Raw genomic sequence first — 143,418 nt, 5'->3', positions numbered from 1 at the left:
AGGTGTATACAGCGACTGAGTGTATATAGTGGCTGGGTGTATATAATGACTAGGTGCGCATGGTGTGGATTTATTTTGTTTGCTGTAATCCATTTCTTAACATTCATCTTTAAGGATCAGCGCTTGCACAGTTAATACACATAAAAACCAGGAGCTGAGATGACATCTCTACATATTCTGTTTTATTTTTTTGTTATGCCTCGACTGTCAAGAGGGCAGCGCCTTCATGCGATCGGCATGTTGGAGGCTGGACTGGGGCAGCGTACTGTGGCTCGCCGTCTTGGGCGCTCACAGCCAGCGATTTCAAACCTGGCGAGACGGTATAACCAGACACACTCTGTCAGTGACAGGCCACCAACCGGGAGACCAAGAGTCACAACGCCTGCCCGAGATCTTAGTTGTTTGTGTGCTTGACCCTGTCTGTCTTCTCATTCCAGGGCTCCATCACAAATGACTGCTGCATGCTGAGCTGGTGCTACCCTTTGGTTATATGTCAGATGGCTCGAGAGATCAAGAGGCGTAAGGGTGCCACTGCTGTCAGCACCCACAACTACACCCAGGTGGCCCAGTACTAGAGCCCAGGATCGGAGCAGGGGGAATGGGCTGGGAGCCGTGCAGGAACCCCCTGACTGCACAAGCAGGTGTAGCAGCTATTTTATAGGGAAGTGTCTATATTGGCAGCAAGAAGATATATATTCTAAATAATTGATCACAAAATAAAACAGGATTGTATGGTTGAATTGCTTTTCATTGTGCGCTGATTAGATGCAGTGGGATTATGACAGGCTGGTTTCAGAGATTTCACTTCAGGGATACACCAGCGCTGTCCGAGATGCTGTTACAGAAACAGCGTCAGTTTAAATTTGTAACCATGAAATAGTCCAGTGCAGTACTGCAGTTTTCTGACTCATTCCCTTTAAGAAGTTTCAGTGATTACTCAACACATAAACAATGCATTCCCTGTTTCCCCTGTCCAGCTACTCAGCACCAATCAATACCAATCTAAAAGTGTGATTTAACAGAGATCCAGTTGCGATCAAATTAAATACATTGATCATGTTGTATCTGTTGTTTAAGATCATTTCCATTTCACTTTGCTGCCTCAGAAATGCAGCTCTGAGTGTAGTGCATTGTGGGATTGTAGTCAATATTTAACCTCAAAAACTACATATCCCAGTACCCAACACCAGTAGATCATTGGCTGTCATTGGCTTAAGCCAGAGCTACAAAACGGGGACAAATCAGGGAACAGTTCGTGTTGCACTATTACAAAAACTGCATATCTGCATTAACATAAAACAAGCAACAAATCTTCAAGAGCGGTGCCCTGGGGATAGGAATTGCTATGGTTAGGACCGTTTCAGTGCAATGGCAAATAATAATGACAAACAGGCTATCAGCTGAACTGCTTGTGGTGGTATGAAATATCAGTTATGAGAGAGCAGAACATTCTTCCTGCGCTTGGGCAGTGTCTATATAATGCAGCAACCGAATAAATACAAATATTTTCAACTGTTCACATTTTTTTTTTTTTTGTATTATGCTCATAACCCTGTCATTCTCAGTGCTGTCTAGTGACCAGCCACTATGCTCAGGTGTTTAACACAACACTTCTGCAGATGCTCAAGATACCCAATATAAGAGACATTTTACTGGGGCAGGCAAATAGAACAGCAACTAAACTCCCACCAGTCCTGGAGAGTCCGATGAAGAAGAAAACCAGACAGACCGACAGTGCAAACACTAGAGCACATGCAAGTCAATGCTCAAATGAGTTTTACTTCAGAACTTGAAGGTTTTGCATTTCATTTTACTGAAGAAAAAAAAAAAAAATGCTTCTCGTTAACTGGACAGAAGCACGGGCAAGGGGAATAACTCAGCCTCCACACAAGAGCGCCCCTTATACACACAGACACACACACACACACACACACACACACAGACGCCACTGATAAAGCGCGCAAAGACTAGTGTTGCAGAGTTAACTACACCCATCTAATTCTTGAAATTAAAAGCTTAGGTAAAACACAGTTCTTTATTTTTTTTGGTTTCTTGAAGACTTTACGGTTCTGAAGTGTCGCTAGTTAATCTTAGACAGAATGGAATTGTGGTTATCTGCACTGGTGACAGTTAATAGCAATGGAAATGAAGACAGATCTGCTGGATTTTAATCTACACCACTGTACATAATGAAATTATTCAAAGAAAGAACACGCATGTACCGTCCCCCCTTCTTTCTGGCCTTGCTGTAGACCACTGTATTTCTTGCCCATTGAAACTTGCCTCATAAATAAACATTAGATTCAACAGCTAGCTTTTCGGTTATTTCTCTAACCACTGTTAAAACTATTTCAGAATATATTCTATCCATTAATATCTGTCAAATTTTTTTTTTAGGAATTACATGCAAGCCTGATAGAAAACTAGACCAGTACATATCATCGAGCTTCACTACATAAAGCTGTGGATATTGAAACTGCTGGAATCAATAAACTGTCATGTGATGCAGGGGTCAAGCAAAACCACTGTGAATTAATGCACATTTATGCAAATGTTTGCTAAAGAATAATTACTATTATAACTTCAATGGCAATCATTTTGAAGTCACTGAGCATCTTCATTGAAGAAGACTTTTTGAGTCTAGAAATAAGTTCAGTGACAATTGTTTTAAAGTCATTTATAACACCGCAGACTATAACTCATACAAAACCCTGTAACCAATGCGAAATGAGATCCAAGAATCGAAGTTTCTAAAGTTTATGATGGTCAGGTAAGAGGTACATGCTATGAAGCTTACAATTCACAAGAAAAACTCGACTAGACAACGCTGCCCCCCCCCAAAATGAATCATATTATTAATAACAAGCATAAACGAAAAAAACAAGAAGAAACTGGAGCTGCAGGCCAGCGTGACGAAGCAGGTTGTGTTAAAGTGGGTTTTGACGACCCTGATCCTGCTCAGCAGCTGCTTGGTGAGAGAGAGGAGGGGAGGGAGGGAGAGAGAGAGAGAGAGAACTGCAGGCTGTTACATCTTGGTCACCCCCCCTCCGTAAACACTCTCATCACTGTAGGCGATGTAGAGGAAGAAATCTTCCTCGTGGTGTTCCTAGAATAAAAGGCAAAGGGAGACGCTCGCATTAAACCAGCATCCCAGACAGGCTTATGCAAAACATACCAGCAGAATTGGAAGAGATGAAGCCTGACTGCCTGTCAGTGGACCTCAAGCTGATAAAGGCGACGAGAGAAAGTGCACCACGCGGTCACACTAGGGAACCAGCCCATGCATAACTTAGTTCTTTTGATGCTGTAACATCTTTATAGACAAAGAGAAACACAAACACACACAGAGCTGTGGGCAGTGTTACCTGGTAAAGCAGCTTCATAGTGATGGAATCAGACACACAGACAGACACACACAGAGCTGTGGGCAGTGTTACCTGGTAAAGCAGCTTCATAGTGATGGAATCAGACACACAGACAGACACACACAGAGCTGTGGGCAGTGTTACCTGGTAAAGCAGCTTCATAGTGATGGAAACAGACACACAGACAGACACACACAGAGCTGTGGGCAGTGTTACCTGGTAAAGCAGCTTCATAGTGATGGAATCAGACACACAGACAGACACACACAGAGCTGTGGGCAGTGTTACCTGGTAAAGCAGCTTCATAGTGATGGAATCAGACACACAGACAGACACACACAGAGCTGTGGGCAGTGTTACCTGGTAAAGCAGCTTCATAGTGATGGAATCAGACACACAGACAGACACACACAGAGCTGTGGGCAGTGTTACCTGGTAAAGCAGCTTCATAGTGATGGAATCAGACACACACAGAGCTGAGGGCAGTGTTACCTGGTAAAGCAGCCTCATAGTGATGGAATCAGACACACACAGAGCTGTGGGCAGCGTTACCTGGTAAAGCAGCCCCATGGTGGCGCTGGTAGGGGGAATGACGTTGTTGACGAAGAAGAAAAGCGCATCTTCAGCTCGGAGGTGAATCCTTTTCCGGATCAGAAAGTAGAACTGACCCACTGCAGAACAGGAAACCAGAGAAGCAAATCAACTGACAGGCTACAGACTCTGAGCGCAGGAACAACTCCTGCAAATCAGCCAGCTCAGACTCCAGAAGAGGCAGTCTGAGGAGAGTGTGCTGCTGCCACAGGCCTATCGGCTTCAGTGCCACTTCAGAAGGAACTTGCTTTGACAGGAACAGCTCAACCCACTTCACAGAATCATTGCAACATGTAACTGTGCAAGACTATGTGCGCAACATCTGATTGTCTGTGGGGGTGGAAAAATATTTATGTGAAATAAATTTGCCAACACTGTACAGCTGTGGCCAAATGTTTTGCATCACCCTATAGAGCGAACTAGATCTTGCTTGATAAAGTCGAACAAAACCTGCCGAATAACGTGTTGAATTACACACTGCTTTGTAGCTTTACACACAAGGAAAACGTGAATTTTGAAATCTAACATGAAACGCTGTTCTGCTATCATGGCTTACAGAAGTCTTTGGTGAAATAATTTTGTACTTTCTTCAACATTATGCCTCAATCCTACAATTCTATGGGATGCCAAACTTTTGGCCAGAGCTGCGCAATCGACAAGACTGACAAAGACTTGTAGTTAAATGCCGGTCACTGAATTGCTGTTTCTTGTAGGATTTTGAAATTCAGCACAATCAAGTGTTTGACAGTTATGGATCACTCCGGAATAGATCCCAGCTGAAGAGAGCATATTTTCTAAATAGTACACAAGTAGCTTTGATTTACACGGAGGTCTAGAGGAATCCAGCAGACAGCTTGAATCCCGTTAGACTGTGCATGAAACAGTGCTGAGTGGGCCTTACCTGTGAGATCAGACGGGACCAGATATTTCTTCTTATCCAGATCGCCTATCCTGGCTTTGGGAGCTTTTTCAACAATCACCTGCAGACAGACAGGACAGGCACTCGTTAACCATTTAACATTTATCACACCTGAACCCAGATACCCAGGTCGGAACGTGAACTTATTCGCGGTTCCAGTGCGGGTCCAAAAATAAAAAAAGATTTGAAATCACCAAAAACGTTTTCTGCCCTTTCTGCGTACTCGTTTGTAACGCTTTCCCGAATAACGTATCAGAAGGTAAATGCAGGAGGTGATTAGGGAAGAGTCAGCTGGCTAAGCTGTCTTGTTCTCGCTGCTTCGATACGTTGCAAGTTCAGGTATTTTACAGCAAAGCAAGCAGAGGTTGTTAATAAGTTACAATGCTAAAATATATGCAGACCACTAGAGAAAGCTACCACGCTGTATTGACTATCGCATAAACTCAATCTGTGCAGAATGGTAGAGATATTTGTGTGTGAATGAGACAGCGTGCGACAGTCAGTCAGGTTTGGGTCCAGGTTGAAAGCGGCTTGTAAAAAAAAAAAAAATAATAAAATAAAAAAATCAAACCTGGGCAGGACTCTAACCCAGCCACTCGCCCTCCTTCAATTAAATACAGCAGTTAACTGACTAATCTGTTTGTGAAACACACAAGTCTAAATCTCATACGCTGGAAGCCGGTCGTGAGGATCACAAAAAACAAACAAGGCGTGCTATAAAAAAATAACTGGAAACAAACGACGCCACTGCTTTCACATCTAATGGCACGACTGTGTTTTTTCACGTCTCGGCAGCCCCACCTTGTGGATGCAAAAGCTTAACGCATCTTGAATGCCAGATATCATTTCTCAGCATGGAGTTCTGTATCAATACTGAAACATCTTACGGGTTGAAGCGTTCCCAAAATGTGCCAAATATATATATTTTTTTTTAATGAAAGGAAACTCTTTCCTGCTTCCATCATGAGAACAGCTCAGCCAATAGCACGTTCTTATTCATAGCTCTTAAAAAGAATGAGAATCAGGGGACACAGGCTGGAAACCTCTTGTTTGTAAGAGTGCGTGGACTGCTCGAGTTTTCTATTTACATCCTGGCATGCTGGCTCATTTGAAATTACCATGTATCATTACTGTCTGTGATGCGGGGAGTCTGTGTAACAGGGCGGTTCCCATTGTGTGAGTGTTTGTCCAGCAACACCTCTGCGCTTAGATGCACTTTGTTGACACAGTTTCAATTCCTCTTGAACTATAAAAAAAATCAGAACTGCTGTGATTCATACCGGGCAGTTACCAAATCATTTCAATTGCCGGTATTAGAAGTTATCAGCACTTTTAAACATCATTATTGAAGATCCCATGGATCTATTACTTAATATGCAAATATTAAAACAGATTTATATATATTATATAGATAGACAGATAGATAGATGGATGGATGCACAAATGGCAATATTGCTAGTGCTAATATGCGGTAGGGTTTTGCACTAATATTCCACTATAAGTGTTTTGTATAATTCGGAATGGCTGTTGATATTTAGATCATAACATTTTATGAATGCGGTTTCAGAACTGACCAGAGAGATGCGCATCTGTAGTTTCTGACATTTGGCCAGGTAAATCAGCACAAGCATGGTTGTTATGCGAGTCTTGCATTGTGTACTGTGATCGGAGAATATTCACACCACCTGGGCTGGCTGCTAGACAGAGGGAGGCTTATTACTAATATATACAGGCAGCAAATAACAATAATGCCACTGATTCAACTCAGCCATCTTTACTTCTGCTTTCTGCAATAGAAGAAGTGAAAGAAAACTAAAAACCCCACCAATAACTTTTTTTTCTACATTTCCCTCAATAATGTTAGGGACCTTGACTCGGTTTAGTTTCAGTAACGCTGATGAAGGCACTAGAGCCCAAACGCTGGTCTGCTTGACTCAGTTTAGTTTCAGTAACACTGATGAAGGCACTGGAGCCCAAACGCTGCTCTGCTTGACTCAGTTTAGTTTCAGTAACGCTGATGAAGGCACTAGAGCCCAAACGCTGGTCTGCTTGACTCAGTTTAGTTTCAATAACACTGATGAAGACACTAGAGCCCAAACGCTGGTCTGCTTGACTCAGTTTAGTTTCAGTAACACTGATGAAGACACTAGAGCCCAAACGCTGGTCTGCTTGACTCGGTTCAGTTTCAGTAACACTGATGAAGACACTAGAGCCCAAACGCTGGTCTGCTTGACTCAGTTTAGTTTCAGTAACACTGATGAAGGCACTAGAGCCCAAACGCTGCTCTGCTTGACTCAGTTTAGTTTCAGTAACACTGATGAAGGCACTAGAGCCCAAACGCTGCTCTGCTTGACTCAGTTTAGTTTCAATAACACTGATGAAGGCACTAGAGCCCAAACGCTGCTCTGCTTGACTCAGTTTAGTTTCAGTAACACTGATGAAGGCACTAGAGCCCAAACGCTGCTCTGCTTGACTCAGTTTAGTTTCAGTAACACTGATGAAGGCACTAGAGCCCAAACGCTGGTCTGCTTGACTCAGTTTAGTTTCAATAACACTGATGAAGGCACTAGAGCCCAAACGCTGGTCTGCTTGACTCAGTTTAGTTTCAATAACACTGATGAAGGCACTAGAGCCCAAACGCTGCTCTGCTTGACTCAGTTTAGTTTCAGTAACACTGATGAAGGCACTAGAGCCCAAACGCTGGTCTGCTTGACTCAGTTTAGTTTCAGTAACACTGATGAAGGCACTAGAGCCCAAACGCTGGTCTGCTTGACTCAGTTTAGTTTCAGTAACACTGATGAAGGCACTAGAGCCCAAACGCTGGTCTGCTTGACTCAGTTTAGTTTCAATAACACTGATGAAGGCACTAGAGCCCAAACGCTGCTCTGCTTGACTCAGTTTAGTTTCAGTAACACTGATGAAGACACTAGAGCCCAAACGCTGCTCTGCTTGACTCAGTTTAGTTTCAGTAACACTGATGAAGGCACTAGAGCCCAAACGCTGGTCTGCTTGACTCGGTTTAGTTTCAGTAACACTGATGAAGGCACTAGAGCCCAAACGCTGCTCTGCTTGACTCGGTTTAGTTTCAATAACACTGATGAAGGCACTAGAGCCCAAACGCTGCTCTGCTTGACTCAGTTTAGTTAAACTAAACTAACTAAACTGAGTCAAGCAGAGCAGCGTTTGGACTCTAGTGCCTTCATCAGCGTTATTGAAACTAGAAGAGGCAGAGTCAAGCAGAGCAGCGTTTCAGCTAGTGGCTTATAGAGGGTTATTAATGTAAAACTCGAAGAAACAGTCCTGTGACCTATTTAAATTAATTAGCATTATTTAACTAGAACTTAACTAGCCTCTAATTGGACATTAGGGCAATTTACACTGATCAGGGGATAAAGAGTGTGCTGACGGCTAGAGCTTTCTAATTACAGGCTGGCCGGTTTAATTTTGACTTTGATTGTTTATTTTAATAACTTCAAAGAAAAGTTTGCAACATCAGCGGCGGAGAGACACACGCGAGTCCGTGTCACGGGTTATTTTAACACGCGTGAAATTACACAAAACACGGCGTTTTATCAGGTCGATGTTAAACACATTGTCGGTGTTTTTAAACCGTTTCCACTACACAAATAAACCGAAATATTCATCCTGGCCTGTGTTATACTCACTGGCACCCTGTCCGGGTATTTCTTCCTGATCTTCTCTCCCTCGGACCTCCTCTTTTCAAACGGGTGCTCTTCTTTGTACTGAAACTTCATTCTCGGGTTGGTTTTTTTGGGGGGTGTCGGTGCTGCACGGTTGGGCTCGGTTGGGCTCGGCTCGGTTTCTGGTACCAGTTCCTACGCAGGGATACAATAACAAGAAAACACCCCAGCGCCACAATGCGTATTCAGCAGACCCGGGCGCGTCACGTTTCTGGCGTAACTGCGCGACCGCCCCCAGCCGCTACGCTGAAACACTAAACGCGTTTTTTTTTAATATTTATTTATTTAGTAATTTATAATGCAAGCTATATCAAGTTATTCTGTGTAATTTATAATGCAAGCTATATCAAGTTATTCTGTGTAATTTATAATGGAAACCTCTTCAAAAGGTTGTGTGTGTGTTTAACATATATAACATATATATATATATATATTTTTAAATGCTGGTTAATTTTACAGGGTAATAGGTCGGGTGTCACGTTCAAGCCGGTGTAACGTCAGAAAAATGTTTAATTTGGATGCAGAAAAATTAAGTACGCTGTGGATTTTATGCAGTTACACCGGCACTGTAACACATATATGTTATTATGTTATATCATAACAAACCAAAACACATGTTCCCACCCTCAACCCAAATAAAATAGCATTAGGCTTAATTGGTATTTTTTATTTTTTTTTTTATATTGGGATTATTAGTTTTATTCACTGATAATGCTGTAAAAGCCTAGACGTGAATTGTTTTTTTATTTTAAATGTGTTTGTGTGTATTAAATACAGTTCTGCGTTGCCAAGGCGTTCACGTAGTCTCTTTGCGTAAACCCCAAAGCACGGTCCAAGCCTAACGCAAGCGCCCAGACGCACCTGTTCTTGGTTTTTTGGGGGGGTCGAGGTGCGATTGGAAATCATCGAGCATCGCTGCCTGCAGCCGTGCAAATCTCTAAACACTAAATAAACAAATCAATAAATCAATAAATATCGCATCCTCTACAGCAACAACAACAAAAAAAAAAAGCCAAAACGCGCGTTTAAAACGACCCGGGCCAAAGTGTTATTTAAAGCACTGTGTTTGAATAATATAAAGAAATAACGATGTGGGTGAGGTTTTAAGTATTTCAATATTGGGGGACTATTTTGTTTTGACCCCCCCCCCCAGCGCGGAAAGCCACACCGAGGGGGGGGGGAGCTGCGCTGGTCATGTGACTGAGATTGAAATCATGGAAGATCCCTTTTGGGTGGAGGGCAGATTGCACCACGTTACAAAATAAACGATTTAACGTGTAAATAAACGTACGAATAACTGTTTGGCACCTGTGCTAATCTATCGCGGGGAGAGGAGAAAGGGGGTTCAAGTTGTTTTTTTTTGTTTGTTTTTTTTTAAAAACGTCTTCAACGTTTGAACCAAGCCCAAGCGTAATTACGCTTTAGACCAAAAGCAATGTTAGTCAATTAAAAAAAAAAGACGTTTGTTTGAAGAGAAAATAAGGCGAAACAAAAGACCTATAAAGTTGTAATTTAATTTTACAGAGGTGCTGTATTGTTGAGGACTACTAGAGGTCGGTCTTACCCTGTTGTGCGTGTCGGAAACGAGTGTAAAAGGTCTATATTGTGTTTGTTTTGTATGCGTGCCTCTAGTGTACAGTGTTAGCATTAGCTATCACAGCACTGCTGGCACATTTAAACATTGTACTGTGCAGAAGGGGCAGCATACGAGTCTTTCGCACAAACACAAACAATTGCTTTATTGATCAGCCACGAATTTGATGATTGAAGATCAAGGGTCTATAATATGTGGATTCTGCCGACAACAGACGATCAGACATTAAATGCTTGTTTATTATTATTATTATTCACATATCTTAGGTAAATCAAATAGGGAATTGTTTCACTTGATTTCGTTTGTATTGGGTTTCTGTAATTATGACAGCCAAACCGAGTTACTCATTGGAAATTATTGCGTTTTTCAACCTCGCCCCAAATACCAAGAAAGTTTCCGCAGAGTATTAATAAAATAAACGGGTATAATGTGTGTTTTTTTTACGCTATGCTGAATATGCCGCGCTAAGATGGTTTGAAACGGTGTGCTAAACCAGCGCACATGCGAGCAGGGGCTGCGGAGACGGGAAACACTTTCAATGTTTGAACCCAGTCCAAGCGTAATTACGCTTCAGACCACGGCTGCAAAGCAATGTTATTCAACTGGCTGCCAGCTTGGCCCGGTGAGCGTCAGCTGTCCTTAGTTACGAAAACTGAAAATACAGATAGGCAGGATTGAAAGGTCCCCTGGCTCTTTGTGTTTTGACAACACACCTAACGCAGGAATAACAGATCACTTTACTTCAAGTCTCTGTCTCTTAGGGGCTAAATTCTGTCGGTTTGGTTATCTTACCTTGAGCCACGATTACGTGTCTTTTAAACATGCACATTTGTGAGGGGAATGGATTCGGCCTCACGGCGACAGGCACACAGACAAAACAACAAACCGACAGAGAAAACAAGACATGCAAAAGTATATTCAAGCAGAGCAAGTTAGCTGAAAGAGCCTGTCAAAGTTTTATTTTAGCATTACAGAAAAACCTGTTTGGCCACAGTAAGAAATGCACCTTAGGGAACGCCTCTCAAAGACGGTACGATAAATGTATCTTTCCTGATTACTGTCCTGTAAGTTAGAAACCTTTCAATTACATTTAAACCCGCTGAAGCTGATAAATATTTAGACAGCGCTACATTTTTCGTTTTGAATCGGGCGCTAAGACGCTTATGAGACATGAATAAAGCGATAGATGCAATGTTTAATTAGTCAGCTGGAATGCTTGCTGCGCAGTCATTTTCCGAAAACAAAGACGCTGCTGTGATTCCCAGGCAATAAGAGAAATTAGAGGCTCATTCACTTCTCATTAATTTAAACATCACGGTTTAAATAAAATTAAGATTAGTGACATTGTATAACTATTTGTTTGCTAGAATGCATTTAGGATTTGCATTCGCTGTCTGTTTGTATAGCTGCACGGCGCTCAGACTTGGTGTCGTTCAAAAGTGGTTATTTTTTTAGACGTTTTTGAGACTGGTGCATGGTGCTAAGACTGATCTCCGTGAACGCACCCATTCCATCACCTGGCCCGTCAGATAATGTAAACGAATACCTCTGATTTATAGGGTTAAAATGTTCTTTTAAAAAAATACATTTTAAGTGATAATTTCATTATTTATAGTATCTTGAATACTGTATGTGAAAAAAAATCTATGTACAATTTCAAATAAACATGCACGTATAAGATAGGACTGTAAATACAAAGTCTGTGTGTGTGTGTCTCTGCTTGTTTCAACATCCCTTTACAGAGAAAGCTCAGGCACATCTAACCCCGTCAGCCAAACAGATTATTTACCAAGATTTTAAAACCATTACAGAGTTACCATTCGATCATTCAATCTTCAAACTAGGAGGCAACAGGATGCATACCAATATGAAGTACAGGGCGTTGGCTGGCAGGCCTTTAAAAGCGCTAGTTTATGACTGATTTCTTCACGTTTAGTATCCTGTTCTAGAAACGCCAACATAAACTCAAATTCAACAACAAAGACTAGACTGGAAGTCCCCCCCCCCCAAAGTCTCCCAGACTTCTAGTTGAAATGTTTTTCATTGAATTTGAGTTTCTTTCGGTATTTCCAGGTTCAGCACTATTGAGCGTTTCATAAAGAGATCATGCCGTGTGTTTTGTGGATAATCCAGGTTTGCTGACTCTTCCAGGGCTGGTGTTCTTGCACAATGAGTGGCTTCAGCACCCAGCCTCATATGCTTTCCAGCTTTTTAGTGGAACAATCCCACAAAACCATAGGGAATTACACAACACCACACACACCTACCCCCCCCACCCACCTGTAAGATTCTAAATTGAGCTCAATTCTTCTTTTACTGTTAGGAGGACACCCTACACAGAACGTATTCGCTCAAAAAGATTGCATTGGCCGCTTAACTTGAGAATGGAGTCCATGCGTGCGGTCGAAGGACCTCTCGCGTTTGCGATCACACCCGCCTGTCGTGTCACAAGCAGAAGGCGCGAGACGAGGCTCTTATAACCAGAAAGCCCCACCAACATGTAGAAACATTAAGACTCATAATAGAGCAGGCTTCTGAGGGTACGGGGGGGGGGGAATCAAAGCGAACAGTTCCCTGGCAGTTTCGACTTCAGATAAGAATCTAAAAAGGACAGGAAAATATCTGACCGTTGATTTTTTTTTTTTGAATTTCTGTCCTGGGAATTCTAGATTTTTTATTTTTGTAGAAAAAAAAAAAAAGAATTTCTCATTTCAAGGCCTATACTGGGATCAATCTCAGTTTTTGTATCTGCTACAACAAATTTATGAATTACTTCACTTTCCTTATTCTGGGAGGCAAAAATAAAATAATATATATATGATAAAATCCTTACAGAAAATTATATCTGCCTTTTGTGTGTGTGTGTGTGCGCTAAAATCAACATCGTCTGTCCCCTCCCAAGAATTCCTGGATCTGAAGATCAGCGTCTAGTTGTTCTTTTAATAAAAATCAGGGGAAATAAATTGCCAGCCACTGTCTGTGTAAAAGGACCATTGGGAAAACCTCCATGCGGATTCCTGTGGATCGGGAAAATCGATTCTTGATAAAGAAAAAAAAAAAAATTAAAAAAAATCACTGGGAAAGACCAAAAAAAAAAAAAAAAGTGTGTTGCTATTCCCAGTGCAGACTCCAGAGCAGCGGAGAGGGTTGGTATAGCAACGCTGTCTCCCTCGATCGCTCTTTCATCTTCGTCATCACTGGAGCCGGTGTTGATGTAAATTCCGACTCAGGACTGACCGGACGTCTGCTGTAAACCTGCCGGGGGGGGGGGGGGGGGGGGGGGGGGGGGGGGAGAGAACACCAAAAATGAGCACCAACGTTCAATGATTTCAAAAGGAACGCTGCTTTCAAACGGAACCAGGACCAGAGGAACAGACAGAAATGAAGCGAACTTAGACTCTTCTTCACACAGAGAGTGGTGAGGGGGTGGAATGGGTTCCCTAGTCATGTTGTTGAAGGAGACTCTTCTTCACACAGAGAGTGGTGAGGGGGTGGAATGGGTTCCCTAGTCATGTTGTTGAAGGAGACTCTTCTTCACACAGAGAGTGGTGAGGGGATGGAATGGGTTACCTAGTCATGTTGCTGAAGGAGACTCTTCTTCACACAGAGAGTGGTGAGGGGATGGAATGGGTTACCTAGTCATGTTGTTGAAGGAGACTCTTCTTCACACAGAGAGTGGTGAGGGGATGGAATGGGTTACCTAGTCATGTTGTTGAAGGAGACTCTTCTTCACACAGAGAGTGGTGAGGGGGTGGAATGGGTTACCTAGTCATGTTGTTGAAGGAGACTCTTCTTCACACAGAGAGTGGTGAGGGGATGGAATGGGTTACCTAGTCATGTTGCTGAAGGAGACTCTTCTTCACACAGAGAGTGGTGAGGGGGTGGAATGGGTTCCCTAGTCATGTTGTTGAAGGAGACTCTTCTTCACACAGAGAGTGGTGAGGGGGTGGAATGGGTTCCCTAGTCATGTTGTTGAAGGAGACTCTTCTTCACACAGAGAGTGGTGAGGGGATGGAATGGGTTACCTAGTCATGTTGTTGAAGGAGACTCTTCTTCACACAGAGAGTGGTGAGGGGATGGAATGGGTTACCTAGTCATGTTGTTGAAGGAGACTCTTCTTCACACAGAGAGTGGTGAGGGGGTGGAATGGGTTACCTAGTCATGTTGTTGAAGGAGACTCTTCTTCACACAGAGAGTGGTGAGGGGATGGAATGGGTTCCCTAGTCATGTTGCTGAAGGAGACTCTTTTTCACACAAAGAGTGGTGAGGGGGTGGAATGGGTTCCCTAGTCATGTTGTTGAAGCTGAAATCAGCGAGATCCTTTAAAACCTGACTTGACAAAGAGATCGCTCCGCTACTAGGAAGCGGATGAGCTCAGATGGGTCGAGTGGCATCCTCTCGCTAGTGAATTCTCTTAAGTCAATGCATCAATGACTTCTGAAGTAAGGAACACACATTCGACTGGACTGCGGAGTTTATGTCTCCATAACTGTGTTTTTTTTACTGCAATATGAACGGTGCTTGCTCGGAGTTCACTGTATAAACTGGGAGGCGACACAGAGAAATGCAGACGGGGGTGTTTTCTCACTATCTCTGGCTCACCTCAGCGCATCCAGCATGGGGATCAGGTTGAGAAGTGCTGTGTCGCTGGGATCGCTGAACCACGACTTTATAGGTATTGCGTTATCTGAAAGAGAGAAAGAGGGTCTTCAAATTCCGAGCCGTACATCTCCCATCTGAACAGGACACGGTAAGAACTGGACACATAAATTGGGAGGCGTAAAATAATAGATTTTTATTTGTATCCACGGGGAGTCATTCCTATTTCATGCAACTGGTTTCAAAAGGTATTATAAAAAAACGGACAGTCATTTATTGTTTTGTTTTTTTTAATGCCCCTACCCACAAAAATATTATCCCCCCCCCCCAGGAATTAATCTTTCGGTGTCATGTATGCAAGTTAAAAATAAAAAATGATCAAAAACGAAAGTAGAGAAATTGAATTTTGGTCTTCCTGCCACTTGGGGGAGCCATTTCCTTGTCTAACAGGCTGTTCAGCAGTGACAAGGGAATTCAGAGCCCCCCCGTCAGCTCATTTATTATCCCCAGCGAAGGGGGAACAGTATGCATGTCACACCTGACGCATTTCTGCATGTGCCAGGAGAACTGTGTATGCGTGTCACGAAACTTGGTATCAACATTATTTATCAGACATGCCTGAGAACATGAGACTCTGAAGGCGTCTGTCTGCCACACTTACACCTGTAGAATTGCTTATTAAATGGTCATGAAACTCAGTGGTAATATTAGCTTGATTTATTGAGAATGTTGGATTCTGGGGAGTTAGAAGGAGGGGGGGGGGGGGGTCTGTCTGTCTGCCTGCCTCATGGAATCAATCCATAAGAACTCAAGTGGGCCACAGCACTAAATTCTAAATTAGAGCCATCAGCGCGACGAAATCGATAACCACGACACGTCAACAGCGCAGAATGCAATGGAAAGGAAATGCTTGTCACAATCTGATAAGCAGGTCTCCAAATACACTGAACCTCTTAACTTGACATCTTCACCTAACTCGACAGGTCGGTCTTGATCCCCAGTTTTCTCCGTACAAAACATCTGCATCCTGCCTCCGTTTTTTTTTTTATAAAATTCGCTTTACTAGTAACTCGACACTTAACGAAAAACCGAAGGGATTAAAAACTATTAAAAACACCGGGCAGAATAACTCGACACTGTCGTTTCACGTGACTGACCTCCGACTGGAAACGGATCAATCATTCATTCCTTCGCAACTACCCCCTGCAGCTGCTTACAGTGTCGCTTCACAATGAGTTCTTATTCAGATGGTTTAAAGCTCAGGAGAACCTCTCAAAGCGCGTGTTTTTGCATGCGAAACAACCCACAAGGTCCGATTCCTGTGCGAAACCAAGTTAGCGTTTTCGTTCAGCTAATTCTGTATAATGTATATTTGTTAACTTTTGCTATTTGAGCTGTTGTACGCCCAGTTTCTCAATAATGTCTGCTAAGTTTCATGACCCTTGGATAAGCGATTCTCGAAGATCAAGGGAAAGAATGTGCAGTGTGACATGCATACGAACGAGCGCCCCCACACCCAGGGCATTTCAGACCTGGTACAGCGTGCCCTCGCTCAGCTTGCTAGAGCGAGGGTGGTTGAAAGGCATGCTAATGAAGCGTGACAATGGAGGGGTTTCAGATCCCTCTTTCTTACCTGGGTGGTTTCGATAGGCCCCCGGGGAGTTGTCTAAAATGACGATGCTGGACAGGTCACCATGCACAACGGACAGGTCTTTAATATAGCTGCCCAGCTCCAGTGTACAGTGCTGCGGAGAGAGAGGGAGACAGAGGGGGAGAGAGAGAGGGAGGAGAGGAACAGACAGATATAGAGGGAGGGAGGGAGGGAGAGGGAGAAGGAGGGGAAGAGAGGGAGGAGAGGAACAGAGAAAGAGGGAAGGAGGGAAGGAGGAGAGCAACAGAGAGAGGGAGGGAGAAGGAGAGGAAGAGAGAGAGAGAGGAGGGAAAAAGAAAGAGGAAAAGAGAGAGGGAGGAGAGGAACAGAGAGACAGAGAGAGAGAGGGAGGGAAAGAAAATATGAAATATTTACATGTCTTCATATCTAAGAGGTTGGCATTGAAACACGGACCCATATTGTAATGCAGTGTCTTGCTGCATGGTCACAGTATGAGTTATTATACAGTGGAGATGTCTGAGAACCTTAAAAAGTGGGGTCCTGAACACACGCTCCATAATGACAGACTCAGTTAAGGCATTCACTTCTTATTAGCCCTTGTATGTGGGGCTACCTAGAAGAAATAAACTGTAACAGGCTTTAATGCAATACACAATGCTGGTGATCAGTGTTAGTGCTGGCTCAGGTAATGCTTGGAGTGAATTTGGTTGCAGAAATGACCATATTTGCATCTGTCTATAGAAGTTACAAATGAGTTACAAACAACACGCTCCTGCACCGAAGACCTTTTTTTAACAGGGGTACCCCGCGAGACTTTTACTGCAATAGGAACGCAGTAAAATTCTAAATGAAAGCATATTAATATATAATAAATTCCTGACTTGCATTTGCTTATCTCTGAAACAGGTTTATATGCGAGCTCAAAGGAACATCTGCACCTGCATAGAAATGCCTACACAAACCGCTGTGCCTATCTGTACAGTTATCTAGAGTTTAAAAGGGCATTTCCTCTGACATACATGAAGATAAAACACGCCTGCATCTTATTTTCAGACATGCACATTTCCACTGTGGCCCTGGAGAGAGTCCAATGAAGAGCAACCAGACCAATCCCAGGGCTTAAAAGGAAGGAGCCGGGAAGACACTAGGTTGAAATCTTTACTGTCTAAAAAAGGTCCTGTGCAAACCTGGATGCAGCACAGGATCCAGGATCCAGGACCAGCAAGTGGAGACAGACTCGGGACACAGGGAAGGAGACGCAGGGGATGGTCTAGGAACCTTTGTTAAAACGTTCTTCAGTTTAAGTTCTCCTCTAAGCTTGAGGTGTGCAAAACGCCACAGTAATGAAAGTTAGGCCAATACCCTGCCCCTGCCTGGGAAGACAAACGAAGTTCGAGGTTTTGAATATCGCAAAGGGAGCGGTAGCTTAACAGGTTTTTCCAGCTTGTTTGAAGTGTGACGTTCCTGTAAACACCACATCTATCACCGTCACACACAAGCGCAGACAACGCTGACAGCGTCGTCCCTCATTCCTGTGAGACGGACACAGTGTCAATATAGATGCTTATCCTCCGATTAACCCTTTAGAGTCTGGATCTGTGTAACTCTGTTTCACAGACAGCACACACTTTGATACCCACGTTCACACACACACACACACACACACACACACACACACACAGTGACGGAGGGTTTTTTTTTTTTTTTTTTTACCTGTCTATAATATCTTCGTTTCAGGATCTCTCGGTTATTGTCAAGTTTTTCGGCCACAGCAGAACCGTAGATCTCCATACTGGCTGTGAACACGACCAGCTCATACCACTGGCTCACCTGAAGAGAGACAGAGCCACAGAGAGGGTTACTATCACAGAGACCGCTCGGCACGCAGCCACCTCCGAGACTGCCCTGGACTGCAGGGACCCCCTTCTGTTAGGGGCCGAGGGACAGTCAGACGGAGCAGATCAGTCTCCATGTCTCAAGCCTGCCCTGGACTACAGGAAGCACCCCCCCCTCCACCCCCATCCCTAAAATGTCCATTCTGGAACTGTGCTAAATGCACGAATTGAACCTTGCACTAGCCTTCCACCCAGTCCTGGGGTTCAGAACTCCCTCTGCTCAGAAGTGAGGCGGTGGGCTCCGGGAATCCGAACAATCAGGCCCCTGAGAAATCTTGGCGTTACCGGATCTCAACCCAGCACGAGGAAATCGGAGCAGAATTTTACAAGCAGGGGTGTTGCATGCAAAAACACACCCAGCCCAGATCACTTAAATAATAAACTTGAAGGCAGTTCTGAAAACCAGGGCAGAGCTAGTGTGAGTTTTAATCCTGGAAATAATTAGATTGCAAGTTTTAAATCCCTCAGCAGTGATTTTTTGAAAATTATTCCATGCTAGCTTTATCAACACTTGCGTGCGTGTGTCTATATAATATATAACTTGCTGTTTTGAGTGATTGTTACTGTAGTGTTGAAAGGAGTTAATTCCTCCCTCAATTTACCCACAAGCACAGTAATGCGGGGCAGTGCCAGCAGTGTCACACTCCAAGAACACAGCTCGATTTTCAGACTGCACTGCCAGAGTAAACACCCGACCCCAGGGACCCTGTCCGGTCCCATTCCTATCCACACTGAGGCAATCCCAAATCCTTCCAAGGCACTACGCACAATCCTAAGTTCTACTGTCAGAGTTTCCAGTTTTATCCTCTAACCTGACTTCCTCTAGGATAACACCTTCCTCAAGTAAACCGAGTCAAGCCGGAAAATGCTTCGGCTCGTGACTTCAGCGTTATTGATCTCAGACTAGAAGGTGACGTTGAATCGTTGAGATCCTTTAAGACCCGACTTGACAGAGATTTGAGATCAATCAGCTGCCAGGAAGAACATTAGTATTGACAGGGTGACTGCCCTCCTCTAGTCAAGCAGACCAGAGTTTGGGCTCTAGTGCCTTCATCAGTGTTATTGAAACTAAACTGAGTCAAGCAGAGCAGCGTTTGGGCTCTAGTGCCTTTATCAGTGTTATTGAAACTAAACTGAGTCAAGCAGAGCAGCGTTTGGGCTCTAGTGCCTTTATAACATTCGTACACTTTAAAAACACAACAGACCTGCGGTCAATACTCACCACTTCCAGAAAGAAATCCACGTGCGGCCTTTTATGTACAAAAAACCTCACTGGGTGTTTGTCTATTACAACCTGCGAAGGAAGGAGCAGCACAGGGGTAAAAGAATGGCAGTCGAAGAAGAGCCTCTGCGGCGAGACAAACTTCGAGATTAAAACTTTGACACTGAATTTCACACGTTTACCTGTGCAAAGGCAAATCAAGAATTAGGGCTGGCATGACTGAAGTCTTTAAATTCATAAATCAGGACCAGATGAAACACAGTTGGCAATTAAATGGAGACAGACTTAGGACAAAAAGGCAGGAGGTATTCATTCAGTTTTCGAATGCCGAATCCTGTTGACAGGACGTCCTTATCAAGCTCTCCCAACTGGAGAAGCGTTTCTCTAGATTTCAAAACGAAAGCACTACTTATGAGTAAATCCTCAGACTCTGAGGGTCTGCTGAAGGACGTTGTCGAGTTTCGCCCCCAACGGGAAAAAGACAGTCTCTCTTACCTTTAATAGAAAATCAGGAGGAGTGCCGGCCCGCACTGTCGGTCTTAAGACCCCGTCGTGATGCGAGTGGATTAACGTTTCATCTAAATCCAACACCAAGATCTTCCTTTTTACACTACCTGCAAAATCAGATCAACGCTTCATTACATCTGGGGAGGGAGGTGGGGGTATTGACAGCTCATCACAGGGCCTGGGGGTCAGGGAGGGGTGGAAAATTGATTTGTTTGTTTTGAGAATCGGAGTTTTAAAAAGACCAGAACCCTCACAACTCAGTAACCAATCGCTGCTTTTCCAACGAGTCACGTGACTCTGGGCTCCTTCGTGTGACCTCTTGAATTGGAATTGAGGCAGAACTGTAACGTGGCAAAGGAGCGAAAATAAAGTCCACTATTAGCTTTGAAAAAAACTCATAAAAAAAAAAAAAAAATTATAGGAAAAAGACTTAATGTAGGTGAGATTTAATCAAATGTTCTCTTTTCTACTTCATTGCTGCCCTCCGTTTTTATGACTGTGCAGAGCAGGGGTGCAGAGTGCAGAAGGGTTTGGGAGTTAAAATTCACCCCCACCAGCGCACGGAAGACTTGCTTTTCTCTCTCTGTATTTCTGATAAAATGGGCAAACCAAATCGCAGACCGATGTGCGAATGCTGCTTTTCCCACCTCGCGTCTGCATGACGTCTCCCCAGATTGAATTTCCTTGCAGAACGCAAAACATGCGACCCAAGCCACAGAACACTCACCCCATAGCGACCGGCATGCCACACTGTACAGCCTGGGGGGAGGGGGATAAAAGGCAAGAAAAGGCAAATGCATCCGAACTTACAGAGTCTGTTTCTGGAGACGGGCGACAGCGGCAAGATGTCGTATCGTACTGTCTGGTACTGGATTACCTGAAACACAACAGAACGCGATTAGGGCTACAGAGAGGTCATGAAAAACCAAGAGAGAGTAGCTATCCAAACTCCTTGGAAGTTGCTGTGCTCTGATCTCTTGCATCTTAAAATAATTGTTATTTCGTGAAGATTTTGAAAGCAGATTTTGTTTTGAACCATGCGCAGCTGTAGACACATGAGTGGCATGCAGGGTTTTTATCAAGAGCCTGCAGAGGCCCACAGAAGGTGCTGTTCTCCAATATTTCTGTATGCATTTCAAGTGTTTTGACTACAACACCTTGGAAAACCACACCTGCAGGTATAAAGATTGGAGTTTCATTTGATACTTCAGTTATTTAAAAAAAAAAAGCAGCTATTCTGCTAAGTGTTTTGATAAGTCTTATGAAAGAAATGGCCGTTATCTGCACAGCAAGTATGTTGTTGCATGCATATGTACAGAGGTACTGCAGTGACTTTACATGGCTTGTTTAATTATCTGTGGTGTTTTTTTTTTTGTTGTTTTAATTATTATTTCAGTCTTGGACTTCGAAGAAAAAAAAAAGGACCATTTTTTTCACCCCCAACACATGCTGCCTTACTGTAGTGCCAGCTTTTGTAGTCAGATGTGCTTTATAACAACAATATTCAACAGTGCGATACATTGAGAGCTGGAAGCACCTAGCTGCTCTGTACACAGGACAGGGCTGGCATGCCAGCACTACGAATCCTGCTGCACCAACACCAATACGCTGGCATTGCCTGCCGCGTGCCGGGCAGAGCTTCGCTGTAATGTACAATACAAAAACTAGTAGAAAATGAAACAGAACTCTGTCCAATTGTAGCAAGGAGAGTTTGTGCAAAGGGAACCAGGGCATTAATTACGTCCTAAATAAATCCCTCGTCACATACAGAACAGGGTTTCTCTCCTTAGTTTAGAAGGCAGTGTGATGGGGACAGCAGGGGAAAGACTGAATTACTGTATTCAACACTTTCATTGTTAATTTTGTTTTTTCATAGACTATTTGAACACCAGTGTTTTGCGCTGGCACTGCCTGCTGTGGCCTGGGCACAGCCTCGCTTTACCGTACACAGGGCAACGCTTGTGTACTAACACCAGACTAGGCGGGAGGTGGACTCAAGTTTGAGAAAAGCACTCAGGAAACGATTTAAGTTAGTCCTGTGATTGTCAACCAAGAGCTGCACTAGTTACCAGTTCAACGCAATGTGCAAATCAAATCAAGTACGTTGACGTTCATTAAAAACGCAGACCACTGCTCCTGCTGATGTTTCAATACAATGAATAAAACAATCAGGTTTCGCGATCAGAAGGTTGCATTTCACTCTGCAAAATCCCTGTCTGGCGGATTTCACTGACTTCTACTAAAAAGCAGCAGTTGGAAAACCATGAAAAATGTTCGGACCGCTGCTCCAATTTCTGAAAGCTATTCACTTCAGGTACAGAATATCTTTGCATTGTGCGTTACAGGAATGGAACCGACAGCTGTGGCTCTCTCTCTTCAGTGCAGAAAGGGTAAATCGCTAACTGTAAAATGCACCTATTCCTTTTCACATGAAGGAAGCCATTATAAAGACACACAAATCTAGAATGAAGAGATATGTAAGAAAACAACATTATCCACATCAGGCAGAAATGCATAGTTTAACCCCGAGGGCTGTACTGAAGCTGGGGGGGGGGGTAGATCAGCAGACCCTGAACTTCGCTCTCTGTTGCAAAGCTGGGAATAGACTGCAGAGAGTACCGTACCAGCTACTGTAGTACAGTTCTGAGTGGCTGAATTCTCAAGCTTGTTGCAATTGACCGTCTCGGTATGTGTGTGCGTGTCCCGGTCTCTCTCTTTCCCTGCCATCACTCGACACCGACCGGCACACTTCCTCTGGCTCTGTCCGGGGCAGTGTTCTGGCTCTATTCTGGGGGCTCAGCTGCCCCTGTGTGTCAGAGAGACGGGACAGGGTCACTTTCAGAAAGACTTCTTACAGCACTGCCAGCGCTGCACAGACGCGACCCCGTGTGTGGCAAGCTTGCTGGTGAGAAATACTAAAATAATCTGATCTGGTGTATACTGCATGACAGGCAAACTCGGTCCTGGGGACCCCCTGTGGCTGCTGGTTCTCATTCCAACTTCTCAATTACTTAACTTAATTCAGCTGATTATTTGCTTAATTACTTGTTTTCAGCTCTTAAACAGTTGCAGTTCAAGTTAATTACAATATGTTACAGCTAACTTGAAATATGCAAACTGTAAAAAGTAAGTAAAAAGGTCCAATTAAGCTAATTATTGGTTCAATTAAGGGTTTAGTCTAATTGAACTTGGATGGAATGAGTACCAGCAGCCACAGGTGGTCCCCAGGACCGAGATTGAGAAGCCTTGCTCCATTACGGCACGATACGCATCTCCCACAGAGACACAGTGAATCGCGACACCCTCCTTGCTGAATGCGTAATCGACTGACTGACCCTGGTTTTGCTCGGTTCCTTTGAGGTGACATGAAAAGGGGTGGGACTGTCATTCTGTTTCTGACGGGGAAGTGGTTTTAAACAGAGAACAACTGGCGCTACAGCACTGAACCCGTGGTGTGCGAGGTGAAAGACAACATCAGAATAAAGCCAATTTGCATCTTTTCTTGCTTGGGCGAGTTTGTTTTACGAATGAACTCAATGTTCCGCCACTGAATATCGACTTCATGCCGATCTCACATCTACCAGACGGAAGATGCAAGGCATTGTTTTCACAAAGTCTTAAGAAAAGCCTCTTTTCCAGGCTGCTCTTCCCGTTGAAGGAGCGACACACGCGGAGTTGCTTCGCTGAACTCTTTTAGGTAGACGCACTTCGCAGCTTAACCAAGTGACTCTTGCCTAGGGGAAAGTGATCTGGATCAGTACCAAGTGATCAGCTGGGTTTTGGTTCTGCTCACCGAGAAGCGGACCCTATTCCCAAACGCGCTCCATATTACATCAGCCTCCAAACTTTTCCTTGATGACCTGGTAAGCGCCTGCAGCCGCACACTGCCTAACCCAGGACCTGAACGTTCACAAACCGTGTAGCTACAGGGCCCCTGTGGGGGGTTTAAGGTCTAACGCCAACATCTGATTTGAAGACTCGTTCGTTTCCAATCGGCAGCAGATCAAATCCACTTCAAGACTTTAGTGCAGCAGTAGCAGGTTGCTAACAGTTTAGACTTGAACGATAGCCTTTGGTTATAAGCCTTCCCATCACGTCAAAGTTAACACTAAACGTTTATTAAACCACCAAGCTGTAGCGATCGAAACACGGACACAAGCGAACTTACAAAACGCAACAGCAAGTGCTGGCCTGGGCTTCACAACCGAATGGAAACGTCTCTCCCGAGTCTGTAGGGTTACTAAGAGTTTCACGCTTGTTAACAGTATGGATCACTTGAATCCATCCAGACACAGGGAGCGAGGCACACACAAACACAGAGGGCAATTTAGAGCAACCAGTCAGCCTGAACAGCGTGTCTTTGGACAGTGAGAGGAAACCCACGCAGACACGGGGAGAACAGGCAAGCTCCACACAGACAGAGCACCCCGAGGGCTGGAATCGAACCCAGGACCCTGGCGCTGTGGGGCAGCAGCGCTAGCCACCACACCTTGATTATTTTAATAATATACTTCATTGAGGTCTGAAACCCAGAGGCTGGGTGCAGGACTAGTGTGAGTTTTACTGTTCATGTAGAGAATACAGAATCGAATTTATACCTGATTAGCACAGAGGCTGAGCAAATGGCTGTGCGATTTCCAGCGACAGCAGTGACGAAATGAACTTGAATGAACGCACTCCTCCATTTAAAACAGTTAATAAGCAAGTCCTGTGAATTAAATGTCAAATACAGAGGACTGGTAACACGCAATCGGACGCCTGATACAGGCTTTAATGCATATGATTTATAAACATTTTCATGTACAATATAAAGTCGTATACCAGAAGAAGCATTCCGAGGACCAATTGCAAATTGTGCAAGCGTGGAATTTTTTTTATTTTTTATTTTATTTTTTTTGGTAATTTCCTTTAAATTCAGAACAAAACTGAAAATTAAATCTAAACGCTTCTTTATTACACTTTCACATTCTCTGTAGACCTTTTTATTGCTGCGGATCGCAATAAATTACATAGAGAGACTCCTTGAATCAACACCAACTAGTTTGACAGCACCTTGCAATCGTTATTAACGATGAACTGCGTTTAAAGTTCCGTGCAAGATGATAAAAAAAACAAAAAAAAACCATTAACACACAGACTGGGAGTTTTAAACGAGCGCAGCTTTCAATACTGAGGACTTTACACTGTTTAAACCAGTTTTGACGACCGATTACACTTCAGACAAGGTGGACTTATATAAGGAATAAGGTGATTGAAGTTTGTAACGCGTAAAAACACATTAGCATGCGTGTAAAATCGGTAGATAATTGAATAAAAACGGCGGGGTGCTCCTGTCTGGCAGCTATTAATCCTGCAGATTAGCGTGTATATATGTATATTTCAGTGTAATAAAGGGATCGTTTGTTACCGTGCGGACGTGCTTTCTGAGCATGTAGAGGAAAAACCCCCAAATCCGAGCGGTGACCCCCAGGAAAGTGTGGACCCCGAGGAGGCACTGCCGGGTCTTCAGCATGGCGAGAGCCGGGGGGGCGGAGTGCTGAGATCGGCCGGCAACCAACAGAGCAGGGTCGCCGGTACCGAGCCGAGCCGAGCCGAGCCGAGCCGAGCCTGCAGATCTCCGAGCCGAGCCGAGCCGAGCCGAGCTGTTTCCTCAAACAACAACAACAACAAAAAAAAAAAAAAAAATTAAATTAAAAAAAAAAAAAAATATTCCACGGAAAGGTTTTTTCTTGCCCCCAAAAAACAATCCCCTTCCTCCTCCTGCAGCCCGAGGACTCATCCTCACAGTGTCTCCAGAACAGGTCTTGGCGCACTGAGAGCCGCCATCGCCCCCGGAGCGTCACTTCCGCGCAAAAACACACGCTCCGAGCGAGGCTCGCCCCGACGCGTGCGCACGCCCCCCCCCCCGTGCTGGGGGCCCTCACGCGTGCGGGGACACCCCCTCCCCACCCCCCGCCGTGCAGCGGCCGGGGCCTCACGGAGTGCGCACGGTGGGGGGGGGGGGGGGGGGGGGGGGGGGGGGGGGCACGCAGCGCAGCGGGGGGGGGGGGGGGGGGGGGGTGCTGGGGCATGTGGGGGGGAGGGGGGGAGGGGGGGGGGGGGCGGGGGGGTGGGGGGGGGGGGGGGGGGGGGGGGGGGGGGGGGGGGGGGGGGGACGCGCCTCAGCTTTAAAAGGGGGTGCGGGCAATTAATAAAAAATAAAAAACGATATATTTGCTGCAATGTTTGACTGGCTGAAAGTTTCATCTTTCAACGAATTCCGATATTATAAAACACAATCCTGGTGTTTTTTTTTTTTTTTACTAAATCATCACCCATAATATGTTCTCCAGGATTGGGGGATACCCCTAATTCCTTAATCCCCCCCCCCCCCACCCCCACCATCTGAAGCAACCACCTCTTGAGATCTGTGTGTAGAGATCTTCAGAGTGTCCTATAGAAGTCTAGATCTAGCGGTGAAACTTTGGATTAAAGGAACCTTGTGTTTCGCTGGCGATGCACTAGATGTGATCTAGATGGCGCCGCTACTCACTATGGCAGCTCATAGTATTGAACGAAAAGTGCATCTGTCTTTAAATATATATATATATATATATATATATTGCTGTAAAAAAAAAATACAGTCAATTTAGAATCCAAGTGTTAATATAGCCCAATATTCACTGCCTCGAATGCATGTAGCCATAGTCTTTCTTATGTTTTAAATGGCAAAACAACGTTTTGTGCAGGATACCCACGATCACAGGATACAGCTGTGCACCGAGTATGAAGCCAGCATCTCAAAGGGTGAGATCTTCCTCATCATAAAATCACATGACCCCAATACGGCTGCCGTTTTGGGTCAAAGTGAAAGCTGCTGTTCGATTTTTCAAGTCGGCCCCTAAGATATGAGAGATTCCCAGTTGACACAGACAAGGCAGTGGATTGACATAAACACACAGAGCAACTTCAGGGTTAGAATTAGTTTATTCAAAAAAAAATATATACATGACTGACGATCCAGTAACAATTCTCCTCCGTTCTAAAAAGCATTAAGGCGGACGCTAATTCACTCGCCCCTCATTCTTGCTTTTCACTTCCTGAGGCCTGGGTTCCAGTCTGGGGGGGCTAGGTGGCACAGACAGACAGACAGACAGAGGGCTAATTCACTCGCCTCTCATACCTGCCTTTCACCTTCCTCTGGAGGTCTCGGTTCCAATCTGCACAGGTCACAAATGAGTGGTCAGTGGTCTCAGCCCCTAGACAGACACACTAGTCAGTCTCTGCTTGAGAGAGGCCCAGGACTGACTGACAGACAGGCAGGGGGTGCTCAGGTCTGTCTGTCTGTCTGTCTGTCTGTCTGTCTGTTAGTGGAAGCTCTCACTACAGCCAGTCCCTTTCATCAGAACCGCCTTCGCAAACTAGAACTAAAAAAAAAAAAAAAAAGAGTTTAAATCAGGCAGATCTCTAGACGTCTAAATCGTCGTCGGGGTCTTCTTGGTCGAAGTCGTCACTGGCGTCTGGCTGGTAGAGGATTCTCCCCCCGCCAGAGTGAGGCTGAAGCAATGATGACTTCCTGTAGGAGAGAGAGAGAGAGAGAGCACTCGTTATCCAAGTGACACTCCAATACCTCAGCTTTTCACCCACGTTGAAAAGTTTCCGAGTTTTCAAAACGTTGGTTTAAAAGACTAAATGTGCTCTTAAATCACGGTTTATAATTTTAGTACTGTGCCCGTTCAATCTAACTGTAGTTAACAAAATCATTTCATTAATCTTACCTCTTATATATATAGCAAACACATATTTTCATTTTAAAATACATGGTGCTACTTTAGGCTAAAGGAAGCTCTCAGTTTCTTTGCCTTGTTCTCAGGATATCCGTTACACTGCCTGGGTCATTTCAACTCTGCTGTGTCACGTTACTGGCTGAAAGCGTGTCAGTCAATAGGGGAAGCAGCTGGTTACTGACAGGAAGAAGCCTTTGAAGGGTGGGGGCAATTTCACCCTCTAGCTGATTAAGCAAGACAGAGCTAGAAGCCCTGTAGCTGTGATATGCAACCTCCAGCACACTGTGCCCTGTGGCTGTGATATGCAGGGCACACCTCCAGCACACTGTGCCCTGTAGCTGTGATATGCAGGGCACACCTCCAGCACACTGTGCCCTGTAGCTGTGATATGCAGGGCACACCTCCAGCACACTGTGCCCTGTGGCTGTGACATGCAGGGCACACCTCCAGCACACTGTGCCCTGTGGCTTTGACATGCAGGGCACACCTCCAGCACACTGTGCCCTGTGGCTTTGACATGCAGGGAACACCTGCAGTGCCCTGTGGCTTTGACATGCAGGGCACACCTCCACACACTGTGCCCTGTGGCTGTGACATGCAGGGCACACCTCCAGCACACTGTGCCCTGTGGCTTTGACATGCAGGGCACACCTCCAGCACACTGTGCCCTGTGGCTTTGACATGCAGGGCACACCTCCAGCACACTGTGCCCTGTGGCTTTGACATGCAGGGAACACCTCCAGCACACTGTGCCCTGTGGCTTTGACATGCAGGGAACACCTCCACGACTCACTTCTCCTCGCTGAAGATGAACGGTAGAGACAGGTTCTCTTTCGCACGGCGCTCGTCCTCCGACAAGCGGAGGTTAAAGGTCAAGTTGGCCGCAGGGTCACCCTGCAAAAGAAAACACGGCAAGCGAGCCAACGACACGTTTCAGTGAGAGAAAGTTTGGAAGCAACACGTGGGCTTCTGTGCAACTCACTGCTGTGCAACTCAGACTAACTGCTCACTAAACACCTTGCCAGAGGATCACTGTGTCCTCTTTTAAAAAAAATGCTAATGATTTTAATGAGCAATCCATCTCGCAGGTTCAGCAATACCCTGAATATGATCCATTTACTACCAGACTGGCACAATACTCAATGAAGTCTTCTTCATGGCAGTCCTTAGCTGGAAACCCTTGTGGAGACAGATTGCTCCTTAAAATCCTGAGTATATTTTTAAGACGATCCTCTGTTCTGGGATACCAAGATATTTCGGCTGAGCGTGTTCCTCTGGCAGTAAACTCCAGTACTGGTAATCTTTGTCAACTCCTTTTAAAAATGCTTCAAATCAAGTTCCCCCTAATTCTTCCATGTTCTAACCTGAATAGATTGAGTTCTTTAAGCCTATCTTCACTGAGCTCGCTTGAAACCTGGGAGTGGTGGAACAAGGCTGGGAGCAGTGGAACGAGGCTGGGAGTGGCGGAACGAGGCTGGGAGTATTGGAACGAGGCTGGGAGTGGTGGAATGTACCTGCTTGGTCTCCCCCTTGCGGTGTGGGGCAGGCTGTTTCTTGGTGCCCAGGTCCCTGAGAATCTGCACTGAGAAATCCTCCCGGACACTGTAGCACTCCTCCTGAGCAGGAAAGCAAAAAAAATGATCCAGCAAAGGGACAGAATGAGAGCTAATCCGAGCCCATTAGTGGACCTGCACAGGACTCAACACATACAACAACAGACAAGTTCTCTCACCTCTTGAGACACTTTGCCAGTTTTTCGGCGCTGCAGTGTCCTCACGATGCCATTTGGCTCCGCCTCCCCACTCACACTTCCAGACACAGGGGTCACTGTGACAACCGCAGTGGCCACGTGACACACGCTACCCACAACCCCCTGCTCATGGAGGTCAGAGTGCAACAGTGCGATGACACGCTTCACTTTCATTCCTGAGGAAACAGAAACGTCACTAGAGCCCAAACGCTGGTTTGCTTGACTCAGTTTAGTTTCAGTAACACTGATGAAGGCACTAGAGCCCAAACGCTGGTCTGCTTGACTCCGTTTAGTTTCAATAACACTGATGAAGGCACTAGAGCCCAAACGCTGGTCTTACCTCCCCTGCTCAGCTCCTGCAGTGACTGGCAGACTGCAGTGGGCGGGGTGTGGAGTAGCAGCCAGCTCAGCGAATCGATGATCAATGTTACAAGCTTGGGGTCATCTGTTTGGCTGATCCGGTTCCTCGTGTTCTGAGCGCTGTAGTCTTGCACGGAGAGCTTTCCCTGTCCCAGCCACTGCAATGGATCAGAGTAGCCGTCATGGAACACCAGCCTGGGAAGAGGAGAGGAGAAGCAGACCACTGCACTGAGACCAATAAGCTAAGCAAAATTAGAGACTGTCTAATTTAATTAACGACTATAATATTTCACACATGCAATTCATTTCAAATAGTAAGAGAAAAGGAACACACGGCCACAAATGGTAAAATGCAGAAGACTTTTTAAAAGTTGTTTAAGATGCCTAATTAAATCACAGAGCAGTCTAACATTGTCACACACGAGTGCCTATTGTTTCTATATCGCTGATTACTGAGCGGAAATTGAGATTCTCCCACCCGGAGGTGTTTTCATGCAGGCGGGTATATAAAAGAGATCAATGACACATGTGGAGGTGTTCTGATAAATCTGCACATGGCTGTAGCTAAAACAAATAACTTCAGAAATCTTATTCCCTTCAGTTCACTACACAGGTCTCAATTATTTGACCTGTTTTCTGGCCCATACAGAAAGTTCCCTCGCGGCAGCAACTCTCAGGACAGCTCAGGACAGCCGAGAGTCAGGGAGGGTCCTCCCAGCCCCAAGACGGTCATCTCTTTACACCCTGGGACTGGCGTTGTTGCTGAGGTAACAGCAAAATCACATTTAAATCATTGATATCCCCTTTAAAGCCACCACTGGCAGGGATAGATAACCCCCATTGCTGTAGCAGTAGTGCCATGTTTCCATCTGCCACTGGGACTGACCTGAAAGCGGTCTGAAATCAGACTGGTTCATCTGAGATCAATTTCAATCGCGGGCTGGCAGAACCCCGATCTCTTCACACTGACTTTGGAAGTTATATAACGAGCGTCCAATGAGAACGATGCAAACAAGGTTTTAAAATCATAAACTACAGAGAGGCAGTCAGTGAAATATTAGTGGTTGGTGAATTAATTTGTAAATAACAAATATACAGAATCGCGATGCATACAGGTTTGAATTGTGTCTAATGATTGCAGACTGGATTATAGACTGCAGATGCAACCGGCCCCAGTGTGATACTGGGAACGAGACAAGTATTTCACACCGGTTTCATGGTGCAGCTGGAAATGTGACAGAGTTGCGATTGCAGGATTGTGCCGTGGTCTGAAGGTCGAAGGTTAAAGATGACAGTCCTACCTCGATGCTGCACCACTGTCCAATCCGGTTCGGAGTTCATTTTCCGAAACTTCAAACCCAACAACGTGGACCGGCTCATTACTGAAACAATGCAAATTACACAGATATTTCTACACTTTATAAAGCACTGTTAACACAGCAGCAAGAAAACATCAGCCACCTCACTGCATCCCAGCGCCTCACTGCATCTACTCCTCTGTGGTTTACCGTTGCAACGCAGCCTTGATGAATCCCTTCAGCAGGCTTCGGCCGTCACACTCAGAACTGTCTGAAGGGATTAAAGAGACATTCAATCTACCGTCATGAACAAAATTATCCCATAAACCATACTTGCTGTGAGCTTTGCTCACTGTGTCCAGTGTACAAGTCTCCAGTGTCCAACTGTGAAATAAGCATGCTATAGCAAACATGTCTTCTTTATTTTATCTGGTGTTATTTTATATATATATATATATATATATATATATATATATATATATATAAATATATAAATAATAGTCGAACCCCCCCCCCCCCCCCCCCCCCCCCCCCCCCCAGGCTGGTTTTGTGGGGGGCGTTGCGACACCAGTGCTGCTGGTCGCGACTACCAACGCTGTGCCCCGTTTATTTTGCCTTAAAACTGACATTAAAATTGCAGGATTTTACATTATAACCACGGAGCTTAAGCTAATTATTTTGAAACAGTGACTGCTGCAGCCACGGCGTGGTAGTTACCGCAGTGTGTCAGTGTTATGTACGGTTCATAATGGACATTTTAAAATAAAATAAAATTAAATTAAAACAATTTTATTTACCTTTAATGACGATCAGCCCTCCCCCCTCGGTCCCCTGTATTATCTCCACCAGCATGACCCGGTCTGTTTTGAGGAAATCCCGCTCTGAAACTGCAGCCCTAACGCAGCGTCTGGTGCTCTCACAGCGCGGCAGCGAGAAATACAAACACACCACCCCCGACGCCCCCTCAACACATCACCGCATCGACTCTCACTCTGCGCCGGGGATCAGACGCGGCCTTCCGGATTCACTTTCGGGTTAACTCAGGGAAATACGATGTAGGTTTTAAGACATGGATATTATTAGCAGGGGGCGGGCTGCAACATGTAATTTAAAGTCTGTTTGACCACACAAGGGTTTTGAGAAATCGTGTCATTAAATCCCGACCCTCTGACGTAACCAGGTCGAATTTGTGTTTTGAATATTGATTTTTAAATTTGCATTCATTCTGAAACTGCAGAGTATTACTATTACCGGGAAACTGTAATGTTTTTTTTGTTTTGTTTTGTTTTTGTTGTTTTTTGCAATACATTATTCAGAAGAGAATAAGTTACATTTGTTGTGCAAATCCTGCCTTTCTGTAAATAAAACTGTGCTTTTCAAAAATAAGCCAAATCATTTTATATTTAAATTTGTTTGTATGGTTTTTTTTTTTTTTAAGATAGATTTGACTTGTGTTTACCTCCTTACCTAAAAAAAAAAAAAAAAAAAAAAAAAAATAAAAAATATCTAACGTTTCGGGAATGCTGGGAAATGTAGTACAAGAGCTTGTAGTTTTCTCATACAGATCAATAGAACGGCCTCGACCAATGAACGCGTCCTCTTGGATTTGTAGTTCTTTATCCCTACCTTTCCAATGCATGTGAACGGAGAGACCGCCCTCGCAGAACTCCATTTCCCAGACTGCTGCCTCCAGCGTGTGTCCCTGGCGCCGCCCTGGAGTCCGCTGACCGAGGTAATGGTGGCACTCGAGTGGGACGCGTTGAGTCGACACGGAGTCATATTTAGGAACTTTTTGTCTTTTTTTTTTTTTTTTTTTTTTTTTTTTTTTTTTTTAAATCAATAGATAAATAAATAAAAAGCGATTTGGGTTTTAAAATAAAGGCTGAAACCGCAGTTCGTAGCTGGTGCTAACTCGTTGGAGGGGGGGAAAAAGCATTCGTGGCAACTCGGGAGATTTGTGAAGCAGGTCCCCGGCATAGCAGCTGCCGGAGCTGGGGGATTTCAAACCGGGAGGACCGGGATCGGTAACGGGCCTTAACGGGCTCCGAGAGGGCGGAGGAGTGGAATCCGTGTCTGCGGCTGAACGGTTCTCCCCGGCCGGGGACTTGAGCTCCGGGGAACCGAGGACTGAGAGAGATCGGGACTGGAGGGAGGGCCTCTGGCGACATAATGCTCGAAATCATGGCCGAGCATCAAGGTAAACAAAACAAACAAACAAAAAAAAAGAGAATAAGATTATTTATGCGTGACGTTAAAGTCTTTAAACAAAAAAAAAAGCTTGAAATCCTTGAATTTGTTAAACATTGATGCGTTTGACTTTTGCACAGGTTTATTTTTTTTATTTATTTTTTTTTGGCATTGTCTAAATCAACCAAGTTTTTCTATTGCAACGATTAGAAAAAAAAAAAAAAAAAAAAGTACTTCTGTGTTGCGAATTTTACCTTTTTTAAAAAAAAAAAAAAAAAAAAAAAAAAAGCCAGCTTACAAACTAAATAAATATAATGTCGACTAAATATGCATATATTAAAATAATTCGTATCGAGAATACAAGGAACAGGCCGTTTCATGTAGATTAAAGGAGGGGGGGAGGCTTGGTTTGTCGCCAGTTGCACGGTGTATGAATTTAAAACCTAATATTTGATGTAATTTTTAATCGATCAAGGAAAAGGTTGTTTCACACGCCGGCAATCCAGATTGTAAAACAGAGTTTCAGAGGAAATGTAGTTTGGAGGGGAAAACTGCAAATGAAAAGTAGCCGATGGCGCTGTAAATAGTCGATTATATGCTCCCCTTGGTACAAAAATATAGATAAGTTGCGTTTGAACCTTAATTAACGTTTGTGTTCATAATGGATTTGTTCGGCAGCGTAATGGTGTTGAGTGTAGATTATATAGAGATAGATATATATAGAGAGAGAGATATAGAGAGAGACATATATAATATATATGTAATTACTAGTACCAGCAAGGCCCGAGAGAGAAGATTTATTTTTGTTGTCAAACAATGTCGTTTTAAATAATCGGACGCTTTGATGTACATCATATTTTATGACCTGAACCAGACATAGCATTGAAATTAATCGCAGGTCTGTTTTTGAATGTATCTGCTGGTTTTATACGGGCTAGTTAGACAGATAATAAATAAATGCGATGTCTTTCTCCCTGCAGATTCCCTTCTGAAATGTAAAGCGGAGTCTCTGGTAAGTTGAATTATATTTATATATTATTATTATTATTTACTGTTTACCAATGCATGGATTTGGTTTCTTCTGCACCTAGCATGTGCTCAGTGTAATTTATATATTTCTTAAAGGGGCATATCAGGACTGGTGTCTGCGATTAAGATAGGATGACCAGCATGTGGATTGATTTAGTTGTACGCTGTTAGCATGTTTTAAAGCCATAGCTGTTCATGTCTGTCACGGTTTATGGATTTTATTTTTGCTGGCATCAAATCCTAACTCCAGCATTGGAAGGATAGCCTGCGAGGATGTCTCCTGTTGTGTGCTAGGAAAATTTAATCCAGACTTGGATCTGAGATTTGGGTAATTCGATTCTTTCTCCTTCTGAAACTGAAACAAAAGAACACTGTACTTAAAATAAACAAAAAAACAAACAAAAAAACGGACCCCAGTTAACGTTGGGTCAGTAGTTTTGATACTAATTCATGCTTAATAAAGTTCGTTAACCACATTTCGGATATTTAAATCCAGATTCTGTTTATAGATTAAAAACTCTAGCTGGCGGGAGAGCTGTGGCTATGATTTGAAGTTATGCTCGGGTCATTACCGGTATAATATCGTGTGCTGAAGCGGTTTTAGGAATTTGTAAAAATATATAAACATCCATGCAATGTCAACGATGCTGAAACGCCAGTACTGCCCACAGGGCCCCCGACAAAGTCCTTATTTCATTAAATCGAACACAGCATTAGTTTTTCCTTTTATCGGTTCAGAATGAAGCATAAAACACTGGGTTGCGTGAAATGGACCATGGAAAAGTGACCTGGTTACATGTGCCTGGTCAAACATTAGCCCGCATGTACAAGACCTGAGAGTGCCCTGGTGCTAGGAAATGGCTGTGTTGGGCATCTGCAGGCAGCCAACAAAACCTTCCAGTCGTATGACCGTTTCAGGGCTCAAGCTTTGATAGTCTGTTTCAATGCATTTTAAAAGATATTTGATGTTCATGTTTCATTAAATGCTGTAACCTGTAGTCTTTTACTGATGGATTTCCTGGCTTAGTTGCATTAAAAGTGTTTTAGTCTAAACACATCTAGTCTAGGGTTGTTAATTACCAAGGGTTAAAAGTTTTAAAAATTTTCCCTGAACCGTTATTGACAATATGCAGCCCAATTATAGGTTGTGATACAAGTTATTTCTCATTTTAGTATCTATATACAATCTTTTTCCCTATGTAACTGCTGTACCCATAGTCTTCAACACAAATACACAAGTAAGGTTGAATGTGTAGACAGTAGAGCATTCCAAATCGTTCTGAAATCCTCTCTTGAAATCGCAGTGCGCCTGGGTTCCCTCGTGCATGGACCTGCGCAGAATGCCGTTTCCCTGATCTGTGTTCAGACTGACTGGCTTGTGTTCAGGTCACAGCAGAGTGCATGACTTTCTCCTGCTCATTATTGTCAAGAGAAAATGATCACTAATATTTTGATAAAATTCACTAGATGTGATCAAACTCCCTTTCAGAGCAGGTGTGGCGTCTTTTTATTGTGCTGATTGACAACTGACATCACGGAGATACTGCAGAGTGATCTGTCCATCGCGGGCAGGTGTTGGGACTCTTGGTCTCCCGGTTGGTGACCTGTCATTGACAGAGTGTGTCTGGTTATACCGTCTCGCCAGGTTTGAAATCGCTGGCTGTGAGCGCCCAAGATGGCGAGGCACAGCCCGCTGCCCCAGCCCAGCCTCCAACATGCCGATCGCACGAAGGCGCTGCTCTCTTGACAGACGTGGCATATTGCTTTTTTTCTGTGATTTTCTTTATTGCTTTTATTCAAGCTTGTAATTCAACAGCTGGAATCCCTCCATATCCAGCGTCCAAGCAACTGCCTCACTGATTAAGTGCTTCAGTCTTTCACAGTCACTCAAGCGTGGTCAAGGATGAATGAACGAGTGACTGAAAACAAACCAAAAACATTTCAAAGTATCTTTTGATTCTCTCTCTCTGTCTGTCATATATATATAAAATAAATAAATAAATAAATAACAGAAGACCCAGACTAGTATAAAAAAAGTTTTCTTTGTCTATGGAAACTAGGTTATCACACTCCATAAACATTTTTAAAATTGTGAAATTCTCTTTTGGACATGTATTCATTACTTGAATACTTAGTTGGACCAATTAATCTTGGAGACCCCTGCCCCTGGGGGGGGGGGGTTACATTTTGAGGAGTAATTAGTAAGCAGCGTTTCATCTTCTTCACAGCGTGTGCGTTAATAAGAGTTTGGGAGTTTGTTGACAGCCTGTCACCTGGTATAGCTGTGAACAAACAATATTATGTGGAGTTTGAAGTCCAACCACTAAGTGGCTCTAGATAACAGGAGCTCGATTTTCTTTAAATCGTTTGATATGCTGCTTGAATTGCTCAGTTTGTCAGCGTTTACTTGACTTAGAGCTGTTGTTCTTTTATAGTTTTCTCGAAACATTTTGTAGGAAATTTTTAGTGTAAAATCGTTCATTCAAGTAAGGCTCATTTTTACTTCATCCACAGTATTAAATTATTTCCACATGTATTCCTTTACAGAAGGGTTTTCAGACTAGACTAACACACTGGGAAAGCTTGCAACCAAATATGTTTAATCTAGTGGTGTTAAGAGTTTAATTTAAATGTATAGTTTTGAGTTTTGCCCAGTGTCGATTTAGAGGCTGCTTCAAGGAAGAAGACAGCTACAAAGTGGGTATAGTTAACGAATGTGTTGAGACACAGGGGTGTATGAAAAAGGAAACCTGGCTATAATAATCTCTCTCTGACATGCAGTTCCTGGGAGTTTATTGCAATAATAACTCCTGTTTTCTTTTCTCCCCCCCCCAACTCCCGTCAAGCCTCCCGAGAAGAGAAAGCGGACTGTGGAAGACTTCAATAAGTTTTGCAATTTTGTCTTGGCATATGCTGGGTACATCCCGTCCACCAAAGAGGTGGGTCAGTGTTACACCCTCTCCCTTACTACTTCCCTTGAATTGTATGGCAAACCCTGCTTAATCTATTCACAGTTTAGAAAGAAAATAAATGTTCTGACTGGAAGTCTTTCAGTGCCTTCAAAGTTTTTTTTTTTGCATTTATGAATGTGAATGTTTTAGTAGTTAAAGATGAGTCTGGTTTCCTTTGTCTCCCTTTTAGGAAAGCCAGTGGACCCCGCCGAGCTCCAACACCCCTCACAAGCCAGCAGGGGGCGGTGCAGACGCAGGAGACGGCTGGGCTTCGGCCCGGTCCGACCTGCACACCATCCAGACCTTCGTGCGCAAAGCCCGGGCCTCCAAGGGGAAGGGTCTGCGCCGGCTGCACTCGGACAGCTCCCTGCTGGACAAGATGAGGCTGAAAGACTCCCTCTTCGACAGCAGCAGCAGCAGCACTGCCTCCTCGACGCCCAGGTCAGAAAAGAAGAAAGACAGGAAACTGAAGAAGCTTTCCCTGGGCTCTGCCACCTTAGCAACAGCAGGGGGCGCCACCAGCGCGGGCCAGGAGAAGCGATCCCGCATCAAGCGTAGCAAAAACTCCAAAGCCACCAAGACCCTGAAGAAATTAAAGAGCGCCCCCCCGAGCGAGACGGACTCGGAGGGGAGAGCCAAGGAGGGGGGGGCGCCCAGCCTGGGGTCGGGGTTCCTGGAGAGCCTGGGCCTGAGCGGGCCGGGCGGGCGGGAGGGCTTTGGGGAGCAGCAGCCGAATCACAGCAAGGAGGCGGGGTTTGCAGAGGTGCTGGGGGGGGAGTCAACCCGTGATGCGGATGCCAGCTCCAGCGAGGGAGAGACCTGGATCGCTGACGAAGATATCATGGTCGAGTCAGGTAACGGTTTGGGCTGTAGCGCTTGGTTTATTGTGGCTCGAGCTGTTTGCGGTAGAGATTTGTGTTAGGCGTCTATTTATTGCAGCGCTTCTCAACACCAGTCCTGGGGACCCCCTGTTTGGGGACTCCCAAACAGGGGACCCCCCTTTTTACTTGTTTTCAGCTTTTGAACAGTTGCAGTTCAAGTTACTTGTCAGATGTTAGGGCTAACTTGAAATATGCAAACTGTTCAAGAGCTGAAAACAAGCAAAAAGGTCTAATTAAGCAAAATGATCAGCTGAATTAAGGGTCTACTTTAGTAATTGAGTATATGTTGGAATGAAAACCAGCAGCCACAGGGGCTCCCCAGGACCGGGTTTGGCACCAATGCTGAAGATCGTTATAGTAACAGGTAGTGATTACGTTAAGGGTTAAACTCAGGGTGAAAGTCACACCCTAGCTTTGGGTGTCGGTGTCCCGAGGGGTCCTGGGCCAACCGTGGTACGACTTCTAGCATTTCATTGTCGGACACGAAGGATGTCAGGTATAGTAACAGCTTGTGCTTACCCCCCCTGCCTGAGGGACCCTGGACTAGTGGACGACGGCTTTGGGACCTGCGTCACTGTTACTAGCTTACGTTAAACCCACCGCAGACCCACGTCCCATGATCGAATTCAATTTTGTAGGCACGGGCTGTAGGATGCACCACGTTTCTGCGCCAGACCTTGGCAAAAAGGCCAGCGTGCCCGACATCTTCTACTGCCACAAGTGCAAAGACACGCGGCTGGACCGTCGCTCCGGGCACAAGAGAGAGGCGGAGAGGGTCTGAATCTGCCCCCATACCCCCCCCCACCCCGCCCCACTCTGGTGAGAGCGTAAACACACGAAGACATGATAGGGATTTGTGTGCTTGCTAACTCTGGGAGTTCGAGACCCTCCGACGAAGGGGCGTCCCGTTTCAAACTTAATTTTTTGAGCGGCTATTCTTTTTTTTTTTTTTTTTTCCTTTTTTTTGAATTGACCGCACAGTTTGAAAACCAGAAGGCTTATAAACTCCTGGAAACGAGTTATAACGGGCTTAACATGAACTGGTCTGGAATCCGAGGTTGAACTGGGTTGTGACTGGGTTCACTGTGTCGGTTTACCCTTCGAGGAAAACGCTTGTCTGTCGCTTGATGCTGGAAACCGTTCTAGTCGCCCTGAGGAAGGCACCTGCCAAAACCATTTTTGATTACTTTTAAGTTTTACTTCAATTAGCCTTCTGCTGCGTCCCTTTAAAATGTATAGAGGAGAAACGAATTCTGGAAACCTCAAGCCGTTTACTGCTTTGATAGGTTAGTCCAACCGGTGATGAATTTCGCTTTCCAAGAAATATTCTCTCTGTCTTTACGATCTGAAGATGAGTGTCTTTAAATCTCTGCCTGTTTTCTGGTCAAGATAATGATTTAGATGACATTGCAAAGAAAGAGATTAATCCTGTCTCATATCATATTTATATATATATATATATAATAATATATATTTTACGTATCATATTTATATATATATATATATATATATATAATATATATATATATCATAAATACGTTTCAAAGCATTGTATGATAAGACCTCTAACCTGTCCATATGTAGAAGCAAAATAATCATTTGTTAATATTTTAGACACATTCAGAGTCTTTTTCCTCCCCAGTGTGAATAGTTTGTGTAAAAGCTGGTATCAAAGACACAAAGGCTTGATACCCCATTCCTGTTTATTTATTTATTTTTAAAATATAGTCAGAGAACCAGTTTTAAACCGTACGGTTTGACGCATCTTTTTGGTGGAAAATAAGTTATATTTGTAGCCAGGTTTTCAGCTCAATACTAGGCGTTTGGATTATTATTTTCGTGGAAGGGCACTTTTCACAGTAAGTAGCTCTGAGTAGTTTGTCCACAGTGCCTTGGCGATCTTCAAGTGGTATTCTGAATGAAACGATTGTAAAGACACTTGCTACATTTGAGTTGAAAATGTATTACAATGTAAACAGCATTACAGAATGAACATGTGATGACAGTTTGGTTTTGTAAAGATTAAGAAGCTTATAAAACAAGTTTCATGATCACAGATGGTAATTCTGCCTGTTTTGATAGATCTTTGGTGATAATTGATCGCGTTTTCTTTTCAAACTCTTGTATGTGGTTTTTGTAAACCTGGTTGATTTATAATACATTGATGTTCATTTATAATATTAGTTTTTAGTAAATGATACGCTGTTCCTTTTGTGAAAAGCGAATCGTTCAAACAAATTCCAGCGACAGACTCTAAATGTGGCAAATGTCTTTAAAAATCTGTGTTTTTTCCAATCGCGCTGATCTCAGATTAGAAAGGAGTTGTCAGTAAGGTTTGCCCCACATCTTCACACATTAGGTACTGTGTAAAATACATCAAAAGTAGGGTTTTGAATCTGCGAACGTAACTACATTATATAAGTCAGGATTTCAGGTGAGGGGCGCAGGAGTTGGAAAATTAAGTTGAATTTGTAATCCTGAGTCACAGGCAAGTGAAACGAAACACGATGTTTAACCTAGCAATTTTCAAATCGAGGTTCAAAAAACTTCTAAAATCGATGGAAAAACGAAAGGAAGGTCAGTGCCCAGCGTTTCCCCCTGGAAGTATCTCTCAGCGAAGAAACATTTCTAATCAAAACGTTTGTCATTGAACTTCATTCTGTTTCACACTACTGGTTCCTAGTTATTTGTAACGTCTTTGCATAATACCTTGTGTCTGCGCTATATATACAAGCGATAAGCCAGTTCATCGCCTGTTATCTTTTATATCCAGGTACAATAAGAGCCTGGCCTGCCTGTTTGTTCTTTTCTTGATTCTGTTTAAATGTCCATGCTGAGAGAACCGATAGTTCCCGGTTGTAGACTATAAGCCCTTGCTGTTTGGAGCCCCTCTTCCGCGCCCCCCATTTATTTCTTTAAAGTTGGGTCCTTTTCAGCCCTTTCCCAGATCTTGTACATAATTTGACCCTGATATTGTACATATGTGAAAGAAAAACAAAACAAAACAAAAAAATGTTATTTTCTGTATTGGTTGTTTTTTTCTTTAGTAAATGTAGTTTGAAATACATTTCTTGATCGTTATGTATTATGTATATAGTGTATTACAATGAGCTGAACGCATAAAGTACAGCCGCTTCTGTGGGAAGCGTTTTATGAAGGGTCTATAGGATGGCCATTTTGCCTACAAGGGAGCGGCCACAAATTTTAGCGTGGAAGATAATGCAGCTGCCATAGAATATCTCAGCAATGATGACAGCTTTGCACTTATATAGCGCCTTTCAGTACTGGGGCCTCTCAAAGCGCTCACAGTTTCGACCAAAAATTATTAAACCATAGTTTCAAATTAATAAAAAAAAAAATAATAATAATAATTATAAATCAATTAATAACATTAAGGCAGTGCACCAGGAAATGCCGCCTTCAATGAGATTTAAAACCAGGAACAGACAGGTTGACCGAAGGTGGTAAGGAATGGCGCAGGAATGAGAGAATGCCCTTTCACCCTGGCATGCATTTTAAACAGAGATCCTGGGAGTGCAGAATGTTGCCAGGCCTGTGTGGAGATAACGCTGTAATGGAGCAAGACCATGGGACGCCTTATCGGTAAGAAGTAGGATCTGTGATCACGTGATCAAGCCTTTTTTTTGGGGGGGGGGGGGGGGGGGGGGGGGGGGGGGGGGGGGGAGGGGGGGGTGGGGGGGCGGGGTAACATTGCAGTGATCAGTCCTAGAAAGCGTGAATAAGTCTCATGATCAGGCAAGGATAGACCCAAGTTAGGGTACATTTCTAATAATCTATTGCAGAAGTTGACCGACCACCTGATTTATTAATTATTATTATTATTATTATTATTATTATTATTATTATTATTGAGTTTTTTGTATGGAATCTAAGTGATCACTATTAAAACATAAAATTGACATTTTTCCCCAACTTAAAGGTGACAACCCTAGTGAATTACATTTTTGTCAGTAACTCTTAGGCAAAATCTCCCATCTTCCAGACCCTTGTCCTTTTAGGGCGACAGTATTAACATCGTTAAATAAACCAACAAAACCCGTTGCTTCCCTAATTAAGTCTGTGACTCCATGATTTATCTTACTTGAGATTACGACAGAAAAAAAAGATGTGAAATCTAACATTAAACAGCCATTGTAATGTCTGTTACAGTCTTTGAGACTTCTGTAATCTGAGATCAGACCCCTGTACAATACAGTCCTGCTGAGATGTTTGTGTGTGAAGGTATGCAGTAAAACACACACCATATATCAAGTTTTATATTATGTGTGTGTGTGTGTGGTATATACAATATATATATAGATATAGAGAGAGAGAGAGAGACACACACACACTTCAAAAACACAGACTCCTGCAGAAGTATTTGCACACACAATTGTAAGCTGCTATCAGCCTCCATTTCATTATGCTAGATAACGTTTCAGATCACAGGTCATTCGTAAATGAGAAATTTGAAATGCTTTAATAAATGTTGTCGCATCACAGACAATATTAAATAACGTTAACAGTTTGGATATCTTTAAATAAAACACACACGATATTTCAATCTAAATACTGAGCTTAAGAGTACCCCTGTTTAAAACAGAGCATAGCAGAGATTGGTGCTACATTTGAAAATAGAGATTACAATGTTACAGTGACACACCCTGCAGAGTAGAACTATTTTAAATCGAGGTACTTGTTCATCCTGACACAACACACGCTGCATAACCTGAATTGCATGTCCTGCAATGCTCAATATTGCCACTAGGCGGGGCATTTTCCAACAAAGCCTTCAGTTCTAAGAGATCCTGTCAAAACTACACATTTGAGACCTATCTGGTGAACAGATGGCATGGAAAACGTATGGAATCGTTTTGTCATCCACAATCTCTGCCCTTCACCTAATCATTTCGGGTTACAGTGTATTTCGATGGACAAGTATAGAGTCAATGCTAGCTGATAATTCCTGCTCCAGTTGGAATATCCATTCGTCGTCTTGTCAGTCTCATGGGAAAAGCTCTTCAGTCCTCGTGGTTGGAGTCGTCCGGATCCCAAGACAATTCTGGTTCATCCTGTTGGAAGAACAGTTTATTTTATGGTTAGTGTTGTTTTTTTTACAGTGGTTTTTACACAGTACTGAACTGTGAAGAGAGGCTGAAGGACCCGAATCTGTTTAGAAGAATGAGGGGGCTGGTTGATTTTAAAAGGAGCTGGCAAACCCTAACCAATACTTTACAGAAACCAGGACCACAGGACAGGTGGTGAGGGGATGGAATGGGTTCCCTAGTCATGTTGTTGAAGGAGACTCTTCTTCACACAGAGAGGGGTGAGGGGATGGAATGGGTTACCTAGTCATGTTGTTGATGCTGAATCACTGGGATCCTTTAAGACCCAACTTGACAGCGTTTTTGAGATCAGTCAGCTGCTAGGAACCGGGTGAGCATTGACAGATCTCAAGTTCTGTATTTAAAGGGAATACCCTTTCTCTTGTTCTTATGTACTTAAAGGGAATAACCTTCCTCGATTAAGAAAGTCATATGAACAATTCTGCAATTTGATTATCCAATCCCAATCGTGCGTCCTAGAGGGTTAACTGTATAAAAACCAACCCAGCTGTTTTAAATCCCAGTACATTTCATCCTGAGTACACAACAGCTCTAGTTGGCTCTATACAGGCCAGAATCATTTATAAATGTTCCCAGTGTTTCACCTGGAAGGGTGCTCCATGCATTTATTACCCTTAAACTGTACTCAGCTTCCATACATACCCCCTATCTTGTTCTACTCTGTGACTTGCAGACAGACACCTGTATATATTGCTATAATCTGATACTCTGGAACACATATGCTAAATAATGTTAATGCTAAGTTTTATTAATCTACTATACTCAGTCTCTTCTAGTTTCAGTAACACTGATGAAGGCACTAGAGCCCAAACGCTGGTCTGCTTTACTATCTCTTCTAGTTTCAATAACACTGATGAAGTCATTAGCTGTTTGTTTGTCCTAGTTTTGCTTCACTGACGAAGGCACTCACTGGATTACTCGTCTACTTGACTCATTAATGCTGACATTTTATTTAATGATAAACCTCTTTCCCCTGCTGTAGCTGTATTATGATGTTCATGTGCTTTGAAACAACCAAGGACCACATTAATGAAAGGTTACAGTAATTAAGCATCGCTCAGGGTAGAAAACAAGCTGGATTTAACAATCACAGGTCTGCACTTAAGAGACGCCTCCATTTCCTGGAGCGTAATAATTGTTTACTGATGCTAACATCTGTGCAGCAGAAACTCCAAAGGGAATTCTGCGGAAAACCTTGATTGAAATTTAAAAAAAAAAAAAAAAAAAGGTATTCTTTTTATCACCATGGACTTGCAAGAACTTGGCAATGAGTTTGCGTTTGTTCAAATCAGTTGCAGGTATTAGCATTCACTATTGACCTGTCTGTCTGTCTGTCTGTCTGTCACATTAAAAAAAAAATAAAACATGTGAATATGATTTAGATCTTTTATTTAACATCGTGCAATGAAAGAAACGGCAAAATGACATCGCAAATGTCTACCGGAAGAGTAGTGCAGTGTTTCATGTTAGATTTCGAAATGTCACATTTTCCATTTCTGTTAAGCATATGGAAAATGACAACGCGGTATATAATTCAGTATGTTAATGTAACATTATTCAGCAGGTTTTGCTCGACCTTATGGGATCAATAAGCTACTAACAACCAAACGAGCAAGATGGGCCGAATGGCCTCCTCTCATTTGTAAACTTTCTTATGTTCTTGTGAAGCAAAATGAGTTCGTTCTGTAGGGTGATGCAAAACTTTTGGCCAGAGCTGTAGGTCCTCTATGTCAAACTTTGTATCCTGAAAAGCTCTTATCCAGTTGCCATGAAACGCGATATTTGCATTGCTTATCAGCAGTTATATGGAGCATTCGATTCTGGGGTTATAGGGAGGTGTCTGTCCATTCATCTGTCTGTATGTCGCACATCAAATTGTGAACGTGTCATCGTTAATTCTTATTCTATACTATTCTGTACACGCTGTTGATCTACATCATGGTTCTGAACGTCATCATGTTAATCGCTTTTGTGAATATGCACCTTGTTCATTAACAGATAATCAAACACATGTTAACCAAAATGTGAGAACTATGAAAATGTGGTAATCTAGGTAATGAATCTTTTTCAGTCACACTGATGAAGGTACTAGAGCCCAAACGCTGCTCTGCTTGACGCAGTCTCTTCTAGCTTTACCTCAATAAAATGGAGGGAACACAAAGCCACTTTTTCAGAAGCAGCGGTTTGAAACCTGTTTCCAGGAGACCTAGTTTGAGGTTTGCTGTATCAAACCCCCGAGTCTCCCCTGGTGTGCTGCGCAGCGTCCTGAAACCTTGTCTCCTGAACCCAAGTTCCAAGCCTCAAAGGGGCTCTGTGTTCCCTCAGCTTAACATGGATGAAGCCACTAAACTTAGTTTAACAAAGAAGTCAATCCATTTTTCTTTTTACACTTCCTAGTGCTTGGTTGGATTCAGGCTGACAGCTTCCATTGTGAATATGCTTGTTTAGAAAGAGGACACAGGAAAGAGATCTGTCTGGTACCTGTCGGCTTCTGTGATTGGAGAATGATGAGCTGCCAATCGAATCCACAGGAGCAGAGACACGCCTCCTACAAATTCAAAAACAAAAAAACAAACATTAGTCAACTAGCTGTGCTTATATTTGGTGCTCCTGAACTGTGAAGGACAAAGTCCAGACTAGTCTGCGTGAAACGCTGGTCTGCTTGACTCAGTTTAGTTTCAATAACACTGATGAAGGCACTAGAGTCCAAACGCTGCTCTGCTTGACTCAGTTTAGTTTCAATAACACTGATGAAGGCACTAGAGCCCAAACGCTGCTCTGCTTGACTCAGTTTAGTTTCAATAACACTGATGAAGGCACTAGAGCCCAAACGCTGGTCTGCTTGACTCAGTTTAGTTTCAGTAACACTGATGAAGGCACTAGAGCCCAAACGCTGCTCTGCTTGACTCAGTTTAGTTTCAGTAGCCCTGATGAAGGCTCTACCTCTCTGCCTGACTAAACTCACCGTTTGGAGTTGTTCCTCTTGCGATTGTTCTTGTCATGGTGGTGGGTCTGGACGGAGATGCGCTCCAGAGGAGAGTTGAAATCGGACGGCCAGGCGTTTCTTCGAACACGTTCTCTGTCTGCCTCCTGAAGGACAGGGAGCTCTCTGTCACTCCGGGTCCCTGGGACAGGCAGCCTCGGGCCCCCAGCTTCCAGCCCAGCCCCCTGGGGGACAGACAACACCCACAGTTTTAATGAGTCCACAGGCGTGCACATTAATATCATACAGCTCAGCTTTCATGGGCATCCATTTGTGTATTTGCATTGCGTTTTTACTGTTTGTATTGAGTGTGCTATGCCCTGTATTTCACTGTATTTAATGTATTATGCATTGATCCTCACTATCTTGTAAAGTGCTTTGTGATGGTGGTCCACTCTGAAAGGCGCTATATAAAATAATCATTGATTGATTGAGTGATATAGGCTTGAAATGGGCAGTTTCGAAAGAATGCTTTATCATACATGAATTTCTGTTTTTAAACACATCTGGCTTTGCTACACAAGGTTAATAAGAATGCAGCATAGAATACAATATTTTGTGAGCACCAGTTAAGCAAAATGAAAAACAAAACGCATTGAGGGCACTTCAGAAGCCTTGAAATCTATCACTTAGTTGTTTGGTTCTAGTTTTGTAACATGAACAGGGTTTTGACCTCTTTCCAAAACTACGAATTCATTAAAGATGGAGGTAAACCCTTTAGAAATAAGGCTATTTCGGTATAGAACAGCTCATTCCGTGTTTTTTTTCCGTTGCAGTAGCGGGATACATCTTGTATAGGGATTCAAGACCCCACCGTATCTTCTCGTAGTTCGCCAAATTGTTCTTGAATGAAACGTGTTTTTATAGTGGGAGTGTGCATCCTTGTGTCTCTACATTTTTGTCTTTCAACAAAACAGTCCATCGTTAAATGCTTATTTCATCTTATTATGCATCATAAGTTTTGCATTATGCATCATAGATATTGCATCCCAATACCTATCGCGACATCCAATGTCGGGAAGTTACTTTGAAAAAGTAATCCATTAGTTACAAGTTACTTGAACAACATTGTAACTACTTATAACCTTGAAAAAAAAAAAGTAACTAGTTACAAATAGTTAGATCTCAGGCTTACACTTTCCAGAGGTATTTCAATTGGGCCAGGCTGCAGGCTGTAAATATTCTTTGAAGAGCTATGAGCTAGCGAGATAATCTGAAAAGCGTGTTCTGGTGACGCATGAGGTTGCTGAAGCGCTTTCTGATTGGATGCATTAGCGGTAATCCTTATTTATTTATTTTAATGTAAAAAAACTGCGTTATTTTTCACACAAAATGTAATCTGTTATCATGTTCCATGACCTGTCTTAACAGCACTGAAGATGTTACACTGTTTGACGCCTGGCTGAGCCCCAGGGTCCGAGTACAGTCCCCTGTGAAACGCACAGCACCCAAGCCAAGGAGAGGATACAGTCCATCGCCATCGCCCGCCATCTCTCAGCTGCACCAGTCACCTGTCCCCAAGTGACTCGTTAAAACAGCTGGGCAGCCTGAACCACGCATAACACTGCTGGTTTCAGCTAGACTGAGACAAGTAATTAAAACGGAAAAGGCTTATAACGAGGAATCAAATGCAGATTCCGGACTCCGAGAAAGTGTTGAAGCACACATGCATTGTAGATGTGTTCAGTAATCGATGAGAACTTCATTGAACTCCGAAGTGTCTAATAACCTTAGTTTTATTAATTGATATTATACTTAACCCCCACCACCCCCCTGGGGGGGGGGGTGGTTTAACTTAACTACGGTTGTATATTTTGCATTGATAGTATAGTGCTATGACCAAAAGGTTTGCATCACCCGATATAATTAACACATTTTTAATTACAATTTTTTTTTTTTTTTTTTTTTAATTTTAATTTTGTTTCTTTGATGACGTGATTTTAAATTAAAGATCGAAATTGCTAATTATAGGTAAGAAAATCGACTTTGAAGAGCTGGTTCTTCTTCAGTGAGGAAGAGACAGTGCTAATAAGAGACACGCAACTATAAAGAAATAAGTAAATCATTTGCAAATTAATGCTGAAATAAAAAAAAAACGAAAGCAAAGTCGTACAGGAGAACTTTCTTTACGGTCTTTGGGTCTTCTTATCCAAGCTTTTTTTAAAAAAAAACTGCAGTTCAGGAAAATCCAAGTGAATATTCTCTTACCTCCCCGGCGTCATTGAATAAGACAAACCCTGACGTCGCTTCTAGAAGCAGCAGATAAAGCGCCAGGCAGGGTAGCAGGGAGAGTGGCCACAGCGCCTGGGAAGCAAAAACACGCACACGCACACACACAGGGGTTCAACAAGGGACTGAGCAGAGCGACGCAGAACGCAAACACTCAATGCGCAAAAATAACACTGTGTTTTCTCATTTTATTAACCAAAAAAATAATAATCTAATGTCTTCAACACATTTTTTTTTTCAGAAAGCATTGTCATTGCATGAACAGTATTACTGTGATAAAACTGAAAGAAAACCAGCGTTATTGAAACTAGAAGAGACTGAGTCAAGCAGACCAGCATTTGGGCTCTAGTGCCTTCATCAGTGTTACTGAAACTAAGCTGAGTCAAGCAGAGCAGCGTTTGGGCTCTAGAGCCTTCATCAGTGTTATTGAAACTAAACTGAGTCAAGCAGACCAGCGTTTGGGCTCTAGTGCCTTCATCAGTGTTATTGAAACTAAACTGAGTCAAGCAGACCAGCGTTTGGGCTCTAGTGCCTTCATCAGTGTTATTGAAACTAAACTGAGTCAAGCAGACCAGCGTTTGGGCTCTAGTGCCTTCATCAGTGTTATTGAAACTAAACTGAGTCAAGCAGACCAGCGTTTGGGCTCTAGTGCCTTCATCAGTGTTATTGAAACTAAACTTAGTCAAGAAGACCAGCGTTTGGGCTTTAGTGCCTTCATCAGTGTTATTGAAACTAGAAGAGACTGAGTCAAGCAGACCAACGTTTCAGCTAGTGCCTTCATCAGTGAGACAAAACTAGAAGAAAACGATTATTCTAACTAGTAAAATTGTTTGATACGTATTATGAAGTATAGAAGTCTTGATAAAGACCTTTAATCAAAATTTATTGTCAAAGTATTTGACTAGTTCATAGTAGGATAGGCCAATTACCTACAGTGTGACAAGAGGCTTGATTTTGTTTATTAGATTCACTTTTGTACACAAGCATTCAAAACCTCAAAAGTCTCTTGTTCTGGTGTACCTTCACAGTAAACATTTGCCAAAGAATTTGACTATGATACTACAGATTGGAAAGTCTTATAGATTTCTCACCTTGCCTCTAGTCGCGGGTGAAGATTGCATTGTCTCTCGTCTCGGCACAGTCTCTGGTGGTGTGTGGAGGTTGTGATTCTCGATGCTGTGTATGAGTTGCCTTTATAGGTTGAACTGTGGGGGTGGGTTTATATAGAAAGTGCTGGGAGACTGGGTCGCCCCTGTGTGACCTGAGGTCAAACCCATTACATCTGGCACCCGAGATTTCATCGAGAGAAGAGAACAAACATCAAGGCATGATTAGGACATCTGAACCGTTCCATGGACGTGTTTATACAGGATATGTGGTTAGCTGTCCGCTACTCAGATACGAATCTAAGAAGATGAAGCACTGAGAAGGCCTGCCCCTGCTGCTGCTGGGCTTTCTGAGATGGGAGAAGGGTTACAGTGCACGAGGAAGAGGAAGAAGAAGAAGAAGAAGAAGAAGAAGAAGAAGAAGAAGAAGAAGAAGAAGAAGAAGAAGAAGAAGAAGAAGAATCTCTTGATCCACCCCTTCTACTCTGCACTGGCCTGACCTAAGCACCTCCTTACTGGATCCTCAGCTGATCCTTGCACTGCTAATATGTCATTGTAGATAGTCGTAATCCTAACTTGTTACTTGTTATTTCATGTTGCATACTAGTAGTATTTGCACTTTCTCCAAACCACACTGTATTTAAATGCAGTTTTTGCGCTGTACCCTTGTCCTGCCTTGTGACACCAGTATGTCACCTTCGATAAAGGAGTCTGCCAAATAAACTAATAATAATAATAATAATAATAATAATAATAATAATAATAATAATAATACAAAGACGTTCTGAGCCTCCTGCTGCTGTCTATCTTTCTGAGATCAGCTCACAGCTCAAGAAGCAGTCCTGACCAGGTTAGTAATGTGCATTAAACTCTGATCTCTGAGCAAACTTGTTTCACTGTGACCTGAACGGTGAGTGAACTCACTAGCTCACTGTGTGTGTGTGTGTGTGGGCTGTTTCACTCAATTTGATTCCCTCCCAAATTGCGAGCCACTTGTCCAAATAATAAGAAGAATAATACAGATCCCGCTATCCTCTCATCATGTCACTAATTGCAGGAATCAGACTTGCAGCAGGCCACGTTTTCTCTTTTCCCCCCATGGGAGGGGGGGCGCCCTGTCCCTAATTAGAGCTATTTCTGTCCCGGGACGTTGCCAAAGATAGCCCGCGCTGACAGACTCCCCTGTAGCTCTGAGTGCTGAGTACCGCACTCCACCCTGTCGCAGTGTCAACACAGCCAAAATCACAGGGGAAATCGTCCTCTCCACTGGCCCGTGTCCAGCCATGTCCTCTGGGTTTCTATGCTTAAAGCATTGGTTAGGGTTAACTTGGTCAGCTGCTTTGAAAATGGTGGGATTGTAAGATTGAGCCTGGAGGTTGCTGGTTCGAGTCCCGGCTATTCTATAGACGGGAGCTTCCAGGGGGGGGGGGGAGGGAGGGTTAAGTCGGCCAGGGTGTCCTTGTCTCACCACGCACCAGCGCCCCCTTGTGGTCTAGCCGGGATCCTACAGGTTTGTCTGTAAGTTGCCCAGACCTGCGTTGTCCTCCGACGCTGTATCTCTGAGGTGGCTGCGCGGTGAGCCTGCAGCATGCAACCGGGGGTGTTAGAGGCGAGCCTGCAGCATGCAACCGGGGGTGTTAGAGGCGAGCTGAGCCCAAATATAATTGGTTATGCCAAACTGGGAGAAAACTAATAAAAATAATTGGTGATTGCTAAATTTAAAAGAAATTTAAAAATAGATTGAACCTCTGATTAAACTGAAAATATCTATCGCTGCTACGATCAGTATTCATCAGTAAGAATGTCGGCGCCCAGGGTGCATTTGTGTTATCTCAACTGGGAAGCGAGGGAAAGGCAACGTTTCTTGTTGTGAAATGAACACTTGTTTGGGTTCATTTAATATCTGCAGACAAAAAAAAAAACACGTTAAAGGGAACGACTTGAAAAATCTGACTGTCAGCACAGCTGGAGTTCTCGGTTGTTTCCAAACTGCACATCTAAGATCTAGAAGGTGAATTTATGAACGCGTTTATGATTTATGAAACTGTTTTGTTATTAGACACAGATGTGAGGTTTTAACAAAACAAAAAAAAAAACACGGCTAACTATCATTCAAAGAGAGCTCATCTACAGGCCTTGTTTTTAGACAGCAGGCCAGCAGCATTCCAGATTTCCTGAGTGGTGATTGAGTAGCCAACGGGAGCCTTTGAAATGATCTACACACAGATAAACCCTGGAGAACGTGTGTGAGTGTGTGTGTGTGTGAGTGCTTCTGTGCACTGCCTGCCAGCCTGTCTGCCTCCCTGCCCCTGGCACCACTGTGTTCTAACCTTTCCTGCCCCTCCCCTCCTCTCGCCAGCCCCTATAAATATCGCCTGAATCAGTCTCCTCCAAATATAGATCTTCAGAGTCCAGAGCCTGCACTGTGTTTTCTGTCAACAAATACTTGAAAATTGTTGAAGTGCTTTTGTAATATGTTAAACGATCAGAAATATTTTGGTCTGTCCTATTGCTAAGTGGCTAATGTTCACTAAATGCTTGTATTTAAGACGTTTTCTTGAATATTAAGTGTAGGGATTCTAGAAAAGCATGGCCTTGGTGAATGGATCCCAGCATTGCAGAGTATAGAGGATGAGCGGGCGATATTGTTTTAATAGACTGGAGCTACTGAAGTGCCCCGATCCATTGTTTCAAACACTCAGTGGGATTACAGGGGTTTTAATAGTGAAGCTACATCGCCAACAGTACAATGCGTACCAGGGGAGTAAAGAAATAATTGAGAAGGGACTTCTTTTTTTTTTTTTTTGAGTATCTTCAAGAATATCTGCAAACGTGTTGTTTGTGAACCGCGCCCCAGTAACGAGAACTGACCACACGCATTAAAAGGGGGCGCTGTAAGGGTGTTAACTAACGCTTTTTTTTTTTGGAGAAGAATATCGTATAAAACCCATTACAAACAATTTAACGCTGAGCGTATTGGAACATAGCATTCAGAGGACGCTCCGGTCCTATATTATATTATATTGTTTCGTTACGGCCATCCTTTTTGTTTAAAGGCTTGTGTGTGTGTGTGGTTTGTTTTTTCCAGTTTCTTATTTTTACACCCGACCGCTTCGCATAATCCGATTTAACTCGCCCCGCCGGCGTTCCCTGGCGTGGGTGGCGACAGAAAGGTCCCAATAAGCTGACAAAAAAAAAAAACCCCAAAACTGAAATACCGGCCAAACGCGTGACTTTTTTTGCAGCGGTGCAGGGAGACGCATTTGTGATGTATGCAGAGCATTTAGAGAGCCTTGTGTTTTGAGTCTTGAACAAAGAAGACTACGTGGCGACCTAATTCAAGCATTCAAAATACTAAAAGGTATTGACAGTGTCGACCCAAGGGACTTTTTCAGCCTGAAAAAAGAAACAAGGACCAGGGGTCACAAATGGAGATTAGACAAAGGGGCATTCAGAACACAAAATAGGAGGCACTTTTTTACACAGAGAATTGTGAGGGTCTGGAATCAACTCCCCAGTAATGTTGTTGAAGCTGACACCCTGGGATCCTTCAAGAAGCTGCTGGATGAGATTCTGGGATCAATAAGCTGCAAACGAGCAAGATGGTGCAGAACGGCCTCCTCTCGTTTGTAAACTTTCTTATGTTCTTATGAGTATAGTTCCCTTTTAAAAGGAGAACAGGAGTGGTTGCACTTGAAATAGAGGCGAAATCTTTCAACAGCAGTTCAGCGATGGCTTTTGGATGAGCGCATCAGTTTCTAGCAGAATAACTATGGTATAAGAGGCTTGATACAACAATAGGCAACGCTTAACACGAAGTGTCTGTTTTTACTATGTATTTACATAGTAGTTGCTTAGTAAATACATGCGTGCTTTCGATTCATTATAACGTTCTTGTGGATCGATGCAATGTAATTAATATGCAGATCTTTTTTTGCACGATATATACAGTTACATAAGAAGAACACCAGAAAGTTTACAAACGAGAGGAGGCCGTTCTGCCCATCTTGCTCGTTTGCAGCTTATTGATCCCAGAATCTCATCAAGCAGCTTCTTGAAGGATCCCAGGGTGTCGGCTTCTGGGGAGTTGGTTCCAGACCCTCACGATTCTCTGCGTAAAAAAGTGCCTCCTATTTTCTGTTCTGAATGCCCCTTTATCTAATCTTCTTTTGTGATCCCTGGCCCTTGTTTCTTTTTTCAGATCGAGCCCCCCTGGGTCGACATCGTCAATACCTTTTAGGATTCTGAATGCTTGATTCAGATCGTCTTCTTTGTTCAAGACTGAACAGATTCAATTCTTTTAGCCTGTCTGCATATGACATGCCTTTTAAACCCGGGATAATTCCGGTCGCTCTTCTTTGCGCTCTTTCTAGAGCAGCAATATCCTTTTTGTAGCAAGGTGACCAGAACTGCACACAATATTCAAGATGAGGTCTTACTGATGCATTATGGATTAGGCAAATGGGTTAGGCTTAAATCTAATCTATAGTGCAAGGCAGAGCTGTATATTGATGTGTGTGTGTTAGCAACAGGAATTAGATCCTGAGACAATCTACAGTTTAAACACCAGCTTGTCTCAAAACCAGGAGCAAAATAAACAGGACACGGGGCCAAAATAAAGTTCTCAAACAAAAGAACAAACTCCTGCAAACAAACATTTGCTTTCTATTATGCATGTGGACACTTCCCAATTAGCACCAATGACCTAATTAGGGAACAACCACACCTGTGACTGCTGGCAGGGACAGACTTAACCCCATCCCTGCCAGCCTTACACCCCCCCCCCCCCCCCCCCCCCCCCCACACACACACACTATTTTACAGCAGCAGTGCGGCACTGCTTTTTCAAAATAATATTAATAAAAGAGCATTGATCATTAGAAGTAAGCTGTTTTTATGTGTGTGTGTGTGTTATATATCCACTAAAGGGTTCTTACTTTTGTTTGGAATTGTTCCTACCATCTCCGCCAAATAACACCCCAGCCAACCCAAAAATCACACATAGTAATGATTCATGAACCTGTTCACATGATCCTGGATAACGGGCGCACGATAGTAACCACGACCTCTGGCCTGTTTTCATGTGGGTGAAGGCAGCAAATTGGCAAGTTTTCTTTTCTCTAGAAATGGGAGTCACATTTGCCTGAATTTTTAGACCCCTGCTAATTTCCTTTGGTATTTTAATGGAATCGCCAGAGGAGTGAAGGAGACAGGAGGGCTGCGGTATACCTGATCAGGTTGGAGAAACGATTGCTCTGTTCAGTTAATTGTAAAGGATGTGTGTGCGAGCGGATGGGTTTGTTTTGCATTGTTCCTTAGTGCTAATGCCTTGACTGAGGTTGCCTGCAGTTCCTCTTTGTGATCGGTGGAGAGGCTGGTCCATGTCCTGGGGGATTGCTCTGTGTTAATGAGAGCGGGTCTGTTTTAATTAACCGAAGCGCTGTGCTGCTGTCATGCAGTTTGCTCATTAAAGCCAAAAAAAAAAAAAACAGCTCTCTGCTGTACCTGTAACCTGGCAATCCCTCTCCACACCTCCTCACCCTGCTCTCTGTCACCTTCCTCTCCTCCTATCCCCCCTCTCTCCATCTCTCCATCCTTCTCCTTCAATCACCTTTTCCTCTCCCCGCTACTCCTTCCATCCCCTGTCTCTCTTCAACTCTTTTCTACTTCATCCCTCTCTACTTTAAATTTCCTCCTTTCCTCCCTATAGCTCCATCTCTCTCTCTTTCTCTCTTCAATTTTAATCTGCCATTCCTCTCCATTCCTCTCTCTCAGTCCTTTCATTTCTCTTCCATTCTCTACCTACTATACTACTATACCCCTCTGTGCTTTACAACACTTCCCTGTGCTTTACCAGACCCCTCTGTGCTTTACAATGCTTCCCTATGCTTTACAACACCTCTCTGTGCTTTGCAATGCTTCCCTATTCTTTACCAGACCTCTCTGTTCTTTGCAATGCTTCCCTATGCTTTACCAGACCCTTTGTGCTTTACAATGCTTCCCTATGCTTTACCAGACCTCTCTGTGCTTTACAATGCTTCCCTATGCTTTACCAGACCTCTCTGTGCTTTACAATGCTTCCCTGTGCTTCACCAGACCTCTCTGTGCTTTACAATGCTTTCCTATGCTTTACCAGACCTCTCTGTGCTTTACAATGCTTCCCTATGCTTTACCAGACCTCTCTGTGCTTTACAATGCTTCCCTATTCTTTACCAGACCTCTCTGTGCTTTACAATGCTTCCCTATGCTTTACCAGACCTCTCTGTGCTTTACAATGCTTCCCTATGCTTTACCAGACCTCTCTGTGCTTTACAATGCTTCCCTATGCTTTACCAGACCTCTCTGTGCTTTACAATGCTTCCCTATGCTTTACCAGACCTCTCTGTGCTTTACAATGCTTCCCTATGCTTTACCACCCCTCTGTGTGCTTTGCAACGCTTCCCTATGCTTTACCAGACTTCTTTAAACTTCTACAGACTGGGGACTACCAGCATACTGTAAAGCTGCACTATGATAATGAGGTATTGGAATGCCCCTCCCTCTCCTTCTCTCTTATCACTCCTCTTCACAGAGCTCACCTCTACCTCGTCTCCCATGCTAGTTGGCACTTATTGAATGCCGAATGCCCAGCTGCACACTCCATCTCTCTGCCTGAAACTGCACCCTTAACCTTTTTTTCGAATTGCCCAAGACAATACTGGACCTGTCCACGCAGCTGCCCTGCACATTGGACACTGGACGGCTTTGGATATCACTGTTTGTTCCATCAGTTTTCTACATTTTCCTGGACTTTATGATGTTCATCTGTCAGTAAAAGTTTCGACAATGAAACAACGAGTCTCGGACTAATTCAGACTTTTCTAACGATATTTTGTGAGACGGCAGTAGATATTGCTGGAATCAGCTTTCTCGGTCATCGCTGGAGATATAGTCAGTCTGTCTCTCTCACTTCAAAACAAAAAGGATTTCAATTTATTTAAAAAAAAATATCCGTACTTTTGAATTAACTTTCTTTGGCATTTCTTTATTTAATTAAGGAATTACTTCAAATCACCTACAAACGCTGACTTTATTTTGCATTTATTTCAAATATCCATTTAAATATTCTGTCAACTATCCATCATATGCATTTTATTTATTTATTTATTTATTTATTTATTTATTAATTATTGCACAACTTGTGTTTTATGAGTTACAGTTGTAGCAATGCTTTGTATGGACACTGATAAAGTATATGCAGTTTAACTGAATTTACACAGTAAGCTGGTCTCTCGCAGTTTGAACAATATTTGCCAATGCGTCTCGTTTTTCTACCAAAAAACTGTATCATTGAACTTAACTGGAATATTGAAAACAACAGGGCAAGGGCGACAAAGAGAGTTGGTTAAAAATTTAAAACTAGTATAGCAATTTGAGATCCAACCTTGAGAACTATTTACTTCTTCGATGTGATTACTCCAAAAATCGTTTTAAAGTGCTTGGATAGTCAGTATTCAGGATTTAACCTTAGACTGCCAAGCTGACCAGCTTACTGACTACAAACCTACCTGCTTACTATCTATCTGTCTACCCAAGCTTGGAAGGCACCCCCGCCTACTTTGAGATCCGCCATGTCTTTGCAAAGTGAACATTTAGAAGTTCCTTCAAGTCCCACATCTTGGTTCAACGCTACTTCCAGTTCTACAGAATTCCCACAAGGTCTCAACTCAACAGAACCCTACCCTGATCAGTCACAGCCCTCCTGGTTCACACAGGACTGCCTCATTGTCATCCAGATTTCCACCATGGCTTTGGGGGCCATCTTCTCAGCCGGGGTCAGTACCTTCTTCCTGTCCGTGTTCCTCATTAGCCCACAAACTCGAGAAAAAGCCCGCTTCATCCTGCTAGCCTGTGTGACCACCAGCCAGACATGTTACTTTCTCATGCAAGCCACTGTCTCCTCTCTCCACCTTTCCCAACACCACATCTCCTTCTTCTCCTGCGCCATCGTCTGGCTTCTCTCCAACACAGCTGGAGGTGCCGAACTCTACAGCCTAGCTGCCATGTCCATCGACCGCTATCTTGCGGTGTGCCGGCCTCTACTCTATGATGGTTTGTGTTCTGAGAAAAACCTTGGCCGAGGAGTCTTGGTCATCTTCCTTGCTTCTTGCCTTCTTCCTTGCTTCACCTTTCTGCTCCAAACGGGTTTCGCTGGACGCACTGTTACCTTTGGAAGCCAAGGCAAATGCACCATGGAGTTCTTGGAGATCCACGCGTTCCTCTCCTCCTGGCGCCTCGCTCTGTTCTCCTTCCAGTTCCTCGCCTGTTTCCTGATCATCACCACCTCCTATGGCCTCGTCGTGAAGGAAGCAATGCATGCAGGGATTACCAGCCCCCTGAACCAGCGAGCTAGGAGGACCATCTCCTTCCACATGGTCCAGCTGGGTCTGTACCTGATCCCTGTGGTGATCTTTGTTCTCTACAGCTCCCTCCCCATCCCGGCTTCTCTCCTTCCAGAGCTCACCACGGCTAACAACTGCATCTTCATGGTAGCCCAGTTCATCAATCCTCTGGTCTATGGCTTCCGCTCCAGTGAGCTCAAAGCTTTCTTGCCGTCGCTACACTGGCGTTCAAGCAGAATCGAGGTGCAAACCTGAACCAGGTACTCTCTGATAGATACACACGGGTCCACTATTAGTCCTGGACTTACTACTAACTCAATCTAAAGCAGCGCTGTAAAACACAATCGCTCTCTTATGAGCAAGGCCCTTTATTCTCAGTTTTTATTGAAGGCTATAGAGATTTTCAAATATATGTTAATATTAAAATAACAGTAGTATCTGTGAATTTGAGAAGAATACTTCCCTCTAGGTAACAATGTATGCACAATGAATTTGTATAATGTTATTTATGTTTATTATCCAATGAATTGTGTTGTTATCAATCTTTATTTTATACATTGCCTTTCACAGTGGACCTCCATCACAAAGCGCTTTGCAAGAAAATCCATAATACTACTTCAGTTATAGAGAAATGCATCATACATGATATACAGTAAAAACACACAATGCATAATACATTAAATACAGTGGAAAGAGCAGAATACATGATAGCAGCATAATACATGAAATAGTGCATTAAATACAGTGGAAAGAGCAGAATACAGGATAGCAGCATAATACATGAAATAGTGCATTAAATACAGTGGAAAGAGCAGAATACAGGATAGCAGCAGAATACATGAAATAGTGCATTAAATACAGTGGAAAGAGCAGAATACATGATAGCAGCATAACACATGAAATAGTGCATTAAATACAGTGGAAAGAGCAGAATACAGGATAGCAGCAGAATACATGAAATAGTGCATTAAATACAGTGGAAAGAGCAGAATACAGGATAGCAGCAGAATACATGAAATAGTGCATTAAATACAGTGGAAAGCGCAGAATACAGGATAGCAGCATAATACATGAAATAGTGCATTAAATACGGTGGAAATGACTTGTCATCACTTTTAAAGTATATTAATAAACCATGTATTTGTCAATGAACTATATTGTGCTGTTTATTTGCTGTATTTTCCCTCCTGAAACAACGCTATTCTGTCCCCACACTACGTCTCTCATTACAATCGGAGCACCAGCATTGTTGTGAAATATATCGCCCCGGATGCAGAGAGAAGGTAAAGCGTTTCTCGTGCGGGGGTTTCCAGAACCCTTAAACACCGCAAGGGGGGGGTTCCGGAACCCTTGAAGGTTCTAAAATTCCATTTATATGTAAATGGTTTGCAATGCATTTCAACCTAACAGCGTCGATCAGGCTCGTCCATAACAGGACCACAGTGGCTTTAGTAGGTGAAGTGCTGCCACCTGCTGGCAGTCTTCTGAATTGTCACAATACCAATGGTCTCAGCACTCTTAATGCAAAATACAGTGCGGCTCTCTTGATGTTTATCAATGCTTTCAATTTAACTGGACTGTTTCAGCGCTGTGTGGGCGCTTGTGTTTACTAATTGCTATCAGGAACCCAGATTTGAATACCAGGACATTTCAAAGTACCTTTAAAATGTGTGTGTGTGTGTGTGTGTGTGTGTGACAGCGATGAATAATCGAGCTTGATGAATATCAAAGCTAATAGCCTGGAATCAACTGTGCCTTGTATAACACGACTAATCTTTTACATATATGTCGAAGTAATTCAATTTGATTGCTTTGGCAGAAAGCCACGGTGATTAACTGTAACCTAGCAACCAGCTAGGGTTCTCATCGGTGAGGGAATTATTTTTTTCTTTTGAAGTTTGAATTTATTAGACTTAAAAAAAAAAAAAAAAAACACTGATAAAACTGACGTGTTCGCTTTGGTACGTTCCTTTTTTAAAAAAAAAAAAAAAAAAGAACATCGAAATCTATTAATTATATCTATTATCTATATCTCGTTTCCAGATCATTGTTCTGTTGAACTGATGCAACCCTGTTTTTTTTTTATTTTTTTATTTTATTGTCCATCTAAAAAATAATATTAATGATGTCGTTATTTCTAGGACTTGTCTGATTTTGTTCTTTGTATTCTTGTGGGAGATTCAGTCTGGCTTTGGGTCTGCAGTTTCCACCTCGCTGTGCTTGTTTCAAATTCAATGCAGCTAACCTCCTCCTATCCCTTCTTCTTCTGCTTGCAATGGCACCATCTTACCAGTAGAGGGCAGTGTTGACACACGGTTGTGTTTTTAATTTAATTTATTTTTTTTCAGTCCTGTCTGCAGACCTAAAACCAATAAGAATTGAATTATAAAGCGTTCTAATGTAAAACTGATTTATTTAGGTAGTTGTAGACTGTGGCGAGGGACGCAATCCGTCAATTCCCACAAAAATAATTCAGGCAGTCCCCATAAATGATATAATATCCATAGCGCCTTATTTATGACAGTTACCTTCAGTTGTGTAAAAACACCCCTGTGACGTCAGGCACACGGTTATAAAGACTGATATTTATTATCTGTTGCACTGCGCATGTCCACACTGTCATAATGAACTAAAATTCAAACTGCATTCAAACATCGCACTAGCCAATTTTATTTTGGACAGCACTGCCTTCCCTTACAACCGCACATGCTTGTATTGTATTGAGTGTTGTTAAGGGTGTTTGAAGTCAGTTGACTGCTACTGGGAGCATTTTCAATGAAGGGGGCTGGCAGATTGGAACCCAGGCCTCCAGAGGGGAATGTCTGTCTGTCTGTGTGTCTGTAGTGAATAAGCTATTGTCTTTGTCGTCTTTCCCACAGCTGTTTATCATCTTGCCTTAATCCATCTCACCTCCTACCCAGTCTAATTAGAACCTCCAGCTAAATAGCTAATTAGCATCTGATCAAAAGCAGGTGCTTCCACAGTGAGTCAGCACTAATAACATTTCCGAGGCTGAATCTCCATAAGAAACAAACCACCCCTTTTAAAAGGCAGAATTACGTTTAAAAACTTTGTTTTATTTTTCATAAGGACGGATACTTAGAGACTTAGCCAAATGTTACATTAAAATGAATCTACTTTGACTTCAACACAGTAAATAATACCCTGAATGAAGTACAAATGTGCAAATGCATCAGAGCGCCCCCAGATGTGTCATTGATCTCCTCTATATACCCGCCTGCATGAAAACACCTCTGGGTGGGAGAATCTCAATTTCTGCTCAGTAATCAGGGTTACAGAAACAATAGGCACTCGTGTGGGACAGTGTTAGACCGCTCTGTGCTTTAATCAGGCGTCTGAAGCAACTTTTAAAAAGTCTCCTGCGTTTTATAATTTAAATGTTACTATTTAAAATGGCAAAGATTTAAAATATGCACAACAAACATAACAATAAAAGCAGTGGGGTGTTCTAATGCATTTGCACACTGCTGTGTGTATTTCCATACATACATATATACATATATATAATTTGTGATCAAGCTTGGTACTACTATTAAATTACTATATAACCCCACATAAAGAACACACAGCAGGTCATCACACACTCTATATAGCTCCAGAATCTGATACTATCGATAGCTACACATTGTACTGAGCAAACTCTTAACAGCACAGCTGACTAGATCTAAGCTCTGAAGTGTGGGTGTGCTGACGCCTCCAGTCTCTCACCTGTGCCGGGGACATGCAGCCCCCAGCAGGGGATGAGAGGGACCGGAGGCGGCAGCACGGAGGAGGAGAGGAGAAGGCACTGTGAATACGGGCGCTGTGGAGCAGAGGGCAAGGAGACACAGTTCTGTTTCAGAAATGTAGCTCTCTGGCGTGCGGTAAAGGACTCGTTTCAATATGTCTTCGAGCATCGCGGTGCCGCGGAACAGGAGCTGCAGTTAATTCAATTCCGTTTGAACGGGCAAATATGTTCTCACAGCGTGGCACTGAGACGCTTGGATACCAGCCTGCGTTCTCTGCCAATTAGCTACCTCATCACATCCTGAAAGCGCCTAATCTTTATTTTCATAAAGCGCCCTTCACAGTGGACCTCCATCACACAGCGCTTTCCAGAGGCAGGCTGTGAACTGCGCATTAGATGCAAAGTCTCTTCCAATAGTGCGTTGATTTAGCATCTCATCCGCAGAGCGCAAGGCTAATGGCTTTAAGGTCAACACTGGTGCATTAGCTTAGCTGTTACGAGAGCTCAGGGGGGTGAAATGTGATCAGCAGACTGCAAGATCTTGAGACAAAAAACAAGGACTTTCAGGTGACAATAGTGCGTTTATATATAACTAATGAGTGCTCCATATATAGCAGTGCTGGAGTATTGGTGTAAGGTTTACAGAGTGTGTTGAGCTAAACATGAACTGCTTTGTTACGCTGTAAAGAAGGGACCAAATTCAAGTCTGAACAATTCCCATTTCTAAGTTCCAACTACCCACATTTCCACATTGAATGTGATTGAGAGCCAGTCACAGAAGTGACTGGCTCTTTGTCTGTAGACCTTTTCAACATGTTTTCATCCTACAGCTCTGGCAGAAATGTTTGCATCACCTAATTCTGCTTCATAGAGTCCAGTGAAAGCTGTTGAATAATGTTCCCTTGTTAACATATTGAATTCCACCCCCTCTATATAGAATGAACTCCCTCAGCTTCATAGAGTCCAGTGAAAGCTGCTGAATAATGTTCCCTTGTTAACATATTGAATTGCACCCCCTCTATATAGAATGAACTCCCTCAGCTTCATAGAGTCCAGTGAAAGCTGCTGAATAATGTTCCCTTGTTAACATATTGAATTGCACCCCCTCTATATAGAATGAACTCCCTCAGCTTCATAGAGTCCAGTGAAAGCTGCTGAATAATGTTCCCTTGTTAACATATTGAATTGCACCCCCTCTATATAGAATGAACTCCCTCAGCTTCATAGAGTCCAGTGAAAGCTGCTGAATAATGTTCCCTTGTTAACATATTGAATTGCACCCCCTCTATATAGAATGAACTCCCTCAGCTTCATAGAGTCCGGTGAAAGCTGCTGAATAATGTTCCCTTGTTAACATATTGAATTGCACCCCCTCTATATAGAATGAACTCCCTCAGCTTCATAGAGTCCAGTGAAAGCTGCTGAATAATGTTCCCTTGTTAACATATTGAATTGCACCCCCTCTATATAGAATGAACTCCCTCAGCTTCATAGAGTCCGATGAAAGCTGCTGAATAATGTTCCCTTGTTAACATATTGAATTGCACCCCCTCTATATAGAATGAACTCCCTCAGCTTCATAGAGTCCAGTGAAAGCTGCTGAATAATGTTCCCTCGTTAACATATTGAATCACACACCCAGCGCTTTGTAGTTTTCCAGATACTTAACTAAAAACTGACAAAAATTGAAAAATCTGAAGTTTCAAATTCTAACATGAAATACTACTGTGCTGCTATTATGGCTTCCAGTAGACCTTTTCAATCTCGTTTTGTAGTTTCTTTGATTAACAGACAGAGACTGCACTTTGATTGCTGGTCTGAAACAGTCATCCTGCAGTGTATCTCATGTAATCTCATGTTACTTGGCTGTGATACGCGTTTGCTCCCCGCTAAAGCTTAAAGACAAAGTGATCTGCTTTCTGAAAAGGGCAGAGTAGAGTCACATGTGACAAAAGAGGAACAGAGCTGCAAACAGAAGTGACTGGCTCTTGTTTGTAGACCTTTTCTGAGGCTCTGAACGCATCGAGAATTAAAACTGCAGTCTCCAACTGTCGTGTTCCGTTCATTTCAGAAAGAAAGAACGAATGACCACCCTTTCCTTTAGGGGGGTGAGGGAGGGAGCAGTTCAGTCTCCGAGCCTCAAGCCTGCCCTGGACTGGAGGGAGCACCCTTTCTCTTAGGGGGGTGAGGGAGCAGTTCAGTCTCTGTGCCTCAAGCCTGCCCTGGACTGGAGGGAGCCCCCTTTCTCTTAGGGGGGTGAGGGAGCAGTTCAGTCTCTGTGCCTCAAGCCTGTCCTCTGGGGATTTCATATTAGGTAGAAAACAAATTTAGTTTGAAAGATTTGTTTATGATTGTTCCCTTCCCCCTGTGACAGTGTCTTCAGCACATGCAATACTAAACAGTGCTTGAAGACGCTGTCGTTTTCTGAAGTGCTTGGTGCTGTTTGAAGATTCTGTGAAAGGAAAGCGAATAGTCTTGGTAGTTTCCATGGAAACCAGCAGAATGGAGGCTGTGCTGAGTGACACTCTACCAAGAGCAAGACAACTAGACAGAGATGAGGAGAGAGAGAGAGAGAGAGAGAGAGAGAGAGAGAGAGAGAGAGAGAGAGAGAGAGAGAGAGAGAGAGAGAGAGAGAGAGAGAGAAAGGGAGGAGGAGAGAAGAGGAGAGAGGAAGAGAGAGGGGGGAGAGAGAGAGAGAGAGGGAGAGAGGGAGAGAGGGAGAGAAGAAAGAAAGTAAGAATGTGCTTGAGGTATATAGTACTGAAACTGGCTCTCTGCTCCCAGCCCCTTATTCAAAGCACTGTCCAGTGTGAGTCACTCTAGAGCTGCACCTCTCAGAACTGATAGAATGAAGCAAGTGAAGCTGCAATGGAATGCCAGCGGGTTCACAGAGATCATTCTGTGCAGAATAATAACAATCTGTATATAGCGCCTTTCATAGTGGAGCACCATCACAAAGCTCTTTGCAAGATACAAGGCTAGGGTGTGTGAGCTTTGCATCAGCTGCAGAGTCGCTTACAACAACGCCTCACCCCAAAGACGCAGCACAAGGAGGTTCAGTGACCTGCTCAGGGTCACACACAGGGAGTCAATGGCTGAGCTGGGATCCCGCAAGCCCCTTTCTTTAACCACAGTAGTGAAGTCGTATTTTAAGATTGGAATGATGTGACAGTTGATTGTCTGTCTGTCTGTCTGTTTGTCTCTGAGTGTGTGTGTGTGTGTCTGTCTGTCTGTCTCTGAGTGCGTCTATCTGAGTGTGTTTGTGTGTCTGTCTCTGAGTGTATCTGTCTGTCTGTCTGTCTGGAAAGATGGAGTCTGGCTATTTTGGTATAACCCAATAGAAGACGTCCATTAGCGCTTAAGAAAAAATGTGTTTTAAGCTTGAAGAGAAATTTTCCATTGCGATTCTCTCTCTCTCTCATCTTCCACTGCACTTCTGAGCAACCTGATACAGGACTGAAATAGCAGAGTCGTTTTCATTCAGAGATGTGTCTTCTTATTTAGATTCACTTTGCACAGCTGTGTGCACATTAACACACAGCCACAAACAGTAAAACGCAGGAGACTTTTTAGAAGTTGTTTCAGACACCTGATTAAAGCACAGAGCGGTCTAACACTGTCACACACGAGTGCCTATTGTTTCTATATCGCTGATTACTGAGCGGAAATTGAGATTCTCCCACCCAGAGGTGTTTTCATGCAGGCGGGTATATAGAGGAGATCGATGACACATTTTGAGGTGCTCTGATAAAGGTTATTCTGCAAAACCAGGCGTTTGACCAGGTAACTAATAAGTTTGTGCTCTAGGCCAGATACTAAGCTCATAATTTGACAGATTGCCTAAACACCTTTATTAAAAGGTTTACAGCAAATGAAATCATTTGACCACGGGAAGGGATAACAGAATGTGCAGAGACAAAAACATAACTTTCTTTAACCTGAGGTAACACCGGTTGACGTGTTTTAGAATGCAAATACAGGTTTGGTCTACTATGTGTTTCTTTCAGAACTACACATAGGAGACCTGTATAATGAACCACTTTGAAGCATTACAGTTATTTAAAAACACATAGCCCAAAATAGCACTGAAATGCTTCATCAGGTTTGAAAAGTAATTCTACAGATCAGAGCAGTAACGCACGTGTGAAATAACCGCGTGTTCTCGCTATATTGCGCTTATAATATCGCACTGATATATTCGTGCATTAACCTGCATACGCGGGTATCCTGGTGCAGCCACGAATATATCAGTGCGATGGACGGATAGAGCTGAATTAAAGAATACAATAGCGCTATGGATGTTTGCATTGGTAAAGTTTCAAAGACTGCACGGCACACACACACACACACACACACACACACGTTATATCTGTGGGGTCTTCTCATTGACTCTCACTGTATTTCTGACTCCAGTCGGACAAAACTCCACACAGGGTGAAAGTCGACAACAAACTCAATATTTTGGCTCTTTTAGCGTTTTTTGTTTTTTTTTTTTTTTTTTTTTAAGGCATATTTAGTTCTTAAAAAGGTGTTTTAGAAAGTGGGGACGCCCCCACCACGTCGTTTTTTTTTTTTCAGGAGTTACTGTCTTTGTGGGGACATTTTCTCAAATTTTGTCCACACATTGATAATACCTACACACACACACACACACACGCACACACACACACACACACACACACACACACACACACACACACACACACACACACGCACAGACACACACACGCACACGCACACACACACGCACACACACACACACACACACACACACACACACGCACACACACACACACACACACACACACACACACACACACGCACACACACACACACACGCACACACACACACACACACACACGCACACACACACACACACGCACACACACACACACACACACACACACACACACACACACACACACACACACACACACGCACACGCACACGCACACGCACACGCACACGCACACGCACACGCACTGAGAAACGGGTAGTTCAGCTTTGAGATGCTCTGACGTCACCTCGATGCAGGGTTCTGAGATTTCTTCAAGGACCAGGGCTCACTTCACGTCTGTCTGTCAGCCGAGGGACTCGCTGCTTCTGTGGATGAAAACGTGAAAACTGCGATCCAGGCAGGAAAAAAAAAAAAAAAAAAAAAACCCAAGAAGGAGGAGGGTTAGAATCTAACAAACCCGACAAATCTCTCCAAACTCGGGATTCACGACGACAAAGAGCGCCCACAAATCACAGACTCCCCTTCGCAGACATCGCCAGCCCCGGACTGTGTGGCTTTGCATGGCAAAGCAACGTTTTTGAATAACATTAAGAGGCTGCTGCCACCAGAGAGACAGAGAGAGAGAGAGAGCATCGTGAAAAATAAACAAGCACATCGCATTGACGATTTTGTGGTTGAGTATTATTATTTTTTTCTCTCCAGAATTTGCGAATAAAAGAAAGGGAGACGGACGGAGAGGAAAGGAGTCGTGTATATCTATCTATCTATCTATCTATCTATCTATCTATCTATCTATATATATATATATATATATATATATATATATATATATATATATATATATCATGCACCTCAATATATGTACCACGATTTCTGGAAAATGTGGCTATTTTTTTCCTTTATTTAAAAAAGAAGAACCAACATATGCTGTGGAATGCGTTTGCAACGTAGACGTTGCAGAAATGATATAAAAATAACAAAACGCATTGCCATATATTGTTTTTTTTTGTTTGTTTTTTTAAATACCGTTTGCATATATAAATATAGTTTTATTTTAAGCAACGTTTGCCTCTGCTGCAAAAACATGTACGTCTCTTGTGATCTGGGAGAAAGCGAAGGAGTCTGAGATTCAAAGGGGATCCGAAAGCAAAAAAGGGGGGTGCGCTTTATTTATTTTTTTGTCCTTTTTTTTTTTTTTTTTTTTTTTGATACAATAAAAGTGCGTCGATGTTATTTGAAGGAAGCGTGCCTGCGCTGAAGAATAGCCGAACCGGTCTCTAATTCCCAATTCCAGAGCCGAGAGGCGGTCTATCCGCCCCGCTAGCCGGGGGCAGGCTGAAGGGATTCATTGACAAGGTAGGGAACCTCTCCATGATTTCTAGGGACTGCGTTTTGGTTTTTTTTTTTTTTGCTTCAATGGAAGACTGATTTCGTTGAGGCGTGCATATGCTTTTATATTTCAGGTAAACGTTTGCAGTGTGTTTTGTAGGGTTCGTATAAACACTGGGGTGTTTGAGAGCAATGAACGGGCTTTGCATGTGTGTGTGTGTGTGTGTGAGAAATTAAAACCAAGCAAATAAATCCGTATATCCCTTTTAAAAGTCGTGTGTGGTGTTACATAACTGTAAATCCGTTTTCCATACGAGGTATGGCATTCACATAATCAGCACGCACACACTGGACTGTTATATAGAAAAAGCTACATATTATTATTATTATTATTATTATGCTCATAGAAAAATATCAACACACAATAGCCTAATTGGAGCCAACTAGCCTCAGTTAGCGTCTACAGCGAGAAAAACGTTGCAATCACGTATTTCTGAATATGTGAGGATGTCTATATTTCGGTGTGGAGCGCGTATGACCAACATACCTCTCGCTACGTGCCCGACGTCAACATGCCACGGTTTGAAACATGCGTAGCGCACAGAAAGTGATAGGCACTGCTTAATTGAATATTTAACTTAACCCTAAGCCTTTGCTGTCCAATCTTTTGACAGCCCCTCTATTGAATCAAACACCCCGTGTGTTGTATAAACTAGCAATAAGATCATTACAAGAACTATATATATATATATATATATATATATATATATATATATATAGAGAGAGAGAGAGAGAGAGAGAGAGAGAGAGAGAGAGAGAGAGAGAGAGAGACATGAACATCATCGAGATCTTGTCATTTAACATCATGGAATCAGTTATACTAAAAAATGACCTCGCAAAAGTCTACAAGAAGCCATTATAGCAGTGCAGCATTTCGTGTTAGATTCTGAAATGAGTTTGTCAGTTTTTTCGTTAAGTACACCCTCGCTACAGCAAACCCGTTGGGGGTCCCAGCCTTTTGTTCGTTATGTCGAGGGGTTCGTTACAGCGAAAGGACAACCGGAACGAAGGATGAGCTGTTGGGAGCGAGCTGATGAGATGAGATTGTGAACACAAGCAGAATCACGCGTGGCCGTCCGTCTCTTGCATGCAGTATTCTGCCTTTGCTTATTCGTTAAATATTTGAAACGAAGCTTCGTTGTAATTGAAGCTCAACTTTTATTCCAAACCAACCTGACACGAATCGTTCCGAAGTGCACCAAATCTCAATGCGAACATGCAAGCATCCCACATCTCGCTTTCATTCCAAACATGAAAAGGTTGACATGAAAGTTCATCAGATCGTCCAGGTTTGTTTTTTGTTTCTTCAATTGATTCTGCTTTACCACAGGGTTGCTGAAGAAACCAAACATATTTTTTTAGCTTTTTGACAACCTCTAATAATGGCAACCTTATCTATGTTTTTCCCATGTTTAAAGAGGCAAGACTATACTGTAAAACCCGTCTGGAGGGATCAGAATAACACCCAGATAAACAAAGCATCAATCCGTGCAAATGCACAGGCTTAACTGAGAGCAATAAGTTACAGGAGCCTCGTGGCGTTCGTTTCATTCAAGAAACTCTTATCGTTAAACAGGCTGCCCCCCTTTTGCCGGTCACTTGACCGACCTAGTAGAGTTTGCTCTATATGGATGGACTTTTGTAAACGTGCAGGATTTCACATTAAAAACACTGTTGCATATATCAATAGAGGCTAATGAAAAAAAGGCAATGCTTTTAAGCCTGAGTTATTAGGCAGCGAGGAAGTGTCTTTATTTCCACAGCCTTCAGTATTGTTAAAGATCACTGTGACCTACATCCGCTAGTTCCCTGACCCCTAGATTCTACTCATTTCGGCAACATGTGCTCACCAAGTTTAACACAATTGGACGAGCTGTTCTGGAGATATAAGGTAACCCTAGAGACAGTCTCTACTATATACCAACTCCCAGGGGAGATTAGAATATCACAGCGACCCTTTCTGAATTCTCTAATATTTAGATCAATTGAATCCGAGCTAGCAAGCCAGTCTACAAAGTTTCAGATTGGTTCGGTGTGTGGGTATGGCACCTGATATTGTAGGGGGCTGACTCTCTCCTTTAATCTTTCATTGGATGGATCGTTATTTCTAACGCCTTTCTGTGTAATAAGGAATCTAGATTGCCTAGGGTTTAACTTATGATATCAGGCTTGGAGAATTGAAAGTATGTATTGGTTTTCGGTCCAATCTGATACAGAAGTGGAAATGCCAGGTTACAGTAACAAAGTGGACGGCAATTTGATCGGTATTCCTTTTAGGGATGCAACGGTGCTTTGGAAAAAGCGATTGACACGAAACCTTTTTCGCTAACTGTATTCCGGTGAAGCCAGTATTTTAAAAAGCTCATCGAGTACTACTTGCATCTTTATCAATCAATCAATCAATCAATCTTTATTTTATATAGCGCCTTTCATAGCGGGGCACCATCACAAAGCGCTTTACAAGATGCAGTAACAACAAGAAAATCCATAATACTTCAAATAGAGAGAAATGCATCATACATGATATACAGTAAAAAACACACAATGCATAATACATTAAATACAGTGGAAAGAGCAGAATACAGGATAGCAGCATAATACATGAAATAGTGCATTAAATACAGTGGAAAGAGCAGAATACAGGATAGCAGCATAATACATGAAATAGTGCATTAAATACAGTGGAAAGAGCAGAATACAGGATAGCAGCAGAATACATGAAATAGTGCATTAAATACAGTGGAAAGAGCAGAATACAGGATAGCAGCATAATACATGAAATAGTGCATTAAATACAGTGGAAAGAGCAGAATACATGATAGCAGCATAATACATGAAATAGTGCATTAAATACAGTGGAAAGAGCAGAATACATGATAGCAGCAGAATACATGAAATAGTGCATTAAATACAGTGGAAAGAGCAGAATACAGGATAGCAGCATAATACATGAAATAGTGCATTAAATACAGTGGAAAGAGCAGAATACATGATAGCAGCATAATACATGAAATAGTGCATTAAATACAGTGGAAAGAGCAGAATACATGATAGCAGCATAATACATGAAATAGTGCATTAAATACAGTGGAAAGAGCAGAATACAGGATAGCAGCATAATACATGAAATAGTGCATTAAATACAGTGGAAAGAGCAGAATACAGGATAGCAGCATAATACATGAAATAGAGCATTAAATACAGTGGAAAGAGCAGAATACATGATAGCAGCATAATACATGAAATAGTGCATTAAATACAGTGTAAAGAGCAGAATACAGGATAGCAGCATAATACATGAAATAGTGCATTAAATACAGTGGAAAGAGCAGAATACAGGATAGCAGCAGAATACATGAAATAGTGCATTAAATACAGTGGAAAGAGCAGAATACATGATAGCAGCATAATACATGAAATAGTGCATTAAATACAGTGGAAAGAGCAGAATACAGGATAGCAGCATAATACATGAAATAGTGCATTAAATACAGTGGAAAGAGCAGAATACATGATAGCAGCAGAATACATGAAATAGTGCATTAAATACAGTGGAAAGAGCAGAATACATGATAGCAGCAGAATACATGAAATAGTGCATTAAATACAGTGGAAAGAGCAGAATACAGGATAGCAGCAGAATACATGAAATAGTGCATTAAATACAGTGGAAAGAGCAGAATACAGGATAGCAGCATAATACATGAAATAGTGCATTAAATACAGTGGAAAGAGCAGAATACATGATAGCAGCAGAATACATGAAATAGTGCATTAAATACAGTGGAAAGAGCAGAATACAGGATAGCAGCATAATACATGAAATAGTGCATTAAATACAGTGGAAAGAGCAGAATACAGGATAGCAGCATAATACATGAAATAGTGCATTAAATACAGTGGAAAGAGCAGAATACAGGATAGCAGCAGAATACATGAAATAGTGCATTAAATACAGTGGAAAGAGCAGAATACAGGATAGCAGCATAATACATGAAATAGTAGCAGCAACACAGCAGCTAATAGCAAAGATCAGGCTTAAAGAGCACGGAGAGCAAGAGAGAACAGGTGGGTTTTGGGAGTTTAAAACACAACTGTAAAACAATATTAGCCATGATGTTTCGACAGGATTAAATGTTGTCATCTTGGCCGTGCATTTGCGCTCCATGTTTTGGTCTCTTGATTCGTTTTAAAGATTGATTTGAGCTTTGCGGTTTATTTTCAGAGGGTTGCTGAACACACTCTGCGTGTGAAGCCATTGTATTTGGTGTTTAGTGCATTTTGGCGTGGTTCAGTTGCTAGTAAACACTAGTTTACATGTGTATTGATTGACTCAGTTGGTGTTTCATTTAATTAAACCGAGGCTGCTGATTGGCTAGCAGCTTCTGACTCCCACTTTTCATTGGCCAGCGCCAATTCCATCTCTCTGTGCCACCTAGTGCCTCAGATTGGAACCCAGGCCTCCAGAGGTGAAAGGTAGGAGTGAGAGGCGAGTAAATTAGCTCGAGGTTAGAGCGCCCCCTTTTTGTAACTGGTGAGACGGCCGCTAGTCTGACCGTGGCATCAGTACCTTCTCAAGTATGTTCACAGTCCGACCTGCAGACACATGAGCTGCTCTGCTATGTAGCAACGCCCCCAGGCGAACTCAGCTTACAAGCAGATTTAATTATCTGCCATCCAGCGAGAGAGCTGCTAAAAAAAGAAAGTCGCGGAAACACTGAAACGTCACTCGGGGACAAGCATGTCACTGGCAGCCGCGGTCGTGCGTCGAAACGCAGTGCAGTCGTTTAGAAGTGCTCCTGTGTGAACACAGCCTCGAATTACGTTTTCAGACAGGGTGAGTTGGAATACGGAAATGGCAGATGGGCTGTATCAAGGCTCCCCTCTGGTGGAGGCGCTGGTATGCTTTGAAGAGGCCACTGCGGGACTCCTCTTGAAATGCAGGCGCAGGGTTGAAACAGAACAGCAGCCTCGCACTGGGGCTCTTTCGTTTTACAGCATTTCGTCTGGGGTGAAGTGGAGAAATGTGAGAAACGCTCTTCTTTACCAAGGTGGCAAGTTAACTTGATTACCAGGTGCAATACCGCTGTGAAAACACCTGCTCTGTGATTCATCACATCCAGTCTATGTAGTCTCCTGCAAGCGCTCAGAAGTTCTGTTGATGGAATTACAGAACGGTCATGGCGAGGGTGATGACAGGTTAGAACGCAGAGAGTGATCAGGTAGCTTGAGGAATGTGACGTAGCCTAGCGGTTACAGCAGGGGACCTGGAGCACAGAGAGTGGTCAGGTAGCAGGAGGCAGGGCTCATGTAAAGGATCATATTTAAAATATCTGCAGAGTCAATATGACAAAAAAACCCCCAAAATAAACCTTATCATTTGAAAGAGGTGGGGGGGGGGGCTAATGATGTTTCTAATAGAGGGTAGAAAATGGATTTGAAAGTCTTTAGTAAATAAGGGGCAGAGATTATGTATGGCAATTTCTATGACACAAGCATGACAGTTTAAATGTACCCTAGTTACCTGGGCCTGCATACAAAGAACCATAGCTAGCTCAATTTACATACGAGAAAGGACTTTTATAGCTGAGTCTTCATCAGATTTCATCGCGCAATTGTTTTTCATGCAGGTAGGTCTTCTGGTATGTGCACCCCCCCCCCCCCCCCAAGCGGTCAACACATGTATTCAACATACTGGCTTGTATAATCTCTTCTGTTGCGCTGGAGAGAAAGAGCTGGCAGTGTCAACGCCGGGAGATCAGGGAGATGTTTATTAATATTTTGTGATGTTTAAAAAGCAGCCTGTCTACTGAAGCATGGCTTGACATAGATCTGGAAGAGAATGATCTGATTGTCCTTGCCATGCTGCACAAACAACCAGCCTTCTGGGTTCACGCTTTGCAGGAGGGTGGCCTCAGCAGCGTGCAGTGTGAACGAAATAAATCGTATGAAACCTGCTGAATAACTTGATGTTAACATGAAAATATGTTCGTATAGTTGTTTTCTTTAAACTGGGTGTCAATCCTAAAACTCTAAGTGATGCAAAACTTTTAGCCACAGCTGCAGACCATAACTTGAGAATTACATTAAATGAGCGGTCATTTTAAAAGCTTGCTTCAGGGGATGACTTTCCTGGTTCTCCTTGACCTGCCCCCTCCGATCCCCATTTCAAGAAATGCTCCAAGTTTTTCAAATCCGTTTTCCTACCTGTGCAGTTTTGAAAGAAGCACGCGTTCTAGGACCTTTCTTTAACCTGGCGTGGGTGCTAGATGCTGCAATGTGTGTTTCTTTCAAAGCTACACATGTAAGCATTGAAACGTCTTTAAACGATTTCTGGAGCAAACATGCTACAATGTTTTAAAGATGCCTTATACAATAAGTGCATGAGGTGCTGTAAATGTTGTCTTTTACATGAGTTTGGGAATGAGAAAAGGCTATTTGGCTCTTCAAGACTCTTGTTAGCGCACCGTTCTCCCCTACTTAAAAGCACAGAATCTCGTCTCTTTAATGTTCCCAATGTTTTAGATCCTACTAAAGTCCAACCTCAGAGTTACAAACGCCTTGGAAAAGTCCATAGCTCTGCAAACGAGTTTTCAGCGGTTTGATAAATGTGTACACCTGCTATCTTCACCCTCAATCTGGAGAATAACACAAAGGCTACATCGAAGTTACCTTCAAAGCTGGAACTGTAGCAAAAAATCCACGAAAACCTGAGTTAACGTAGCGCTTGTTTTTATTTTGTTTTAAACAAAACGCGTTTCCTGCAGCTTGAGTTCTTAAGTTTGGGGTTTGTAATTCTGAGGTTCTACCTGCTTGACGATTCCTATCTCCTGTTCTGAACTCTGCTCAGCTTCCATTTTGGCCCTCCTGTTCTTCTCTCTGTGCTAAACTTGAAGTCGTGTCCTGAGTTAGCTTTATCTGGACCATTTCTGACGTTAGACTTCAATCAATCCTCTCTTTTTTCTTTCTCGGCTGAAGAGATGTCATTATTTATAATAAAGTCCTGGGATCAAACACGTTCCAATCACTTTGCTGATCTTTGGGGCACGCTCTCCAACACTTCCCTTTTGGAGGCGTTTGTGACTTCTGTGAATAAAACAAAAGGTACATTTGACAACACTGCAGTTTGAAAGATGAACCAAGCTCGATCTTACCCTGAAAATAGCCCCAAATATTCCAAGCTGACGGTGGGACTGTGTTGTTTCAAATTTTCATTTTAAAGTGCTGCATTTTTAAAGAGTAAGTGAGATTTTACTGTATTTCTTCTTGGCAGATTGCAACAGCTGCTGAGCCAGGTGTACAGGCGGTGCGATTTTATGTTTGCTGAGAAAGTGATTTATAATCATATAGCCGGGGAAATGCAATCCTTTGTAGAGGTTCTGGTCGTCTGCCATCCTTTCCTTCAGTGACACATGACACGTGGATTTATAGCGCAAGGCCATCTCATAATCCTTTTATTGTTAAATATCTTGTGGAATAATAATAATCATGTATATCTCATGAATCCCACAGTAAAACTTATTAGAAAATTTAACCATTTACTTCCCAGTATCAATGAAAGTTATTTAATGAGCAGTTCAGCCTCCATGCCTCCAGCCTGCCCTGGACTGGAGGGAGCCCCCTTTCTCTTAGGGGGGGTGAGGGAGCAGTTCAGTCTCCGTGCCTCCAGCCTGCCCTGGACTGGAGGGAGCCCCCTTTCTCTTAGGGGGGGTGAGGGAGCAGTTCAGTCTCCGTGCCTCCAGCCTGCCCTGGACTGGAGGGAGCCCCCTTTCTCTTAGGGGGGGTGGGAGGGAGCAGTTCAGTCTCCGTGCCTCCAGCCTGCCCTGGACTGGAGTGTCTAGGTGAATCTCCTCCCACGCTGTAGCTCCTGGGCGGCTGTACGGTGAGTCCTCAGCGTGTGAAGAAGCGGGCGGCTGATGGCACTCGCTTCGGAGGACAGCGTGCGTTCGTCTTCGAGTCAGCGCGGGCTGGGGGGGTGGGGGGGGGGGAGGGGTGGTAGCGGTGAGCCTAAAAATAATAATTGGGCATTTCAAATATGGGAGAAAATAACAAAAATAATTGACAGCTAAATTTTTATAAAAATTCCAGTAAATCAGAACGAGTATGTATTGCCCTCGTTTTCTTTATGAAATGTTTTACTTTTTTCATGCAATTTTTTTAAAAGTTCTTAGCGCCTGTAATGTGTTAATTACTCCTTGCAGACTCTGTGATAATTCTTCAGTTGTGCGCATTTTGCTAGGTTGCATGAAGGGATGCCACTGATCATTGAAAACACGTCAGTCCTGGGAACAGCAGCTTGCAGGGTAGAGCTATTACAGTCCTCTGGTGGATCCATTAATCTCCCAGCATCACACTCCCTGTCAGCTCAAAGTTTAGCAGGGATCCTGAGAGCAGCTTGTCCAATAGTAATGTTACTTGCTAACTTTGTTTAGCATAAGTGAGGCAGTGAATCATAATCTCCAAGTATATAGAGGAGCTGTGTTTTGGAGCTGTGGATGTATGGCTATGGGCAAATGTTTTGTATCGCCTACAGTTGTAGGATTGAGAGAATTGTTTTTTTAATAGTTTAGATATTTAATAACATTGTGTAATCAAAGAAACTACAAAATGATACCGCAAGCCATAATAGCAGCACAGTAGTTTCAGTTTTTCTTTATCAGTATATGGAAAACTACAAAGTGGTATGGAATTTTAGGATTGAGACCTTAATTAAACAAAGATAACTATATAAATATATAATCTGTTTTTTCTGTCTGTCTCTCCACGTGTATAGATCTACAGACTGGCGTATTCAGTCAGTGTAATGACTGGGCCATACATTATAATGATGACCCTGCATACTGAAGCGCCACTCGGATAGGTAGAACAGGGAGGTCTCTGATAAATCCATCTGTTTTCACGCGCTTGCTTTCCAATTCCTGATTTATAATCTTCATTAAAGTCAATTCCCCATCTGTATATCCACAGATGAATCTGTGGTTGGAAATGTTTCATGCAACGTGTGCCCGAATTCCAGAGAGAAGCCACCGTTCGCAGATTGAAACTGCTGCTAGTAATTATTCCTGGAGATTTACTGCCCAGAGTTGTGCTATAAGGTGCCTGCCTTGTAAGTACCGTACTGCTCTCGCGTAGCTTGTCTTTGCAGGCTCTTATGTTCTCTGAACAGCCTCCCTCTGTGCTGGTGGAGCAGAGAAAGACAAATGGGGCTCTTATACTGTCTGAACATCCTCCCTCTGTGCTGGTGGATTGATCTCAAAACTTTGTCAAGTTGGGTTTTAATGGCTCTGCCTCAAAACCATGGCTAGGTCGTCTCCTTTACTATCAAAGAGTCTGACAAAGTTAGCAAAGTCTTCATTGTGGAAACAGCGGAGAACAAAATCGAACGCAAAAATGAAGGCTGGCTCCTCTGGGGGGGGTGGGGGTCTCGGTGGACGTTAAGCTGAACTGCAGAGGAGCGTTTCCTCGTTGGCATCGAAAGGTGGTCGTCTGCGCTTCCGCGGCATCAGAGATGTCAGTTTCTGAGCCCTCACCTGGCATCGGAGATGTTGTCTGAGCTCGGAGTCAGTGCTATACACAGTATACAAAAGTGAGCTAAAAGCACGTTTTACAAGCATCCAGCGTACGTGACAAGAATCACGCCCCCTCCCCGTGGTCTCCTCTCTCCTGTCTCCTACGTTCTCTCCTCCTCTGTCATATAATTCAACCAGCTCTCTTCCTCCTCCTTCACACAACCCACTTCAGTGACCTGTGATACAATCCAGGGCATGTGCTGAATTCATACTAATTAGAGCTATCTGTTTGCACGCTTTGTCTAAGAGTTTAATAAACCTTTAATTCAAAGCTTGCTGTCTTTAAGTTTCTTTGAACAGAGAACAGATATAGATAATCAAAGCTGAAGGAAGCAGAGGGAGCAGTGTGTTGCTAATGGGGTATTCTTAGCTGGAACCCTAAACATTAAGCACATACAGAATATCACTGTTTACCATTTCAAGAGGCACATATAATTATTGCGACTTACGTACAACCTTACAGCAGTGCTGGTGGAGGCGAGAAAGAGTAAGGGAGGCTCTTATATTCTCTGAGCAGCCTCCCTCTGTGCCGATGGAGCAAATAAAGAGAAAGGAAAGCTCTTATACTTTCTGAACAGCCTCCCTCTGTGCTGGCGGAGCAGAGAAAAAGAGGCTCTTATGCTCTCTGAACAGCCTCCCGCTGTGCTGGTGGAGCAGAGAAAGATAAATGGGGCTCTTAAACTCTCTGAATAGCCTCCCTCTGTGCTGGTAAGCAGAGAAAGACAAAGGGAGGCTCTTATACTGTTTGAACATCCTCCCTCTGTGCTGGTAAGCAGAGAAAGACAAAGGGAGGCTCTTATACTGTTTGAACATCCTCCCTCTGTGCTGGTGGATTGATCTCAAAACTTTGTCAAGTTGGGTTTTAATGGCTCTGCCTCAAAACCATGGCTAGGTAACCCATTTCATCCCCTGACCGCTCTGTGGGAAGAAGAGTCTCCTTAGTCCTAAGTCTGTACACTTAAAGAATTGGTTAATTATAGCAGCTCCTTTTAAGATTTTAAAGACCTCAGTCATGTCCCTCTAATTCTTTTTTGTTCCGTGCTAAATAGAATTCTTCCTGCCTGTCTTCCCAGCTCACTCCTTTAATCCCTGGAATTAGTTTGGTGGCTCTTCACTGGACTCTCTCCAGGGTCGCATTGTCCCTTTGGTGCGGTGGTGACCAGAAATGGACAAAGAAAGTGTGGTCTCACCAGTGCATTATACAACCTCATCATCTCATTCTGTTTGCCTTTCTGATTGCTTCCCTGCACTATCTGGTTGCTGACAGTGGTGAGTCTATTTCAACGCCAAGCTCTTTCTCTTGGTGGGCCTGTTCCAGTTCTATCCCCCCTCATTTGGTATTTGGATCCTACATTTTTGACGCTGAATTTCATTCACTACCTTTCTGCCCATTTCAGTAAGCGACACCTGATCCAGTTGGTTAGGCAGATCCTAATAAAGCAACCAGCGTATGTCTTTCACACCATGTCAAGTGGACTTCTAGAAGCGCGCATTTCTGTTTCTAGCTGTGATGAAACTTGCTCAGGACCTTCCTTTGCCTACCAGGAAATAGAGAACTGTTTCTCCATAACGTAGATTGGTAAAGGCTTGGTTGTGATGCCAGCGTGATGCCCTCCCTCCCAGTCTCTGCCAGCACCCGCCCCCACATCTCTCTGCCAGGCCAGCTGGGCTCCGTGGGCGAGAGGCCTGCCTGATCGAAAGCCAGGGGGCAGAATGCCAGCTGCACCCGTTCGAGCAGCGAGGGGGTGGGGGCAGGTGAAAGCATTCCCTGTCCTGCATAGAGGCCCTCTGTTTCCCTCAGTGCTCGCTCTTAAAGGTGCAGTCCCTGTGCTCCTGAATGGAGATTCACTTATTTAAATCGCCTGATTTATGTAACGCAAGAAACGCCAGGGGGGACAGAGTCCAGCCAGTATAAATACAGAGAGTGTTGCTAACATCTCATCAACCATTCCAGCTTGTAGACAAATCCAGCTGCACCCTTCGCTTTGTCCTGTGGGATCCACAATGCAGTCATGTGTAGGGTTACCAGAAGTTCCGGGAAAAATGGGATCGCCCAAGTTTTCAGCCTTAATTTTTTTATCCCGTTCTGTGACAGTAAAATTGTTAAATCGTCCAGTTTTTTTATATTGTATACAAAACTGTAGCAGTGTCTCAGCAAGTTTACAGCAGAGCGATGCATTAGGTCGTGTTAGCGCCATTCAAAAATTATGGAAGTAATTCTGATTTATATGTGTATAACGTGTTTTAATAACATATCTATTTTTCTCTAATCTGGCTTTTTGTACATTTTGACATGTTTTGATTAGATGACATTTAGGCGTCAGTGTTGAAGAAAAATAAAATTCTCTTTTTCACACTAGAAATCTGGTAACCCTAGTCACATGACTTTTTCTATAGCCATGCCTCATTACTAGGAGGTGTCCAGTAGAAATTAGTTATTCCACTACCACACAAATTTTCCCCATCCCCATATTTGCATCTTCCATCTACTATCCCCTTGATTATAATAAATAGCTTTATTTTTATATAGCGCCTTTCACACTGTACCTCCATCACAAAGCGCTTTCCAGAGGCAGGCTGTGAACTGCGCATTAGATGCAGAGTCACTTCCAATAGTGCGTTGATTTAGTATCTCATCCACAGAGCGCAAGGAGGTGAAGCGACTCTCTCAGGGTCACACACAGCCAGTCAGACAGCGGTAGAGGTGGGATTTGAACCTGTGACCTTCTAGGTGACAAGCTCTGGTCTTTAACCACTGGACCACACTGCCTCAATTATGCTCCCAGGAAGGGTATAAAACAATGGACCAGTGTCTCAAAGCGCAATAACGCAGAACCATCAGCAACAACAAAAACACCAATTCAAATTCTATTAAAAAACAGCACAGTACACATTGCTGTAGAGAATGATGAGAGAAAACATTTAGTGTGATTTAGAAGAGGTTGCAAATTCAACGAAAATGTAGATTATGTAAATGATTATTATCGCTCGGTCTGTAAAATAATTGGGCAAACTAAACGATGTTATGAAATATTGTTTGTAGCATTATGATGTTCATTTCAATTCTCCTGTCTGTAGCCCTCTCTGTTTTGCTTGGTGTGGCAGAGCAAAGCTCTGCCCTTTTTAAATTGGCAGGGATGGGGTTAATTTCCCCTACCTGCCTGGGTTTATTATGTTCAGGTGGCTGGGGTTAATTAGTTGATTAGGTTAATTAATGATCAATCAGCTAATCAACCCCAGCCACCTGAACATAATAAACCCAGGCAGGTAGGGGAAATTAACCCCATCCCTGCCAATTTAAAAAGGGCAGAGCTTTGCTCTGCCACACATGGTTTTAACATCGTCCTTTTTCATTCCCTCTGTGACCTGCTGCTATGTGAACGTCTTTTTGTGTTGCCTTTTTATGGCTCACATTGTGAATGAGAAATAATCAATGCATCTGGCTGTAATGTGTGCTCTAGTCTAACAAATCGCTTCTGGCTCTCGGCGCTGACTTTCTGAATTGGGCAGAAAAATAAGCCTCACCTTTTTCTCGTGCCACCTGTCGGGTCGTGTGAGTTTCCATGTCGTTTAGGGAGATTCGTTCTCCTTCCAAATGCAAAAGCTTCCCTCCACTCACTTCGGTGCACAGTGCAACACTGATTTCCTTCCCTCCGCTCACTTCAGTGCACAGTGCAACACTGATAGGCTTCCCTCCGCTCACTTCCCCTGCCTTGAGGAAGGAATAAGCCTGGTGGCTAATGATCTGCTCTGAAACGACACACCGCACAGAACACGCACACTGGATATTAAACAGGCACGACAATGCAGACAGAGCACAGAGATCCCACCAACACAGGAATCATTTTATTGGAGGCTTGTGCCACGCTTGCAGCTTCAGCAGCTGATATTATCCGGCGAGCTACAGCTGATGCAGGTCCTGCAGAGGTGCAACCCAGACCTCGCAAGCATGCGATTGACTGGGCTCTGATGAATTCCTCACCTTGCATTCCCGTGGGCTGCAATTAAAGCGCTAACGATCTGCAGCGAGGGGCCAGACACTGTTCTACAGTCAGAGCTGGGATTGAGACGCCAACACAGGGAATTCATTCTGCCTCTTCAGCACAATGGCAACGTCGCTGGCTGAGTTTAATAATTTCACCTGGGGATCAATCCAGTCCACCTTTTTTTATTAAAATTCCAGGTTAGTTTATTGAGAGGGGGGTGTGGCAGAATGCAAAATAAGAGCTAGAAACCAAGGCTAGGGAACTGTGTCCTTTAGGCTAACCAAAGCTTTTAAATCCATCCTCTTCCCTTATTTTAGGACCAACGAAGGTCTCATTACCAAGAGCAGCATTTTAAAATTGAAACTAAATGATTTTCTTTCTAAGTGTTGCCTAGTCACAATTAACACAACTGATCATGGTGTCGCATTGACAATTTATGATACGTTACAGAATATTATATATACTGCACCCTCTTTACAGAAATGCATCCTTTTATAAATTTTACAGTGCACTCAAATCACAGAGCCTACCTGCTGCTTTTGTTTTCTGGTGCTATGAGTCAGGCTTTCTTTGCAAATTCTAGACTTCCGATTCAGAACTGTAATTGTAGTCCAGAAACTTAGCTTTCTTATAGATCCCAGAGATTGCAGGAGGTTTGCAGTGTGTCTGTTCTCTGTGCATGTGGTCAGTGGAAGGCATTGCACAGGCAGCGCTGTGCCAGTATTTGAAAACCATTGAGGTTTAAACACAGGGCAGTGAGCACAGCAATAGCAGCTTGAGAAATACTGTGTGCCATGGCAGCAATTACCAAACACAACATAAACACAATGACGACAGCCTCTTAAAGGAACGCTGCCCGAAAGCAGTGTTCTTACCTCTTATTAGCTCTAGCAACGTTATTTCTGCCCCTCCTTTAAATGAGGCTTTAAAATCGAAGAGCCTTTGGTTCTTTGCTTTTATTTTTTTTCTACAATATGCAATAGGAAGATTTCAAAGACATCACTATTAAAGCAAATATTGTTGCTCATTTTCTTCTAGTTTTACCTAAAGGTGAAAGTAATACTGATGAAGGCACTGGAGCCCAAACGCTGGTCTGCTTGACTCAGTTTAGTTTCAATAACACTGATGAAGGCACTAGAGCCCAAACGCTGGTCTGCTTGACTCAGTTTAGTTTCAGTAACGCTGATGAAGGCACTAGAGCCCAAACGCTGCTCTGCTTGACACAGTTTTGTTTCAGTAACGCTGATGAAGGCACTAGAGCCCAAACGCTGCTCTGCTTGACACAGTTTTGTTTCAGTAACGCTGATGAAGGCACTAGAGCCCAAACGCTGGTCTGCTTGGTCTCTTCTAGTTTTACAGCAGCACCACAAATTAAGGTATTAGCGCAAACATCCTGACGCAACCACAGGCAGCCTTTAAATAAGCTTTGTGTTCTCGCTGAAGCCCAAGCTGCCAACGATTGGTCTGCAGTGCTGTGGCGTCGTGTCAACACAGCCCCGGGGCATCTCTCTACGCGAGACCTGGATTGATTTCTCTCTACAGGACCTGAGCTACAAATGTGATTAAGTGTTCCTAGCCTATAGGAGCCTGTCAGCCCACAGCTTCGTGTTGTGTTTGAAGATCTCAGAAGAAACATTGGAGCAGCTTTCCTTGAAATGAAGCCTGTTTTTATTGGAACCCGTTATTAAAAATGCTTGGGTTGTTTAAAAAATAACCCCATTGCCAGTTTGAGGGAGGCCCGGAACACTCTCTCTCTCTCTCTCTCTCTCTCTCTCTCTCTCTCTCTCTCTCTCTCTCTCTCTCTCTCTCTCTCTCACAGCACTGTCCGTCACACTAAACTTCAAAACCCATCTTTTCCCCTCTTATTAGCACTGGCCACAGTATATCTGCTCCTCTTATATTCAGTGTTTTTAATGCCTGGGGGTTTTCAAAGATGCCGAGAGCTGATGTATAATCACTTCTTGTTGTGTTGTAGGTCAAAGCCACTCCAATCAATCGATCAATCGGTCAATCGTTATCCTCTCATGGTCGAGCACCATCACACTTTACATGATGCAGTAACGGCAAGAAAAAATGGTCGAGCTGCGCTGCAGAACGTGTTGCTTCCTGAATTAACAAGCAAAGAACCAAACGAAGAGAAGCAAAGTTAAAGAGAGGCACGAAGTCTCATGTGAAAGCACTGGCTAGCACTGAACGATGCAGTCCAGGCTGTGTGCCTGCTCTGCACTAGGTCTGAGTCAGACAGATTGCATCTGATTCCAGCCGTGTGGTGACAGATTTCAAACAGGCTGCAGAGATACCACCAAAGGCTTTAAAGAGACATGATACATTGTACTGCAGGAAAAAACAAAACAGCTAAATAACACATTGCTGTCTGTACTGCACAGGGAAAGGATGACTACTGTTACAGTGAAGAACCTTTAACAGCATCACCAGCAACAAAAAATGCATTGCACAATACAGACAGACAGATAGGATACCATGGTACTGCACCTCCTGAACTGTCCATCACCTCCTGAACAGTTCCCATCACCTCCTGAACTGTGTCCATCACCTCCTGAACTGTTCCCATCATCTCCTGAACTGTGTCCATCACCTCCTGAACTGTTCCCATCATCTCCTGAACTGTTCCCATCATCTCCTGAACTGTGTCCGTCACCTCCTGAACTGTTCCCATCACCTCCTGAACTGTTCCCATCACCTCCTGAACTGTTCCCATCACCTCCTGAACTGTTCCCATCACCTCCTGAACTGTTCCCATCATCTCCTGAACTGTTACTATCACCTCCTGAACTGTTCCCATCATCTCCTGAACTGTTCCCATCATCTCCTGAACTGTGTCCATCACCTCCTGAACTGTTCCCATCACCTCCTGAACTGTTCCCATCACCTCCTGAACTGTTCCCATCACCTCCTGAACTGTTCCCATCACCTCCTGAACTGTTCCCATCACCTCCTGAACTGTTCCCATCACCTCCTGAACTGTTCCCATCACCTCCTGAACTGTTCCCATCACCTCCTGAACTGTTCCCATCACCTCCTGAACTGTTCCCATCACCTCCTGAACTGTTCCCATCATCTCCTGAACTGTTCCCATCACCTCCTGAACTGTTCCCATCATCTCCTGAACTGTGTCCATCATCTCCTGAACTGTTCCCATCACCTCCTGAACTGTTCCCATCACCTCCTGAACTGTTCCCATCACCTCCTGAACTGTTACCATCACCTCCTGAACTGTTCCCATCACCTCCTGAACTGTTCCCATCATCTCCTGAACTGTTCCCATCACCTCCTGAACTGTTCCCATCACCTCCTGAACTGTTCCCATCATCTCCTGAACTGTTCCCATCACCTCCTGAACTGTTCCCATCATCTCCTGAACTGTTCCCATCACCTCCTGAACTGTTCCCATCACCTCCTGAACTGTTCCCATCATCTCCTGAACTGTTCCCATCATCTCCTGAACTGTTCCCATCATCTCCTGAACTGTTCCCATCATCTCCTGAACTGTTCCCATCATCTCCTGAACTGTTTCCATCACCTCCTGAACTGTTCCCATCACCTCCTGAACTGTTCCCATCACCTCCTGAACTGTGTCCATCACCTCCTGAACTGTTCCCATCACCTCCTGAACTGTTCCCATCACCTCCTGAACTGTTCCCATCACCTCCTGAACTGTTACTATCACCTCCTGAACTGTTCCCATCATCTCCTGAACTGTTCCCATCACCTCCTGAACTGTTCCCATCACCTCCTGAACTGTTCCCATCACCTCCTGAACTGTTCCCATCACCTCCTGAACTGTTCCCATCACCTCCTGAACTGTTCCCATCATCTCCTGAACTGTTCCCATCACCTCCTGAACTGTTCCCATCACCTCCTGAACTGTTCCCATCACCTCCTGAACTGTTCCCATCACCTCCTGAACTGTTCCCATCATCTCCTGAACTGTTCCCATCACCTCCTGAACTGTTCCCATCACCTCCTGAACTGTTCCCATCATCTCCTGAACTGTTTCCATCACCTCCTGAACTGTTCCCATCACCTCCTGAACTGTTCCCATCACCTCCTGAACTGTTCCCATCACCTCCTGAACTGTTCCCATCACCTCCTGAACTGTTCCCATCACCTCCTGAACTGTTACTATCACCTCCTGAACTGTGTCCATCACCTCCTGAACTGTTCCCATCATCTCCTGAACTGTTCCCATCACCTCCTGAACTGTTCCCATCATCTCCTGAACTGTTCCCATCATCTCCTGAACTGTGTCCATCACCTCCTGAACTGTTCCCATCACCTCCTGAACTGTTCATCATCTCCTGAACTGTGTCCATCACCTCCTGAACTGTTCATCACCTCCTGAACTGTGTCCGTCACCTCCTGAACTGTTACTATCACCTCCTGAACTGTTTCCATCACCTCCTGAACTGTTCCCATCACCTCCTGAACTGTTCCCATCATCTCCTGAACTGTTCCCATCACCTCCTGAACTGTTCCCATCACCTCCTGAACTGTTCCCGTCACCTCCTGAACTGTTCCTATCACCTCCTGAACTGTTCCCATCACCTCCTGAACTGTTCCCATCACCTCCTGAACTGTTCCCATCACCTCCTGAACTGTTCCCATCACCTCCTGAACTGTTCCCATCACCTCCTGAACTGTTCCCATCACCTCCTGAACTGTGTCCGTCACCTCCTGAACTGTTCCCATCATCTCCTGAACTGTTCCCATCACCTCCTGAACTGTTCCCATCACCTCCTGAACTGTTCCCATCACCTCCTGAACTGTTCCCATCACCTCCTGAACTGTTCCCATCACCTCCTGAACTGTTCCCATCACCTCCTGAACTGTTCCCATCACCTCCTGAACTGTTCCCATCACCTCCTGAACTGTTACTATCACCTCCTGAACTGTCCGTCACCTCCTGAACTGTGTCCATCACCTCCTGAACTGTCCATCACCTCCTGAACTGTTCCCATCACCTCCTGAACTGTGTCCATCACCTCCTGAACTGTCCATCACCTCCTGAACTGTCCCCATCACCTCCTGAACTGTCCGTCCACTCCTTGACCTCTTGACCCTCTGGCAGAGAGACAGCCTTTAGCAGCCTATCAAATCCACTCTCTAGAAATCCCCAACATGTGCTCTTTGTTTACACTTCTCACTGCCTCATTGAACAGTATGCCTCGTGGTGTTCCCCCCTCATCAAACTGCAACATGACCTTGTTCAATTAAAGGGCTATTTTATATTTCATTTCCGTGTGATCTTTGATTGCTGTTTCTTCTCAGGTCATTCATAACCAGACAGACTAACTGTTTCAAACTAGCTGTAACTTTTTTACAATCACTACTGAAAGGTGACTTGCTGAAGCTAGGAAGAGATTTTAGAAACTTTGTATGAGATTACTCAAGGCTGGGGTGTGCGTGGCTCAGTGAGGGAGGGGGGTGTGTGTAGCTCAGTGAGGGAGGGGGAGGTGTGTAGCTCAGTGAGGGAGGGGGTGTGTGTAGCTCAGTGAGGGAGGGACGTGTGCGTGCAGCTCAGTGAGGGAGGGGGGTGCTTGTGGCTCAGTGAGGGAGGGGGGGTGTGTGCAGCTCAGTGAGGGAGGGGGGTGTGTGTAGCTCAGTGAGGGAGGGACGTGTGCGTGCAGCTCAGTGAGGGAGGGGGGTGCTTGTGGCTCAGTGAGGGAGGGGGGGTGTGTGCAGCTCAGTGAGGGAGGGGGGTGTGTGTGGCTCAGTGAGGGAGGGGGGTGTGTGTAGCTCAGTGAGGGAGGGGGGTGTGTGTAGCTCAGTGAGGGAGGGGGTGTGTGTAGCTCAGTGAGGGAGGGACGTGTGCGTGCAGCTCAGTGAGGGAGGGGGGTGCTTGTGGCTCAGTGAGGGAGGGGGGGTGTGTGCAGCTCAGTGAGGGAGGGGGGTGCGTGTAGCTCAGTGTGGGGGCTGGCTGGGGTGTGAAGCTCAGTGAGGGAGGGGGGAGGTGTTTGTGGGGCTGTGTGTGTGATAGTGGATGGGCTGCAGTTGTGAGTGGCCTTGCTGTCAATCTATGATGTATGATCCTAGTCTTGGAGGGTTGTAGCTACATTTCCCCCCTGCGCTGCAATCAGTCACATCAGCTGATAACACACGCAGCCATCCATAAGACTACCACTGAAGTCAGACAGCACTGTGACACTGTGTGACCGTGTGTGGCTGTAATTCTGTGTGTGACTGTGGGATTGTGTGTTCTGTGTGTTTTTGTTTCTTTCTTTCTTGGGTATTATTTTCATGATCAGGAAGCAGGCACATTAAATAAAAAAAGGGAAACTGACAACTGTAAAGGATTCTGTACAGTGTCAGTTTGTTGCATTGCTTTGTTGACGGGGGAGAGACGCAGAGTGTGGGTCGTGAGTCTTAGTGTTTTATTAAAATTGAGTGAGCTCTTTGACTCTGTGTGAGTTGCCTGTTCTAGGTGCTGGGGAACTGCCTTCTGTCACAAACGCTCTTTAAGGAAAAGAGCGACAGGGGGAGGCAGCACAAGGAGGTTCAGTGCCTCGCTTGGGGTCACACACAGTGAGTCAGGAGCTGAGCTGGGATTTGAACCTCCTGGTTACAAGCCCCTTTCTTTAACTACTGGACCACACAGCCCTCCTATACAATGGGTATAGTTTTGATTTATCCAGAGAAGCCCTTTTCCTATTGTGAGCAAAATGAGAAAAATGAAGAGACGTAAGAAATATGAGATCATGACTCTGGAAATAGACCCCTTTCATTTTATTTTCTTCTGCATTTGTGGCTAATTTATCCATCTGTAGTTTAGGTGGTGAAAAGTCTACAATGTTTGAAAATACAGACGCGGCTGGAAACAGCAATGAAAATACCCCAAAACAGTATCACTCTTCTGTGTAAAACACTCATTAGAAACCATGGTTTTTAGTATTTGCGCTGTACATGTGTGTAAGAGATCAGGCTTGGACAGCGCTGTTTTTGAAACACATGCACCCACGCCAGGTTTCTGATTTCCAGTCCAAATCTATACGTTATCACTGCAGTGCTTTCTCTTAGATTACACTAAAGTTGTGTGCTTAATAACTATGTTATAGAGTGTTAGTAAAGCATTATAGATGTGTTAAGCATACAATAGCCATAGATGGGATTACAGTTTTATAAAGTTTTATAATGCTTTATTAACTCTCTATAACATAGTTATTAAGCATATGTTATATATTTATAAAACATTAATAAGCAGCATCTTAATATAAAGTGTTACCTTTCTGTGTAGCCTATTTTTAACTTTTGAGAGAATCAGAATCTGGGGGTGTCTGTAAGTCAATTAGACATATTCCCTCTTGCATGCAACAACGAAGATCACAATACTTTGCCATGCTACTGATGGCTCTTAGTTAAGATACTGTAGAGCTGTGCAGGAAGCTGACTATCACTGACCTCTCCAGAAGGCTTTGCTCATATTGTCTAAGGAGTAGAAGCCAAATCAAAGGAGCTTGCATGACGCACTGGTGAGACCGCACTTCGAATCCTGTGGGGAACGTCGTTGATTGAGACGGATTAAGAACGGAGAGTGCTGAGGATAGGGAATGAGGTATCTAGTCATGTTGCTGATGGTGAGTCATTGGGGTTTCTCCAAAACCTGACTCGACAGAGTTTTGAGATCAATCAGCTACTAGGAATCGGACAAGCATTGATGCTCTGAATGGCCTGCTCTCGTTCATAAATACGATATTGAAATACAATTGGGCTTATAAATTGCTTTTTGTGAGCTCAAAGAGCTGTTCATAAAATAATTAATTAATAAACGCCAAACAGATAGATTGAAGCCCTATCCGCCTCCCCCAGCTTTGAGCTGAGTCTTCAGCACGGTCAGTAGCCCTGCAGGAGAAAAGCGAAAGAGAACAGGCTGGGACGCATTCAGACAACAAGATCCGAAAATCAATCTGAAATGAAACAGGCAACCCAGCGCTCTCTCTCTCTCTCTCTCTCTCTCTCTCTCTCTCTCTCTCTCTCTCTCTCTCTCCCTCTCTCCTCCCCCCCCTCTCCTCTCTCTCCCGCAGTGAGATCTCTGGAGGATGAAGTGAGCCCCTTTCCCAGGACTCTCATGAGGAAAGCTTGGAAAGATGGAACGTAACAGAGGGGAGAAAAGAGACAGGCACTGTTCCCTACTAGCGACCGGGCTGCATGCAGAAAAACAAGCGTCCACAGTCTAAAAGGAAATACACCCCAATAAAACCGCTAACCACATGAAGACGAGTTTGTTTTTCAAAGGAAGAAGGAATACAATCTCTTTATACCTGTGCGACTGTGTTCAGTGACTTCCTTTCTCAAGTCAAAATGTTTTGCTTCCTCCTTCCAGAGTGGTTGTCCCAATGCGGGGTCCCAGTGTTCTCCCCTAAAAGGAGGGGGGACACTTGCGTCCTGTGGATCTTGGGCTTGGCTCTGCCGCTGGCTCTGACCTCGTGCCAAAAAACTGACGGAGCCAGCAGCAAATATCCACTGGTGACCACCAACTACGGCAAACTCCGCGGAGTGAAGAAAGATCTCAACAATGAGATCCTGGGACCCGTGGAGCAGTATTTGGGGGTACCCTACGCCACCCCCCCAGTTGGAGAGCGGAGGTTTCAGCCCCCGGAAGCCCCAGGCTCCTGGTCTGAAGTCCGGAACGCCACTCAGTTCGCACCAGTTTGCCCGCAGAATATTCACGGCGTGCTGCCGGAAATCATGCTCCCGGTGTGGTTTACGGATAACCTGGAAATCGTGGCAGGATACGTGCAGAACCAGAGTGAGGACTGTCTCTACCTTAACGTTTACGTGCCAACTGAAGACGGTAAGTGATCTTTGGCCGTTCAATAGCTTCAGGAATTTTTCCACTCTTGCAGGATTTCTTGTTGTGTACAGTGCCTTTCATTTCCCCCTCCTCTTCTAAACTTTGCGTATCCCCAAGGATCCGTTTCAAAAAGTGTCTCTAACACCCCCCCCTCCGTTCTCCTCTTTTTTGTAAACCAGATTTTTCATTTTTCTTGATTCGCCACGGAGTTCTTGTCGCTCTGTTTCCCTTCAAAAACTGTTCAAAGGATATTCTTTTCTTTCCAGTGTTTTTGTTATCTGATTTCTTTTTTGTGTGTGTGTGTGTGTGTGTGTTTCTGTGCCTGGTTTGTCACTTTGTGATGTCTGTTTCTATGTTTGCCGCTGGACTTCTTTTTCTCCAATCCTGACAAACCACACTGTCAATGCTCTGGGTCTAACTTGGCCCCACTCCCTGCTCTTTCAAAGTAACATTTTCAAATCCTTGCACCCAGCCTTTAACTGTTCAACTATCGACTTCCTATTCGCCATCCAAACAAAATGACGACTTCTTGCTCGCTTGCTATTTCCTGTTCACAATGAGTCCAGCAACTTCCTCTTTCTAGCTTATTCCCCTAACTGCTTCCTGGTTTTAGCCACACATTTATTTACTGCTTCCTGTTCACAATCCAAGCCCGGTTTTTATATTTCCTGTTTACAACAAGACTCAAGCAATTACATCCTGTTTCCAGTCCAAGCCCAGTTTTTATTTCCTGTTTACTCATTCGGTTTTTACAGGTATGTTTATTGTTCTTTCTTTTTCACAATTCACTGGGATTTCAGTTTTTTTCTTTCTTGAAAAAGTTTTTGATCGAATCACCTTTCTTTGTGCAGCTTCATAGAAAGACATTGAGGTGACGAAGGAACACAAATTCTCCTACAGCCCAGAGCAGCGATCCTTACAGAAACGCCCCTTCCTCGAGAACATTTAGAACAATCCGACCTAAATTATTAAAATTACATTGCGAATCAATAAAAGAGAAACAAAACCAATAACACTGGTTAATTTAAAATGATGTCATTTGCAGCTTGAATTCTGAACCCATACAAGAATATATTGACCATGAAAAGCTTTTTTTACATCACCCAAACTGTGATCTTATATATAAGTTTGATTTTGCAGGTTGACTGGCGTGGGTCAGTTTGCGAGTGTGACCCATGAAATTTGGCACTGTCAATACCTTTTAGAATTTTGAATGCTTGAATTAGGTCGCCACGTAGTCTTCTTGGTTCAAGACTGAACAGATTCAATTATTTTGGCCTGTCTGCATATGACATGCCTTTTAAGCGCAGAATAATTCTGGTCGCTCTTCTTTGCACTCTTTCTAGAGCAGCAATATCTTTTTTATAGCGAGGTGATCAGAACTTAGCAGCAAGATATTAATCTATCTAGAAAAACAGAATGCATTGTATTCTTAGATGTGATTATATAAGGAAAGTGAAGGAATATTGGAAAACTACAGTGGATTTCATAATGAATACACAGGTGGCAATAACATTGAAGGTGCATTTACTTAGTCTTCAACAGGAGCCTAAGTTTGGCTTAGCAGATGTCCTGGGAAAGCTGGGATTGTCCCAGTTTTCAGCCTTCATTTTTTGTCCCGGTCAGAAACAGTAAAACAGTTCCATCATCCTGGTGTTGCAATTCTGACATTTTTGGGTTTTTTTGTAAGTTCAAAACTGTTGCGCAGTAATTCTACAAAAATAAAATAACGAAACGTATGGATTGCATGTTTAATAATTCTGATTCTTGCTGAGTGTTTTTAAAACATGAAACTCAGCTCTCTCATCTCATCGAACCCCGGCGGCGATCTGACCTAATTCCACAACAAACAGTGAGAAATTGGGAACGTAATTCCAGCTAATGTGAAATTTGAATTCCTCCCTGCGGGGGGGGGGGGGTGGGGGTTCGGGGGACTGACGCAGCACATTCACACTTTGCTTGGGGGGCTGCTTCGCTCTGCTGTCTTGTGTTAGGCCTGTGCAGAACATCATTAAACCGAATCGCAAAACATCTCTGCAGTCAGTTATCATTGAAGGGGAGTGCAGAATTATTTGCATCAGGACTTTGATCTTTCTGTAACCCCTTTCAATTAAAATAAATTCTCTCCAGGCCTGATTTTTTTCAATGCTGCTGCTTAGTTTATCTTTCTGAGATGAATACTAGAAGTTATTTATTTCAAGCGACATGACAATGACTCTGTCGAAGGGGCAGTGGTAGGATGTGAGCAGCTCAATAAGATATTAAAGTTTAGATAGTAAGAATACTTTGATTATTAGCCTCCCCTTCTCTCTCTGTGTGGGATTCCCTGCTGACTATTGCATTGTGACGGACTGGTTGAGTTCAGTGCTGCTGCTGCACTGTAAATTCACTCTCCTTGAGCAGTAGGTATTAGGACCCCACACCCTGACACCCCACAGTGAAGATTCTCTGACACATGTGCATACTCTCCCCTTGTTGGCAGAGATGTGCACCCCCACTGTGCGATTATAACTCCAGAGTTAAAGATTTGTGAGTAGGGCCCCTTAGCATTGCCCTGTGCCAGCCATTGTCCTGTCACAATGCATCTCAGTGTTTGAGTCTCGGACCGTGCTATGTGTGGGATGTGAGGGGAAGCACGGGGGGGGGAGGGAGGCAGTGGTTCAGTCTGAGATGTATTCTGCTGTCAGTTGCTGTAAAGCTTCTTCTTATCTTCTTTCTTGAACCGTGAATGAAGGAATTAGTAAAGGCTTGCTTCTGAGGCTATTTATAGAGTGTGCTGGCCAGACCAGTGTGCAGTGCGTGGTGTGCAGTGTGCTCATACTAATATAGCATCTCAATGCAATCAAACCATTTAATATCACTCCTATTAAAGTGATGAGAGAATATCATATGTTGACCTGATCAGGAAACTGATCCTGCTCTGTTCCATTGTCAGTAGATCTTGCCAGCTGACCTTGCGTTGTTCCACACTCTCCCATCTCATCTGTTCTCCCTGCTTGGCCTGGGAAAATGCCTTTACGCACCTCATCCTCTCCTCCTGCTTTTGCACCTCATTGACTGCCAGCTTCCTCCGTTGAGCTGGGGCTGCCCTGTGCCATGTAGGAGGAGCAGTACTGAGACCAAGACCCCCTCTCCCATGCTGTACGAAGGGCAGCCTTTGCATCTTCCACAGCTTGCATGATTGCAGACCCCTGCCTGGGGGTCCAGTGAAGGTGGGCTTATGTACTTCTCATGCTGCAGTTGTGTCTACATCTACAGAACCGCTTGTCTGATTGTGATCACACTTGCTAAGGGCCTTCTTTAACACAAGCTGTCAAGTCTCTGTCACCATGTAGGTGGCATATGAAGGCTGTCACACTTCCATCAGAGTTTATATTTAAATAAGGTGCTGTGCTTTATTGCAACTTACTGTGTGCAGTGTTGCTGAAGCCGACACCCTGGGATCCTCCAAGAAGCTGCTTGATGAGATTCTGGGATCAATAAGCTGCTGAAGACCAAACGAGCAAGATGGGCCGAATGGCCTCCTCTCGTCTGTAAACTTTCTTATGTCTATGTTTACAGCTCTCCTCTGTTTTGAATGATTAAATATGTACACTGTCTGGCATGTTCTGAAATTTCGATTGATGGACTATTGTAATCAGTGCAATACGTACTACTTTCTATGGATTCTGTAGCACAACTAGGCATGTTTATGCATCAGTGCTGTGTTTTATGTCTCATTTTATTGGTGAATTCCTGATAAAGCCACTCAGTTTATTAATACAGTTTGGGAGAGTCTCTATGAAGTGATATTAAGGGTTTGATTGATCCTGATACAGAGGTTCCACGTTCCATCAACCGGAATACTGTTCCAGATTATTCACTGCAGTACAGAATGGGTGCATCCTGCAATATACTGACCCAGTACAGAATGGGTACATCCTGCAATACACTGACCCAGTACAGAATGGGTACATCCTGCAATACACTGACCCAGTACAGAATGGGTGCATCCTGCAATACACTGACCCAGTACAGAATGGGTGCATCCTGCAATACACTGACCCAGTACAGAATGGGTACATCCTGCAATACACTGACCCAGTACAGAATGGGTACATCCTGCAATACACTGACCCAGTACAGAATGGGTGCATCCTGCAATACACTGACCCAGTACAGAATGGGTACATCCTGCAATACACTGACCCAGTACAGAATGGGTACATCCTGCAATACACTGACCCAGTACAGAATGGGTACATCCTGCAATACACTGACCCAGTACAGAATGGGTGCATCCTGCAATACACTGACCCAGTACAGAATGGGTGCATCCTGCAATACACTGACCCAGTACAGAATGGGTGCATCCTGCAATACACTGACCCAGTACAGAATGGGTACATCCTGCAATACACTGACCCAGTACAGAATGGGTACATCCTGCAATACACTGACCCAGTACAGAATGGGTACATCCTGCAATACACTGACCCAGTACAGAATGGGTACATCCTGCAATACACTGACCCAGTACAGAATGACCTCAGTGTGTACATAATGAGCCTGTAAATGTAGCAAAGGCTTCTCGTGACGAGATGAATGAGAATCCGAAGGTGCAGTATGCACGTCGCCAGCTTCCAGGGTTTTCCTTGCACACTTTGGTGTACTTTTTTTGGCTGTAATTTGTTGCAGTCGTTTGCAATAGCTTGAAACAGTAGCACACACGTTATGCCACGTAACTCAGATTCTTCTCGGTTTTGACACCTCGCTGGCAGGATGCGTTTGGGCCAGTATTTGACGAATTTTCCTGTTTTCACAGTTTCCTTCCAGGTGATTTTACAGACCCACATTTTCTTGATTTCCAGCGAACGCACCTCTGTCTTCAGTAATATTTTGAAAATGTGGCCTTCGGTGAACATGCCCAAGCGACCTGTACACAAGTCTTATAAATCTCTAAACTCTAATCCTCGTTCTGATCTATTGTAAACGGATACTACTGACTATAATGTTATTGTACTTCGTTACAACCTACCTAAATATGTACATATTTTTGCACGATATATGGAAGTACACAATCAGAAAAGGGTTAGGGTTAGGGTTGGGAGATGCTAGGTTTAGAGTTAGGGTTAGGGTTATGTAATGCAATGTTTTTTTAACATTAGGCTGTTTGTAGCTATGCATAATAACTTTGTAATAATGTGTAAATAGCTGATACCTAAATCAACAATGTAAAATGTTACACAATTTTGTACAAATTCACAGTTATGTCTGAACCTGGTTTCGGATGATTTTTAAGGAAATCTATTCAACAGAAGTAGGTCAGGCTGCCCTCTCTTGCAAGGCACCCTGTAGATTCTGTGACAATACTGTCAGTGTAAGGTAATTGCAGATTCTGGAATGCAGGATTCTAATGTTATATTAGAGACAGTGTTGGAGATCAGTAGAGGACTGGGGGAGCATGTTAGCACAGTTTTTTTTTTTTTTTCCCACTTGATGGTAACAGTTCTTCAGAGTGGTTGTTAGAGCAGAAACTTGAGATTGATTAACTGCTGTCATGTAACACAGGCTAGCTTGACCAACGCATCTTTATAGAAGAAATGCAAAGGAAAATTGATCTACAGTAGCTGTTTGCAAGGTGAATTCTATAAGGATACATGAGTTAATCTAGTCTGTATCAGGACTCTAACCCAAATTCATCCTCTTAAGAAGATTTAACATTTAGCGAAATATTTAACTGCCCAGCTAAATCTGGAGCTCCAACAGGAATTTCCCAACATCCTTTACATTCTTTTCGAAGTTCGTTTTTATTCTAATTTTTCTTCCCTTGGGGCAGCTCCAAAATAATTCGAACTAACAGGAAATCCTGTGTGTTAAGTGATTTCAGATTATCACTAGTCATTTACGATAGGCGACTGTTGCAATGGGACATCGTCGAAAATTCTTACTATCAAGAAATTAATTAATTTAACAAAAAAAAATTCTAATTATAATATAATAATAATAATAATAATAATAATAATAATAATAATAATAATAAATAATTTATTAAAAGCAGACTTGGCACCCTCAATCAGAACACATGAGGAAATTCCCTCCCAGCCATTCCTTCGAGACACCTCCTCACGCCACTGAGAGTCGAAATTTGTAGTTTAGTTAAATGGCAAAGGAAAGATGCAGGGACAAGCAAGTCAATTCCCCTATCAGAACTTTATTTCAGCATTGATTAGCTGTTTGAGCCGAGCGCAGAGGTAATCTCCGCTTTATTGAGAAATGAACATTGCATTTCTATCGAGCTGCTCCTCGGCGCTCACATTTATTTATTTTTCATTTCTCTGACCTGCTGCAGTTTTTACATTTTTAAAGCAAGAAATAACGTGTTACCCCCAGTAACTGCACGCGTTTCACAGTCATCATGCAACTGGGATGAAACTTGCTCAGGATTAAATAGTCTGTCCGGTTATTTTGCCCGCTCTTGTCTTCCCCAGTTTAGAATGTCCAAATACGCTTGCCGCAACAGCTCAGGAGAACTGAAGGTCAGTGGGGGTCCCCAAGACAATCGTCTCTTTACACCCGTGAGCGCCATTCCTAGATCCCTTCTTCTATTTCAGTATCTCGCCCTTACACTTTTCTCTATTAAATGTCATTTGCCATGTGTTTGCCCAGTTCTGAATCTTGACTAGATCATTTTGAATGACCTTTGCTGCTGCAACAATGTTTGCCATTCCTCCTATTTTTGTGTCGTCTGCGAATTTAACAAGTTTGCTTACTATACCAGAATCTAAGTGATTAATGTAGATTAGGAATAGCAGAGGACCTAATACTGATCCCTGTGGTACACCGCTGGTTACCACACTCCATTCTGAGGTTTCTCCTCTAATCAGTACTTTCTGTTTTCTACATGTTAACCACTCCCTAATCCATGTACATGTGTTTCCTTGAATCCCTACTGCGTTCAGTTTGAGAATTCATCTTTTATGCAGGACTTCGTCAAAAGCGTTCTGGAAATCTAAGTAAACAATGTCATATGCTTTGCAATTATCCGTTGTTAGTTAGATACGATCTCCCTTTCCTAGAAACTGGCTTCTGCAATCTTGTGCATCTGGGTGTGATATTTCAAGGGAGATGTTCTCCCTTTCCTCTTTACTCAGCCATCGCCCTGATAAAACGACCCTTCTCCTGCCCGCTGGAAGGGCACAGTGCCGCTGGGTTTACCTGAATGCTGCAGTCCTGGTTAGCTTTTATATCTTGGCTCAGCCCTTGTGTTTTCAATGTGTGTGTAATCATATTTACTGCCACTTAGGGGTCCCCGCTCGCTGTCATGAGATTGAAGCTGCTGCGCGGTCTAGAGAAAGCCATCGGGTGTACCTGCCCATTGAAAAGCAGGGCACCCTGCTAGTCTCTTAAAAGTCTTTTAATTCTTAACAGTCTTAAAAGGGACTGTTTTGGTCACAGATACGGTTACCATATTTCCAGACTGAAATTTATCTCTGAAGCAGTTAAAATAATAAGTTATAACACCCTTAATCCAAAAATTCAACATTGCGTGACTATATATATGTATTTACATTAGTTATAAAAATGGGTTCAGGTTGGTGGAATCTCATTTTCTCTAGAAGATTTTGGACAATGATTAAACTGAACTAAATTATTACAATTGCATTTCGAATCAGTGAAAGAAAACGGAAAACACAGCCGTGGTTAATTTAAAATGAGATCATTTGAAGCTTGAATTATGAAGCCATCAACGAATGGAGCTGTGGCAAAGCGCCCCGCGCCTGTGTGTATTTTTATATTTGATGTTGGGTGTAGTGTGTAGATGTTGGTGTTTGTAGTGCATGCATTATAATGTGGGTCATGAGTACAGGTGATATAAAGGGCCATTTTGTAGTTGGACACAAGGATGGCCGAGATTCCAATTGAATGATTGATTAGCAATTGAGTCTCGGTACAGCTGCATAAAAGGGGCACGTTTTCACTTATTTGGGGTTGAGAGAGAGAGAGAGAGAGAGAGAGAGTTTGTGTTCGTCCACGGTTCTGTTCGTCTTGGCCAATGCGTCGTTTTGTTTGTCCAGTCTGTGTTTTCTGTTTTGTTCAACCTTTTGCAATATTTCATTTCACCTGGGTACTGTGTGTTTTTTTTCTGTCCTGACGTCACCACGCAGCCAGCTGTGTCACAGGAGCGCGCGTAGAATCAGCTGCTCATCATGACAAACTTCAGTCTTCACAGCAATTCCATTTAACATGCCTTATGTTGATAGGTATTGCTTAATTAAAAACAACTCGCAAAATCTGCTAATTACACCAAAGAATTCCGTCATTTGCATATTAGTGCGTTTAATATAGATCCTGTCATGCTCAAAACCAACTGGAACCACTTCTATCCGAGATTATTTGTATTACTTTTTCATTTCACATCCTGATTTTCATGTAGCTCTTTTCCATACAATTGCGTCATCTCTGCAGTGAATTGTGGGATTGCAGTCCTGGGCAAACAAACCCGTATCCCAGTTTGCTCAGCGGTAGATCATTCAGTCTGGGTGGTTCACTCTGGAGAGAGGCCTATGGCCAATCGTGTTCAAAAGTTTAGCAGCAACAATGTGTGCATTCAGATGTAATTTATAAATCTAGTTACAAGCTTCAACACTGAGCTAAATACTTAACTAAATCTTAAATCTCTTAACTAGATTTTACATTTAGCGAAATATTTAACTGGCCAGCAAAACCTGGAGTTTCCTTGCAAATGAGCCTCGCCCGCTTTTTTCCTTCACGCGATTTGATTGGCTCTTGTAATGCTGAAATTTGCATATTTCCTTTTTTTTTTTTTTTTTATAGCATCACAAGAGCCAATCAAATCTGGGAAAAAATACAAGATAATGAATTATTTGATCCAGGTGAATCTCATCCTTGCTCCTGTGGCATTCTGGGGAATGTAGTCCTTTAGCCTCTCCTGGAATCAATTTTTCACTCGTCCTCCTCCTAGTTTGTCACAGTAAATGAACAATCTCATTCAGTTTCAACTCAGTTCTGTTTAGTGCGTGTGCGTGCGTGCGTGTGCGTGTGTGCAGGTATTACTATCAATGTGGAAACAAAATCTGAGAAACTGTCTCCACAAAGATAGAAAAAAAACAGACGTTTTGAGGGGGGCGTGCCCACTTTGTAAAACACTTTTTTTAAGAACTAAAAAATGCCTTTAAAAAAAACACTAAAAGAGCCAAAATATTGAGTTTGTTGTCGACTTTCACCCTGTGTGGAGTTTTGTCTGACTGGAGTCAGAAATAGTAAAACTATAGTGAGAGTCAGTGAGAAGTCCCCACAAGTATTGCCTAAGTGTGTGTGTGTGTGTGTGTGTGTGTGTGTGTGTGTGTGTGTGTGTGTGTGTGTGTGTGTGTGTGTGTGTGTGTGTGTAAGTGTGTGTGTGTGTGTGTGTGTGTGTGTGTGTGTGTGTGTGTAAGTGTGTGTGTGTAAGTGTGTGTGTGTGTGTGTGTGTGTGTGTGTGTGTGTGTGTGTGTGTGTGTGTGTGTGTGTGTGTGTGTGTGTGTGTGTGTGTGTGTGTGTGTGTGTGTGTGTGTAAGTGTGTGTGTGTGTGTGTGTGTGTGTGTGTGTGTGTGTGTGTGTGTGTGTGTGTGTGTGTGTGTGTAAGTGTGTGTGGTGTGTGTGTGTGTGTGTGTGTGTGTAAGTGTGTGTGTGTGTGTGTGTGTGTAAGTGTGTGTGTGTGTGTGTGTAAGTGTGTAAGTGTGTAAGTGTGTGTGTGTGTGTTTGTGTGTGTGTGTGTGTGTGTGTGTGTGTGGTGTATAATCTTTTTTTTTTGCGTAAGATTTTTTTAAACACAAATCAGATAATATTTTGCTGATTGTTGTTGTTTTTTTGTACTATCCTCCTCCTTCTTGTTCTTGTTTTTATTTTTTGGGGATTTTTTAATTTTTTTTTTTTTTTGCCACAGTAATCTTTTTGAATCTTTTCTCTCTTCTCTTTTTTTCTCCCTGATGTTCCAAACCGCTAGGTCCGCTCACAAAAAAACACGATGAATCCACGATCAACAGCCCGCGCGATGAAGGTATTTTTTTTGCATGTTTTCATTTTTTTTTCTTGTTTTTTGAATATATTAAAACAAATCTTATTTTTTTTTGTTCCATCGATCTTGACTTTCTTTGCAATCAGCATTTTGAAAGCTTTTTTTTTTTTTTAATCTTGTGCAAACTCACAAAATGTGATCTTTTTTTTTTTTTTTTTACTTCTTTAAAAAGTTATTTTTTGTAACTCTTGATGCCTTATTCCCCCCTTTGCTCCTGCCACTTCATCCCTATTTATGATTCTGGTAAAATTGACTTGCCATTTAATTATGTTGAATTTTACACATCTATAGAACTGTACATGAAAATGTTACACACACACACACACACACACACGCACATATATTAGCTCAAAGATCCAGCTGCCCAACGTTTCGACATGTTGTACATATCTTTCTCAAGAGAGCCTAAAGTCATTGAAAGACTAAAACCTCTCTATTATAATAACTCTCTACAACCTTTCAGCTTCCTGCTTAGATAACATGGTAGAAATAGCTGGGCGGGCTGATGCTGCTGTTTCAGTCTGAAGGTGTGAAAGCTGCACAGTGACTCACAGATCGAAGTTCTAAGACCATTGTCAGACAGTTCTGAGGTGGAGTTCAATTCCTAAAAGAATGCAAAGTCTTAGGGAACACAAAGCTACTTTTGCAGCAACAGCGTCTTGAAACCTGGTTCCAGGAGACCTAGTTTGAGGTTTGCTGTATCAAACCCCCAAGTCTCCCCAGGTGTGCAATTCTCCTTGTTGTGATGCCTTTGACAGTAGTAGTTTCTTCAGGATGATCCCAGGCAGTGTTTGAATGGCTTTCTGCAGCTCTACCGGACTGGCCTCTGATGGGTAACTTTCTTCAATCGCACATTTGCAGCTTGGGTCTGTAAGGTGAAGATCAAACACAAATGGAATCCGATTTACTTTGATGACATCACCTCGTTGAGAAGAGATTCTGTATATGTTAAAGTTGGTCGATGAATTTGTTGATAAACAGTATCTAAGTTCCTGAATTATTTTAAGGTAGTTATCAATGTTGTTGCAAATACATTTGATTCTGAGAGCAATGCTGTAGTAAGACTTCTCGTTACGACATTCAGAGAGAGAGAGAGAGAGAGAGAGAGAGAGAGAGAGAGAGAGAGAGAGAGAGAGAGAATGAATTTAAAGTAAGGTTGAAATGTTTGGAAACCACAAATGATTTACAGCAAGACTAGGGCTGGGGATTGTATAGAAAATCATCTCCTCTTTAAAAACATGCAAGAGATTTTAATGAGCAATCAATCTCACAAGTTCAGCGATGCCTTAAATATGATTCATTTACTTACTGCTGAGTGACTGGGTGGCACATTTGTTATCAATTCTATCCAGAAAAACATGATTCTCCTGAGCCAAGACTGGTACAGTGCTCAATGTAACGTTGCCCTCGGGCAGCCCTGAACATGTTTCTCAGGAGAAAATTAATAGAAATTCACACCCAGTCATTCCACGTTGGTAGCGAGCGGATCATATTTGGGGTTCCACAGCACTTGTGGGAGAGACTTTCTCGTATATTTTTAAAGAAGTGAGCAATATTTAGTGAGCAAATAGTCTGAATGAAGTTATCCGACAACACTCTTCCCAAGTTGTGCTCCTCTCCTAGAAAAAGGAGTAGATTTCGGGGGACTGTTCTACATGAGACTCTTTAAAATATGCAGCATGTTTTTAAAGAGGAGACAGTTATCTATTCAGAGATACCAGGGTGTCTAGGAAAGATGGGCAATAAAATCCTCAGATCTTGCTGTGAATCGTTAGTTGTTTCCTCACAGAACACGCCCACAGCAGTGAATTAAGAAGCCTCGTCTTCTGTGTGGCCACACAATACCAGACAATTATTCCAAACGGATGAAAGGAGAGCAACAGAACTGAGAACCACTTAGAAGGATTCATAAAATGACACCCTTTATTAATAAAAATAATAATAATATATTATTATTAATAATAATAATAATAATAATAATAATAATAATAATAATAATAATAATAAATAATACCCCCAATGGGTTTTTACTTCTTATTTAGACAATTTTGATTAAAAAAATTAATTAAAGAATCTTAGGGTCGTGAGGACACAGTGTACACATGTGCTACCAAATGGGGAGATATTACCCCTCTCTATATTATTATTATTATTATTATTATTATTATTATTATTATTATTATTATTATTATTAAATAAATACAGCCTCACAAGCTGAATGAATCGGAATTTTTCAGTGCATTATCTGTTGCTGGACAGGGGAAAGGTGTTTTGTATAAGAAACAGAATCTAGTTACATAAATAATGTGCCTTTTCTCATTTCAGAAATGCTTGTGGGCATTTACAGGGTTAATTTATTTAGCACAACAAAAGCTGAACGAATATTTTCATGTCCAGATGTCTTGAACAAAATGTTGAGAAGTATTTAATTTTATACTTGCTCAGGGTCCCACACACAGGGAGTGGGTGGCTGAGCCGGGATTTGAACGTCCTGGTATCAAAGCCCCTTTCTCTAACCACTGAACCACCAAGCTCCCTTTTAGAACAAGCAAACAAAACCTCACATAATAACCCGTGCCCACTAAAATGGATTGTTACCCAAACCACGTTGCTGTTTGAAATGATTAATATCAAGAAACAGGCACGGTGAGGGGGCGGAGAATATTGAGCCACGCTTGAGGACCCAGAGGCTCCGATCTGTGACAGACAAGCGATCGGACTGCTTGTGACACATCCATTACAGCGTGGAGCCACTTTGCAGCCTGCCATCGCCCTGGGCTTTCACATGCAGGAGCTGCACAGTGTCGCACGCTGATCGAGAGCTCTACAGGTCAGCTTGGGGGCTTGGCGGTGATGAGGAAACATGCTACTATATAACATTTTTATTTTTAACCTTGGCGGTGCCTTTGACGAGAGCTCTCACCTCAGTGCACTGCTGTGGCCAAACATTTTGCATCACCTAGAATTTTAAGATTGAGAAATTAAAAAGAAATAACTATAAGGACATCATTTTGATCCTTTGTTTATCAATCCCGCACAAAGAAGCTATAAAATGATATTGCCAAACTACCAGAAACCGTAACACAGTAATTCTTGTTGGGTTTCGAATTTGTGTCAGTTTTTCTTTAAGGGATTGGAAAATGACGAAGTGGGATGCAATTCAATATGTTAACGTAACTCATTTCTCTGGTTAAATTCGCTTTGTTAATTCTATAGGGTGATGCAAAACTTTTGGCCATAGCGGTGGTGTTGAACGTTGTGGGTGCAGCAGTGAATTGAAAGAACGTGGTCTCTTAAAACACCTGTGTCTTGACACATCCTGTTCTGATTCGGAAGTTGAAATCTCTTGAAGCAACTGGTTTTGATGAGGATTCCAATGAACGATGCGCAGGGAAACTGCAGTGTCTCAGGATCATTTCACAGCGATCAAAGAAAATACCTAAAACAGTGAAACCTTTTGAAATGTATAAAACACTCGCTAGAAACCATCTTTCTTAGAATCTGGACAGCGTCGTTTCTGAAGCAGACAGCACGCAGTCAGTGTGTGTGTGTGTGTGGGGGGCAGGTATTGCTATCAATCTGCGGACGAAATTTGAGAAAATGTCCCCACAAAGTTGGTAACTCCTGAAAAAAAACGACGTGGTGGGGGCGTCCCCACTTTCTAAAACACCTTTTTAAGAACTAAATATGCCTTTTTAAAAAAAAAAAAAAAAAAAAAAAAAAAAAGAGCCAAAATATTGAGTTTGTTGTCGACTTTCACCCTGTGTGGAGTTTTGTCTGACTGGAGTTAGAAACAGTAAATAAAAATATAGTGAGAGTCAATGAGAAGACCCCACAAGTATAGGAATACAAACGTGTGTGTGTGGGTGGGGTGGGGTGGGGTGGGTGGGGTGGGGTGGGGGGTGGGGGGAACCCACCTCTAAACTGGAGAACATTCGGCCAGTCAAGAACACTTTAATTGGATCAATGAAAGTGGATTACTTTGAACCATGGCTAATTGATTCCTAACCTGTAAGGAGGTATTTAAGCCCTCTGATTGGCTAAGAAGCACAGATTCATTATTGGTGCTACCCAAAGACTTTTATAATAATAACAATAATAATAATCTTTATTTTTATATAGCGCCTTTCATAGTGGAGCACCATCACAAAGCGCTTTACAAGAGGCTAGGGTGTGTGAACTGTGCATCAGCTGCAGAGTCGCTTACAACAACGCCTCACCCCAAAGACGCAGAGCAAGGGGGTGAAGTGTCTTTAAACCCCATTAGAACTGAAAACATGACCACTGCCCCCACACACACCTTCAAAGGAATACCAAGCAAAGCCTTAAAATCAATTCTCTTACCTCTTATTAGCTCTTTTCCATTGTTCTGTTAAAATCTGTTCAAATTCTAAATATAATAATAGGAAATCAGAAATCTAGAGTAACTTTGGGAGTTTGTGGCAGCACTGTCTAATCCTGATCGCTTACACACAAATTCAAAGAACGATGGTTTCTACCCAGTGTTGCACTGTTTTAGGTATTTTCTTTGATCGCTGTGAAATGATCCTGAGACGACCTCCTTGTTTCAACCCAGGTCACACTCAATGCTACACCCACAATGTTTAACAAGATATGTAATGAAGAGACTGCTTCCTGTGCTGAAGGTCAACTCCATGGTTCAAGACTCAAGATGTAATTATTTGTTTTAGTTATAAAATGTATGCCATTGCTCTCGGATCTCAGAAAGATATCCTTTTTGGATTGTGATCTGCACAGGCATTTTCATCCCTAAGAGAAAGGGGGCTCCCTCCAGTCCAGGGCAGGCTTGAGGCATGGAGACTGAACTGCTCCCTCCCTCACCCCCCTAAGAGAAAGGGGGCTCCCTCCAGTCCAGGGCAGGCTTGAGGCATGGAGACTGAACTGCTCCCTCCCTCACCCCCCTAAGAGAAAGGGGGCTCCCTCCAGTCCAGGGCAGGCTTGAGGCACGGAGACTGAACTGCTCCCTCCCTCACCCCCTAAGAGAAAGGGGGCTCCCTCCAGTCCAGGGCAGGCTTGAGGCACGGAGACTGAACTGCTCCCTCCCTCACCCCCCTAAGAGAAAGGGGGCTCCCTCCAGTCCAGGGCAGGCTTGCGTAATTACAGAGAGAGCTGGGATTATTTTAGCAAAACCTATTGAGCTCAGGAACTGAAATGAGTCGTGCCTCAAATTATAGATAGTTTTAAATCATAATGAGGGAAAAAAAAAAACTCTGAGTGAGTCAGAAGGTGAGAGCCTTGCTCTGGTATGGAGTTAGAAGGCACACAAGCAGTTGCCATGCCAACAGATCGTTTCCACTTGCTGTGGGGGGTGGGGGGCGGTTAGCACAGCTGCACAGGGAAACACCTATCAGTCCTGCTCTCTCTCTGTCTCTCACCCTCTCTTTCTCTCTCTTCTTCCATCTGACACCTGCTTTCTCTCTCTGTCTCCCTCCCTCTCTCCCACTGCCTTTGTCTGTCCTCTCTTTCAATGTCGAATCAGCTTTATTGGCATGGCAAGATGCATTTAGGTTTTAACAAAGCAAACCCACCTTTTCTTCACCTTTCTCCTCTATCCATATCTCTCTTCTCTCTTCCTCCCTCTCTCTCTCTACTCTCTATCCATATCTCCTCTCTCTCTCTCCTCTCTATCCCTATCTGTCTTCTCCCAGTAGTATCTGTGTATCTGTGGAATACTGAGCAAACCTTCGTCCTTTGATCTAAGACAGTAGGTTCCCAAAACCCCACACCTGGGGACCCCCTGTGTCTGCTGGTTTTCGTTCCAAACCAGCTCTCAATTACTGAACTAGACCCTTCATTGAACTGATAATTTGCTTAATTAGACCTTTTCAGCTCTTAAACAGTTGCAGAGTTCAAAATGCTACAGCTAACTTGAAATCTGCAACTGTTTCAAGAGCTGAAAACAATTTAAAAGGTCTAATTAAGCAAACGATCAGTTCAGTGAAGGGTCTAGTTCAGTAACTGAGAACTTGAAATGAAAACCAGCAGACACAGGGGCTCCCCCAGGACCAGGGTTGGGAACTACTGATCTAAGAAAGTGACTTGGGACACATGGGCTCATTAAATGTTCACACTTTGTTCCTGCAGCAGAGTTTTCCATTGCAACACCAATGAAAACAGCGTGGCAATAATCAATCGTACACGCTGTGAAAGCACGCGTCGGTCTCTGTCTAGTGTGTGGCTGGAATGAAAGACCTGCATCAAAAATGGACACCCAGATTTCTCATTTCAGCTCGGAGGAGAAGCTGCCAGACGCAAAAGCAGATGGATTTAAATGATGTAGTTGATTCTGTGAGAAGTTTAAAATGTTAATCAGCTTCACGTGGCAATATACATGAGACACCCAGAGGTGTTTCCATGAAGGGAGGTATATAGAGGAGATCAATGACACATCTTGAGGCGTTCTGATGCATTTGCACACGGCACATCTTCAATATGCACACACACCAGCAGCTAAGGCAAGCTTTGCTTATCCTCCGAGCCGTTTCCACAGTTACAACACATCCTGGAGTTATGAGGTTCAGAACATCACGTTTGAGGCAGGTGGAAAGGATTTGTCCAGCTCTCTAAGTCCCCCCAGGATGGTCCTGGTGAAATCCCTAGTTTAACCCCTGGCTAACCTTTCTCTCTCTCTCTCTCTCTCTCCCCCCCTCTCTCCTCTCTCTCTCTCTCTCTCTCTCTCTCTCTCTCTCTCTCTCTCTCTCTCTCTCTCTCTCTCTCTCCCCTCTCCCTCTCCTCTCTCTCTCTCTCTCTCTCTCTCCCTCTCTCTCTCTCCCCCTGTCAGAGGTAGACGAGAGGCTAGAGAGAGGAGAGAGAGGCCTCTCTCTCTCTCTCTCTCTCTCTCTCTCTCTCTCTCTCCCTCTCTCTCCTCTCTCTCTCTCTCCTCTCTCTCTCCTCTCTCTCTCTCCTCTCTCTCTCTCTCTCTCTCTCTCCCACTCTCGGAGAGGAGCAGAGAGGAGGAGAGGGGTGAGAGAGAGGCAAGAGAGAAAGGGAGGAGGAGAGGCTAGGATAGGAGAGAGAGCGCTCTTAGAGACGGCGCTGGAGCCGCAGTGAAGGAACGACGAGAAAGGTTCTCTCTCTCTAGGTGTGACTCTCCTCTCTCTCCACTCTCTACCTTGTTTCGTCTGCGAAGAAAAAAGGCACTCCGGACACTGAAAAAAGACTTGCTGGGAAAGAGGGTAGAAAGAAAAAGGAGAAGCTGAGAGGAGAGAGAGCTCTCCCCGAAGTATAGACCATCTAGTCTTCCCTCACTACCTTCACGTTACCACCAAGCATGTCTCTTCCTTGCGTAAATAGGCGACCGTAAGAAGTCTGAAGCCTGTGATGCTTTTCATTCATGGTGGTTCGTACATGGAGGGCACCGGGAACATGTTTGATGCCAGCGTGTTGGCGGCGTACGGCAATGTGATTGTGGTGACAATGAACTACCGTCTGGGCGTGCTGGGTAAGTGTCTGTGCTTGCTGTACGCTGTCGCTGGCTGCTTAGTGCATAGTCTCGAGAGACTGGTAGATTTATCTATTTTTCTTCAGTGATAGTCAAGATATTAAGGGTGTAAATAAATGAATCCAGTGAAACCTCTTGAATAATATCATGATGACATATTGAATTTATATACCACTTTGTAGTTTTCCCTATAAAACTGAGAACAATTCAAAATGCGACATTTCGAAATCTAACATGAAATACTACTGTTATGGTTTCCGGTAGACTTTTGCAATATCATTTTGTAGTTTCTTTTGATGTTAAGATCTAAATTGTGTTCAGATATATTTTTTCAGAAATGATGTCTCGGTCCTAAAATTCTAGGTGATGCAAAGCTTTTGGCCACTTTCTGTCTGGTTTCTGTTCTGTTGAGCAGGCTTCGTTATAACTTGCATTGAGTTCCGGCCAGCTTGTGTCGTCTAAAATTGCTTCAGCAAAACTGGCATAATCTTGTCGATGAAGCTCATTTGAATTGAATTGAATTGTTCGAGCCATTTCATCTATTCTGTTTAATTTGACTCAGGTGGATTTGATTACTTGGCTTAACAAAAAACAAAAACAAAAGCCAATTGTTTTCTATAATTTAATCGAACAATCTGATGATGTAAATCTAACACATGTGCTCAGTAAGTCTGCTGGCTGGGGAGTGGGGCAGCACAGTGGCGTGGTGGTCCCTCACAGCGCCAGGGTCCTGGGTTCAATTCCAGCCTAGGGGTTATTATTATTGGAAATGTGTGGATTTCCTGCTCACAAAAAGAAAGCCAATTCTCTGCCAGAGAGAGAATGAATGAATTAATTTAGGTGAAAATGTTTGGAAACCACAAATGATTTACAGCAAGACTAGGGCTGGGGATTGTATGGAAAATCATCTCCTCTTTAAAAACATGCAAGAGATTTTAATGAGAAATCAATCTCACAAGTTCAGCGATGCCTTAAATATGATTCATTTACTTACCGCTGAGTGACTGGGTGGCGCATTTGTTATCAGTTCTATCCAGAGTCTTCCTACATCAGTGTGTGTTAGTGGAGGCTCCTTAGAGGAGGCAAGGGAGGCAGAGCCTCCTCAACTTTTCAAAGGAAAAAATATATAACAGTATGTATAGCATTATAATATAATAATTATTACAAGTTCATTTTAAAATAAAAATTGACGAGCTCGCCATAAGACTCGAGCTCACTGAAGCAAATCAAGTTCTATACCTAAAATTAACCTAATCGTTAGAGCTGTAATTGATTTTGTGTTTAACAAATAAATAAATAAAATAAAATAAATAAATAATAAATAAATCGTACTTTCCCTACTACTTGCTCACCATTAAAAGTCCACGATTTCTGCTTTGTTTTCGTCTTTCCATTTTAGTGAATCTGATTCCTTTATCTATTTATAGGCACATTTTGCCACTGTATAAAAAGCCTTTATTTATTACAAAGGGAGGCAAGCCTCCCTTCTCCCGTTAAACACAGTGTCAGCATTGGCAGATTGCGTGATGTCTGAGCACTGATTTTAATTGAAGTTTAATTGGAATATATATATATATATATATATTCAGTACCATGTTACAGTAACGAAATCTTTAAAGTACAGAATACCTCTTCTGTGAAGGAATCGAATGTGAGTTTTTTTTTTTCTGTACCTAATTTATTTATCACTTTGTTTTGATGAATTCTCTTATTTTTGCCTCTGAACACATTTCAAGCCCTGCGTGATGAGTGTGAATAATAAATGCTGCTCCAATCAATAATTCAATCCAGCTCTTCGTGCCTTGCTTTGAAGTGCTGGTAGAACCAGACCTCTCACCGGTCTGGCTGTGAGCAGGCCAGCTCTCTCGCTGCTTGTGTCCCTGTCCAAGCTGTGCAACAGCGACGACACAGAGCTGCACAGCCCTTGGGAATACGAGACCAGGACAGGAGTGTGTGCCCTCCATTATTAATATTCCAACACCCTGTTGTTGCCTGCCTGGTAAAGGCATGACTGCGTGGTGTTGAGTTTGAGCCACTGGCCTTTGTGCTCAACTTGTCAGTCACACTTCTAAGTTTTGATCTTATTGAGAATTTGAAATCTCGTGAAACGCTGTAAGCGAATGCGGGCCCCTTTTTCCATCAGCTGTAATATAAGACAAAAAATCTCAGTTTGGACGGGGGAATCGGAAAGCCGGCGCGGCAGGAGTTTGTGACTGCGTGTGTTGTCAGTCCGACTGTCCAATCGCGATCGATCACGCATAGAACTTATTTTTTTAATGAAGGTTCCATACATGTGTAAGGGTTGCACTGTTTTAGGTATTTTCATCGATCACTGTAAAATAATCTTCAGCCATTGCAGAAGTGCGTCTGTGTTTTTAATGTTCTCGCGCATGGCCGTGCAGGTTACATAATCTCCTTTAACTTGTTCTAAATCAGCAGGTAATAATTAAAATGTGTTAACCGCTAAACATTCCTGCAGCTGAAATCCACATATTTCAGTTCAATTAACCTCTTCCGACAGTGGCAATCCTTTTAATTATACTAAAGGCATTGTAGAATCATGGGAACATCTTGGAAAATTGCTCAATTACTGTGCTAATTTACCAGGGTAAACTTTATCAAGGCGATCCCCATGGCTTTTCAGCAGCAGAACTTCAATGTTGCATCCTCAAAGCACTCTGAACCAAATGAGGTTCTCAAAGGAAAACATCTGCTGAAGCATGAGCTGCTCAAGATTAACAGCTGGCAGTAAAATGTCTGAACATCTGTGTCTCTGCACGTCGTGCCATCACAAGTGAGGGGTCCCCGAGGGGCTCCCCTGGTAAAGGCACGGCCGCGTGGTGTGCAGGGGGGGAGTCACACAGTCAGGGGAGCGCAGGGGTCCCCGAGGGTCTCCCCTGGCAAAGGCACGGCAGTGTGCTGTGCAGGGGGGGAGTCACACAGTCAGGGGAGCGCAGGGGTCCCCGAGGGTCTCCCCTGGTAAAGGCACGGCCGCGTGGTGTGCAGGGGGGGAGTCACACAGTCAGGGGAGCGCAGGGGTCCCCGAGGGTCTCCCCTGGTAAAGGCACGGCCGCGTGGTGTGCAGGGGGGGAGTCACACAGTCAGGGGAGCGCAGGGGTCCCCGAGGGTCTCCCCTGGTAAAGGCACAGCCGCGTGGTGTGCAGGGGGGAGTCACACAGTCAGGGGAGCGCAGGGGTCCCCGAGGGTCTCCCCTGGTAAAGGCACGGCCGCGTGGTGTGCAGGGGGGGAGTCACACAGTCAGGGGAGTGCAGGGGTCCCCGAGGGTCTCCCCTGGTAAAGGCACAGCGGTGTGCTGTGAAGGGAGAGTCACACAGTCAAGGGTTCTCCTTTTTAACCAGTTATGGCGGGACTTGATTGCTTATCATTGAATAAACCAAATACACCCTGAGGTGGGTGGTACGTGTTTTTTTTGTACACTGTAATTAGGTGTGGTGTTTTGTGCATGGGATGATATCTATACACAGGAAAAGAGCTAGTGGAATTTTTGCAAGTCTTCACTGTGATTGGTTGATTTCTGCTATGTGATTTATAATAGGGAGATGGTCCCTTTTAGATTTTAAGTCACCTCACCGGGCTGCAGCGGCACCTACTGGCCAGGCACCCGTTGAGTGCAGACAGACACCTGCGGGGCTGGGCATCGTCCTGCAGGGGGTGGTAGCTCACATCCGCTGTGGAGCTCCCGGGTGCAAAGACGCGGTTGGCTCGGGGTTCGGAGGACGCCAAAGTAGTGACAGCGTTTGAAGAGAAGGTCACAGGAAATGAATGAACAGGAAGAAAAGCATTTTGATGAAGTACAAAGCCAGGTTGATCCTGTGTTTTTTTCGCTTTGTTTCAGCATTCGTTCAAGCACAGCGGGCGACGTGGAATCCTTTGGAATAACAGCAAACCAAGCATGATTCATAACCCGTAGCATTGGACACCAGTGTAAAGCACTTCTCAGAAAACCTAAAGGATTTCTTTCTAGCAAATGGGATTAATCAGTGATTTCTGCCATGCATGTCAAATATAGTTCTCTTTCCTTAATACAGAAGTATTCTTTTAACATTTTATTTAATTGATGATCTTCAGAGCAGATAGTTTAGCAGTAGTCAAAAAGAGTCTGAGTCCAGGATATGCTGTTCTGTTCTTGCATGTCATAGATGATCTAGGCAGTGTTGCAAGTAAGAGACAGCGCCGCCTAGTGAAAAGATAAACAGTTTCAGGGGTTTTGCATTGCTGGCAATACACAGATGTGCACTAGGTGGCGCTAGCTGTTACTGCTGTAATGACACCTTCGCTAATCTAGTCTCTTTGTCTGTGTGTGTGTGTTAGTTCCACCTTTTGTGTTGAGTTTAGCTACCTTTTAAAATATTTACAGGATATTTTTGACAAGAGAGATGATTTTTCAATTCATCTGTGAGATTGTCCTGCTACAGCCCAGTTATTTTAATTAAAGTTTAAATAATTTACACTTGGCTGCCGTACACCGTTCTTTAGAGGGGAGACTTGCAAGCGAGAGTATTTGAAATTCACCAGCTTCGATTCCCAGAAAACTTTTAAAAGTTGTGTTAATCTTTATTTTATAGTTATCCATTAGCAGACCCCCACGTCCCCCACTGCAGATTCACTCTCCCCGTACACGGCAGGCAATGTCAATGCAAGACACTAAGCTTTGCGAACATCTGTCATTCGAAAAAGCACTGCCACATCCCAGTCGCTTACCAGTATGGAAGAGAGATCATTTTTGAAATGCACTTGATACTAGCTATAAAACATGTATATCTTTTATCTAACATTGTGTCATCAAAGAAACTACAAAATCGCAATAGGTCTACCAGAAGCCATAACAGTAGTACAGTATTTCATGTTAGATTTAATTTTGCTCCAGTTTTTCGTTAAGCATATGGAAAACTACAAAGCCAGTGTTATTCAATATGTTAATTAAGAGGTTTCATTCAAGCAAAATTAGTTAATGCTATAGAGGGATGCAAAACTTTTGGCCATAGCTATATTTACTTGAGTTCATCAGTAAAGCAGACTGTTGAGTCATTGCAGTTCCATTAAGCATCTCTATTTTAAACTCACCCTCATTAAAACTTTACCAAGATCAACACAGGATCCCACATGACCAGAACGAATGCAATTATCAGCCATGTTCATCAGGCATTGAAAGAGTTATGAAGTTTCTTTTAGTTATTTTTAAACGATAGAATTACATTGAGGGCTCTCGTGAGATGCAAAGGAAAGCTATCTATTTGGTGTAGCGAGTCGATGCGCGTTGGAAGGTGCCCTTCACAGCTCCGTTGCCACGCTGTGTGTTTTGAAGTGTTCAGAGTCAGCTAATCAAGATCTCTGTGAGAGGAAAGCGGCTGTGTTCGGCACTTTACTTTAGATAAGACCAAACAAGAGTCAACGTGTTTCACTTCCGCGAATCTGCGGATTGGAAAGATTGATAAAAGAAACCAATAACAGTTTAGAGTAGCTTTGCGCTGCTTTTTCTTGGATTAGGATCTGCTCAGATCCCAGAAAGAAAGGTAGGTACTTATTTTCATGGTTTGTTGCTTCTTTTCCTAAAGAAAGGTCCTTAGTACAGAACCAGTGCATTGCATTACCACTGTCTTATTGCCAGTGACGAATGCAAAGGGCATAGTTAGCAAACTGCTGCCAGTATACCAATGACTGCCTCGCCCTAGTGAAGCTGCCCTATACTTGTGCTACCATTGCCCTTCAATATAATATAGAACCGTTCCCATTGCAGTGCCGCTGTCTGTCTGTCTGCCACTGAAGCTCTGTGTAGTTAGAATGATGTAACATAGGGAAGCATTGTAAAGCACATAGATCTATAGCAAAGCATATTAAAAAGCAAACCATGGTAAACTAACCATTGTAAAAGTTTTCCATAGTAAAAGCACAGCAAAGTATAATACCCAATGGCAGCATTGCTGCATTGCCACCGAAGCTCATGAGCTGGGGGAGGCTTCGTTTTATTTCGTTTGTGAAATTTTATTTTCCCGTCTGTCGCTAAAAGCAGGAAGAAAAAAAAGACATTTCTAGGCGTCGTCAGACTGGCGCGTTGTTCGGTAGCTTCACGTTTTTGCAGTAGTTCTACAGAAGTTAAGATACTGTTCTTCTTTCCTAGAAGATTGTTTTATAAGAAGGTGCTCTTCAGTTCTGGGTTCTTACCATAGATATATGTAATGTAGGTAGGGCAGAATGTTCATATCAATAAGCACCAGCACCATCTAGTGCACAGTAGGGTATTGCAAGCAAAACAAAAGGAAGCTTCATCCAAAGTGGCCGATTACTAGCTGGCTCTTATTTTTGTAGACGATTTGGCTAGTCTAGCCTAGGCACAGACTACCGCAGTCTAATCCTTAAACAATAGAGTCGTCTCTGAGTAATTGCAGACTGCTGGCTGTTTGGAAGGCACTGCTTCTAGCAGTGTGCACTGGAGAATCACACAGTTTTATTGTTCAGTGCCTTCTTCAGTGTTACTGAGGTCAAACTCGATAAAGTGGTTCATATTGCAATTCCTCAAATAGTTTTGGTTTTTGGTTGCCTGCATAGGTAATGGAAGATAGATCAATCTTTAGATTAGTGTGTACTGGCACCATCTAATGCAATGCAGTGTACTGCCACGAAACAGAAATTCTCAAACAAAACTTCATAAATCCAATGACAAATGTTTCAGAGTGCAGAGCCAGGGGTGCTGGGGGTACGGCACTTGCAATGATAAATCCTGCTAGCGAATCTTATGAGCTGAGTGTGCCCTGTGCTTTTTTAAAAATTGCTTTGGAACACAAGCGATAATAGACCAATCACTGCTGCCCGTCCCAGCAGGGGCGGGATATGTTATGAATCACACGGCTGCAATCTCACAAGGGTCGGTTTGTAGTTGGAAAGGCATTAGACGCTTGTGCACGGCTATTGCAAATGGCCCTGTGGCAGAGCACAGCTCTGCCCTTTAGAAATTGGCAGGGATGGGGTTAAATTCCCCTACCTGCCTGGGTCCATTGTGTTCAGGTGGCTGGGGTTGATTAGATGATTAGTTTAATTAACGATCAATCAGCGCCCAGCCACCTGACATAAAAGGAGGCCTCTGCTTCTCATTTAGGGAGAGGGAGCTGAGGAAGCAGGTTGTTGGTTTGGTTTGGTTTGGTTTGGTTTGGTTTGGTTTGGTTTGGTTTGGTTTGGTTCCAGGCACTGCCCAGCCTGGAAATTGTTATTTTTGCTTTTTGTCTTGCTTTATTTGTGTTTAAATCCTTTTATTTTGGCCCTTGTGCCCTTTCATTTTTGTGTTTATTTATAATAAAAGTTATTTTTTTGAACTACAGACTGTCTCTGGGCCTTTATCCTCTCTCCAGCTTGCCACAGGTCCAAATAAGAATATGTTTTGCGAGTGCTTCACACAGACCACCTTGTAAAAGGCTCTGCTTTGTGGATCAACACTGGAAACACACATTGACATTCTGGACAAGCAAAAATATACCCCTGAGCACAAGTCAGCCTTTGGAGCCTGACTGTCCATGTCTGCAAAGACCACAGTAAACAAAATACAGCTGTTCCACCTGCTTTGCAAGTAAACATTTCTAAACTGCAGTGTTTAAGCAGATCGTAGCATTGCATGCTACTTTGCTGTAAATGGTTAATGCAAACACAGTAGCAAGGACTGTGCTAAAAGCATTTTTTAATTGATTCACAGGCGTTGATGTTGGCTTCGTTTTAACATCTTCAACACAATAGAAACTGAACGCACGGCTTCCATCCTATTCAGGGGGTGACGGTTTTGTTCGATGGCTTTCAGCACCCCTGCTGTAAACACTGTCCCAGCTCCCCCGGCTGGAAGTCTCTCCGTGTCTTGTTCTGCTCTCCTCTCATGTGTGTGCTTTGCGTTTCCTCCGCAGGATTCCTGAGCACAGGGGATCAGTCAGCCAAAGGGAACTATGGGCTGCTGGATCAGATCCAAGCGCTGCGCTGGCTCAACGAGAACATCGGACACTTTGGAGGAGACTCGGAGAGGATAACCATCTTTGGGTCGGGCGCGGGGGCTTCATGTGTCAACCTGCTCATTCTGTCCCACCACTCCGAAGGTAACCACCCCCCCGACCCCCAACAAGAGTGGGATTGTCCCAATTCATTTCAATAAAACACATTCCTGCAGTTCAAAGTAATTGAAGGTAACAAAATAGCTCCATAAAGAAATGCACGCTGTAGGTAAACTCAATTATTTATTGATGTTTTTGTGCGTGAAGGAGGAGATGCACACAACAAGGGGAATTTAACAAGTTTCCTTTATCGATCCCAATAATCAAACAGTCCCACTTTTACAGCTGAATTAATATCATTAGACAGAATAAAGAGGCCACTAGATATAACTGAAAACAAGCAGTGATGTCAGTTAGGCTGGTGTGTTCGTGGAGGATCTCGCTGCTTTTCAAATGCAGCTGCAAGTGCTACTGTTTTATATCGTCTTGACACCTCTTTTGTGTGCACAGCTTAGTTGCTGGCTTCTCTCTGTGTGACATTTTCACCAGACAGCTCCTGCTTGAAAAGGTCAGGTGAGATCAGTTTAATTGACACTTTCTCCAGTAGTAAAACCTTCTTTCCCTGATAGCAGCCAGATAACAGCATGCTTGGCACAGTTTTGCACTCTTTACAATGTTATAGCAAACCGTTTATATTCATTTTAGGTACTACACAAGCTTAAAGAAAGCCACCAGTTTGCTTGCCTTGCTTTCCAGAAGTCTTCTGGGTCAACAGGCTGAAAGCATGTCAATCAACAGGGCAAGGAGCGGACAGGACAGGGGCCAGTGAAGGGGAGGGGACAACGTACAAACCGTACCTCTGAAAATGTGGATACGACATGACGCAAGCCAATCGATTTAGATCAAATGGTAGAAACTAAAACAGTATAATTGAAGAAATATGATATTGTGATATTTTTCATTGGCTGTTTGGGGCAGAAGGGAGCCGTGACCATACCCCCTTCTAACCTGTTCTGCAGTATAACAGACCGTCTTATAAAAGGGGAACACCGTATCTATGTACACTCCATTCATTGAGGGGTTCGTAATTCAAGTTACAAATCATCTCATTTTATTTTAACCACGGCTGTGGTTTTGTTTTTCTTTCATGATTCGAAGTGTAATAATTTAGGTCAGTTTAATCATTGTCCAAAATCTTCTCGGAAGAACCCCAAACCCCCTTGCTCAGTAAACAGTCTGGACCAGCATTCCAGTTGATGAAACCAAATGACCCATTTCAGAATAGCTTCTCTGTGAATGTGGGTGCTTGTTCTCTAACTCCATGCCTGTCTCTGTCTCAGTGTCTAACCCGTTGCCCGTCTCCCATTAGTCTGCTCCATTCCTCTCCATTCCGGCGCTTCATCCACTGTCAGATCTGCTCTGACGGGAGGCTATTGCCTTTTAATTGATGTCTCTCATGCCCTGGTAAGTCACCTGCTTTGATTGCAGCTCTGTGATTGGACAGGAAGTGAACAGGCACCAGCATGCAGTATTCATCACAAGAAATATTATCAGCCCCGCCCTCTCTGACAGCTAATTCAATCACGCCTCCTCCAGTTCATGACTGACACTTTGTTCACTGTACTGGGGCGAGGAGTCCTGGTACCGTGACTCTGCCCCTTTCCTGAATGGCCGGCTACCTACTGCCCCTGGAATGAAGTGCCCAGCCACTCAGTACGGGGCACTCAGTTCCTGTTGTACAGCTCCCTCACAGGTCAAGAGGGAGATTGTTGAGTCACAGGGGAACAGTTTATAATGTTGCTGCAGCTAATAACTCTGACCGACTTTTCAACATTGAAGACATTGAGAAAGACTTCAAATCAAATCATTTGTCATTGAATAGGTTCGGTTTCTTTCAGCAGTGTTAAACGTAGCCCTGTTTTGTAATAGTCCCAGATAAGAGGTTCGGACCGCCTTGCTCATGGCTTGGCTCCCTGAATGCAGTCAGTTCCCTCGTCACCTCTCCCCTTCCACCAGCCCTGCATTCACATTCCTCTCCACGCGGCTTCCCACAAGGGGGCCGAGCGGAGAGGAGTTCTAATTGATTTCACTGGGAGAGTGCCGGCGTGCCGCTTCATTATTCAGCGGGACTCCAGGAGGGAGGGAGAGGGAAGGCAGAGAAAAAAACTATTTTCCTGTAATAAATTCATAAACCTGTTCTGTATAATTGAGACAGTGCTGCTTTGAAACCGACATCTTCTGGCAGCATTGATTAACTGTCTCACTGGCAGGCAATGTGTGTGTGTGTGTGTGTGTGTGTGTGTGTGTGTGTATATATATATATATATATATTATATATATATATATATCTCTTTGAAGTGTAGCTGCCAAAATAATTCCAAGGATCTTCCCTGTCCTGCACTTCCATTCCTTATATAGGTCTCAAACGTGAAAGAAACACTTTATTTTTAAATTTATGAACAAGGTATCTGGTACTACACTTGGTTAAAGAAATCTCGGTTTGCATGTCATGTTTTCAGATAGTGTTGCACTTCCTTCGTTCCTCCCCCCCTTTTAACTGCCTTCTTTCCTGTTGTTAACCAACCAGTTGCTTCCCCTATTGACTGACATGCTTTCACTCAATGACATGACCCTGAAAACACTGCTGAGGTGAAATGTCCCAGGAAGTGCAACAGGTATCCTGAAAATAAGGCAAATAAACTGAGAACATTCTTTAACCTGATGTAGAGCTGTATATTATATTTTAAAATGAAAATTCACATGTGCTATAACATACGTTTATTGAAAAAAGCTGCCCATTTGAGAACTAGCAAACTGGAGAAGGTAGAGAGAAGGTCATCCCAGGACTTAATGACATGAGCTTTGAGGACTGGTTAAAATAATGAAGTCTCTTCAGCCTGGAAGCACCTGTAAATAACAAATGCTGGAGTGATGAAGCGTGTTACAAAGAAACAGATTGCTTTGCCACGCCCCTATTTTCCCTTCCGGGTCATTGAGTTCGGGTACCTTAGCTCTGCCCCTTTTCTAGCCAGCCGACTTCCACCTACCCACGGGATTATGCCTCATGCCTTTTAGTCCAGGATACTCTGTTTCCTTTATCTAGCGCCCTCTCAGGTCGGGAGGGAGATCTAACACCAAGCGCCATTCGATCTCTGTCACAGGTCCCCACTAAAACTCAAGAGCAGTAACTAAACTTCTAACGCTCTTTGTCTGAAATACCCCAGTCGGCAACATCGTGCTGCAGGGAGATTGCACAGCAGAGGAGAGAGAACTTTAAACCGCTTCTAAAAAGTCCCCAGAAAATAAAATACAAAGTGATTCCAAACATGAGTCAAGATAACAAGTTGCTCTTTGAAGAAACAGTTTTACAATTCTTAATGTTGTTTCTGAAAATCCCAGTGGAAAATGGAAACTGCAAACAGAGTTAAAGCATCCCACTAATTTTCCTCATAGAGAAATTGATACATTTTATGATGTTTGCAAATTTATTTATTTTTTTTTTGCAATGACTCAAAATACTTTTTGGCTGTCTTCAGGTGTCTCCATCTTGAGCCCAGTGGCCACTTTTCATTTCTAGGTGCCAACCACTCACCTCTCTCTCTTCCTCTCCTCTCACTCTCAGACAGTAACCCCTCTCTCCCTCTCCTGGGTCCTCTCCCCTTTCTCTCAGCCAGCAACTCAGTGACCTCTCCCCCCCTCTCTCCACCTCTCTCCACTCCTCAGGGCTGTTCCAGCGTGCAGTAGCTCAGAGTGGTTCTGCGATCTCTAGCTGGTCAGTGAATTACCAGCCCCTGAAGTTCACACGGATCCTGTCCCGCAAGGTGGGCTGCAGCCTGGGGGAGACGGCAGAGCTGGTAGATTGCCTGCGCAGGAAGTCCTTCAGAGAGCTGGTGGACCAGGACATCCAGCCGGCCCGCTATCACATCGCGTTCGGACCTGTCGTTGATGGAGACGTGGTGCCAGACGACCCGGAAATCCTAATGCGACAGGTCTGAGCAGCATCACTCCACCCCTCCTCGTAACCCCTCCCTCTCCTCTCAACCGCTCCCTCTCCTCCCTCCCTCCCTCTGCATTCCTCCTCTCCTCCCTCTCCATCCCTGCCTCTTCCTCTCCTCCCTCCCTCCTCACCCTGCCTCCTCTCTCTCTCTCTCTCTCTCTCTCTCTCTGAGATACACACACACACACAGCAGCTCAGTGATCCCTCCCTCATAGTCCTCTCCTCCCCTTCTCTCTTCCGTCACATCTCCCTCCCCTCCTCCATGCTCTTTTCCTGTCACGCCCTCACTCCCCTCACACCCTTCTCTCTGATGCCTCTCTGTCTGTGTTGCAGGGGGAGTTTCTGAACTATGACATCCTGATCGGAGTGAATCAGGGGGAGGGGTTGAAGTTTGTCGACGATGGCGGGACGGAGAGCGATGATGGGATTTCGGCAGCTGCGTTCGACTACACCATTTCCAACTTCGTGGACAATCTGTATGGGTACCCTGAGGGTAAGAGACCAGCCTCGTCACAGCCAGGAGGACCTACAGTTTAGCACCACCTAGAATTTTTGGACTCAGACATAATTAAAAATAAACTCTATGAAGATAATTTAGATCTTATTTAACAGAGTGCAATCAAAGAAACAAAATGATATCGCAATAGTCTACCGGAAGCCATAATTATAGTACATTACAAATGATCACATTTTTTAATTTGTCAGTTTTTCGTTAAGTAGATGGAAAACTGTGATTTTAGCATGTTAACGTAACATTATTCAGCAGGTTTCGTTCAACTTTATGAAGCAAAATAAGTTCTACAGTGTGATGCAAAACTTTTGGCCAGATTTGTAGAAGTAATACAACTTATAAAACGTATTTGTACAAAACAGCTTTTTTTTTAATCTTAGTTTTCCTATTTTGCAAACAAAACTGCATTTTCTTTTCAATTGTATCAATGTATTTTTAACTCAGAAGAAATCCACTCCCAACCCTGTCAAAGCAGCCTTCACTCGGGCTGGAGAGAGGATTCGTCCGTGTACAGCACACGACGTTCTGTCACTTTTTTTTTATTTCGTTCTCTGTTTGAAACGTAATTCAGAATACAAAACACAAGCTGTGTGCAGTAAATGTGTCTGTGTCTTCTCACTGCAGTCAAAGGTGCGCTTGAAAAAGCCATTCATCTAAACTGTAGATTAAGCCTAGCTTAAGTCCTTCTGTAAAAGAAATATGAAATATGACAACTTGAACAAACAATTTGATCAAGAGCTTAAAGGGTACGTGAGGACATTTGTATTTGATTGTGTTACGTGTTCCCATGTGTTGCTTCAGCTGTTTACGTAAGCCGTGTGTGTGTTTTTAATTTTGTAACATTTTGACCACTTTTTGAAACTTTTTAAATTGCATTCCCTCACTCAAGGTGGCTTCCCATGTACCCGCATGGACCACTCGGAACTACATTTCCCATCATCCTCCTGCTCAAACTATGTAACCGAGGTGGATTTACCAGTGAGCAGGAGGCTGATGGGAAATGTAGTTCTGAGAGGCTCATGCTGGTTCCATGTGTGCACTAGCACGCTGCAATATATCTGGAAAAAAACCCTTGTTAAATTGTAATGAAATATCAGGTGTCTTTCTGTACATGTGCCTGTCTGCAGGTCACACCTTCATTTTTACATTTAACTTGAGAACACACCTTGCCATTCTAATTGCCATTCTAACATTACCTGCTGTACAAAACTTCATGCCACCTCTTTCATGATATGCTCCCTTTGGGTATTTTTCACGTCTCTGCTCAGCAGTGGTCTTTGCCACTTTGCAACACTTCTGTCGCCATTTGTTCACCTGATTTCACCCCACAAACTTTCACTGCACTTAGTTACAAGCTCAGCTACAAATCTGATTCGCTGACCTACATACACGGAAATGCATGCATGCACAACCAAACAATTTATATGTACTCACAGATTTGTATTTTCAGTTCATAGCCTTTTTGAAAGAAATAAAGCAAGCGCCTCATCAAATGGGCTTTCCATCCACTTCCAAGATTTCACAGACTTTATTCAAATTCAATTTACTGACCGAAAATTTTCATGCAGGCAGGTATGTAAAGGTTATCAACGACAAATCTTCTACTGCATGTGCAGGCTGCTGTATACAAACATTAATATCTTTTTTTTTTCCCCAGGCAAAGACATCCTTCGCGAGACCATCAAGTTCATGTACACGGACTGGGCCGACCGCGACAACGGCGAGATGAGGCGCAAGACGCTGCTCGCGCTGTTCACGGACCACCAGTGGGTGGCGCCGGCGATTGCCACAGCGAAGCTGCACGCGGAATTCCAGTCACCGGTGTACTTCTACACCTTCTACCACCACTGCCAGACGGAGGCGCGGCCAGAGTGGGCGGACGCCGCGCACGGAGACGAGATCCCGTACGTTTTTGGGATCCCCATGATCGGAGCCACGGACCTGTTCCCCTGCAACTTCTCCAAGAACGACGTCATGCTGAGCGCCGTGGTGATGACCTACTGGACCAACTTTGCCAAGACTGGGTGCGTTCGCTCACGAGTTCCACAAAACCCGCTTATCTGGGTCTCCCGTCGTCTTGCGTCACACTCGCTGATAAAATGACCGGGCGGATTGCAGGTTTCGAATGCTGAAAGAAACCGCAAGGAAGATGTCTAGTCGAAACTTTTGTCGTTTTGAATTTATTTCTTTTAGCATTTCTAAATTCAGCTCTAGTGAGTGTTTAATAGTTGTGGATTCTAATCTCAAAGTACACTGAGGGGAATTCAGTTAATATCTAACAGAATGCCACCGCCTAGCGTGGTAAATTAAAACGCATGTTATCTAGAATCGTTTCTTTTTCAGGACAAAGCACAAAGTCTTATTGACGGACGGCACTGAGTTTTCCAATCAGAGCCGCAAACAATGAGAGTTGTGCAGCGAATTCATAATTTTATTGACTGTGTGTGCTGTTGGGCTTGCTTCAGTCGGACTAGCGATTTGGTAGAAGAACATCTTTGTAGTTTGTGATTATGACATCTGTACTGTGCGATTTTTGACGTCATGCAGCATGGCCGACGTACCACACAGCGTGTCAGCTTCTTACGAACACCAGTTAATCTGGGACTATCTCTCAACAACTCTACCAACTTTCAGCACTCTGCAATAAGTCGTTTTCAAAAGACACATTTTTACATTTAGACAGAAGTTTTTCAATCCTATGGCGGCCAAACCATGTGACTTACGACAGGTTCTTTTGCATTTTCCATCTTCCCATAAGCATCTACCAACCAACTGACTCTGGCGAGTTTTTGAGCAACTCTGACAAAGAATAATAATAATAATAAGAAGAAGAATCCCAGCAATAACAGCTAATAAAATAAAACCTGGGTTTGCACTTATGATAATAACTTTCATATCAACTTTGTAATAAATGCCAGAGAGAAGATCCACTAAATATGAATTCAGCATTTTAGAAAGCTAATAAAAAGGATCAGATCCCGAAAGAGAGGGTTGTGTTTTTAATATGATGTTTATTGACAGTAACAATTTTTTTTTAAAATAATAATAAAAACTTTTCGGTTTCTAATAGGGATTGCAGTGGGAACTGTAGGAAATGAATTCCCCGAAGTCTGTAATTCTTTATGCTGTGGGAAGAGAACGCTCATTGTTTAATTATGCAGTCGCACATTTCCTGTGACTTCGCATTGACGTTTCATTTGTAATGAGGTGGGTTTCGTTCCCGGAGGCAACACTGGGAATGCAAGTCAGAGCCTTACGGAAGGAAATAAATCAGAAAATCATCCAAAACCATTTAGCCAGTATTAATATTCCAACATGTTTTCATTTAAAAAAAAAAAAAAAAAAAAAAAAAAAAAATCTGTTTCTGGAGCTCCAATTTTCTTTCAAGAATCAAACGCTTGCCTTACCTTCCAGGAAATTCCTTTCATTTTCTGGGTCATTCTTCCTCAGCAGTGTTTTCAGGGTCATAGTACTGGTTAAAAAGCAGTGTATTCTGGGTCAAAAGCCTGTTACTGGTTGAAAGCATGTCAGTCATTAGGGGAAACAACTGGTTGGTTAGTAACAGGAAAGAAAGCCCTGAAGGGGCAGGGGATAATTTCATTCTCCAGCTGACCCAGGAAGTGCAAATCCATCAAAAAGCAAGGCCAAACAAAAAACACCTTTTAAAAAGAAAGCACATGTTTGCTAAGGCATGATTCGCACAGGACTAAAAAACAGGACAGGTCATACCAATTTTTTTATATTAGATTATGGTTTATAGTAAAAGGTTGGTATTGCTTTTTGGCGAATACCCCAGAAATGCTTATAGCAATTCAAACAGAACACTAACATGGTTGATTCGCCTCACAGGAGTTTGAAATTTTCCAGGAAGTCCTGATGAGAATTCAGAAGACCTCTGGGAAAATTATCTATGATAAACAGAAATGGACACCAATGTAGTTAAAATCCACCTGTTTATGTATTGATTTTTAGTCCTGTGTGAATCAGGCTTAAGACATACATTTCTTAAAAACTCCATAGTTTAGATCTATAAAGTGAATGGATGTGCCTGGCAAGGAATACTGATGGGATTATTGTGTTCGCTACAATCCCTTTAATAAGTAATAATCAAACTTTTGAGTGTTATTGTAGACATTCTATTAATTGTAAGAATTTTCCTAACACACATCAAATTGTTAATGTAATATAAGAGACAACACTGCAGTGATAACATATAGATCCAAACGGGAAACTGTGTCAAATCCTGATCACTTACACACATGTATAGAACAAATTCTAACAACAATGGTTTATTCATTTAGAAGGGTTGTACTGTTTTAGGTATTTTCTTTGACCTAAATCTCTTTTCTCTCTTTGCAGTGACCCCAATCTCCCTGTCCCGCAAGACACCAAGTTCATTCATACCAAACCCAACCGCTTTGAAGAGGTCATCTGGACCAAGTTCAACTCGAAAGACAAGCAGTACCTTCACATCGGCCTCAAACCCAGAGTACGGGACAATTACCGTGCAAACAAGGTGGCCTTCTGGCTCGAGCTGGTGCCGCATCTCCACAACCTTCATGACGACAGCTACACCTCCACCACCACGACCCGCCTGCCCCCTGGCACCCCCCGGACTCCCTGGAAGGGGCATCGCCCGGCCACCACCAAACACCCCTACGCCACCCTGCCGCCGGACGACGACGACATTCCTGAGAGACCCAGATTTCCCCCTTTCCCGGGAGACACCCGGGACTACTCCACCGAGCTCAGTGTCACGGTTGCAATTGGCGCCTCCCTCCTCTTCCTCAACATCCTGGCCTTCGCAGCGCTCTACTACAAGCGCGACAAACGCCACGAGCTAAGGAGGCGTCTCAGTCCTCAAAGGAACCCGGCCAATGATCTGGCGCACAGTCAAGAAGAGGAGATCATGTCGCTGCAGATCAAGCATTCGGATCACGAGACCCATGACATGGAGCCTCTGAGACCTCATGAGATACTGCGCCCTGCCTGCCCTCCTGATTATACCTTAGCTCTGCGCCGTGCTCCTGATGATGTCCCCTTAATGACACCAAATACCATTACCATGATCCCCAGCACTATAACAGGCATGCAGCCTCTGCATGCTTTCAACACCTACCCCAGCACAGGGCACAATAACACTTTGCCACATCCCCACTCCACAACCAGGGTATAGCCACATGCTTTCTGCAGGACTAAACTTTTTTCTTTCTTTCTCTGTGCTGTTTGGAGATACTACGGAGTAGTCCTGTTGTTTTGAAAACCCGTCATGGATGTTTTCTTTCTTTCTTTCTTGGTTTCCTTTCTTTGTTTCTGGCTTTCTTTCAAATCTAATTCATATTTGAAGAAGAGGATGTCGAGTGGACCCCAGTATGTGCATGTTTGCCAAAATAAGATTTCAAAAAAGGAAAAAAAAATACTTGACTTGAAATCTCCTTCCTTCTTTATTTCAGCCCTCTGCCTCTCTATCTCCCTACTTCTTTTTTCTCTCTCCCTTTCAGTTTCTCCTTCCCCTTGCTTTTTTCATATCTTCCCACCGAATGTGGACTCTTTCTTCTCCTCTTCCTCCCTCTGTTCTTTCCCCTTTTTTCTTTTCTCCCATCACATTCTCCCGCTCACTTCCTCCTTATATGCTTTTCTGTCTCCATCTTTCTCTCCCATATTTCTCTGTTCTTCTCCCTCTCACACATCTGTCTCTCTCCATGCCCATTTCTCTTTCTCCTCCCCTCTCTCCCTCTCTTCCCCCTTTCTCACCTCCCCTCTCTCCTCCCTCTCTCTCCACCATTTGAAGAAATCCAGGAGTTGGAATTCTGAAGGTTTGGGATTTGGAGAAAATTCGAACCTTTTATTCTACCAGCATTCTTCGTGCCAAGAGTTTTGAATCCGGACTCCATTTTTGGGGGGAACAAAACAATGAAAAATAAAATAGAACGCTATATAAATATATATAAAGTGCCATACGACTTTTCCTAAAATAAAATACAAAACAAATAGTTTGCTCTCTGGAATCTATGCATGGAAATTCTTGAGACAAAACAAGGTGGTCTACTTACAAAAACATCTGGGGTTGAAACTTCTGTAGATTTTGACTTAAAAGAAACAGCCCCCTTGGAGTGTCGTTCCAGCATTCGCACAACCTGAAGAAAATTGAACCAGATTCTCCACTGTCTTCAACTGAAATATCTTCACAGTACACTCCACAGAAACTTTCTTTTGCTGTCAGACAGACAACTGGATACAAAACACTTTCTAATTCTTGCTGTCCCTGCAAAATAACTGTTATTTTTAACATTTCTGTAAACTTACAGAATACCTTATGCAAGAGATTTTTATAGACAGGAAAATCAATTTTAGGTTTGGGCTTGTTCAGACGCAGTAGAAACGGGTGCCAGTACCCTGTTTTGAATTGTACCTGACCTGAGCAACATTTTGGGCACACCCCTGGGTTGTGTGCGCCACTAAAAGTGAGTTTGTATTTGCAAGCACTTGTCGTTAGGTTCTGTTATTATCCCAGTTGGGTTTTGCTTCTTATTACAGGCTCCTAATTGGAAACTCGAAACAAGTGACTCACAGACTAATGCTAAAAAAAACACAGCGCCAACGTCTTGAAGTCTATAGAACCCAGAGGATGTGAGGTTCATGGAGTTGTACTTTGAAGGATGCCCTTCTCGAAATGAGTTCCTTCTGGAAATGACTCATGGGGATGGTGCCACCTTTTGATTTGTAATTTCGTTTGTTTTACTACTTGGTACTTTCGGTATTGTTTTTAATCAAAGTGTAAATGAAACTTGAGGAAATGAGGTTTCAGTTTAACAAAGAAAGAAAGAACTAGATGAAACGAAACGACAAAATACTTTACAACTAGAAAACAGTACCAGGACTAGAAAAGGAAAGACAAACAGAGCAAAAAAGAGAGAAAAAAAGGAACGATTAAGTGAAAGAAAAGTGAGAAGGAAAAAGTGAAAGAGCAAACACAAAAAGCAGGGAAGAAGAAAGTAAGAAGGAAAGAAATAGGAATGAAAAAGAGAACATGGCAGTTGTAGAAGGGTTCGTTTTTCATAAATGCTGATTGAACAGTTTTCTCCCCTGCTGAGTGTGTTAATAGGAGTCACATGCAGTTTTATGTGTGGATTACACTTGCTAAGGTGGCAGACGAGCAGAGAAACTGACCTCACTCTCAGCAGCCCGGGTGAGGATGTGAGCAGGTAGTTTGTGTCGAAACTCTTCCTAATTCTTCCAGGTGTACAAAACTCAAATAGAAAGCTACAGGAAATGGATGCTCGTACCTGTGCGACAAAACAAGATGGCGGCCAAATAGGGAGCCAATAAATTAATAATGTACAGACTTTTACAAAAAGTGGTTTTTGGAATTCCACGGGGAGGGGTTTAAACCACAAAAAAAAAAACAAAAAAACACGTTATTGTTTTTTTGATTAGCAAGAAAGCAAGCATCTATCTGAATGAAACCCTGAATAAATACATACGCCGAAAAAATGATGACAACTCAAAAATGTTTTTTGTATGCTTACAGAATCTTTTCATTATTGTTTACCATTGCTACTGACGGAGAAGAGGACAATACCACTTTTTTTTTTTTTTTTTAAGTATGAGAAAAATCATTTGTAAATAGTAAGTTATCTGTTGGTTTGTTTTCTTTCACTGAATGATCAAAATAATTCATTTGATGATGATAATGATGCTGAACAATGCCACTGGGTGCAATTCTTTGGGTGTCCAGTAATCAAAAGAGGAACATTTCTAAATTTAAAACTTATTTTATACAAAAAAGGACAGTTGAGATAACATGGCCAATGTCTTTTATTTTCTATATAAAATCTCCCGGTAATTTATCAGTATTTATTTTTTTAAAAAACAGGTGGGGGTTAAAATCTGTGAAAATTAGTTAATTTCCCAGTTTTCCAAGTACATATCAGGGTTTATACTTGGGGTTGGAAAAACAGCGCCCCTCTTCTGCTCTTTGTAAATGCAAACAGTATAAAGCCGTGCTGTATAGCATGTTAAACAGACAGATCCACGTTTCACTAAAACTAGTTTTTAGTATCTTAAATTTTATCTAGGGAATGTATTTTCTTGGTGTAATCAGTATTTTCACACGCTTATGTGGGTCACATCTGTAGTGGAATATTGGATAAGTACCCACCTGTAACTTTTGTAAAACCCAGAAATGCTTCTGTAAAATTGAGAATAAAGATCCTTGATTTATATAAAGTGCAGTTGGATCCCAGATGCATATCGAAAAAGTAAAAGAACAATGTTAAAAGGACAAATTCATAATAATTAGAATAGTTGATTGTCAGATGTTACTTCTGTTTCAAATGTCTATAGATTCGCTATCCATAGTCTTACTGTACAGTAATACATCTCTTCAAAACCACCTCTGGAAAAGACCACCACTCAATTAAGACCACCCCTGGACACAGAAACTCGACGGAATCTGTCAGACGTTATTAACGTGATGTAAGATTTCGATTTGAAATGTGTCCTGGGGTTTCCTACAGCTTCAGCAATGTGCCAGGAAAGCGAAGCCCAAATACAGCCACCAAAAGATATTAAAGCATAGGTCTAATTATTTTAGCAATAGCCAAAATGATTCAGCATCAAGGCAACCCCATAGGTGGCTGGTCCAGTCTATTTGCCGTGGATGAGCAGATGGGCAGGCCAGTGGTTAACATTGGTTAAATTTAAAATGATCTCCTTTGCAAGAAGGGAGTGTACATGCAATCATATATTGATGATGACAAACTTCAGTTTTTACACCACCCAAAGCAGCGATCTTGCATATCTGTTTGATTTTACAGGTTGTACAGTCGTGGTTAATGTCAGTTTTGTGGGTCTGACCCATCACTTGGGCGCCCTGCCCCCTTCCCCTTGGCACTCTGTGAAGAACTATTTGCTACCACTGGAACCTCTCCACCTGCTCTCCAGCTGTGTCCCTCTTGTCCTGGTTTCTATGCTAGGGTTAGGATTATCTTTGCCCACTCCTTCAATCAAGCCTCCCTGAATTCTTCTTTGTTATAATAAATGCAGTCCCCAGAATTGAACACAGCACCTAATTACTGTGACGAGAACCCTAGAGAATGCAAAATAAGAGAGAAAATTGTATAAGTCCTTTGAAATAGCCAGAAATCAGACAAGTCATTTTCGTCAGTCTGTTTAATAAATTCGTAGTAATTCTGTAAATGAAATATAACAAATTCAAGTAATTGAAAAGTAATGTTCTGTAAATTTTAAGTGATTTGAGGTAATTAATGGTTATTTTCAATTCATTATTATAAAGTAAAAAAAAAAAAAAAATCATTTCTTTACTCAAACCTCTTGTTGTTTTTTGAATATAACGTTCCTTTAATTATAATAATAAGGCAGGATACGAACCATAAATACACATCTACATAGGATATGTAAAATCCTTCACAGCTGTGTCCTCTTATAGGAGATCGAGGGGTACCATCACCCAGTCTGATGCTCTCTCACCCCCCTCCAAGGCTCACCTCAAAAGAGGGTGGCTCTCATTAGACATAAGGAGTCATCCTGGGCCCCAGCATTGTAATATATTAATATTATAATTATTTACATATATAATTAGAATATAACCCTTCATCTAAGACATATTATTACTGTATTTATAATCCTTCTCCGTTGCCTCATTCGTTGACTATCCCAGTCACGACTCTCAAAGTTCTTTACGTCAAACTGTAATTTGTAAATTCTAAGACGTAAAAGCTACTGGCAGCACAAGTATAGGCCAACTACATTGGGACGAGGCTGCTATTGGCAGAATGGGATCGCGGTACGCACACTATAACCCAATTACACCCTTAATATCATTCGCAATGGAAATGGATCTGTATTACAGTGAATGGCAATGGTAGCACAAGGGCAGCTGCAGTGGGATGGTAAAATGGGAACACGGTGGTGATATTTTAACATTGGAATGGTGTTGTTTGTATGAATCAGTCCACAGTGCCGGTAATGTAGTGCATTCCAGTACAGGACCAGACAGAAAGTGAGCCAGCGTATCAAGACCTCTGTCTGTTTTATTCCCACTTTAGAACTCTGTTAACAATCTATTTTTTTTTTTTTTTAAATGGTGGAATTTGAACATGAAGTTTAAAAAGCGATTTCTCCTCACATGCTGGGTTTGGGCACCAGAGACTTGCACCCATGCTTTATTTTTCCTTTATTTAATTCAGCACTGAGGTTTGTGGAGCCAGTGGAATTGCGTTATTCCCGGAGTTCCCCTTGCCGCTGATATGATGATGTTTGTTTGATTTAGAAGTTATAATTACACACTGTACTCTGTCATTCAGGTGTGGGCAACATTAAAGACATTCAAATGGAACATAGCTTGCTTGCTTTCTTTCTTTCTTTGATATGTTTTGTTTGTTTGTTTTCATTTATCCAGGAAAAACCTGATGAGAACACAGAGCCCAACAACAAAATCCAAGAGCAAGAAACATGAAAAGCCACATTAAATATCTATATATCACAACTACAGAACACAGAGCACCCAATACATTTTCTTGAACACAGTTGTCAAGTGAACAGTGGAACAGCTGTATTTTGTTTACTGTGGTCTTTATAGACAAGGACAGTCAGGCTTCAAAGACTGACTTGCACTCTGGTGTCAAGCTGATTCATTTTTCACGAGGGACATCTGTCCGGAAACTGTCTAGGTGTGTTTTCGATGTTGCTCCACCAAGCGGCACAAAATATTGTCACTTGGGACGTTTTCAATAACCGTTCTACTGTACACAAGCTTCTAATGCGTTTCAACTACAAACCGACCCTTGCGAGATTGCAGCCGTCTGGTCTATAACATATCCCGCCCCTGCTGGGACGGTCAGTGCTGATTGGTCTATTAATGCTTACATTTTAAAAAGGTGCAATGCACACACAGCTGATAAGATTTATTGAACCCAGCACCCCTAGTTCCTGCACCTCTGTTAAGAGCAGTTTGTATTTATATATACGAGGCAGGAAGTAAGTACCGCGTACAAATATGAAAACGGTTGAGTTGGAGTAGAATATCAATTTGAAAAGCTGATTCATTATATTTCTCTGCAGTATCGTATTTGTATATGTGCATAAGCAGCTAGAGCAGTTTCCTTACTCGCTTACTTCATCGTGCTGCCAACGCAAGGTCTTTACCATGTACTGTTCCTCTCAAAAGGGACTTGGCACTATAGATTTCCTTCGTTCAAAGGTCGTGCTTCATGACCATCTGGTTATTCATGAAGGTGTTTGTGTGTGAAGGCGCGCACGCAACAAGGAATCAAGCAGAACTGTTCCCGTTGTTGATCCCAATAATCAACACTTTTACAGCTTAATCATTATCATTAGATACAATAACGAGGCCACTAAATCTGTGGAAGACGGCATTGGTGTGTGCTCACAGAGGATCTCGCTGCTTCTCGAGTGCGGGTCCAAGTGTTGCCGTTTTATACAGTCTCAACACCCCCTTTGCGTGCAAAGTTTAGTTGCTGGCTTCCCTCTGTGCGGCAGCGACATTTTAACCGGACAACTCCTGCTTGAACAAGGTCAGGTGAGGTGGGGAAGTATATCGGTGTTGCACATGCTTCAGTGCCACACATGCATACTTTGGTGTGACAAATAAGGTTTGTATCTAACTATGAAACTCAGTTGAACAACAGCCACTGGGGGGCGAAAACAGTGTAACAAATTCTTCAAATAAAACAAGGAAAGGAACAGAGAATGGCAATTTCCAACAAAGAAAAGTGGAGAACACACATGTCTGACCGGGAGCAGAGCTGCCCCATTGTTCTTCTAACTGCCTTTAAGTAGCAAACATATTGAATGTCATTGTCTGGCATTGCAACCCGCTGCCGACAAATTGCAAATCAATGAGGAAGCGGTCTAGCATTTCGTATTGAGTTGGCTATCTCAGAGTGCCGTCTCCATTAAAACACAGCACAGTAAACAATACACAAGCCCTCGATCCCGGAGACGTTTCCATTCGCTGTGCCAGGAGATGGACTGCTTCTCACACTCTTCCTTTAAAGCCTGGATCTCCCACAAAGTCTCCGTGCCTCACCTGCTTTCATTCTTTGTGAATGCAAACCTTACAAATCACCTTGTAGAGTATCTGGCTGGGGTAGAGAGCTGGGGTTTGAGATCTGTCCTCTGACTCACTGCAGGAAGAGCGAAACATTTAAAACAAAAACTTAACAAGTGCTCCGTCTTTTCTGTTCCGTGCCACATCATGGATCGTTATCGCTGTGTTACCTGTCTGACAACGTGGACAATAATCCTGACACTATCAGTGCACTGGCGCGGTCATTGCGAAAAGAGCTTTGGAACAGACTTTAAAGTTATAAGTGTAAAAAGCAGTCAGGATGTTAACAATGAAACGAAAAATTACAAGTACGTTATTTAAACATTTGTAGCAACAGTTGGGGGACGTGCAACGCTATATTTTTCAGAAACCAGTTCCTTACTTTTTAATCCCAAAGCTCCCACCATGTGTTAAAACACTCAGAGGAGTTTAGTTTTTCCAGTTCTTACTGAGAAGAGCAGATTGTCTGAGTCCTATGGCCTTGCAACAGCCCCGAGGTGTCTACCAAGGGCTCTATTATACATGACGGTCGGCTGGGACACGCCCACCTGCTGGTTCGGGATCTGCAGCTTACATTTAGTTACTTGGGGTTTAAATAGGGAGATTGGCAGATCTTATTGGTGGGACAAAATAAATGTATTATTATTATTATTATTATTATTATTATTAATAATAATAATAATAATAATAATAATAATAATAATAATAATAATAATAGTACATTTATTTTGTATAGCACCTTTCATCACAGTTATCTCAGAGTGTCTCCCCTGGTAAAGGCACGGCTGCGTGGTGCGCAGGTGGGAGTCACACAGTCAGGGGAGCGCAGGGGTCCCCGAGCGTCTCCCCTGGTAAAGGCAGGGCTGTGTGGTGTGCAGGGGGGAGTCACGCAATCAGGGGAGCGCAGGGGTCCCCAAGGGTCTCCCCTGGTAAAGGCAGGGCTGCGTGGTGCGCAGGGGGGAGTCGCACAGTCAGGGGAGCGCAGGGGTCCCCGAGGGTCTCCCCTGGTAAAGGCAGGGCTGCGTGGTGCGCAGGGGGGAGTCGCACAGTCAGGGGAGCGCAGGGGTCCTCAAGGGTCTCCCCTGGTAAAGGCAGGGCTGCGTGGTGTGCAGGGGGGAGTCACACAGTCAGGGGAGCGCAGGGGTCCCCAAGGGTCTCCCCTGGTAAAGGCAGGGCTGTGTGGTGCACAGGGGGGAGTCACACAGTCAGGGGAGCGCAGGGGTCCCCAAGGGTCTCCCCTGGTAAAGGCACGGCTGTGTGGTGCGCAGGGGGGAGTCGCACAGTCAGGGGAGCTCAGGGGTGATAATCAGGGTTATTATCAAGATTATTATATTCTGGCGTTTGGAACCTTTCATTGTGCTGATAAGAAGCCCGGGTGACATTAAGAGGCATGCTTTTAGGCAAGCATTTCCTTTGATCAGGTTAAAAAGTTGCCCCTTTTGTGAGATGAATTGACTTTACATTTGTCATTGTCAACTGGGGTAAAGGTCACAGTAGTGATGAGTCAATCAATAGGCATCTTTGAGAAGCAGCGACCCTGTCAACGACACATCGGTCCGGCCTGTCAAGATCACTTGGGATGTAAACTCAGCAGAAAAAAAAAAGACAAAGCTTTTTATTTTTTTAAAACGCTGTCTGTTTTTTTTTTCTTTACCACGTTCTCCAACATCCCCGTTGAAAGGAAACTTCAATATATCTGAAACAAAAACTTGGACATTTTTTTAATTTAAAAATAAAAGCCTTTTAATGATTAAAAGTCAGTTAATTATTTAGCCAGAAGTCTGTCTTGGATTTACTCAACAAACTTTGAGTTTTAACCGTTAATAAATGATTGCATTGAAATAACACGGCAATTCAAATAAAAAAGCAAAGGTGTTTTTAAAATTGCAAACCATCTCTAAAAACACCCTCTCCTTCCTAAGAGAAAGGGGGCTCCCTCCACGTCCAGGGCAGGCTTGGAGACTGGTTGAGTAAGCAATGCAGGTGCTTTGAAAGAAGAGACACAGAAAAAGGAGGGTTTGTTTGTAGTTGTTGCTCAGTGGATTTTGTTTCAAAGATTCATGTGAAGAGTCAGAGTAGCACTCTCCTCAGCTCACAGGCAGCGTGTAGAGCAGCAATGCTGTCAGATTCATTTTTCATGCTTCTTTCGACCATAGAAATAAAACAGAATTAAAAACAAAAAGAATTCGGATTAGAGTCGTGGCATTCCATCTCTATTCTCTATCAGTTATTTTTACCCTCGAATCCCCTCACCCCCTCCTCTATTCATAATCTGGATTTGCATGCATGTTTCTTTGTGTCTCGTTAGCCTATATCTTCAGAGCTCTGTTTTCTCTCTCGTTCTCTGTTGCTGTTTCTGCTTCCATCATTATTTAAAGGGATTACTACCTAAAGTTCCTTTCAATCCCTAAGGAAATGAAATCTATAGAAAATATATTAAAAACATATATATTCTACTCTGATATATTCCTATATATTTATATACTGGGGCTGTGCCGATTCATCACCTGACCTTTCCTTAGACCTATCATAAGAGCTGCCGCTGTGCCTATTGGGAAATGTAGTTTTGTCAAGTTTAATCAGAGGTTACATCAATTCGTTCAATACTACAAAAATATTTGTCCAATACCGGTATATTGCAATAATTTCCATAAGGGTGAAAAAAGACCTCCAGCAAGCTGAATTTCTAAAGTGAGGTGTGGTACTAGCAATGACCACTAGAGGGTTTGCACCTGTCAATTGCACCTGAAACTGTGGCAATTGTGAGATATTAAAAGTAAACTCGATATACAATGCCAGCTACACCCCCGCTAGTAGTATTTCTGCAAACACTTCCTCCCTTCAGAGATCCATTTCAGTGGTTAAAATTGATGTTTTTGCTGACATAGTTAGAAAGCCAGGCAAGAAACAATAAAAGCGAACAACAGACAGCAAAGATAACAGGATGTTACTCAGGTTCATTGATCTGAAGAAGAAGAAGAAGAAGAAGAAGAAGAAGAAGAAGAAGAAGAAGAAGAAGAAGAAGAAGAACTTTTAGCATTCCACTAAAGGGGACCAGTGCCAATGCAAGCCAAGTTGGTTATCTCTCATTTAAGGGTGATGTAACAGTGTTATTGATAATGTAGAATCAATGAATAAAGGCATGGGCATTAGGGTTTGCCTCTCTTTCAAAGTAGACCCCCAGCTGTGGATCAGAACATATGTATTCTACACTATTCTTTCAGGGGGCTTCATCTAACGTAGGCAGTGATAGGGGATCTTTTCTTTGAAGACGAGTTTGACTGCCACTGAATTAAACATGTGCTCAGCCTGCATATTTCAAACATTAATAGACTGCTACCAGAACTAAACTTTCAGATTTTCAAACTGTAGAGATTTTACGTTCATAGTTTTACATGCTTTGCCCCATCTTTTGCAATCTATTATAAAGTACCAATTCACGACAGTAAGACTGTATCTTGTGGCAGTGTGAATTAATACAAAATATCTTATGGCTTGCTATTAAAACCACCCACATTTTGTCTGTAATTATTTGTGTTTTCACTTGCTTCATCCATTTGATATAAAATCAATTTTTCTTTAGATCGTCTGACAACACGTCACAAAGCCCTTCTTCTTCTTCTTCTTCTTCTTCTTCTTCTTCTTCTTCTTCTTCTTCTTCTTCTTCTTCTTCTTTGTGGATGGTGATCTGCTTGAGGAAGTTGTATAATGTGTAAAAGGGGTGATGTGGTTTCAATAATTGAAACAGGAAGATAGTTCAATCCAGGTCTCTCCCATTAATATTGAATTAATAAACTGAATTTTACATTTAATTCAACATTGTCCCCAAGTTTAACCAACTATAATGTAAGACAATGCTTTATTTCTCCTAGTTTAAGCTTAATAACACTGATGAAGGCACTAGAGCCCAAACGCTGCTCTGCTTGACTCAGTTTAGTTTCAATAACACTGATGAAGGCACTAGAGCCCAAACGCTGGTTTGCTTGACTCAGTTTAGTTTCAATAACACTGATGAAGGCACTAGAGCCCAAACGCTGGTCTGCTTGACTCAGTTTAGTTTCAATAACACTGATGAAGGCACTAGAGCCCAAACGCTGCTCTGCTTGACTCAGTTTAGTTTCAGTAACACTGATGAAGGCACTAGAGCCCAAACGCTGGTCTGCTTGACTCAGTTTAGTTGCATGTTATTAATAGTTGACAACAGTGAGTAAAGAATTATTAAGAGCACATTATTCAAGGATTAGCATTCAAGGATTATTAGTAATAGAGAAATCCTGTTATCGCAATGATAGCGCTAGGCGTGATAGAATGCTCACCTAGCTTTAAATACCTGAATTGAGGGTATTTTTTCAGGGAGTGAAGGACGTCATCCTGAGTCTCCTGAACCAGCCCGATCAATGTCTCAAAATCCACGGTATTCATAAACTACAGCTCCAACTCTCCCTGCAGAGAAAGCTAATTGGTAGAACCCTGTGAAATTCTCTCTTATTTTTTATCATGTTTGAACTACATAGATATTTTTTATTAAACATTATCTGCTTTTTTTAGTGTTTATTTTGACACAGACCTCGCACAGAAAAATAACTTTGTTACCATAATTTCTTATTAGTCATAAAGTACAGTCCTCCACTCTTTTTAATCTAGTTACATTAAATACTGCCCATGCCCTCTATAAAAAAGACAGTAAGATTAAATAAAACATTTAGATTTACGCTGCCCTGCTATTGTGGGCTGTCCTAATAATTGCACACACAGCAAATCTACCCAATAAAAAAACGACAGGAATTGCATTGCAATCCCTTTGCACTGAAGCAGGCCTCCCATATACAGCAAGCCTGAAGTTTCTCAGCATTTAAACACTCAACAAAGCAGATCCATTCCTGGCTGGGCAAAATTGTTTTCTATAAATAAATAAATAAATATTTTATGTGCCAAGGAGCATGGGGTTTGGTACACTAATGAAACCTGTGCTTGCTTCTTCTTCTTCTTCTTCTTCTTCTTCTTCTTCTTCTTCTTCTTCTTCTTCTTCTTCTTCTTCTTCTTCTTCTTCTTCTTCGATTGCAGTCGTTATTTGAGATTGTAGAATACTAGTTGCGGGCTACTTTTGAACACTTCATTTCAGGTGGATTCTGAAGAATTTGGGAGCAACAGGACTCTCTTAGTTATTGTGACATCATAAGGCTCTTCATTCTGAGATTTGTACATTTGGGAGATACATTTATGACAATAGAAAAGTTTAACACCGGTCTGTGTTTATATACAGGTTAACTTCACCTGCTGTACACGGTTTGATTCACAAAGAACAGAAGCCAGTGTTAGAAGCTAGTATGTTAGTAAGCTAGTCAAACAATAAGATGACGTCTTTAAAAATATAGCAGGATTGCAGTATAAACAGCAGAGAAAATGCTAAGAAAATGTTTTCTCTGATCCTGAGTCCATGGTGCAAAGATTTGAATAACCCTGACATGGCAGATCACTGCTCTCTGAGACAGGGAACAAAATTCCCTCTGCAGCGCGTGATCAATCAAAGGAAGACAAAGCCCCTTAGACAGGGAGAGATTGTGAGACACCGTGTAGAATACATTCCAGGAAAACAAGGAAGACAAGTAAAATCAGGGAGGGGAGAGCTGAGGGACTGGAAGGGAGGGAAGCAACGTGGCTCTAGTGGAGCTGAGGAGGGACTGGGAGGGAGGGAAGCAGTGTGGCTCTAGTGGAGCTGAGGAGGGACTGGGAGGGAGGGAAGCAGTGTGGCTCTAGTGGAGCTGAGGAGGGACTGGGAGGGAGGGAAGCAGTGTGGCTCTAGTGGAGCTGAGGAGGGACTGGGAGGGAGGGAAGCAGTGTGGCTCTAGTGGAGCTGAGGAGGGACTGGGAGGGAGGGAAGCAGTGTGGCTCTAGTGGAGCTGGGAGGGACTGGGAGGGAGGGAAGCAGTGTGGCTCTAGTGTTTAGAGCTGGGAGGGACTGGGAGGGAGGGAATCAGTGTGGCTCTAGTGGAGCTGAGGAGGGACTGGGAGGGAGGGAGGCAGTGTGGCTCTAGTGGAGCTGAGGAGGGACTGGGAGGGAGGGAAGCAGTGTGGCTCTAGTGGAGCTGAGGAGGGACTGGGAGGGAGGGAGGCAGTGTGGCTCTAGTGGAGCTGAGGAGGGACTGGGAGGGAGGGAGGCAGTGTGGCTCTAGTGGTTAGAGCTGGGAGGGACTGGGAGGGAGGGAGGCAGTGTGGCTCTAGTGGAGCTGAGGAGGGACTGGGAGGGAGGGAGGCAGTGTGGCTCTAGTGGTTAGAGCTGAGGAGGGACTGGGAGGGAGGGAGGCAGTGTGGCTCTAGTGGAGTTGAGGAGGGACTGGGAGGGAGGGAGGCAGCGTGGCTCTAGTGGAGCTGAGGAGGGACTGGGAGGGAGGCAGCAGTGTGGCTCTAGTGGAGATCTGAGGAGGGACTGGGAGGGAGGGAGGCAGTGTGGCTCTAGTGGAGCTGGGGAGGGACTGGGAGGGAGGGAGGCAGTGTGGCTCTAGTGGAGAGCTGGGAGGGACTGGGAGGGAGGGAGGCAGTGTGGCTCTAGTGGTTAGAGCTGGGAGGGACTGGGAGGGAGGGAGGCAGTGTGGCTCTTTAGGAGCTGAGGAGGGACTGGGAGGGAGGGAGGCAGTGTGGCTCTAGTGGTTAGAGCTGGGAGGGACTGGGAGGGAGGGAGGCAGTGTGGCTCTAGTGGAGCTGGGAGGGACTGGGAGGGAGGGAGGCAGTGTGGCTCTAGTGTTTAGAGCTGGGAGAGTGGGAACATTGACAAGCATAGTGTTGCAAATGTTTCAGGAAGAGAAACATTGAAAATCATTTCTGTGTTTGGTAAGATAGGAGAGGGGAAAGCGACAGCTCACTTAGGGATTAATAACCAGGTAATGTTTTTTTTTTTTTTGCTAGCGCATCAATTTTTTTCCTTCACTGCAGCTGCTCCTGGTTGCTGTGGAAACTGCCTACGGTTGCTAGGAGGAAAAGTGGGCCAGCTTTTGATGATGCAATCGCTACCGTAGCAACATAGACCCACAGGGAATTCAGTGGAGAGAGGAGTGGGAAAGGAGGGGGGGTGGCAGAGGAGAAGGGAGGGTATTTAAGATATTAGGCAACTTTTAAAGCTTTATTTTTACTTAAAGAAATACAAGTATACATTTAAAGTCAATAAATGTTTTTTTTTATAAACAGTCTAATTTTGTAAAACATGATGAGAATCGTTGGACGAGTGGAATCTTTTCATTGTTATAATTAAAAATGATGGATTAGCAAAGAATTTTATTCAATGTATTTTTCTGGTAGAAACTGGGACTCCAAACATTTGCCTTCAAACTATTAATAAGCCTGAGTGTCCACTTAACAAACAGACCAGTGAAATAAGAGCTGAAATAATCGACAAAGAGAGATGCAGTCAAAGGAATATTGCAGGGAAACTCAGCATTGCTGAGTGCAGTGCGGCAGGCTCTGTACTATAAGAACAGAGCAGGATAACCCCTCTGACATAGGGTCCTGATTTTTGGGGAATATCAATTTTCTGATTGTTTCAGTCTCCTGAAATAAATACGCTGCTGTTACTGCATTCAGAATGCTCTGAACCCCTCAGTGCTGCTCTCTGAACATCTGCTCTCTGAGCCCCCCCGTCCTGCTCTCTGAACACCCCCGTCCTGCTCTCTGAATCCCTCCGTGTTGCTCTCTGAACACCTGCTCTCTGAACACCCCCGTCCTGCTCTCTGAACACCCCTGTCCTGCTCTCTGAACCCCCCCCCCGTCCTGCTCTCTGAACCTTTTCGTCCTGCTCTCTGAACCCCTCCGTCCTGCTCTCTGAACCCCTCCGTCCTGCTCTCTGAACACCACCCTATATCCCCGGTGTCTGATATTCTCAATATCTGGAGCTACACAATGTCAAAACCAATCTTCACAACAATCAAATAAGCAGTCCCCCAGATAGACACAGACCCACACCTCCTCGTCAGTATCTGATACTCTCTATAACCCATAATAAATAATGTTAAGACCAAGTTTCTTTGCAACTGGACGAGCTGCTTTCAAGAGATATCGAAAAATGTGACTGGTCTACTGTATTTTGTGTTCACTGTCTGGATGCCACAGGGGCTCTTTCGAAGAGTTTTAAAAAGATGAAAGCGAAGAATTCATGAAGATGTCTTTGACAGCTCATGCCAGTACCAAGCGCCCGGTAAAGATGGCCTGGGTATCTTCTGTTTGAGGGATTTTGAAGAGTTTCTTTCATTTGGAATCAGTTTACAGTAACGATTGTTTTCTTGAAGTGCCCTTTGCCGTATTGCTAATCCACTCACTGTGCAGATAATCAAATATAGAGCACGGCACCCCAAGATAGTCATTAACGCAAAAAAACAAACACAATTAATCTGTGGGCTTTGATCAAACAACAACTGCAGCTGGATTAGACAGCTTTCAGGGAACACCTTTCTAAGAGGACTGTTGTTTCGCACAGCAGAGGCGATCAGACCCAGCACTGCGTCCTTAACCCTTGTGCTGCTGGAATCGCTTGGCAATACCACAAGCTGCATTAGCACTGGTATCATTAAGCAGGGCATTGCATTTCAATTTCCTTAGCTTTCCTTTCAAGGTGGGGGAGGCTGTGATAATGTTGCAGGTGCAGATTTGAAAGCCTTGATCAGTCCTCTTAAGGATTGCTAGCTGCTACAGTTGCTGCACTCAGAAATCTGATAATTGTCTCCCCGTTTAGCTCATTTGCATAAATTTTAAAACCAGTCAATGCAATTTAGTAAGATTCCACCACAGGGTCCTATTAAAGAGGCCATTTTAGTAGAAAGTCACATTGTTTTGTGCATGTAGGAAACAATCTTTGCCAAGCTATTTCCGTTATCAGGCGTTCTTTTAACAAGCAGAATAATTCACAGATCAGAATAAATGATCACGCACACACAGACACACGCACGCACAAAAAACGCACACAGTGACACACTGGCACACACAAAAACATGCACACACTGGCACACACAGACACACTGGCATACTGACACACACACACATACACAAACAGACTGAGACTTATTGAAGAGGACTAAGCAGCAGTGATAGGGTAATAGGGTTAGTCAGCGACAGGGCTGGAAATGTATATGTTGAGGGGGGCTTTTGATGATCGACAGCAGGGGTGGTCAAAGTCGGCCAGTCCACTCCTGGTCTTTGTTCCAACCTTGTTCTAAATCTTTTAATTGAACCAATGAAATCTCTAGCCAGACCCTGAAGGTTTTCCTTACATAATTTTACCTGTTACAACCTGGAGTGGAATCGTCCTCCAGGACCGGGATTTCTGCAGCATTGGATTTGACTCTAGTCAACCTGGTTGCTTTTAACTGTCAATTCAACGCACACAAACGTATTTATCTTTCACGAACATCTTGGAATCTAAAATTCGTTTTTTTCCAGTAGATTCTGTGAAGGGAGTAGGGTTAGGGGTACGATTCTGTGAAGGGAGTAGGGCTAGGGTTACGATTCTGTGAAGGGACCTGAATGAACCTGCTTGCAGAGGGAGGGGTGGGCATACACTGGAAGAACTTTAATGGCAACAGCAGATCAACTGCAGGCTGCAGCTGGTTGATGCGAGTGTGGGTCCGTGCTGCAGCTGCAGGAGGTACAGTATTAGGACTCCCCCTACTGATTAGAGAAAGGCATTGCTACACACAGACACACCTGCAGAGCACTGCTCGCTGAAGCCGCCCCATGTGTCTATTTATATAACACAGCTATCAAAGTGTTGCTAAAAATAGAGTGGCTGTATCCTGCAGAAGCCGTTTAACTCACAAGCGTAATGAGTCTGCTCAGAGGTCTGATCAGAGCCCTCAGGCTGGCAGGCAGGTCAGATATACAGCAGACAGCAGTGTAATCCACATCACTATACAAAGACCAGCACACAGTTCAGCACAAAATTCAGCCCCATCCCCACTAAGTCACACCCATCCCCACTAAACCCCACCTATTCTCACTAAACCACCCCCATCCCCACTAAGCCACACCCATCCCCACTAAGCCACACCCATCCCCACTAAACCCCACCTATTCTCACTAAACCACCCCCATCCCCACTAAACCACACCCAAACCCACTAAACCACACCCATCCCCACTAAACCCCACCTATTCTCACTAAACCACACCCAAACCCACTAAACCACACCCTTCCCCTCCGTTCCAGCTCTGTACTAGGACCCCTCTCCTCTCCGCTCCGCTCCTCTCCTCTTCTCTTTTCCCCTCCCCCTTTTTAATTATTATTTTTTACAATAACCAGATATTATAAATACAACGCTGTAGATGAACTGCTGCATCCTGGTATCTTTGCTGTAGGTCACAAGGACTGCAGACCAGAGGCATGATTTTAACCGCAGTACAGTAAGAGGGAACGCAGCTCGTTAAGAACAGGGATTTTAAGACTGCACAAACTCGCGGCGTTTCAGGTCACATGACAATGTCTCTGGCAGAGTTGAAAAGTCACTTATCGGTAGAATGAGAAAGTTTGACCAGAGCTGGCAGTTAGGATTCTCCAGTCACGCTGAAGCACCTCAAAGCTCAGTACTGGAGCAACAGAACCAGAATCACTCACAAAAGATGACAGGCACCCTGAAACAGCGAGGGACAGTGATAGTCTTGTCTGCGAACAAAAAGTTTAAAAACCCAACAAAATAAATAAATCAACGTTCATTTTTTCCCCCCCCTCACTTGTAAGAAACATATTGGAATATTAATAATTCACACCATCTGTAAATAATTTGTAAGTCTTTTCTATTAACCATATTTTATAAATGATGTACACTTTTTTTTGTATATTTTTTAGGGGTGAGGGGATGTTTTGTTACAAATGAAAGCTTCACAGGCTAAATCTGTGTCACTGTCCTTCTGTATTGAATTCAGGTCCTGTGACAGATGAGGGACAGACTGACATCCTCAGAGACTACACCTATCGGTCCACCTTTGTATTGAACCTGGGGGAAAGAGACAGACAGCGCTGTTTATAATCAATAACATTAATT

At 43.3% G+C, this 143,418-nt stretch overlaps 7 protein-coding genes across 8 annotated transcripts in view; 4 read left to right on the top strand and 3 right to left on the bottom strand.

Annotated features, from left to right (window-relative positions):
• The window catches only part of LOC121306588 (cornifelin-like), a 5,168-nt gene extending 2,328 nt beyond the window's left edge, over positions 1 to 2,840 (top strand). The window contains exon 4 of the mRNA XM_041238402.1: positions 438 to 2,840. Within this exon, the coding sequence (XP_041094336.1) occupies positions 438 to 575 (138 nt within the window). The 3' untranslated portion in view covers positions 576 to 2,840. The remainder of the gene's footprint in view (positions 1 to 437) is intronic.
• LOC121306598 (gamma-aminobutyric acid receptor-associated protein) lies at positions 2,744 to 8,803 on the bottom strand. Its single transcript, XM_041238413.1, has 4 exons — positions 8,541 to 8,803; positions 4,858 to 4,936; positions 3,918 to 4,036; positions 2,744 to 3,106 (listed from the first exon to the last, which is right to left on the bottom strand). Exons 1-4 carry the CDS (start codon positions 8,628 to 8,630, stop codon positions 3,026 to 3,028), a joined length of 369 nt encoding a protein of 122 aa, XP_041094347.1. The 5' UTR covers positions 8,631 to 8,803; the 3' UTR covers positions 2,744 to 3,025.
• Positions 8,804 to 9,009: 206 nt separating this feature from the next.
• Positions 9,010 to 25,655, bottom strand: LOC121306602 (CTD nuclear envelope phosphatase 1A-like). The gene is made up of 8 exons (XM_041238416.1): positions 25,413 to 25,655; positions 20,816 to 20,882; positions 19,994 to 20,112; positions 19,499 to 19,570; positions 18,095 to 18,211; positions 16,403 to 16,514; positions 14,773 to 14,857; positions 9,010 to 13,425 (listed from the first exon to the last, which is right to left on the bottom strand). Exons 1-8 carry the CDS (start codon positions 25,515 to 25,517, stop codon positions 13,365 to 13,367), a joined length of 738 nt encoding a protein of 245 aa, XP_041094350.1. The 5' UTR covers positions 25,518 to 25,655; the 3' UTR covers positions 9,010 to 13,364.
• Positions 25,656 to 26,952: 1,297 nt separating this feature from the next.
• On the bottom strand, positions 26,953 to 32,449 carry elp5 (elongator acetyltransferase complex subunit 5). Of its 2 annotated transcripts, XM_041238352.1 has the most exons (8): positions 31,977 to 32,442; positions 31,390 to 31,450; positions 31,183 to 31,263; positions 29,862 to 30,076; positions 29,504 to 29,697; positions 29,286 to 29,387; positions 28,565 to 28,665; positions 26,953 to 27,560 (listed from the first exon to the last, which is right to left on the bottom strand). In XM_041238352.1, the coding sequence occupies exons 1-8, from the start codon at positions 32,029 to 32,031 to the stop codon at positions 27,452 to 27,454; spliced, it is 918 nt and encodes a 305-aa protein (XP_041094286.1). In that variant the 5' UTR covers positions 32,032 to 32,442; the 3' UTR covers positions 26,953 to 27,451. The 2 variants fall into 2 exon arrangements, with proteins under 2 accessions (XP_041094286.1, XP_041094287.1); XM_041238353.1 differs by lacking the exon at positions 28,565 to 28,665 and having other exon boundaries at positions 31,977 to 32,449.
• Positions 32,450 to 32,892: 443 nt separating this feature from the next.
• Positions 32,893 to 38,585, top strand: LOC121306563 (PHD finger protein 23B-like). Its single transcript, XM_041238358.1, has 4 exons — positions 32,893 to 33,376; positions 34,347 to 34,378; positions 37,242 to 37,334; positions 37,537 to 38,585. The coding sequence occupies exons 1-4, from the start codon at positions 33,349 to 33,351 to the stop codon at positions 38,266 to 38,268; spliced, it is 885 nt and encodes a 294-aa protein (XP_041094292.1). The 5' UTR covers positions 32,893 to 33,348; the 3' UTR covers positions 38,269 to 38,585.
• Positions 38,586 to 57,281: 18,696 nt separating this feature from the next.
• Positions 57,282 to 58,307, top strand: LOC121306475 (olfactory receptor 4K13-like). The gene has a single exon (XM_041238195.1). It carries the CDS (start codon positions 57,282 to 57,284, stop codon positions 58,305 to 58,307), a length of 1,026 nt encoding a protein of 341 aa, XP_041094129.1.
• An 8,543-nt stretch (positions 58,308 to 66,850) lies between these two features.
• On the top strand, positions 66,851 to 126,015 carry LOC121306608 (neuroligin-2-like). The gene is made up of 10 exons (XM_041238423.1): positions 66,851 to 67,212; positions 89,523 to 90,292; positions 100,278 to 100,331; positions 107,332 to 107,344; positions 107,675 to 107,811; positions 115,716 to 115,901; positions 119,520 to 119,785; positions 120,127 to 120,286; positions 121,962 to 122,328; positions 124,664 to 126,015. The coding sequence occupies exons 2-10, from the start codon at positions 89,800 to 89,802 to the stop codon at positions 125,478 to 125,480; spliced, it is 2,493 nt and encodes an 830-aa protein (XP_041094357.1). The 5' UTR covers positions 66,851 to 67,212; positions 89,523 to 89,799; the 3' UTR covers positions 125,481 to 126,015.
• The last annotated feature ends 17,403 nt before the right edge of the window (positions 126,016 to 143,418 follow it).

Source organism: Polyodon spathula, chromosome 48 (genome assembly GCF_017654505.1).
Source record: "Polyodon spathula isolate WHYD16114869_AA chromosome 48, ASM1765450v1, whole genome shotgun sequence".
In the NCBI taxonomy this organism is placed as follows: Eukaryota; Metazoa; Chordata; class Actinopteri; order Acipenseriformes; family Polyodontidae; genus Polyodon; species Polyodon spathula.
Note: the sequence above shows the minus strand (reverse complement) of the source record. Positions and strands in the feature narration are given on the sequence as shown.

Bases quoted from the DNA above. Each gene is read 5' to 3' on its own strand.
- LOC121306598 (XM_041238413.1), bottom strand. From the start codon at position 8,630: ATGAAGTTTCAGTACAAAGAAGAGCACCCGTTTGAAAAGAGGAGGTCC. The intron at 4,037-4,857 runs GTAAGGCCCACT...CCTGTTCTGCAG, and splicing joins GGTCCCGTCTGATCTCACAG to TGGGTCAGTTCTACTTTCTG. The intron at 3,107-3,917 runs GTAACGCTGCCC...CTTTTATTCTAG, and splicing joins CCATGGGGCTGCTTTACCAG to GAACACCACGAGGAAGATTT.
- elp5 (XM_041238352.1), bottom strand. From the start codon at position 32,031: ATGCTGGTGGAGATAATACAGGGGACCGAGGGGGGAGGGCTGATCGTC. The intron at 31,264-31,389 runs GTAAACCACAGA...GCATTGTTTCAG, and splicing joins ATCAAGGCTGCGTTGCAACG to TAATGAGCCGGTCCACGTTG. The intron at 28,666-29,285 runs GTACATTCCACC...TTTCTTTTGCAG, and splicing joins GCAAGGGGGAGACCAAGCAG to GGTGACCCTGCGGCCAACTT.
- LOC121306475 (XM_041238195.1), top strand. From the start codon at position 57,282: ATGTCTTTGCAAAGTGAACATTTAGAAGTTCCTTCAAGTCCCACATCT.
- LOC121306602 (XM_041238416.1), bottom strand. From the start codon at position 25,517: ATGCTGAAGACCCGGCAGTGCCTCCTCGGGGTCCACACTTTCCTGGGG. The intron at 19,571-19,993 runs GTAAGAGAGACT...CTTCCTTCGCAG, and splicing joins CTCCTGATTTTCTATTAAAG to GTTGTAATAGACAAACACCC. The intron at 13,426-14,772 runs GTGAGCCAGAGA...CCCCCCCGGCAG, and splicing joins CCCATGCTGGATGCGCTGAG to GTTTACAGCAGACGTCCGGT.
- LOC121306608 (XM_041238423.1), top strand. From the start codon at position 89,800: ATGTTTTGCTTCCTCCTTCCAGAGTGGTTGTCCCAATGCGGGGTCCCA. The intron at 119,786-120,126 runs GTCTGAGCAGCA...TCTGTGTTGCAG, and splicing joins CGGAAATCCTAATGCGACAG to GGGGAGTTTCTGAACTATGA. The intron at 120,287-121,961 runs GTAAGAGACCAG...TTTTTTCCCCAG, and splicing joins TCTGTATGGGTACCCTGAGG to GCAAAGACATCCTTCGCGAG.
- LOC121306563 (XM_041238358.1), top strand. From the start codon at position 33,349: ATGCTCGAAATCATGGCCGAGCATCAAG. The intron at 33,377-34,346 runs GTAAACAAAACA...TTCTCCCTGCAG, and splicing joins AATCATGGCCGAGCATCAAG to ATTCCCTTCTGAAATGTAAA. The intron at 34,379-37,241 runs GTAAGTTGAATT...ACTCCCGTCAAG, and splicing joins AATGTAAAGCGGAGTCTCTG to CCTCCCGAGAAGAGAAAGCG.